The sequence below is a fragment of the Ascaphus truei genome, chromosome 2 (genome assembly GCF_040206685.1).
Source record: "Ascaphus truei isolate aAscTru1 chromosome 2, aAscTru1.hap1, whole genome shotgun sequence".
Classification (NCBI taxonomy): Eukaryota; Metazoa; Chordata; class Amphibia; order Anura; family Ascaphidae; genus Ascaphus; species Ascaphus truei.
The window spans coordinates 195869720-196013898 of NC_134484.1; the positions used below are offsets into that span (position 1 = coordinate 195869720).

Consider the following 144179-nt stretch of genomic DNA (forward strand, 5'->3'; position numbering starts at 1 on the left):
CAGTTTTTGGGGGAGGGACTACAGTTCTTAAAACCTGACAAGCTAAACAGAAGTTAATCACAGTCATTTGAAAGGGTAACTCTATGTACAAATTCACCCACCAAACCATTATGTATCAAACCGTACGTTACACATTCGTTCACTCAGATCTATTGTTAACTTATATCAACACCACATTATGACACCAGTAGCATCTGTGAGCGACACACTGCATGTGTTGTGTTGTTGAGTGGCAGCAACATTCAGCCCTGCAACAGCTTCTATTAATGTAACACACATATCCTGTAACAAAAACAATAACTTTTCCAATATTACCTACTTAATGATAAGCATTGTCAACGTTGATCTCATGATAGTGATGTACATTATTATTGTGATATTACTGCACAACATATGCAGGGTATGTCCAATATTAATAATATTTTGCAAACACATTACTGCATAAACATTGTATGTTGTATGTTAGTGAACTAAAAAGTCCAAAGTACACTGGCATGTACATTGTTATTAAAACGAATAATGTTCAGTTTGCCACACACATATTTTCAGTTCATGAAGTGATGCTGTTAGTTAGCCATAAATACTCAAGATACACTAACTCAATATTCATTATGTACACATGTCAATTAACAACTGATGTTATTGTTCTATATAGTTGCTCCTGGAGGACATGTGTCACCTGAGACTGAACAAGTGTCTTCACCGGGGTCATGCAGCTCATCGCACCTGGTAGGAGAGTGTATGAGGTGCAGGATATAATATGTTCATTTCTATATGTTATGTTGTCACGTTAATTAATTGTTTTTGACATGTTATTTAAATTGGATCACTTAGTGTCATTGAAAATGAAGTTTTTTAAGAGAACATGTATTGTGTTTGTGATGTAAAGTATCATGTAGGAGTTGTGAGGTTTGAACAACCTTTCATTCATTCTTATTTCACACTGAGTCGAAACATAATTCTTAAGTCAAGGTACATTTTAATGTGACGTCATAAAACGTATGGAAACATGTTAGGTGTTAGTTGTTATCACAGTGTATAATTACATAGTAAAACAGCAGACATTAGCATGCCATTTCATCATGTGTTCATTTATTTTTAGAACATGATGATGCCAAAGACACAGAAATGCAATCAAGTGAGCATGAAGAGGTTCCCATTCAAAGAGTAACACAGGCAATTCCTCTAGCAAGTAACACATACGCAGCAATAGCAGCTTCTGAAAAAAAAATTGATGAAGCAGAAAATCGTCGCCAAGTGCAAAGAGATAAAGTTTAACCAATCACCAACAACCTGTCATTAGACACATGTTAAGCAGCTGAGCACCACACATGAATAACCAATACCTGGACCAGGAAGGAGCCATCTGGATCCACGAGCAGAGGAAATCAATCTCGTGATCCAGGCAGCCTGCTCTGACGTCCGCGACTAACGTCCAAAATCCACGAGCAGGGGGATCCATCTCGTGATCAGGGCAGCCTGCTCTGATGTCCGCAACTTGCGACCGGTGCCGGGAGCTGCAGCGCGTCACCTGACCAGCCTGCGCGTCATAGGGCAAAGAGTGAGCCGGGGAGCCAATGGGGAACAGCATTGCGCACTGTCAAAGCACACAGAACTCGTATGGAGTAACCCTGGCAACCTAGGACGCCAGCACACAGTCCGCGCAGGCGCAGTAGTAGACACTGTTTGAAAGGGCGACGCTGCACCCACGGCACCAACACAAGGCAGACATACATACACAGAAGCCTGTGGTTTAAACTAATGCTAAATAAAGCCACTATAAACAGTAATAAAAATGTATGAAAAAAAGACAGAGAAAAACATTAGCAGGTGTGCGTGTATTTCTCATTATATGTCAGTGTAGCCAGTTTTTTCATAATGCCAACACTGTAGAATTTCTCACCCATATTGTTTTTTAATTAAAATCCTACACTTGTTTTGAGAATGTGGATTAAGTAAAAACAATGTAACTTTCACAGTGAAAAGGCAATCTTAACCAAAAAATGTGTGCCAATTATTTCTACACATTCGAATTGGTGGTTTAAAAAAGGAGTGAAACATGGAACTTGAAGTCTGACCTTGACAAAAACCCACAAAAGATAACATTTAAATAGTTTCACATTCAGAAGAAAAAACCTACAACTCAAGTTTCACACATTGAGACGCAGCAATGGCAGAGCATACAACATTGAACAGCCATCCGCATAAATCTTATAAAATAATGATAGCAGAGGCCATCATATCAACTGAACAACACAAAGCCAACGTGTGGCAGATCTATGACTTGATCAGAAGTAAATATCCATATTACCAAGACCCATGCCGCGCTGGAAATTTTAAATCATCTGTACGATTCACTTTATCAACAAATGATTGTTTTGAACATGTCCAGGATAACCTACATGAAAGGTATGGATTTTGGCAGATTGCACCACAATTTAAAATTACCATGGAACATGGCACATATCTTCTGATAAGTAGCATATTTATTCCTAATACCAATAGCAATGGATCCGCTACTACTGTTCCGTCTGAATCGATACCTGCTGCAATATCTGCATCCTCCATTGCAGAAGCACAGATGCAAGATGAACATAACTACAATGATGTTTTTCCAAACCTTTTTGGTCAAAACACATTAGAATGGCAAAACCAAGAACTGTACGTACCTCCGGACGTATTGTTTGAAGAAGGCAGTGCCGATTCCTATGAGTGCCTTATGGAGATGTGTGTCCTACAGGATTCAACGGTTGCCTCAACCATGGATGAAAATGCATTGTCTTTCTGGAGCGACCAGTTGCAGCCAAATGAAGTGTTACTTCTACAAGAATGGTAAATATAATAATTGTTATGCGTTGACTCACCGTTAAAAGTTTAAACTTTTTTCTATTCACCATTTTTACGCTAAATGCGTGGATACAGCATAACATTGCAGACAGCATAACATGTAGCGTTCACAAACACATTGTTTCCTATTACAATATACTACAACCAGAAACATTAGTACACATTGGTAACGGAATAAATATACCTAGTTTCCTATCTCTTAAAACATATCATTGCAACATGTTACCATAACTGTAACACACACCTCTTTTTTTTTCATGCAACATCTAACAAAAGAGGGTCGGCCACACATGACGTGGGACCCTTGTCATGTGCCAAGGCTTCCTTCAAAAGGATTACGGGTGTAAGCCCCGCCCCCAACTGATGTGCACGCGTCAAAGCCTATTGGCTGTGTCCGTTTGTTATTGTTACGGTCACTGCACTGTGTCATGCGCGCGCGTCTGTGTTTGTGGGCATTCACAGTGCGGTAGACCAATGTTAATTCAGTGGGAGGAGTGTTTGCGTGCACTTCACGCTGCCTTAACATGACGTCACACGTATTGTATTCGCTCATTGGATGATCGGCCATTGTTTCCGTCCACACACGTCCTTTTAAAAAGATTATAGAAGTACGTGTTTAGAACGAATGTAGTTTCGCGTTCATTGGATTTGAAAGAAATATTATATGCTTAATGCTAGTAACAACATGTATTGAACGCACAGCGTACACATTGTTTAGCGCATGCGCTAACACTTAGTCGACCCAATCGTGAAGTGCGTGCGCAAATAAAGATGTGCGCGCACATTATTATGTATACTGCCAACGGAAAGATCATATCCATACTTATGCCTGCTACGCAATTAACAAAAGGATACATAATGATGTTTACTTGTAACCTTGCACTTCTAACATATAAGTGAATAACGCGTGGATATACACAATCATATAGAGATGTGTAATGCGTTGTCACGGCTACACATATATAAAGGTGCCATCTGTGACCATCATCTGTTTGCTGTATTTCAGAGATGTCGGGGAAGAATCAATGGGATCAATGTATGATTTCAGAAGACTCAAACATTATATGAGATGATTGTGAGGAGGAGCGACCGACTAATATACTACATAAGCAAGAATTTGTATAATGCTTGCAGCGCATATTAACAAACAATACAAAATGTGATCCGGTTATGCCTATATTTCATAACCACTTAATTAACATAATGATGTTGCTAAACAGTGTAGTTTGTAAATTTTATGTGTGTTCTTTATTTTGTACTAACATTATATGCCATGCTCTGTTTAATATATAACAACCATTGCCCCTCTGCAAACACATTTGTGTAGTATATTGTATAATGGAACGTATGACTGTAGAAAGTATGTAAAGTAGACTTAAAACCAAGTAGCCATTTCATGTAAAAATTCTCATGTTCAATGGGGATGTTGTTAACATTGTTTTGGAGTGTGGCAAATAATTTTAATGCCAAGATATAGTGCTCAACTATAATGCATGATGTTATGAATATTACTGTAGGTACAGATCATGTAAACCTGTAAGTTTCTGTGTATATTTAATTTACCAAACTAACTATATTTTACTGTGTTTAGTAAACGTTCAACACACCCCTATATTAGATTAATGGAAATTTTAAGGGAACATACATTAAATGTGATGTCATGTCACTAATTATTTTCAAATACATTGCACATGAAACCTCAATAGTAGCTAAACGCATGTACATAATACAGAAACGAGATGTATGTAAGATTTGAAGTTGACAACTATGTTGGGTTTATACATCCTATAATTATACGTATATAGAGGTAGGCACATCTTATGACAGATGTCAGTTCATATACATACCATGATCAGTCATAGAGGAGATATACCTATAAAAAAATGGAACAATATATAAATTGCAAACATTGACATGACATCTTCATTAACGTAAGGAACACACCAAAGTGTCTATTTGGTGTTACATATGAAACACCATGTATATTTTGTCACATAAAATATGAAAAGCAGCCTGGTGTACACATCATATTGATGCGCATGTTACAGTGTAACAATAACATTGTATGTAACCATACTGCAAGAATGAATGACTATGGCCATACTATATGTATTGTGTTTGCATAATCAACAACATAATGTTACGAAATTACTCATTTGTTACACCTGTTGTATTCACATACACACAACTAATTTACATTCGAAGAAGGATTATATAACCTGTGCAAGAATAACATACCGGTGCCACATGCCTTTGTCCACACAGCAGAGAAGAGAAAGGTGTGCAACCCATATTCATCTGTGTCCTAACAGAAGGTTATGTAAAAAAATGTAGTGTTAATATAACATAATTAATATATAAAAGTAGTACTAGGAACATATATGTATTTACTTACAAGAAATAAAAGTATTTATGACATTCTGGCGTGTCTCGGCACCACTGGCTGTTTGTTCATTTTCAGCTGGTACATTGGTGGGATGCTCCTCTACCAAAGCCTGACCTATGTCTGCATGTACATTATGTCTGAGTGCCACATTGTGCAAAATGCAACAGGCAATGATAATATCAGACACTTTTTGTGGCTTATATTGAAGAGCCCCACCAGTTCTGTCGAGACACCTAAATCTTGTTTTGAGAAGCCCAAATGTTCTCTCTATAACGTATCGCGTAGATATATGGGTAGCATTGTACCTCTCCTCTGCTTCAGTTTGAGGGTTTAGCACTGGGGTCAACAGCCACGGCCTAATTCCGTATCCTGAGTCACCTACTGCACCGACACACTTTATTCGAGCAAATACCCGGTATGTACCTGGCAGATACCTGGAATGCGCCGCTCCTCACCTCTGACAAGCCCCGTTGCATTTGCCTTCCCAGCCTGGGTTCATGCCTGGCTGACGGGCGGCTGATCTGTTAAATGATAATGATTAGGATTTAATAGGCTGCAATGCTTCGCGTGTCTACCAGATGGCATAAATTCATGAATTGTAATGCAGTATATATATATGTACTGTGCAGTATTGCAGCCAGCGGGAATAAAATGCTTCAATCCCTGCCGGAAAATAACTCAATGCACTCGGGCAGAAAACAGTCACAAACCTCAATACACCCGGGTATACCCGAATTCGTGGGACTAGCCGAGCTCGAATAAAGTGTGTCGCCAGTGTATAATGAATGGAGCACACATAAGGTAACATTAGTGATAACATTCTAAAATAAAATCATTCCTAAACAAAAATGAGGTTTGTGTTACAACATCCAAATATGTACTCACCCAGCAGCCAACCAGGTCCAAAATGGCCTTCTTCGAAACCATGGAAGACTGATGAGTTCCTCAGGATAGAGGAATCGTGACTGGAACCAGGGAATTTGGCTACCACATGCATTATCTTCATCGTGGCATCGCATACCACCTGTACATTCAGGGAATGGTAGTGCTTACGGTTGCGGTAAGCATGCTCACTCTGACTAGGCGGAATCAAAGCAACATGGGTGCAATCGATTGCACCCAGCACACATGGTATTCCTGCTATGGTATAAAAGCCATTAAAAAACGTCCAATCTCAATTTTCCCAATATATCTGGAACGACAAAAAACCTAGAATCCCCAGAACAGTAATGCTCTCGTCAAAACAGAGAGGAGGTCTGGGTGTCCCCGACATAGTTAAATATTACCAAGCGACGCAATTGAAGCAGGCTGTAGTTTGGAATTGCGACCCGGCCATGGCTTCTTGGCTTGAAATAGAGACCTACTATGCGCGTCACAACCCCCTTCAGGTGGCAATGTGGTCCCCGAACAATAGCGGGATGGGTTCACAGAGGTATGAACTAGGAGCAATGAGATGCACGTGGAATGTATGGCTTAAAAGCAAAGGGAAGTACGGTCTGCTAGCATCCCCCTCCCAGCTCACACCACTCTTCGGGAACCCCAACTTCCCACCAGGGTGTTCCCCAAGACAATTTGACCAACTTCAGGGTCACAATATTAGCCTGGTTGCTGATCTGCTGCAGAAGGAAAGGATATTGACCTATCAAGAGCTAAAAGATAAATATCAGATAGAAGACCTACACCTATTTAAGTACCTCCAGGTACGCCACTTCCTGCTGGCACTCGCCCCAACCGCCAAATTCCCTCCACTCACCAGATTTGAATCCCTCTGCACTAAGACCACCCATCAAAGGGGACTGATATCAGAGATTTACAAAGGTCTGGAGATTACATCTCACGACCCAGACCATAGATATATGCAAAAATGGTCAGAGGACCTCCAACTCCAAATAGATAGAGAAGACTGGACAGAGATCTGGGAGCAAGCAACAAAAACTTCAATCTGTACAATAACAAAAGAAAACATCTATAAAATTATGTATCAGTGGTACCTGACTCCAGTCAGACTGAGCCAAATCTACCCCGGCACGCTGGACCTCTGCTGGCGGGGATGTGGTGAAAAGGGGGACATGGCCCACATTTGGTGGTCATGCCCGGAGATACAAAGGTTCTGGACCATGATCCAGGCGCTTATTTTTGGAGTGACAGGAATCTCCTTACCCCTCGACCCACTGACTCTGGTGCTGAACAAACCAATAGAAGATATCCCCTCCCCAATGTCCAGGCTCATCATGGCCATACTAACGGCAGCCAGGTGTTCTATAGCAGCAGCCTGGAAACAAATCAGGGCCCCCTCGAGAACCTCAGTGATCAGGAGAATAGAGGAAGTGATGTCTATGGAGAAGCTGACTGCCATGCTCCAGAAGAGGATGCCTCAATACCAAAATACCTGGGACCCTTGGATAGAGAGATAAGTTCTAAGAACAACAAGCGGAGGAAACCCTGAGCTAGACAAATCTATAATGATTCTAAGGGGAGGATCCTGGAACGGGCTCGGGGCCCCAAATTCCCACCCCCTGTTACCCTCTGTTAGTCTGCCCCCCCCCTCCCCCTCCTGCCCTCTACATCTTTTCCTTGCTCTTTTCTTTCTTTCTCACCTCTTTTCTCACACTAGAAAAATGAGAAAAAAGATGTTGGTCATGATGTACCTAAACAATGGTAAAGGTCATGGGCCCATGACAACAATGTATGTATACTAATATGTGAACATGACCAATAAAAAGAAATTGTTACAAAAAAAAAAGCCATTCCTGACTTCCAGCCACTCTGTGTGCTCTGTAGGAAAATGAATATAATTCCTAGCGCGTCTATTGAGTGCATAGAGAAACTGGGTAAAGGCCCGCGAGAATGTATATTGCGAGACCCCGCCCACTATGACCACAGTTGTCTGGAATGACGCGGAAGCAAGATAATGTAATGAGCACAGCATTTTAACAAGCCCAGGGACTGCACTACCTCTGGCTGTCAAAAAATCTAAATCTCCCCTTATCTCTTCATAAAGAGATAAGATTGCTGCTGAACTCAAACGATAGCGACTTACTATCTCCTCCTCACTCATCCCATCTAACAGGGTTCTCTCCCTGTACACACGCGGACGAGCCACAACTTGTCTCCTCTGTCTTCTCCTCTCATCTCCTGTCCCTCTCCCTGTCCCTCTCCCTGTCCCTGTCGTGTCCGCGTGCCTGTCCCTGTCACTGTCCCTGTCACTGTCCCTGGCTCTGTCCCTCCCTTGCCCTATGTCATTCTCTTCATCAGCAAGCCACTCGTGCAAAAGAATGTTACGACGTCTCCTAAACATGCGCAACATTTTGAAATCTGTAGCTGTGAATGAGCAGGTAATGGCCGTCCTTTAAATAGCTATGTGATGATGTCAGGTGACTTTGTAAAATGCAACGTGTTACAATAACATATTAAAGTACTTGGCTCCCAAGCTGTATCCATTTGATCTAAGAAGTATTATTTCTGTGTATTCAGCAGCCAATCCTGATATTTCACAATGATGTAATGTGAAGCTTTGTACAAGCATTCATTGTAAATTATTAGTGTAATGTGTAATGCATGTACCACTTCTGAACGCAACACTCAGTCATGTAATTATGCTAAAACCATGAGATTGACGTAGAAAAAGTTTGTTGCAACATGTCTAATTTGCCATGTTAGTGTCACATGTTCACAACAATTAATTCTCGTGTGCATACTGTTGCGGCAGACTTTATTCTTACAAATCACCGGTTTGTCCCTGGCTGGTTCCTGGAATGCCACGCTGTTCACACAGAGCATGCTGCGCTCCTTTTGCTTTCCCAGCCAGGGTCATGCCCGGCTGACGCGCGGTTGATGTGTTAATTGATAATGGTTCAGGATTTACTAGGCTGCAATGCTTCGCGTGTCCACCAGATGGCATAAATTCATGAATTGTAATGCAGTATATATATATATATATATATGTGTATAACAACAACCCCTATAACCCCTAACATACAGTACTGTACACATACAGTACTGTATACTGTATGCACATCAATGATACTATAGGCCTGCGGGGGCGAGATGTGTTTGCAGCAGAGAGAGAACCGCTGCTCTCTCTGCGCAAACATCGGCACATTAAAAATTATTTAAAATACATTTTTATTCATAGTGTAGATGTGCAGGGGGTCTCCGGAGCTGAACCGCGTTGGTTTCAGGTCGGGGGACCCCCTGCTTCCCGAGATACAGCCCCCTTTATGAGGTGCCAGTATCCCTCTGCATTTAAAGGTCCCGATCACGTGACCGCGGCATGTAAACCAAGCAGAGGGATACCGGCACCCCCTAAAGGGGCCTGTATCTCGGGAAGCAGGGGGTCCCCGGACCTAAAACCAAAACGTTTCTGCTCCGGAGACCCTCTGCACATGTAAAGAATAAATAAAACACATATATAAATAAACACTCGTTCCTTACCTTTGCGGCTATGTGCTATGGTAACGAAGCAGCATTTCTGTATTTTAATAATATTGTACAGTGAGCAGGGGGTTCCCTGAGCCAGAAATTAATGCTCAGGGGACCCCCTGCTCCTGCACAATATTATTAAAAATACAGAAATGCTGCTTCATTACCATAGCTGATAGCCGACAAAGCAATGAAGGGGTTAACCCACTGTGCCCGCTTTATTGTGGGTAGCGGGGGTGGGTGAAGGGGGTATTTGGCCCTTGGTGTGAGTTTAGGACTTGCGGGGGGGTTGCGGGTGCACTTAACCCCTTCACGACCGTAGCAGTTATTACCGCTACGGTCATGAAGGGGTTAACCCCTACTGCTACCCCCCGCAAGCCCTAAACAACCATCGTTGGGGCAAATACCCCCTTCACCCACCCCCGCTACCCACAATAAAAAAAACTCACACACAGCAGCCGCCCAAAAAATAAATAAATAAATCTAAATAAATAAATAAATAAATACATGAATAGAAATAAATACATTTAAAATACATTTTTATTCATAGTGTAGATGTGCAGGGGGTCTCCGGAGCTGAACCGCATTGGTTTCAGATCCGGGGACCCCCTGCTCCCCGAGATACAGCCCCCTTTATGAGGTGCCGGTATCCCTCTGCATTTAAAGGTCCCGATCACGTGACCGCAGCCTGTAAACCAAGCAGAGGGATACCGGCACCCCCTAAAGGGGCCTGTATCTCAGGGAGCAGGGGGTCCCCGGACCTAAAACCAATGGGGATTCAGCTCCGGAGACCCTCTGCACATCTACAGTATGAATAAAACACACACATCAATAAAGAATCGTTCTTTACCTTTGCGGCTATGTGCTATGGTAATGAAGCAGCATTTCTGTATTTTTAATCATATTGTACAGTGAGCAGGGGGTTCCCTGAGCCAGAAATGAATGCTCAGGGGACCCCCTGCTCCTGCACAATATTATTAAAAATACAGAAATGCTGCTTCATTACCATAGCTGATAGCCGCTAAGGCAATGAAGGGTTAAGGCAGAATAAACAATAAATACATTAAATACATATTTTTAATGTGTGTGTTAAACCTCCCTGCCTTGACTGTAACCTGTGTAAGACCCCCTCCCCCTATTGTGTGTGTTAAACTTCCCTGCCTTGACTAATCTATGTAAAACCTCCTCCCCCTATTGTGTGTGTTAAACTTCCCTGCCTTGACTGTAATCTATGTAAAACCCCCTCCCCTATTGTGTCTGCTAAGCTTCCCTGCTTTGACTAATTTGTGTAAGCCCCCCTCCCCCTATTGTGTCGATTAAATCTCCCTGCCTGTGTTTCTGTGAGTGCAGTGTACTGTATGTAAATGTGGGGAGGGGGAGGGGGATCCCGTGTAAATAACCACACCCACACCCACTACCCACTACCCACCTGCACATGGCCCCTCCACTGCTGCAAAACAGAGACAAAAATTAAAACATACAAAGTAATGTCCCCTAACCCCTTAATCACCATAGCGGTTATTAACCGCTACAGTCATTAAGGGGTTAACCCACCCTCACCCACCACTCGGGATGCCTACATACCCTCCCACACTAACCACCCCCCCCCGTGAGGCCTAACCACCCTCACCCAGTACCCACAAGGGAGGCCTACCCACATACCCCCCCCCACCCCCAGTACCCACAATAAAAACAACACAGTGACCCACAATAAATATCATTCTATTTATTAAATACATTACCCACCCCCTGTGCCCCCCCATAAATACATGATTTATTCTTTTACATACAGGGTTCATAACGCAGCCCCACGCGAGTCCCCGGTGGCTGGCGGAGCACCTGGACAGACCTACAGGGTACTAGCAGCCCTTTTCAAACAGGTTCTGGAGGCCTGCTCGTGGGTCCCGCCAGCACGATGGCCCCCAGGTGGTCTCCTTGGGTCACCGTGGGCCACAATTGGGTCCCCACGGTAGGCCCAAGGATGTCTGGGAGCCCCGGGTCAGACCCACAGGTGTCTGCAAGGCCTCGGGTGGTTCCCACGGGGTTCTGGGAAACTCACGGGTGCTCACTACGGGTCCGCGGTGCCCCCACAGAAGTGGGACCACACATCTTCATCCCCGCACCTACGGGTCGGCGGTGCCCGCACAGAAGTGGAACCACACAGCATCATCCCCGCAGACTACGGGTCCGCGGTGCCCCCACAGATGTGAGGCCACCGCTTCATCCCCGCATGTGTCACCTGTGGAACCACCAGCCTGGTACCCGTGAGATACCCGAGGAAACCACAGGTGGTCTCCAGAGGTCTCACGCGGAACCACGGAACAAACCCTGAATGTAACAAAAATAAACCTGGCCTATACATTCAATACATACACCCCCCCTCCAACACCTACAGTACAATAATGTGCAAAATAACTATTATCCAGATATGGATAATAGATTAATTGCCCATTATTAAAAACATTAACTAGCATATTAAAATAAATAAAGTACTACTGACCTCATCAATACGAAGTGTACGTCGCCAGCAACATCCTTGTCTTGCCCACAAAATACATAGCCAATAAAAAGCAAATACATTGCAATTACATTCAGATATCAATTAACCCCTTAAACACCATATCAGATAATAACCGCAAAGGTAATTATGGGGTTAAGCCACACTGGCCCGATACCCACCCTTCACCCATGAATTTGTACTGTGGCTTCATCATGCAACTATATATACACTATATATATACAGGTAAACCCCCTTATAGCGCGGTCCTCGGGGTCCACACCAAGACCACCGCGTTAGTAACGGGGTCGCGCTATTTAAAAAAAAAAATGGCCGCCGCGCGCCTGATCGGGATGGAGGGAGTGAGGAGGGAAGGAAGAGGCCTGCACAATATGCGGCCGTCTGGCCTCTCTGTGGGGCCCGCAATGACTCTGGCCGGGCGCCAGTTAATTAAATAAATTTAAAAAAAAGAGTTTAAAAAAACGGCGGCGATTCATCCCTCCTCCCTCCCAGCCCCCTCCCTCTCCCTCCCAGCCCCCTCCCTCTCCCTCCCAGCCCCCTCCCTCTCAGCCCCCTCCCTCTCCCCTCCCTCTCCCTCCCAGCCCCCGGCAGCCGTGTTTTTTTTCTTCTTCCGGAGAGGTCAGAGCATGAGGGGACGGGGCTTAGGCTTAGTACCGATGCTGAGCTGATCTAAGGTAGGGGGGGTGGTGTGTGTGTGTGTGTTTTTTTAAAAACGGGCTGGTGGGGAGGGGGGTGAAAAACGGGCTGGTGGGGAGGGGGGTGAAAAACGGGCTGGTGGGGGGGGGGTGAAAAACGGGCTGGTGGGGGGGTGAAAAACGGGCTGGTGGGGGGGGGGTGAAAAACGGGCTGGTGGGGGAGGGGTGAAAAACGGGCTGGTGGGGGGGGGTGTGAAAAACGGGCTGGTGGGGGGGGTGAAAAATGGGCTGGTGGGGGGGGTGAAAAACGGGCTGGTGGGGGGGTTTGAAAAACGGTCTGGTGGGGGGGGTGTGAAAAACGGGCTGGTGGGGGGGGGGTGAAAAACGGGCTGGTGGGGGGTGGGCTGCTGACATGTGGTGGGGGGTGGGCTGCTGACATGTGGTGGGGGGTGGGCTGCTGACATGTGGTGGGGGGTGGGCTGCTGACATGTGGTGGGGGGTGGGCTGCTGACATGTGGTGGGGGGTGGGCTGCTGACATGTGGTTGGGGGTGGGCTGCTGACATGTGGTGGTGGGGGGTGGGCTACTGACATGTGGAGGGGGGGTGGTCTGCTGACATGTGGAGGGGGGGGCTGACATGTGAGTGGGGGGTGGGCTGCTGACATGTGATTCTGCTGACATGTGAGGGGGGGGTGGGCTGCTGACATGTGATTCTGCTGACATGTGAGGGGGGGTGGGCTGCTGACATGTGATTCTGCTGACATGTGAGTGGGGGGGTGGGCTGCTGACATGTGAGGGGGGGTGGGCTGATGACAAGTGAGGGGGGGTGGGCTGCTGACATGTGATTCTGCTGACATGTGAGGGGGGGCTGCTGACATGTGAGGGGGGTGGGCTGCTGACATGTGAGGGGGGGGTGGGCTGCTGACATGTGAGTGTATTGTGAGAGCTGAGTGCTGTGAGAGCTGTGTGCTGTGAGAGTGTGCTGTGAGCAGTGTGCAGTGAGTGCAGGGAGTGTCTGGAGTGTGCAGTGGGAGTGTGTGCGTGCAGTGGGAGTGTGTGCATGCAGTGGGAGTGTGTGCGTGCAGTGGGAGTGTGTGCGTGCAGTGTAGAATGTGTGCGTGCAGTGTAGAGTGTGTGCGTGCAGTGTAGAGTGTATGCGTGCAGTGTAGAGTGTGTGCGTGCAGAGTGCGTGTAGAGTGCGTGCAGTGTAGAGTGCGTGCAGTGTAGTGTGTGCAGTGTAGAGTGCGTGCAGTGTAGAGTGCGTGCAGTGTAGAGTGCGTGCAGTGTAGAGTGCGTGCAGTGAGAGCAGTGTGTGCAGTGAGAGCAGTGCGTGCAGTTAGAGCAGTGCGTGCAGTGAGAGCAGTGCGTGCAGTGAGAGCAGTGTGTGCAGTGAGCGTGTGTGCAGTGTGCGCAGTGAACAGTGTGTGCAGTGAGACTGTGCAGTGTGTGCAGTGTGCAAAAAAAATTTTTAAAACGGGAGCCACCTGAAAACCGCGTTATAACCGATTCGCGTTATAACTGGTCGCGTTATAACGGGGTTTACCTGTGTATATATATATATATATATATATATATATATATATATATATATATAGTATATACACACACATGATGAACCAATATACAAATAAATGTGGAAGGGTTATCAAAACCATACTGTCCTACAAATAACACTTCTCCATACAGACACACTACATTACAATGAATTTCCTTTAATAATCCTAACTGATCTTACAATCTAAATCATCAAATGCCAATGAAACACCTCACATTCCAATCAATACATTGCATTTACATTGTATAAATGATGCATAAAATCTATGCACCATATACATTCTGCAAATGAATGTTAACAATATCATTGCAAGCAAAATACAAACACTTCCAAACAAGTCAACTATTTTAACCAATCAAGTAAACAAAAATCAATTAGCAATCATTATTTACATCCCTAAACAATTGACAGTCCATCCCGAACAATGAAACAATTAACTAATTCATGCCTCGAGCAGAACAATTCAGCATGTGAAAATATATATATATATATATAAGTACCAACCGGAATACAAACTTTAAAACCAAGGCTAGCCCTGACCTCCCTCAAACACACAATACAATATCAACAATCACATCTATCTTATTTTAAAATACTTTAAACTCACAATAAAGCATAGCAGCTTAGACAAATTAATTTAAAACACACCAAATCAAGCTTTTAAAACAACATAATTTCTTACCCTGTATGTATATATCTCTCTAGACATATATACATACATACATACAGTGGCAAGAAATGATATACCACAAAAAAAAAAAAAATACACATGTTAAAAAAGCTTTTAAAAAAATTAACAAGTTAAATAAAATACATTTCTTTAGTTCACTTACCATTACTTGGCCCCACCGACTCCCGTTGCGCAGCTTACTCACGAAACAATCCACCAGGCACAGGAACCCATAAAATAATAAACCATAAAAAAATAAACATTAAACTAAAAATCCAAATCAATCCACGGGTCTTCTATTTGTAATCCATCTTTATCTTCATCTGTATTCTTCTTTCTTCTATCTTCTTCCGGGCGGGGCGCATCTGCTTTCCATCTTCGGCCACGCCCTGGTCTTCTTTCTTGTCCGGAGGTCCTTCCTCCGCGGCGTCTGGCTTCAAAATGAGACGACATAGGCTTTTATAGGCCTATGACGTCACATTTTCGTTATATGGTTTCCACGGCCCTGATTGGGCCGTGAAAACCATGTGTTTTGGCCGATAAAAATAAAAATGATGACGTCACTTAAAGGCAATGAAATCACAGCCAATCAGAATGGCTTTGCTTCAATTGCCTTTAAGATGACGTCATGAAAAGACACATGGCCGCCCTCACATGGTATGATAGCCAATCATGGCGTGGGAACTCCATCCCTACTCTGATTGGCTCTAGTATACCATGTGACAGAGGCTTGGGGAAAAAAAGGATGTGACGTACTACAGCCAATCAGAGTAGGGATGGAGTTCCCACGCTCTGATTGGCTCTAGTACCATGTGACAAGCTTTCAATGATGTCACATTATTTTTCCCCCCAAGCCTCTGTCATAAAGGGGCCTGTATCTCGGGAGCAGGAGGTTCAGCGGTTCAGCTCTGGAGACCCCCTGCACATCTACACTATGAATATAATGCTGTGTGTGAGTTTTTTTATTGTGGGTAGCGGGGGTGGGTGAAGGGGGTATTTGCCCCAACGATGGTTGTTTAGGGCTTGCGGGTGGTAGCTGGAGGGGTTAACCCCTTCATGACCATAGCGGTTTTAACTGCTACGGCCGTGAAGGGGTTAAGTGCACCCGCAACCCCCCCGCAAGTCCTAAACTCACACCAAGGGCCAAATACCCCCTTCACCCACCCCCGCTACCCACAATAAAGCGGGCACGGTGGGTTAACCCCTTCATTGCCTTAGCGGCTATCAGCTATGGCAATGAAGCAGCATTTCTGTATTTTAATAATATTGTGCAGGAGCAGGGGGTCCCCTGAGCATTAATTTCTGGCTCAGGGAACCCCTTGCTCACTGTACAATATTATTAAAATACAGAAATGCTGCTTCGTTACCATAGCACATAGCCGCAAAGGTAAAGAACGAGTGTTTATTTATATATGTGTTTTATTTATACTGTACATGTGCAGAGGGTCTCCGGAGCAGAAACGTTTTGCTTTTAGGTCCGGGGACCCCCTGCTCCCCGAGATACAGGCCCCTTTATGGGGTGCCGGTATTCCTCTGCTTGGTTTACATGCCGCGGTCACGTGATCGGGCCCTTAAATGCAGAGGGATACCGGCACCTCATAAAGGGGCTGTATCTCGGGAAGCAGGGGGTCCCCCGACCTGAAACCAACGCGGTTCAGCTCCGGAGACCCCCTGCACATCTACACTATGAATAAAAATTTATTTTAAATCATTTTTAATGTGCCGATGTTTGCGCAGAGAGAGCAGCGGGTCTCTCTCTGCTGCAAACACATCTCGCCAGGGGCCGGCCTATAGTATCATTGATGTGCATATACAGTACTGTATGTGTATGTTAGGGGTTATAGGGGTTGTTGTTATACAATATATACTGTATATATACTGTATATACTGCATTACAATTCATGAATTTCTCGGCTTCAAAGACAACAGCTCCAAACGCCCCCATGCGATTTAACACGGCATTGCAGTATTGCAGCCAGCGGGAATAAAATGCTTAAATCACGGGCGCGATATAACGCAATACACCCCGGGGAGAAAACGACACAAAACCGAACATCAACGGGATATTCCGAAATTCGCGGAGCTAGCCAAGTAAGAATAAAGTTGGTCGCCACTGTATGCATACATTTATGGCATCAGGATAGTTGCTATTGAATCAGTTTGAAACGTGTAACAATGAGTAACTATTCTAGATGTGTGTATAAGTTAGCATGAAGTGCTTGTAATGCAACGTTTACAATGTAAACATGCAATGTGATTGACTGTCCAATAGCGGACGTCATCAAAAACGGGAGGACACAAAGTACATGTAAACATGAGAAGAAAGATGTACATGAACGTTTGATGATGCGTTACACATTACAAGCATTGTCTAATGTATTGCAACATGAATATACGGTGGATGTGTTAGATGTGTGACATGGGTAACATCATATAATAAATTGTCGCACAGTTCAGTAACATGTATGATATGATGTGATCTTCTCCTTTAAGAGTTGAGTATAGGTTTTTCCATTGACACATCATCACATGATGTGACACACAAATGATGAAAACATATAAAAGTACAATGTTAAGCAAATAATAAACGTCAGGTGTGACACAATGCAGTGAATGCCCCCCACACTGTAATGCTAAACATATTTGTATTGTGAGTAATAGAACGTAAACAGTACTATAATGTTATACGTCCCCGCTCCATTGACTCCATTGATGTACAGAAGAGTTTTTTTTTCTAAGTGCCATTCCGGCATCCTCAGCGATCGTTCTCCCCGCCAACTTGCCAACTTTAGTTGGCGGGACAAATTGGCCATGAAGTCTCAATTTCTTAGTGCCGATCAGCCCCGATAAGCTGATTTTGCTACTTGAATACAGCCGAATTAAAAAAGTGGCGATAAGTGCCGAAAACCAGCTTATCGGCAGGCGACTGGCCATAACAAAATTATTGGATACGAAAACTGGCGAAATCAATCAATTATCGGCGCTTACTGAATCTCAAACCCAATTTTGGCGGGAAAATGGCGAAAAAAGCCTTATCAACGCTTACTGCATGAGGCCCTTATTTGGAACAAGCTGATAGGCGAATGGATACGTTACAGCAAAGCCTTCATTCGCTTACTGTTCAAGTCCAAGCTCTCAGTCAGCAACCTTCACCCGTGGCTTCCATAGCTTCCGCAACCGCCTTTCCAGCATCTCCGTTTGCTTTGGAACCTCGTATTCCGGCTCCCAAACACTATGCCGGGGATCCCCAAGGATGTAGGGGCTTCCTTAACCAATGCCTCATCCAATTTCGAATCTCGCCCTCTCGTTTTGTCTCTTCTGTCTCCAGGGTCGGCTATATCATGGCTCTTCTCATCGACGAGGCGCTGGCATGGGCTTCTCCCATCTCGGAACAACAAGGCCCTCTCACATAGGACATCGATCTCTTCGTCGAGGAATTCCGAAGAGTCTTCGATACTCCTGCACGGCAATTAACGGCAGCATCTTCTCTTCATCACATAACCCAGGGAGATCGACCCGTCGCCCGGTATGCTGTGGAGTTCCGTACACTTGCTGCTGAGACGGGATGGAATAATGAAGCACTATCTTCAGCGTTTTGTCAAGGTCTGTCTGAATCCCTAAAGGATGAGCTCGCAGTGCGGGAACGTCCCACTGACCTAGAGGATTTGATCAGTCTGTGTGTTCGAGTGGACCAGTGTCTAGAGGAGCTGAGAAATGAATGTTCTCGTTACCGTCAACAGGTTTCAAGGCATCTTGCTCCATCGTTCATGGCTCCTACACCCCCTTCCGTGGACGTCCCGGAACCTATGCAGTTGGGAGGTAACAAGCTGTCTGCTGCTGAAAAACAACGTCGGCGCAATGCCAGTCTCTGCATGTACTGTGGCAATTCCGGTCACATATTACCCCAGTGTCCCCACAAGCCGGGAAACGCCAACTCCCAATGAAATTTCGGAGAGTTTCATTGGGAATACTGACACTTTCTCCCATCGTCAAAGGCGTACTTCCCACCAGGATAATGTTGCCTATAACACTGACTGGAGAGGGATTTCACACTCAAGCACGGGCGTTCATTGATTCTGGTTCCGCAGGCAATTTCATCGATGAGACTATTGCTAGACGGAACAATATTCCATTTATCAGTAAGAAGACGCCAGTAGGTCTGGAGGCTATTGACGGTCGACCTCTACAGCCGGCATTCATCACGCTACAGATGGTGCCTCTCCTACTGCAGTTCGTCGACGTCCATACGGAGATCATTACTCTCGATGTTATCCACACTCCCTCTCTTGAGCTGATTTTGGGTCTTCCTTGGCTTCAACTCCATAATCCTCGCATCGACTGGACGGATCGGGAACCTATCCAGTGGAGTGCTCCTTGTGCCAAGACATGTACCAGGATTTTCCAGAAGATTGGTGGGTTGACTACCCTGCCAGAGAAGGTCGATTCCCTACCTTCTGTGTACTGGGAATTCCGTGATGTGTTCGACAAAGCACGTTCCGAGGTTCTACCTCCGCACCGTTCGTTCGACTGTCCTATTGACCTACTACCCGGGGCACCTCTTCCCAGAGGACGATCCTATCCTCTCTCTCTCCCAGAGACTAAAGCCATGAACACTTACATTGCAGAGAATTTAGAGAGGGGTTTCATCCGAAAGTCTTCCTCTCCAGTCGGGGCAGACTTCTTTTTTGTCAAAAAGAAGGACGGTTCTCTTCGTCCATGCATAGACTACCGGGGTTTGAATAACATCACACGCAAGAACCGCTACCCACTGCCCTTGATACCGGAACTCTTCGACCGTCTCCAGGGAGCAACTATCTTTTCTAAATTGGATTTAAGAGGTGCCTACAATTTAGTAAGGATACGTGAGGGGGACGAGTGGAAGACTGCCTTTAACACCCATGACGGCCACTACGAATACCTGGTCATGCCATTTGGTCTGTGCAATGCACCAGCAGTTTTCCAGGATTTCGTCCATGAGATTTTTCGGGACATTCTGAACACATTTCTTATCGTTTACTTAGATGACATCCTAATCTTTTCCAAATCTCCTCAAGAACACATCAAACACGTTCAACAAGTGCTGTTACGTGTCCGGGAGAACCATCTCTTTGCGAAATTGGAAAAATGTCAGTTCCATCTCAAGTTGGTGGCTTTTTTGGGATACGTTATCTCTGACTCCGGATTCAATATGGATCCAGAGAAACTTAAGGCTATCTTGGACTGGCCCCGTCCGACCACTCTCAAAGCCGTGCAACGCTTTGTAGGTTTTGCATATTATTATCGATGCTTCATTTTGCAATTTTTCTTCTACGGTATCTCCCATAACTGATCTCACAAAGAAGGGTGTGGATCCTTCATCATGGTCTGAGACTGCCATACAGGCATTTAATCTGCTGAAAAAGGCTTTTGTGTCTACCCCTATCCTCACCCACCCAGATCTTAAACTTCCATTTACCTTGGAGGTAGATGCCTCGGACATCAGGGCTGGGGCTGTATTATCCCAAAGGACCTCTCCTTTAGCGAGACTACACCCATGTGCCTTCTTCTCGAAGAAATTTTCATCCGCAGAACGGAATTACGATGTCGGAAACTGGGAGCTTTTGGCGATCAAGTTGGCATTAGAAGAGTGGAGACATTTCTTAGACGGTACGGAAACACCTATAACCATACTCACAGACCATAAGAACCTTCTCTACTTAGAAGGGGCACGTCGTTTGAGCTCTCGACAAGATCGCTGGGCACTATTTTTTTCACGATTCAATTTTCTTATCTCCTTTATTCCTGGCTCCAAAAATCTAAAGGCGGACGCCCTGTCTCGACAGTTCCTGGCAGAGGACAAGTCTGAAGAACAGCTAGAGATGATTATTCCCTCTAGATGTATGCTGTCTGCCAACTCCTTTGATATTTTGGACAAAATTCGATCCGAACAATCACAAGTTCCGAAGGGGCTCAAGGTTCCGGAGGGAAGACTCTACACGGCACCCCAACACCGCAAAAGAGTTCTCGAGTGGTGCCATTCCTCTAAATCAGCAGGACATCCAGGGATACGGAAAACCAACGACCTTGTTCAACGTATCTTCTGGTGGCCAGAGAGGGCTAAGGATGTGGAGGAGTTTGTTAAAGCATGTGGCACGTGCGCCCGCAACAAAGTACCTCGGGTCAAACCAGCAGGCCTTCTTCGTCCCTTACCCATTCCAGATCGCCCCTGGAACCATATTTCTATGGACTTCATTGTAGAGCTTCCAGACTCCAAAGGAAAGAATACGATTCTTGTGGTCATTGATCGTTTTTCCAAACAGACTCACCTTGTTCCCTTGAGGGGCCTTCCAAATTCCTCCAGGCTTGCGGATGTTTTCATCCAGGAGATTTTTCATCTTCACGGAGTGCCTTCAACCATCGTCTCTGATCGTGGGTCCCAATTTGTGTCAAGATTTTGGCGAGCCTTTTCCCGTAAAATGTGTATTTCACTTCAATTCTCGGGATACCACCCACAGACCAATGGGCAGACGGAGAGGGCCAACCAAAACCTGGAACAATACCTTCGGTGTTTCATAACCGATACACAGGATGATTGGGTGGATCTGCTTCCTTGGGCTGAGTTTGCTCTTAACTCCCTTCGCAATGACTCCACTCAAGAATCTCCCTTCTTCATAAATTGTGGTTTTCATCCTTCCCGCCTACCCTTCTCCCCTCTATCCTCAGGAGTTCCAGCGTTTGACAAGCGCATCTCCCCGCTGAAAGACTTATGGACGAGGATTCAGGAGAACTTAAAGGTGGCTACAGGGAGACAGAAACTCCAGGCAGACCGCCTTCGACGCCCGGTTCAGGAATTCGTCCCAGGAGACAGGGTTTGGCTTTCTTCCAGGAATATCCGACTAAAGGCTCCTACCATGAAGTTAGCACCTAAGTTCCTCGGTCCCTTTCCTGTGGTCAGGAGGATTAATCCTGTGGCTTATCGCCTACGCCTTCCACCCTCGATGAAGATTCCGTCAGTCTTTCATATATCGTTGCTTAAACCAGCATTCCAGAGTCCTCGCTTTTCTAAGACCACGTCCCCTCCACTTCCTCTTCTGATCCAAGGTCAACAGGAGTACGAGGTTCAGGCTATCCTGGATTCTAGGATTTCCAGAGGTGGAGTACAATACCTGGTCCACTGGAGGGGGTTTGGACCAGAGGAACGTTCCTGGATTTCCCACCGGGATCTCCACGCGCCTCGACTCGTCCAGGCTTTCCATCGTAAGAATCCCTCCAAGCCATCTCATAGATGCCCGGAGGTCGCCCCTGAAGGGGGGGGGTACTGTAAGGGTCTGGGAGTCACGCCGCCCTCTGCGTGCTCTTCACTCACCGGCAGCTCCGACGGGTCCTCTCGCGGCACGCAGACAGCCTCTCTCCGGAACGCCGATCACTGCTCCACGTGGGCGCGTGCGCACGCCAAAACTCCCCTTCTACTCTCGGACCGCCGGCTATGCTCGGTCACGCGGCCGCAAGCACAGCTACACAGAGGCGTGGCCACACGGAGCCGCACCAACCCCTTAAAGGCACAGCACCTCAAACCATTGCTGCAATCCAATGCAGTCTGACTACTGGGCTTTATGGCTCCTCCCCTGGGACTCATGCTGGACCTATCCCTGCCGAAGCCTGGCCCTTCCACACACCCCCACCTTGCTGCGCTGCCATTGGACCCGCTCTCCTATATATACTTTGCAGTGTCACTGACTCGTTGGCTGAGCATAGAACCAGTTGTTCTCATCACTCTCTGCCTCCCTAGTTCTGTCTTGTCCTGTTTTGTTTTTGCAGTGCTCTTCTTGTACCGAACCGGCTTCCGCTACATCTACCCGTACCTCTGGCATCCCGAACTCGGCATACGGCATACGACTCTCCGCACCTCTGGAATCCCGATCCTGGCAAACGGTAAACGATTACGTCCTTATCTCTAACCCCGGACTTTGCATACAGCACCCTCTACCATCCGGCCCTCTCCTGCCCCGATCCGGACTCCCAGACTACTCTACTCTAAAGATGTGCCCTCATGGCTGTGGGTGGCGTTATATCCTATCCCACCTCAGCACCGCGGTCCCGTCTCGTTTGTGGTGAGCACGCCCTGACAGTTCTTCTTTTTTTAAGCACTCAGCACTACACTTGGAGACACTTCGAAATCTGCACTACCTACAGGCTCGGCTGTTTATATCCTTTATACTTTATAAGTTTATATGTTAGGCGCCTTAGATACATATTTCCTTTCACATATATATCGATCAAGACATACATACATACATACATACTGTGACAAACGCCCCTCTTTTGTAGTGCTGACGTCTGTCTGGGTTCTTCCCGACACAGTCTTCTAGGGTTAATTATACAACAAACAGGATCATGCAAAGTATTATGCTGCTTAACTCAGGCTTCTGCCTGCTTTATTTTCATCCAAGTAAGGTACTGCAGCTTTAACATGTGAAGGTTAGAGGTACTCAGATACTTTCATTCAGCAGTTCACATATTTCAGTGTTACAATATTTCCCACACTGTTATTTCAAGAAATAAAACCAAAATCATATAAGCAAAATCCTATCCCTTTCAGGGATCTAACTACACATCAGAATCAGTCTCTCTAACAGCTGCTGGCCAACTAAACTGGTTCCCCAGCTTAAAACAATGCTCTCTCATTTAGGGACACAAGATACAGCACAGTCTTTTAGCAACAGCAGTAACCATTTGTTTTGTCTTATCTGTTCGTGGAGTCCAGGCAAATCCTCTGGTACTGTGATACGTGGAGGGGCCGTCAACCCCGATACTGGATGCAGGGGAGCAGCGATACCCCCAGCCTCCAGGCTCCAAGGAGAGAGAGAGAGAAATGCAAAACCTCTCTGCTCTAAATACCTGTGCATGTGATTAGAAGAGCAGGTGAGGGAGAACTAGAGCCATTGTAATCTGTGGTCTGGATTTTCCATCCAGCTGCCTGAGTTAATGGGAAGCTGTGGAACGGATCATTTGTAACTATTCCTGCACGTTCTGCTCTAAAATGGGGCAGAAAGCTGCCTAACATCTTTGGACTATGTCACATATCCCCCTCCCCAGCTCACACCTACTGGGGTGAGCGGCCATGGACCTCACTGGGGTGAGCGTCCTACCTGAAATACTTGAGCTAACTCCTCAGTACAACATTAAGTATTCACATGACACGAATATGAACTTTTTCCACGGCAATTATGGACAATAGGTTTCGTCATAAGAGACTATACTTGGCAAACATATTTTTTTTTTTTTTTTTTTTTTGCTGCTTTATTAGCCCCAGAGATATCAGTGGTACTGGGCACACACTCACTGGTATCAGCTTCCACATCTTGCTTGCACTCACAGGGCGTTGCTTGCTTTTGCAGCTGTTTGTCTTTGAAAATTTTGGGGCACACATCTTCCATGTGACCCACTTCACGACAGGTCCAGCACACCAAATTCACCTGTAGGTATGGCTCTCCTCCAGGGGCCACACACGAATCGTCATTATCATCATCATCATCATCGTATGGCCTGAAGGGACACTGTTTTGCATGATTATGTACATTACAAAACAAACATTTCAAGTCGGCCATTTTAAAAACCCGGTAGGGACAATTGCTAGCTGCAATTTCACACACTTCAGCAACTTACATACAGCACTTGCTAGCTGCAAATTCACTCACTTCAGCAAAAGGCATTAGCTTTACAAACAGCACTTGCTAGATGCAAAAAAAAAATTTTCTTCAGCAAAACATTTTGGTTTTCTGTTTGGGTTCAGGGTGCTATTGCATCCACACTTCGCACATTCTCTGTGTATGCTAGAAGCACAACTGATATACACAGTGGAACAGACTTCACTCATAGCCTCTGTATTTTACTTTAGCTGGGCGGCCATTTTAAACCCCCGCATTTATTTGCAAACCCACAGACTTTAGTGTCTGCCCGCATTCTCCACCATATGTGACAAACGCCCCTCTTTTGTAGTGCTGACGTCTGTCTGGGTTCTTCCCGACACAGTCTTCTAGGGTTAATTATACAACAAACAGGATCATGCAAAGTATTACGCTGCTTAACTCAGGCTTCTGCCTGCTTTATTTTCATCCAAGTAAGGTACTGCAGCTTTAACATGTGAAGGTTAGAGGTACTCAGATACTTTCATTCAGCAGTTCACATATTTCAGTGTTACAGTATTTCCCACACTGTTATTTCAAGAAATAAAACCAAAATCATATAAGCAAAATCCTATCCCTTTCAGGGATCTAACTACACATCAGAATTAGTCTCTCTAACAGCTGCTGGCCAACTAAACTGGTTCCCCAGCTTAAAACAATGCTCTTTCATTTAGGGACACAAGATACAGCACAGTCTTTTAGCAACAGCAGTAACCATTTGTTTTGTCTTATCTGTTCGTGGAGTCCAGGCAAATCCTCTGGTACTGTGATACGTGGAGGGGCCGTCAACCCCGATACTGGATGCAGGGGAGCAGCGATACCCCCAGCCTCCAGGCTCCAAGGAGAGAGAGAGAGAAATGCAAAACCTCTCTGCTCTAAATACCTGTGCATGTGATTAGAAGAGCAGGTGAGGGAGAACTAGAGCCATGGTAATCTGTGGTCTGGATTTTCCATCCAGCTGCCTGAGTTAATGGGAAGCTGTGGAACGGATCATTTGTAACTATTCCTGCACTTTCTGCTCTAAAATGGGGCAGAAAGCTGCCTAACATCTTTGGACTATGTCACAATACATAGAGTGGCAAGAAATGATATTGCCCAAAAAAATACAATCACATTAAAAAAATAAAAAAACCTGTAAAAGTTCCAACAATAACATTTTTGGGGTTTTGTAACAGGGGACTTATCCCTGTTCAGTAATGTGCCCTTAATCTAGCAGTGTGGTAGTTAATTACTAAACACCACCTGCCTGATTAGATTGCTTACAAAAACCTGTCTGTTCAGACAGGAAGTAACTCCTCCCTAGCTCTGACTGAGAGCTGACCTTTGGAGAGACAGAGCAGAGGTTCTTGAGTCCCAGGAGAGACTGACCAAAAAAAACCCAGATCTCTGGAGCTGACGGGTCTCGAGCTCTGCACAGCAGAGCTGAATTCAAGACACAGGGAAAACTACTACACCTGAAGCTGAACCAGGAAGTGAGATTTTCCCTCCAAGAAACAGATAAGACTTTTATTCTTAAGAGACTGCTTATATCTGCTTATTTCATGTTTTATGATTTGGGGCTGCGAGATCTGCTTGACTAAGGGAGATGTGAATTATTGCATAGTGTTTCACTAGAAATACTCCCAAGTGAATGGAAGCTTTGTCCCCCCCCCCCCCCCCCTGTGTTTGGATAATTTTCCTGATGAAAAGGAACAGGCACAATAAAGCCTATTATAATTTCACATTATAAAGCCTCCTAATTGTGTACCTCTGTGAACGTCCGTCCACATATGGTGTTAGAAGTGGGATAAGAGGTGTCTTTGTAGTTAAAAAGGACCGGAGATTTTTATGTGAAATTTTTTTTTATGCTTTTTGCCTACAAGCAACTTAGAAAAAAAAAAACCTCTCATGCAGCAGAGGCAGAGTTAAAGGGACACACCACTGAAACCACACTGCACTGAAACTTACAAAAACCACGGATGGACTCTTTTCCCCAATCCCAGGAGTATGCTGAAGCAGGTAAACCTTTAATTGCCTATCACAAAGTGTAATAGGGTCATTGAAATAGGGGTTTTGCCTTCCAGCCATAGTCAGGGTTCAAGAAGTGAGTCAGCCCTTGAAAAGGGATAGGTGTTTGTTGTTTTCAAAAGTTTCGCTGAAGCAGTGAATACAGGTGGTGACCCATGAGGGGTACTGATTTTGCAAATAAAGGTTGCCACACCACATAGGGCTACCAGCTGTGAATGGAGTATATGCAGAAAAGTGTGAAAATTGATACAAAGACTGTGCTGAAGCAGGGGAATTTTTAGCAAACAAATGCTGAGTGTAAAATTGCCCTATAAAGGAAAAAGGTTTTTCAAAGCCAATTGCTGAGTGTTGAGTCACCCTGCCGGGAATGAAAGAAATAGTCCAATGCAAAGAATGTTTTTTTTCTGCAAGTAAAAAAGTCTGCCTATATATATCTTGGGAGCAAAAACAGACACCCATAGTGTGAAGTGTGAATGCCATAATACCCAAAGATGAGACTGAAAATTACTGAACTCAGGCAGAAAACCAAATTCTGTTGCTGAAGCGGGGAGATTGCACCCTGCAAGAAAATTGTGTAAAGCAAATAGACTTTTTTTTACCTAGCAACTGCACAACTTGTATACCTGATAAAAGAAAATGCATGCACAGTACTGCTGATATTAAAAAAAATTTTATCCAAGAAAGAAAAGTCTTCAGAAATGCCTGTGAGAGCTACGACCTCTACAAGCAAAATATGCCCATCTGTAGGACTACCACAATTGGGGGTTCTAGCAAATACAGTGGCAACAGCTGCAATAGCGCCTCCTGAGGTCAGGAAGAAAATGACACCTGATAGCCTAAAAATGGAGGACAAGATGCAGCGTTCCTGTAATGAACCCTACCCCATGGAAGAGTGGCCCTTCCAGTCCAATAAAGAGGAAGACATCTCTTACGGGGAACCCGAACCGAGTCACACCCACAAAACACCCCAAGAATGGTGGGAGTGCCTGAACTCGGCACGAACAGAAAAGACCGCTCCCTTTGATGACGAATATGATCAGCAGGAGACAGAGCGGGAGCAGTGGATCACTGAATATTTCTGTCAGCTAAAGCAGCTGCAAGAAAAGCCTGGCGTATATAATGAAGCTGCTAAAATTTCAAATGAAGATGGAGACCCCAGTATCCCTGAAGGGACGGTGTCATCCAAATCAAAAAGGAAGAAAAAGAAAAGCAGTTCTTCACTTACCGTGGAAGGAACAGACACATCCGCAGATTCTGGGGAGGAAAAGGGGGACCGAGTTGCCCTGCAGCCTAGAGAAAATTGAGAATTCGTCCCCCGGTTAACCGAATATCCAGAGGGCCCAAGGCAGAAGTTGTGTACCCCAAAGAAGTGTCTGTCCGGTGCTAACAGTGAGGAACCCTCAACTAGTCATCCCAGGGAAGCGGAGCCGGAACCAGTGAGTGACGATCCCTTGACCAGCCCTGAAGACGCCCTGAAAATTGCCAGGCATGACTGTGATCTGCTCTGTGAAGAATTGGGAAGAGAGAGAAAAAATAATGCTGAGCTACAGAAGACTGTGCTCGCAATTTACTTTGCGGCCAAGACCGAATTGGAGGATCTCAAGACTGAGCTAGACACTGCAAAGGCTACTATTTCCGCCATGGATGAAAAGCAGAGCCAATCTGATAAAATGGTGGCTACGCTAAAGCGGAAGTATGAGGAGGCACTGAAGCAGATGACAGTCTTCCAGCAAGAGGTTCACACTCTTTGTATAGAGCTTGATGCCTCACATCATGAGACCAACAGCTGCCGCACAGACCTGGAAGTTTCCAGAAAGGAACTACACAGTCTCACTGAGGAGCTGGACATTGCTAAAGAAACTACTGTCAATCTTGATACAGATCTCAAAGTCTCTCAGAAGGAGCTTCAGACCCTCAACCTAGAGAAAGAAGTCTCACGCCAGGAGATTGTCATTCTCAAAGCAGATGTGCGTAAATGGAAGGAGGACTGCAAAGAAGCCCTGAAGAATACAGAGACTGAAAAAAGAGAAAATTCAAGATTAAAAAGAGAGAACTTAAAACTGAAAGAAGAAAATGTTCAGTTAACAGAAGAAGTCAAGGAAAAGTTTGACGCAGAGCACCGACTGCAGAACCAACTGCAAGGTTTGCGTACACACCTCCAGTATGCTGAGGAGAAGCAGCAAACGCTACAGGAAGAAAAACTGCAGGCTGCTAAAGAGGTACAAGCGCTGCAGGAACGTCTGAATACCCAGTACGTCCCCACAGAGCAGTATGAGGAGCTAAAGGCCACGCTGCATGTCTTCAGAGCATCGTTGGAAGCGGAGCTTCGATACCAGGTGACTCTGTATGAGAGGGAGCGTGAGAAGGCTCAGAAACTGGAGCAAGAGCTGGAGAGACAGAGAGACTGTTCCATTCCCTTGAGTCAGTACACCAAGGAGAAAACAGACGCAGCGGCAACCTTGACGACAAAAATTACAGAGCTCCAGAATATGAAGGAGACTCTGATACAGATTCCTCCAATACGTAAAAAGGTATTGGCTCTGCCCAAGCACCAGTATCCCACAGTAACTAATGCCCATAAGGACAAGGGTACAGTGAGAGTTGGGGACTCCACGCAACTTCAAAACAAAATTACGAAGTTTGAGCCACCAAAGAAAGCACTAGCCAAATCTACAGCTGCCCAACAGGCAACAAACAGAGGTAGGAGTGCAGAATCAAAGCCAGAAGAATCCTTAGCTGAAGAAGCTGAACTGGCGACTCCGTGGTGTGGAGAAGCTGCAGAAAGACCACTTCAAGAGCAGAAAACTCTAGGGGCTATTCCTAACTGCTCTACAACTGTTGCCATACACTTTGTCTACAAAAATAGGAGTGCCCGACGCAACAGAAATCTCAAGACCGCGCACGCGATAAAAAGACTTTACGTGGAAAAAGTCCTCCTCGAGCGACTGAGGAGTGCTGATCTCAAGCATCTTCGGGAGGAGATAAAAATAAACTGGAGAAAGGGCTCCAATCCCAGCGGGACAGAGGGTTCTCTTCCTCCATCCACTCTCATTCAAGTCACAGAGATATCTAGAATGAGAGTGGTAGGATGGGCTTTGGCCGTGGTAAGCCCGAGCTTCCCACAAACAGGGGAGGTATGTAACAGGGGACTTATCCCTGTTCAGTAATGTGCCTTTAATCTAGCAGTGTGGTAGTTAATTACTAAACACCACCTGCCTGATTAAATTGCTTACAAAAACCTGTCTGTTCAGACAGGAAGTAACTCCTCCCTAGCTCTGACTGAGAGCTGACCTTTGGAGAAACAGAGCAGAGGTTCTTGAGTCCCAGGAGAGACTGACCAAAAGAAACCCAGATCTCTGGAGCTGACGGGTCTTGAGCTCTGCACAGCAGAGCTGAATTCAAGACACAGGGAAAACTACTACACCTGAAGCTGAACCAGGAAGTGAGATTTTCCCTCCAAGAAACAGATAAGACTTTTATTCTTAAGAGACTGCTTATATCTGCTTATTTCATGTTTTATGATTTGGGGCTGCGAGATCTGCTTGACTAAGGGAGATGTGAATTATTGCATAGTGTTTCACTAGAAATACTCCCAAGTGAATGGAAGCTTTGTTCCCCCCCCCCCCTGTGTTTGGATAATTTTCCTGATGAAAAGGAACAGGCACAATAAAGCCTATTATAATTTCACATTATAAAGCCTCCTAATTGTGTACCTCTGTGAACGTCCGTCCACATATGGTGTTAGAAGTGGGATAAGAGGTGTCTTTGTAGTTAAAAAGGACCAGAGATTTTTATGTGAATTTTTTTTTATGCTTTTTGCCTACAAGCAACTTAGAAAAAAAAAACCTCTCATGCAGCAGAGGCAGAGTTAAAGGGACACACCACTGAAACCACACTGTACTGAAACTTACAAAAACCACGGATGGACTCTTTTCCCCAATCCCAGGAGTATGCTGAAGCAGGTAAACCTTTAATTGCCTATCACAAAGTGTAATAGGGTCATTGAAATAGGGGTTTTGCCTTTCAGCCATAGTCAGGGTTCAAGAAGTGAGTCAGCCCTTGAAAAGGGATAGGTGTTTGTTGTTTTCAAAAGTTTCGCTGAAGCAGTGAATACAGATGGTGACCCATGAGGGGTACTGATTTTGCAAATAAAGGTTGCCACACCACATAGGGCTACCAGCTGTGAATGGAGTATATGCAGAAAAGTGTGAAAATTGATACAAAGACTGTGCTGAAGCAGGGGAATTTTTAGCAAACAAATGCTGAGTGTAAAATTGCCCTATAAAGGAAAAAGGTTTTTCAAAGCCAATTGCTGAGTGTTGAGTCACCCTGCCGGGAATGAAAGAAATAGTCTAATGCAAAGAATGTTTTTTTTCTGCAAGTAAAAAAGTCTGCCTATATATATCTTGGGAGCAAAAACAGACACCCATAGTGTGAAGTGTGAATGCCATAATACCCAAAGATGAGACTGAAAATTACTGAACTCAGGCAGAAAACCAAATTCTGTTGCTGAAGCGGGGAGATTGCACCCTGCAAGAAAATGGTGTAATGCAAATAGACTTTTTTTTACCTAGCAACTGCACAACTTGTATACCTGATAAAAGAAAATGCATGCACAGTACTGCTGATATTAAAAAAAAATTTATCCAAGAAAGAAAAGTCTTCAGAGATGCCTGTGAGAGCTACGACCTCTACAAGCAAAATATGCCCATCTGTAGGACTACCACAATTGGGGGTTCTAGCAAATACAGTGGCAACAGCTGCAATAGCGCCTCCTGAGGTCAGGAAGAAAATGACACCTGATAGCCTAAAAATGGAGGACAAGATGCAGCGTTCCTGTAATGAACCCTACCCCACTGAAGAGTGGCCCTTCCAGTCCAATAAAGAGGAAGACATCTCTTACGGGGAACCCGAACCGAGTCACACCACAAAACACCCCAAGAATGGTGGGAGTGCCTGAACTCGGCACGAACAGAAAAGACCGCTCCCTTTGATGACGAATATGATCAGCACGAGACAGAGCGGGAGCAGTGGATCACTGAATATTTCTGTCAGCTAAAGCAGCTGCAAGAAAATCCTGGCGTATATAATGAAGCTGCTAAAACTTCAAATGAAGATGGAGACCCCAGTATCCCTGAAGGGACGGTGTCATCCAAATCAAAAAGGAAGAAAAAGAAAAGCAGTTCTTCACTTACCGTGGAAGGAACAGACACATCCGCAGATCCTGGGGAGGAAAAGGGGGACCGAGTTGCCCTGCAGCCTAGAGAAAATTGAGAATTCGTCCCCCGGTTAACCGAATATCCAGAGGGCCCAAGGCAGAAGTTGTGTACCCCAAAGAAGTGTCTGTCCGGTGCTAACAGTGAGGAACCCTCAACTAGTCATCCCAGGGAAGCGGAGCCGGAACCAGTGAGTGACGATCCCTTGACCAGCCCTGAAGACGCCCTGAAAATTGCCAGGCATGACTGTGATCTGCTCTGTGAAGAATTGGGAAGAGAGAGAAAAAATAATGCTGAGCTACAGAAGACTGTGCTCGCAATTTACTTTGCGGCCAAGACCGAATTGGAGGATCTCAAGACTGAGCTAGACACTGCAAAGGCTACTATTTCCGCCATGGATGAAAAGCAGAGCCAATCTGATAAAATGGTGGCTACGCTAAAGCGGAAGTATGAGGAGGCACTGAAGCAGATGACAGTCTTCCAGCAAGAGGTTCACACTCTTCGTATAGAGCTTGATGCCTCACATCATGAGACCAACAGCTGCCGCACAGACCTGGAAGTTTCCAGAAAGGAACTACACAGTCTCACTGAGGAGCTGGACATTGCTAAAGAAACTACTGTCAATCTTGATACAGATCTCAAAGTCTCTCAGAAGGAGCTTCTGACCCTCAACCTAGAGAAAGAAGTCTCACGCCAGGAGATTGTCATTCTCAAAGCAGATGTGCGTAAATGGAAGGAGGACTGCAAAGAAGCCCTGAAGAATACAGAGACTGAAAAAAGAGAAAATTCAAGATTAAAAAGAGAGAACTTAAAACTGAAAGAAGAAAATGTTCAGTTAACAGAAGAAGTCAAGGAAAAGTTTGACGCAGAGCACCGACTGCAGAACCAACTGCAAGGTTTGCGTACACACCTCCAGTATGCTGAGGAGAAGCAGCAAACGCTACAGGAAGAAAAACTGCAGGCTGCTAAAGAGGTACAAGCGCTGCAGGAACGTCTGAATACCCAGGACGTCCCCACAGAGCAGTATGAGGAGCTAAAGGCCACGCTGCATGTCTTCAGAGCATCATTGGAAGCGGAGCTTCGATACCAGGTGACTCTGTATGAGAGGGAGCGTGAGAAGGCTCAGAAACTGGAGCAAGAGCTGGAGAGACAGAGAGACTGTTCCATTCCCTTGAGTCAGTACACCAAGGAGAAAACAGACGCAGCGGCAACCTTGACGACAAAAATTACAGAGCTCCAGAATATGAAGGAGACTCTGATACAGATTCCTCCAATACGTAAAAAGGTATTGGCTCTGCCCAAGCACCAGTATCCCACAGTAACTAATGCCCATAAGGACAAGGGTACAGTGAGAGTTGGGGACTCCACGCAACTTCAAAACAAAATTACGAAGTTTGAGCCCCCAAAGAAAGCACTAGCCAAATCTACAGCTGCCCAACAGGCAACAAACAGAGGTAGGAGTGCAGAATCAAAGCCAGAAGAATCCTTAGCTGAAGAAGCTGAACTGGCGACTCCGTGGTGTGGAGAAGCTGCAGAAAGACCACTTCAAGAGCAGAAAACTCTAAGGGCTATTCCTAACTGCTCTACAACTGTTGCCATACACTTTGTCTACAAAAATAGGAGTGCCCGACGCAACAGAAATCTCAAGACCGCGCACGCGATAAAAAGACTTTACGTGGAAAAAGTCCTCCTCGAGCGACTGAGGAGTGCTGATCTCAAGCATCTTCGGGAGGAGACAAAAATAAACTGGAGAAAGGGCTCCAATCCCAGCGGGACAGAGGGTTCTCTTCCTCCATCCACTCTCATTCAAGTTACAGAGATATCTAGAATGAGAGTGGTAGGATGGGCTTTGGCCGTGGTAAGCCCGAGCTTCCCACAAACAGGGGAGGTATGTAACAGGGGACTTATCCCTGTTCAGTAATGTGCCTTTAATCTAGCAGTGTGGTAGTTAATTACTAAACACCACCTGCCTGATTAGATTGCTTACAAAAACCTGTCTGTTCAGACAGGAAGTAACTCCTCCCTAGCTCCGACTGAGAGGTGACCTTTGGAGAAACAGAGCAGAGGTTCTTGAGTCCCAGGAGAGACTGACCAAAAGAAACCCAGATCTCTGGAGCTGACGGGTCTTGAGCTCTGCACAGCAGAGCTGAATTCAAGACACAGGGAAAACTACTACACCTGAAGCTGAACCAGGAAGTGAGATTTTCCCTCCAAGAAACAGATAAGACTTTTATTCTTAAGAGACTGCTTATATCTGCTTATTTCATGTTTTATGATTTGGGGCTGCGAGATCTGCTTGACTAAGGGAGATGTGAATTATTGCATAGTGTTTCACTAGAAATACTCCCAAGTGAATGGAAGCTTTGTTCCCCCCCCCCCCCTGTGTTTGGATAATTTTCCTGATGAAAAGGAACAGGCACAATAAAGCCTATTATAATTTCACATTATAAAGCCTCCTAATTGTGTACCTCTGTGAACGTCCGTCCACATATGGTGTTAGAAGTGGGATAAGAGGTGTCTTTGTAGTTAAAAAGGACCAGAGATTTTTATGTGAAATTTTTTTTTATGCTTTTTGCCTACAAGCAACTTAGAAAAAAAAAAAACCTCTCATGCAGCAGAGGCAGAGTTAAAGGGACACACCACTGAAACCACACGGCACTGAAACTTACAAAAACCACGGATGGACTCTTTTCCCCAATCCCAGGAGTATGCTGAAGCAGGTAAACCTTTAATTGCCTATCACAAAGTGTAATAGGGTCATTGAAATAGGGGTTTTGCCTTCCAGCCATAGTCAGGGTTCAAGAAGTGAGTCAGCCCTTGAAAAGGGATAGGTGTTTGTTGTTTTCAAAAGTTTCGCTGAAGCAGTGAATACAGATGGTGACCCATGAGGGGTACTGATTTTGCAAATAAAGGTTGCCACACCACATAGGGCTACCAGCTGTGAATGGAGTATATGCAGAAAAGTGTGAAAATTGATACAAAGACTGTGCTGAAGCAGGGGAATTTTTAGCAAACAAATGCTGAGTGTAAAATTGCCCTACTGCACCGACACACTTTATTCGAGCAAATACCCAGTATGTACCTGGCAGATACCTGGAATGCGCCGCTCCTCACCTCTGACAAGCCCTGTTGCGTTTGCCTTCCCAGCCTGGGTTCATGCCTGGCTGACAGGCGGCTGATCTGTTAAATGATAATGATTAGGATTTAATAGGCTGCAATGCTTCGCGTGTCTACCAGATGGCATAAATTCATGAATTGTAATGCAGTATATATATATATACTGTGCAGTATTGCAGCCAGCGGGAATAAAATGCTTCAATCCCTGCATGGAAAATACCTCAATGCACTCGGGCAGAAAACAGTCACAAACCTCAATACACCCGGGTATACCCGAATTCGTGGGACTAGCCGAGCTCGAATAAAGTGTGTCGCCAGTGTATAAAGGAAAAAGGTTTTTCAAAACCAATTGCTGAGTGTTGAGTCACCCTGCCGGGAATGAAAGAAATAGTCCAATGCAAAGAATGTTTTTTTTCTGCAAGTAAAAAAGTCTGCCTATATATATCTTGGGAGCAAAAACAGACACCCATAGTGTGAAGTGTGAATGCCATAATACCCAAAGATGAGACTGAAAATTACTGAACTCAGGCAGAAAACCAAATTCTGTTGCTGAAGCGGGGAGATTGCACCCTGCAAGAAAATGGTGTAAAGCAAATAGACTTTTTTTTACCTAGCAACTGCACAACTTGTATACCTGATAAAAGAAAATGCATGCACAGTACTCCTGATATTAAAAATTTTTTTATCCAAGAAAGAAAAGTCTTCAGAGATGCCTGTGAGAGCTACGACCTCTACAAGCAAAATATGCCCATCTGTAGGACTACCACAATTGGGGGTTCTAGCAAATACAGTGGCAACAGCTGCAATAGCGCCTCCTGAGGTCAGGAGGAAAATGACACCTGATAGCCTAAAAATGGAGGACAAGATGCAGCGTTCCTGTAATGAACCCTACCCCATGGAAGAGTGGCCCTTCCAGTCCAATAAAGAGGAAGACATCTCTTACGGGGAACCCGAACCGAGTCACACCCACAAAACACCCCAAGAATGGTGGGAGTGCCTGAACTCGGCACGAACAGAAAAGACCGCTCCCTTTGATGACGAATATGATCAGCAGGAGACAGAGCGGGAGCAGTGGATCACTGAATATTTCTGTCAGCTAAAGCAGCTGCAAGAAAAGCCTGGCGTATATAATGAAGCTGCTAAAACTTCAAATGAAGATGGAGACCCCAGTATCCCTGAAGGGACGGTGTCATCCAAATCAAAAAGGAAGAAAAAGAAAAGCAGTTCTTCACTTACCGTGGAAGGAACAGACACATCCGCAGATCCTGGGGAGGAAAAGGGGGACCGAGTTGCCCTGCAGCCTAGAGAAAATTAAGAATTCGTCCCCCGGTTAACCGAATATCCAGAGGGCCCAAGGCAGAAGTCGTGTACCCCATAGAAGTGTCTGTCCGGTGCTAACAGTGAGGAACCCTCAACTAGTCATCCCAGGGAAGCGGAGCCGGAACCAGTGAGTGACGATCCCTTGTCCAGCCCTGAAGACGCCCTGAAAATTGCCAGGCATGACTGTGATCTGCTCTGTGAAGAATTGGGAAGAGAGAGAAAAAATAATGCTGAGCTACAGAAGACTGTGCTCGCAATTTACTTTGCGGCCAAGACCGAATTGGAGGATCTCAAGACTGAGCTAGACACTGCAAAGACTACTATTTCCGCCATGGATGAAAAGCAGAGCCAATCTGATAAAATGGTGGCTACGCTAAAGCGGAAGTATGAGGAGGCACTGAAGCAGATGACAGTCTTCCAGCAAGAGGTTCACACTCTTCGTATAGAGCTTGATGCCTCACATCATGAGACCAACAGCTGCCGCACAGACCTGGAAGTTTCCAGAAAGGAACTACACAGTCTCACTGAGGAGCTGGACATTGCTAAAGAAACTACTGTCAATCTTGATACAGATCTCAAAGTCTCTCAGAAGGAGCTTCAGACCCTCAACCTAGAGAAAGAAGTCTCACGCCAGGAGATTGTCATTCTCAAAGCAGATGTGCGTAAATGGAAGGAGGACTGCAAAGAAGCCCTGAAGAATACAGAGACTGAAAAAAAGAGAAAATTCAAGATTAAAAAGAGAGAACTTAAAACTGAAAGAAGAAAATGTTCAGTTAACAGAAGAAGTCAAGGAAAAGTTTGACGCAGAGCACCGACTACAGAACCAACTGCAAGGTTTGCGTACACACCTCCAGTATGCTGAGGAGAAGCAGCAAACGCTACAGGAAGAAAAACTGCAGGCTGCTAAAGAGGTACAAGCGCTGCAGGAACGTCTGAATACCCAGTACGTCCCCACAGAGCAGTATGAGGAGCTAAAGGCCACGCTGCATGTCTTCAGAGCATCGTTGGAAGCGGAGCTTCGATACCAGGTGACTCTGTATGAGAGCGAGCGTGAGAAGGCTCAGAAACTGGAGCAAGAGCTGGAGAGACAGAGAGACTGTTCCATTCCCTTGAGTCAGTACACCAAGGAGAAAACAGACGCAGCGGCAACCTTGACGACAAAAATTACAGAGCTCCAGAATATGAAGGAGACTCTGATACAGATTCCTCCAATACGTAAAAAGGTATTGGCTCTGTCCAAGCACCAGTATCCCACAGTAACTAATGCCCATAAGGACAAGGGTACAGTGAGAGTTGGGGACTCCACGCAACTTCAAAACAAAATTATGAAGTTTGAGCCACCAAAGAAAGCACTAGCCAAATCTACAGCTGCCCAACAGGCAACAAACAGAGGTAGGAGTGCAGAATCAAAGCCAGAAGAATCCTTAGCTGAAGAAGCTGAACTGGCGACTCTGTGGTGTGGAGAAGCTGCAGAAAGACCACTTCAAGAGCAGAAAACTCTAAGGGCTATTCCTAACTGCTCTACAACTGTTGCCATACACTTTGTCTACAAAAATAGGAGTGCCCGACGCAACAGAAATCTCAAGACCGCGCACGCGATAAAAAGACTTTACGTGGAAAAAGTCCTCCTCGAGCGACTGAGGAGTGCTGATCTCAAGCATCTTCGGGAGGAGACAAAAATAAACTGGAGAAAGGGCTCCAATCCCAGCGGGACAGAGGGTTCTCTTCCTCCATCCACTCTCATTCAAGTCACAGAGATATCTAGAATGAGAGTGGTAGGATGGGCTTTGGCCGTGGTAAGCCCGAGCTTCCCACAAACAGGGGAGGTATGTAACAGGGGACTTATCCCTGTTCAGTAATGTGCCTTTAATCTAGCAGTGTGGTAGTTAATTACTAAACACCACCTTCCTGATTAGATTGCTTACAAAAATGTGTCTGTTCAGACAGGAAGTAACTCCTCCCTAGCTCTGACTGAGAGCTGACCTTTGGAGAAACAGAGCAGAGGTTCTTGAGTCCCAGGAGAGACTGACCAAAAGAAACCCAGATCTCTGGAGCTGACGGGTCTTGAGCTCTGCACAGCAGAGCTGAATTCAAGACACAGGGAAAACTACTACACCTGAAGCTGAACCAGGAAGTGAGATTTTCCCTCCAAGAAACAGATAAGACTTTTATTCTTAAGAGACTGCTTATATCTGCTTATTTCATGTTTTATGATTTGGGGCTGCGAGATCTGCTTGACTAAGGGAGATGTGAATTATTGCATAGTGTTTCACTAGAAATACTCCCAAGTGAATGGAAGCTTTGTTCCCCCCCCCCCTGTGTTTGGATAATTTTCCTGATGAAAAGGAACAGGCACAATAAAGCCTATTATAATTTCACATTATAAAGCCTCCTAATTGTGTACCTCTGTGAACGTCCGTCCACAGTTTACTTACCGTTAGTTGACCCACTCCCCGACTCCCGTCAATCGGCTTACTCTTGAACCAATCCACACACAGGAACCCATAAAATAACAAACCATAAAATAAAAAAACATAAAATAATAATCCATAACAATCCAGGGGTCTGTGTCTTCTATTTGTAATCCATTTCGTCTGTGGGGTCTTCATCTGTATTCTTCTTCCACTCTCTTCCGGGGTCTTCTTCGGCCACGCCCTGGCCTTTTTCTTCTGTAGGAGGTCCTTCCTCCTCGGCGTCTGCCTTCAAAATGAGCCAAATCTAATACAGAGTGCTTTTCCTGGTAATGTACAGGTTAATAAGAGCTTCAATCAGACTTAGAACTATACAACTAATTTTGACAGATTTATTATAAATCATTCTTCCTGGTAATGCACAGGTTACTAAGAATTAATATTAGTGTTAGGTACCCTTGAGATGTGGTCTGCCGTGTAGTGGCTAAAGGGCTTACAACACTTTGCCAAAATGTTAAACTAAAAGACCATTTTATTTAATTGATATCTATACATATATATATATTTAGGCACTGTACTGTGTATAAGTTTCACTGGAGTGCACTGAGCTCTGTCTGTGTTTCATGTTCTGTCTCTGGTTTTAAATATCTTGTATCAACTATAGTGTGTGTATATTAAGACCCATACTAAAAAGAGACGCATGTTGGATAAGAAGGTGGAAGGCCGGATAAGATGCTGCTTTCTGATATGGCTATTAGCACGTTTGCCCATTAAAATATAGTAAAATACATACCGTAAAATACATAACACGTTAAAGTAATACATATTTTACTTACCCCCTGCCAGGATGACGGCATCCTCCACTTCTGCCCAACCATGTAAAGGCTGATGCTTAACCATTTAAACACCAGAAACCCTTAATTACCTTAGCGGTTACTAACGCTAAGGTAATTAAGGGGTTACTGGGTGTTTTAATGTGGTGGGTGAAGGGTTTGCTGTAGTTGCCCCTGGGAGGGTGGTTAGGCCTCCTGGAAAGGGTTTCAGGATGGTTTAATCTCTTAATAACCTTAGCAGTTGTAACGCTAAGGTAATTAGAGGATTAACCCCTCCCAAAACCCTTGCGGTAGACCAAACCACTCGCTCAATGGCAACTACCACCATCTCCCACTCCCTCTACCCTTATCCCTCACCACAACCTTCACCACACACACAAATGAACAAAATCTAGTAGCCAAATAGCTAATATACCTGTTACCCATTTGTAATGAAAAAACAAAAAATACACAATTAAAAAAATACGCATACAGTACTAGTACTTGTAAAAGAACTCTGTGCAGTTCAAAACGTTGTGTGTGCCATTGAAAGAATAAATTTATTTTCAAAAATCCGTAGTGCTCTGGATCTCCTATTCACTTCTGTATACTCAGGATCTCACCAGACAGGTTTTTCCCTGAACCAAGGTGCACCGGTACCTCAAGAACGCAAGTATTTTGCATATATTATATATGACACCTGGTGTGCAAGACTGAAACTTTACATTGATATATCTAACTGCCTTTTGTGTGCACCCACCATACAAACCCTAGGGTTTACACCTTATTTGCATTGTGCATTAGCCCATTTTTGCATCAAATTAAAAAAAAAAAAATTGATGAGTGAGGAAATCTTTAATCTTCCTGTTACCCGTGCCACCAAATTCGGTTCAGGCGATAACACTGTGTGTGTCTTATTGAAGGGTTGGCCAACCTTTCAATTGGACCGACTAACAAAGCAGAAATTAAGACATTCAATGAAGCAGAAATAAACCAGATACTCTTCAAATCAACTCCTGGAGAGACTTTTGGCGCTGACAGGCCTGTTGATCACATACGTGACTTAGAAAGACTGAAGCGTAAAGAAATAGAACTTTACTCTCATGGGAATACTCTTACAGAGTATTACAAGCAGAAGCTTATTCCTAGGGGGTTTAGAATTAAAAATCGCCCTACCATAGGTATAGACAATACCGAGTTCTGTGACAACTGGTGCAGGATTTTGAACAAAGCCTCACTTGACCTCATTGTACTGGTAATTGAAGAAGTAGGCACACAGCTGTCTAAAGTAAGGCACGACATTTTCAAATTACAGTTTGTGATAGAACACACACAACACAGTGAAATTACTGTTAATTTACTTGACGAGCTGAAAGAAAGACTCACTAAATTTAAAAGCGACCTAATTCAAAATTTAAGTTAAAAAAAAGTAATTGACGACTATAAAGATAATACAGTCAAAACCTGGACAAAACAAGAAAGACGTGCAAAATATCCTAAAAAGGGCAGAGGACATCAAAAGAGAGCTGAAACCAACACCAGGGTTCAGGGGCCAGTTCTTCTGCTGACGGAGCCTCCGCACGAACACAAACATCAGGACCATCAAGGTCTTTTTTAGGCAGAGGTTCACAGCCAAACAAAAAGAACAAAGGCAAAAGACCAGGAGATGGCAATGTCGTCCCAAGAACAACCCCTGTCACGAGATTGCAGCAATAAAGGAGACACAAAATATTGTAATTAATCTTTCTGATCATTCTATTTCAGATATGGAGCTTAAAGTCCTTTCCATGGGTCCTTCCTTCGTACCTGCCACGGTTCCGAGGAGATTTGATATTGAAGTAGACTTATTTAAATTGGAGAGAAAACTTAATTTAAAATCCTTTTTTTCTAACAGGGAGCTTGGTCCGCAGGTCCCACAGCAGCAGCAGCAGCAGCAGCAGCAGCAGCAGCAGCAGCAGCAACACCTCACACAGGTATCTGCAACAGACAACAAGGTTTGTAAACTTAAATCTAAATTTATACCTCCTATTAAAAACCCATCAGTACACATTCATATATATGGTTAAAACGGATGTTAACAACTTCTTTAGGAAAAAACACAAGACATATTATAATTTAACACTAGAAGAAAAAAACTGTCTTAAAACATTGGCTGCCAATCCAGACACTATAATAAAAAGAGCGGACAAGGGTGGAGCATTAGTACTACAGAACTATGCTAGCTATAAAACAGAAGCATTAAGGCAACTTGGAGACATACACTGCTACACATTGCTTAATCGGGATCCCACTATCCCTTATCAGCAAGAGATCACAAATATCCTTGAATTAGGGGTGGGTAATGCATGGATCACAGAAACAGGCTTAGAATTTCTAACTATGATCAACCCCAGGCGTCCAGTTCTATACTTACTACCCAAGATCCACAAGAGTTTGCTCAACCCCCCAGGTAGGCTCAAAATATCCGCCACTAACTCCATCAATCAACCATTAGCAGTCTTCATTGACAAGTTCCTACAGCCCATAGTGACAAAAGCGTGATCATATGTCAAGGATACATTTGATTTCCTTAAGAAAATCAGCTCACTGCCACTACAAAATATGAAACTCATATTGGTGACTATGGACATCACCAGTTTATACACTATTATCCCACATGATGAAGTTATAGAAGTGGTCATAGCCTTCCTATAAAGGGAACATACATCACGGCCACCCATAGATTACATCCTACTATTACTACACTTCATCTTACACAAGAATTATTTTAAATTTGAAAATAATTATTATTTACAAAACACTGGCACCGCCATGGGCAGCAACGTTGCACCTGCTTATGCCAACCTTTGCATGGTTAACTTTGAGGAGCAATACATTTACAACACCCCATACTATGAGAAAATGTTATTCCTTTGCTGCTACATAAACAACCTGTTTTTTATCGAGGAGGGGACCGATGATGTTTTGGTCGCCTTCTTCATGTACCTAGAATCATTACCCACACTTGTCCATTTTACCAAGAACTGGAGCAATACACAAGTAGCTTTCCTAGATGTATTACTTTCTTACGATGGACAGCTGCTTCACACAGACTTATATCTCAAACTCACCGACAGGAATTCTACGCTGCATGCACTAAGCTTCCACCCAGACCCCCTTATCAAATGTTGCCATACTCACAACGGATCAGAGCAACAAGAATAGTGGATAGGCCTGACAAATTAGAAAAAATACTAGATGACATCAAGCAGCGATTCACTACATGGGGGTACAGAAAAGAATTGGTTGAACAAGCATTAAAAAAGAAGCTAAACCAACACAACAGACAGATAATTCTGAAAGAATTAACTACGTAAGCAAATACACCACAGCAAGTAAATTTATTAAAAACAGTATACAGAAACACTGGAGAGTGCTCTAAATGGATGCTTCTCTGAATACTATTTGTAAGCATCAGCCCAGGTTTGCGTACAAACGAAAACAGAGCATAAAAGACATTAATCACTGCAGATGATAAAAAACATTATAAACCTACACACTTTATGAGCAGTCTTAAACTGGGCTGCTTCAAATGCTTTGGATGTTCTGTCTGCAACAGTTTATCTACAGGAAACGAATTTAATCACCCCAGAAGCGGACACAGATACGAAATAAAACATAGGATTACATGTACCTCAATTAACATACAGTAGTATACATCATAAAATGCCCATGCGGGTTAATATATGTAGGAAAACCAATAGGATGCTCAAGACACGTTTCATCGAACATAGAAGTAAAATTAATGGGAAAAAGGATGATACCGCACTCCATATCACACTGTATGGAGCATAAACACAGCGTAGCTTCACTCAAAAGAATGGGCATAAACCAAGTCACTAAAACATTCTCAGGAGCTGAAAAAGATAAGGCATTGCTACAAAAAGAAGCTTATTGGACTTTCACCCTGGACACTGTATACCTAGAGATTTAAATGACTTCATATCCCTCAACAGCTTTTTAGACATTAGGTAAACACACATTAACCTTATTATGTCTCAATTTACAGTGCACCAACATGCTGCTGCTGCTATTCCAGATCTAGTTCTACTATTTGTCCAGTAAAGGTTGTTACCATAGCTAGAAAAACGGAAATGTGTGGTGCTTCTAAGAAAAACCTTCAGAATATTAATGTCCAAAGACTTAGGGCCTCATGCAGTAAGCGCCGATAAGGGTTTTTTCGGCATTTTCCCGCCAAAATTGGATTTGAGATTCAGTAAGTGCCGATAAGTGCTCAAAATCGGCAGTTTTTCTTGGCGTAAATTTTTTATCGGCATGCGCCTGCCGATAACCCACTTATCGGGACTTTTCGGCACTTTTTGAAATCGGCTGTATTCAAGTAGCCCCGATCAGCTTTTCGGTGCTGATCGGCACTCAGAAATGGAGATTTCATCGGCAATTGGTCCCGCCAACTACAGTTGGCAAGTTGGAGGGGAGAACGATCGGCAAGGTTGCCGGGACGGCACTTAGAAAAAAAACCTCATCTCTACATCAATGGAGTCAATGGAGCGGGGACTTATAACATTATAGTAGTGTTTACGTTCTATTGCTCATAATACAAATGTGCTTGGCATTACAGTGTCGAGGTCATTCACTTCATCGTGTCACCCCTTAAGTTTATTATTTGCATAACATTGTACTTTTATATGTTATGATGATTTGCGTGTCACATTACTCTTCATGTTATGATGTGTCAAGGGAAAATCCTATACTCAACTCTTAAAGGAACAGGTCACATCATATCCAACATGTAACTTAAGTGTGCTTCAATTTATTATATGATGTAACACTATTCACTCATCTAACACAACCAGCGTATAGTAATGTTGCTATACATTAGAGAATGCTTTGAATGTGTAACGCATGATCAAACGTAAATGTAGCTTTTTGTTTTCATGTTTACATGTACTTTGTGACCTCCCTCTTTTGATGACGGCCGCAATTGGTCACTCAATCACATTGCATGTTTACATTGTACACGAAGCATTACAATCACTTCATGCTAACTTATACACACATGTAGAATAGTTACTCATTTTTACATGATTGAAACTCAATCAATAGCAACTATCCTGATGCCATAAATGATGCATATGCACAGTAGAATTACTTCATGTGAACATGTGACAATAACATGCCAAATTATACATGTTGCAACGAAGTTTTTCAACGTCAATGTCATGGTTGTATACTAATTAGATGACTGAATGTTGCGTTCAGAAGTGGTACATGCATTCCACATTCCACAAATACTTCCCAATAAATGCTTGTACAAAGCTTAACGTTACATCATTCTCAAATATCATGATTGCCTGGTGAGCACACATAAATAATACTTGTAATTGCAAATGGATACACGTTGGGAGTGAACTACTTGGATATGTTAATGTAACACCTTGCACTTTAGCTTGCTGATGGAGAGGATGTCATAGGCCAAGGAAGGGACAGGGACAGAGGCAGGGACAGTGGCAGGGACAGTGACAGGGACAGGCACGCGGACAGGAGAGGGAGAGGTTGAGGGAGAGGGAGAGGACAAGGAGATGAGAGGAGAAGAGAGAGGAGAGAAGTTGTGCCTCGTCCTCATTTGTACAGGGAGAGAACCATGTTAGATGGGATGAGTGAGGAGGAGATAGTAAGTCGCTATCGTTTGAGTTCAGCAGCAATCTTAGCTCTTTATGAAGAGATACGGGGAGATTTAGATTTTGTGACAGCCAGAGGTCATGCAGTCCCTGGGCTTGTTAAAATGCTGTGCTCATTACATTATCTTGCTTCCGCGTCATTCCAGACAACTGTGGGCATAGTGGGCGGGGTCTCGCAATCTACATTCTCGCGGGCCTTTACCCAGTTTCTATGTGCACTGAATAGACGCGCTAGGAATTATATTCCTTTTCCTACAGAGCACACAGAGTGGTGGAAGTCAGGAATGGTTTTATACCATAGCCAGGATACCATATGTGATGGGTGCAATCGATTGCACCCATGTTGCTTTGATCCCGCCTTGTCAGAGTGAGCATGCTTATCGCAACCGTAAGCACTACCATTCCCTGAATGTACAGGTGGTATGCGATGCCATGATGAAGATTATGCATGTGGTAGCCAAATTCCCTGGTTCCAGTCACGATTCTTCTATCCTGAGAAACTCATCAGTCTTCCATGCTTTCGAAGAAGGCTATTTTGGACCTGGTTGGCTGGTGGGTGAGTTCATATGATGATGTATAAAAATGAACTATTGTTTTTCTAATAAATGTTGTATGTTATAATGTTAACACTAATTGTTTCATATGTGTGCATCATGGATTATAGGTGACTCAGGATACAGAATTAGGCCGTGGCTGTTGACCCCGGTGCCAAACCCTCAAAGTGAAGCAGAGGAGAGGTACAATGTTGCCCATATATCTACGCGATCCATCATAGAGAGGATATTTGGGCTTCTCAAAACAAGATTTAGGTGTCTTGATAGAACTGGTGGGGCACTTCAATATAAGCCTGCTAAAGTGTCTGATATTATAATTGCATGTTGCATTTTGCACAATGTGGCACTCAGAAATAATGTTCAAACAGACTTAAGTCAGGGTTTGGAGGAGGAGCATCCCGTCAATTTACCAGCTGACACAGAGCAAACAGCCAGTGGTGTTGAGACACGTCTGAATGTCATAAACACATTTTTTTCATGTAAGCAAATACATAAATGTTAATAGTACTACATAGATGTATTCATTCTTTGTTATGATAAATACATTTGTCCAAATACCATTCACTTAGGAAACAGATGAATATGGTTCGCACACCTTTCTCTTCTCTGCTGTGTGGACAAATGCATGTGGCACCGGTATGTCATTCATCCACAGGTTGTATTATACTTCTTATCACTAACAGTTGTGTGTACGTGAAGAAAAATTGTGTACTAAGGTTATACTTTATGTACATGCTATTTTTGGTTATGCATACACAATAAACCTACTATGTCCATAGTCATTAGTTAGAGCAGTATGGTTACATACAATGTTATTTGTGCAGTGTGACATGTGAGTCACAATGATTTGTACACCAGTGTGTATTTCATATCATATTTAACGAATTCTACATGGTGTTTCATATGTAAAACAAAATGGTACATTTTGTGTGTTGATTACCTTAATGAACATGTCATGACAATGATTTATATTCATTCATGTTTTCTTTTTCAAGGTATATCACTTCAATGACTGCTCATGGTATGTATTTCAATTCACATCTGTCATAAGATGTGCCAATCTCGATACAGGTATAGTTACAGGATGTATAAACAGAACGTAATGACAAAGATGTGACGATTGAAACATGTCGTTTCTGTATAGTGTACGTGCGTTTAGCTACACTTGGTGGTTAATGTGCAGTGTATGTTAAAATCATTAGGGACATTACATAACATGTAATGTATCAAACGTTACAAATTTCATTCATTTAATATAGGGGTGAGGGAGAGAAGGTGGTAAACCCTGCTCAGCTATTGATTATGTGAGGACAACATCCACTGATGCACATGATTGATCTTAACACTCAATGCATGTTTGCCTGAAAACACACCAATGTTTTCTACATCATTTACATTGCAATGTATGTGATTAGTTGTTGTATCACTGCATCTTCATGTTGATTACTACATTGTCACATGTGTACACTGGCGACACACTTTATTCGAGCTTGGCTAGTCCCACGAATTCGGGTATACCCGGGTGTATTGAGGTTTGTGACTGTTTTCTGCCCGAGTACATTGAGTTATTTTCCAAGCAGGGATTGAAGCATTTTATTCCCGCTGGCTGCAATACTGCACAGTATATATATATAAACTGCATTACAATTCATGAATTTATGCCATCTGGTAGACACGCGAAGCATTGCAGCCTATTAAATCCTAATCATTATCATTTAACAGATCAGCCGCCCATCAGCCAGGCATGAACCCAGGCTGGGAAGGCAAATGCAACGGGGCTTGTCAGAGGTTAGGAGTGGCGCATTCCAGGTATCTGCCAGGTACATACCGGGTATTTGCTCGAATAAAGTGTGTCGGTGCAGTATGTATAAGTCAAAGATGTGTGTTGATTTGACGTACATGTAACATGTTTCAAAATGTTAACACCATTCCAAATTATAGTTATTTGTATTCTCAACTTTTCCAAATTCATTCGACACAATGACAATGTTGTTAATATAATTTTAATTTCATTCACGTTAGTTATTCATAATGATCATGATCCTTTACAACTAATGGCAACATATGGACGTAAATGACGTGGACATTTGCATACGCACACATTTCAGCAACAGTTTTTGTGTTTGTAGCAGTTTTTGTGTGATGCATGATTTTCTACGTCAAATAATATGAACAAACATACTAATGTTGATTGTATCATTGGACTCACTTCGCTATGTATGTGTTTAACGTTTACTAAAAACACTAATCTATAGTTAGTCGTGAGAATCAAAATTACACACAAATGTTAATCTTTTCATGATCTTTAACTAGCATTCATTAGCACATGCATGTTAGGTTAGCACTACAACTTAGGTTAAAAACTTTTTTTCACACCACTAAACACTTTCTATAACCTCCCTATTGTTATTGTGTACGTTCAGATACAATGTCTACTAGTTGTTATGTAGCATTTACATTCTTTGTCAAGTCACACGTCAGATTACACAATATAGTAGAATTTTTTTTGCTGAGTGTGAATGTTGGTTGCATATATCACAGAGCAAGACATATAATGTTAGTAGAAAAAATTCAACTACAATATTACATTTCTACATTCAGTACTTAGCAACATCATTATGTTAATCAAGTGCATAGTAAATATTGGCATAACATGATAACATTATGTATTTATTGTTAATCTGCGCACCAAGCATTGAAAGCATTGTTACATATTTATTATAATAGTTGTTCGGTCGTCGTCACAATCATGTAATATAACGATTGGCTCATCTGAAATCATACATTGTTCCCATGTATTCATCCGCGACATATGTGAAATACAGCAAACACATGATGTTCAAAGATGGCACATTTATATATGTCTCAGCATGACAACGCGTAACACATCTCTATATGATTGTTGATATTCACGCATAAGTAACGTATATGTTGAAAGTGCAAGGTTAAAAGCACAGATACTGAACTGTCATTATTATAATTGCGTTGCTGGCATTACTACGAATATGATTTTTCCGGTGCCTGTATACAAAATAATATGCACGCACAACGTGTGTTGCGCACGCACTTCACGATTGTGTGGACTAAGTCTTAGCGCATGCGCTAAACGATGTGTACGCTGTGCGTTCTATACATGTCCCTCCATGGTGCTGCTAGCAGTAAGCATATCATGGCTGGAAGTTATGATATGGAAGCGAAACTAATTCACTTTTACAAACGTACATATCTAAACTTTTTAAACGGACGTGTGTCCACGGAAAAAACGGACGATCAGCCAATGATCGAACAAAATACGTGTGACGTCATGTTAAGGCACCGTGAAATGCACGCAAACACTCCTCCCACTGAATTAACATTGTCCTCCAGCGCTGTGCATGCACCGCCCCACCGACGCGCGTGCATGACACACTGCACTGACTGTAACAATAAGCTACGGGCACAGCCAATATGGTTTAAAGCGCGCACGTCGGTTGGGGGCGGGCTTGCATCCGTAAACCTTTTTAAGGACGCCTTGGGACATGACAACGGTCCCACGTCATATGTGGGCGATACTTTGTTTTTCTATGTTGCATGCTAAACTATGTGTGTGTTACAGTTAGTGTAACATGTTGAAATGATACTTTAAAAGTGACAATAATCTAGGTTTTGTGAGTCTGTCAACAATGTGTAGTAAGGCTTCGTCATGTAGTATATTGTTATAAGGAATAATGTTTTAGTGCACGCTACATGTAAGCCTGTCTGCAATGTTACGCTGTATCCACACATTTGGCTAACAAATGGTGTATATTAGAAATGTACACATATATAATGTGAGTAAAGGCATAACGATTTTTATATTTACCATTCTTGTAGAAGTCAAAACTGGTTTGGCTGCAACTGCTCGCTCCAGGAAGGCACAACAGTATCATCCATGGTTGAAGTAACCGTTGAATCCTGAATCACACACATTTCCATGAGGCGGTCATATGGATCTGCAGTGGCTTCTTCAAACAAGACGTCCGGAGGTACGTACAGTTCTTGGTTGTTTTCCCATACAAATTGGTATTGGCCATATAAGTTTGGATACATATCATAGTAGTTATGTGCATCTTGCATGTGGGCTTGATGAATGGAGGGTGCAGGTATAGCAGCAGACGCGACAGTCGGTGCGGCTTCATTGTAACTGGTATTAGGCAAAAAATGCTATTTAACAGAAGATATGTTCCATGTTCCATTGTAATTTTAAATGATGGCGCAACATGCCAACATCCATATCGTTGATCTAGCCGATCATGGACACGCTCAAAACATTCATTTGCTGATAAAGTGAATCGTACAGAAGTTTTAAAATTAGATTGTCTGGCTGGTTCTTTGTAGTATGGATATTTTTTTGGATCAAGTCATATATTTGGCCCACACTTGCCCTCTTCTCATCTGTTGATTCGATTGCTTCTGAAATCATAAATTTGTGTGATTTACGTTGATGGCTGTGCAATGTGGAAGCTCCTGCCATTTCTTCTCTGTAGAACTGTACAGTGTCTAAGTTGAGCGCATACGGATGTCTGCTGAATGTGAGAATAGTTACATGTTATCTTCGTGGTTTCTTTCAAGGTTACAATATAACCTCACTGTTATACGCCTATGTGTTCTCCCACTATAAATGTGTTACAATTATTGCCAGAAATTCTTTTTATAAGATACTCTTTTCACAGTAAACGAAACTTTTATTTCGCCTTAGTCAATCAACATGTGCAAATCAAGTTTAGGATTTTAATTACAATAACATTGTGTGTGAAATCTTCTACAGTGGTAGAATGAACAGATTTCTGCTTACACTTGCCTGTAATGACCCACACACACACATCTGTTTGTCTCTCTCTTTCTCTCTCTGATTGTCTCTCTCTCTATTTGACTGTCACTGTGTGTGTGTGTGTGTGTGTGTGTGTGTGTGTGTGTATGTGTGTGTGTGTGTGTGTGTGTGTGTGTGTGTGTGTGTGTGTGTGTGTACATATATCCATACAGACTACAGATATATTAATACACACTAACAGATCTGTTATTCTAACCACAACTCATACATGATGACATGCCAACATTATGAAGTATGAAAGAAGATTAAGGTAAGTAATGTGTGACAGACTTAATACACGAGAAAACAAAAATTAAACATGTATGCTGTTATATAGATAGTTATTTAAAGTTGGATGTAAATAATATTACCATGCAATGACTATCTACATTACCAAACAAACCCACATACATAAAATGTTGAACTACAGCTAAGTGAATGTCAGCTTCTATAAACATGGCAACTGTGTAATGTTGTACCATTAATCAACTGATGATTAATACATAATCATATGTTATAAAATATGCCTTAATTCAGACAGTGAACATGTATAAACCTTCATGTGTACAAGGACATACTAGAATGTTTTGAAGCATCTGTACATGATCATACATACAGTGCGCATGAAATATTATGCAGTAAACACCACCAGGACAACAGCACATTTAGTGAATGTGATTATTTAATTTTGTTTATCCTTTTGAGAGCGAGTCACAGGCCTGGTTGTTGGCTGTTGTGTTTTCCTTTTCCTTTTAACAACGACTTTGGCCTTAACTGTATGACTTGTACTGGCCTGTAGCAGTTCTGTGCCACTGGGTGTGGGCTGTGACACTTCTGTGCCACTGGGTGTAGGCTGTGACACTTCTGTGCCACTGGGTGTGGGCTGTGACACTTCAGGGGCACTGGGTGTGGGCTGTGACACTTCAGGGGCACTGGGTGTGGGCTATGACACTTCAGGGGCAATGGGTGTGGGCTGTGACACTTCAGGGACAATGGGTGTGGCCTGTGGCAGTTGTGAACCACTTGGTAAACATTGCACGACTGATGGTGGAGCCGTTTCCTGTTTTGGTGTTTTAACCTTGTTCCAAAAGCTGGTTAGTAGTAATTGTTTGGCTAACTTTGTTTTTCGTGTTTCATTTGTAGGTGTCCATTCCAGATTTTGAACAGATGTAAGCGGTTGGATGTTGACAGGGACCTGCACAGAACTTGCACCTACTTTACCGGTATCATCCAGAACTGGGGAATGAAGAACTGATGACTCTGGAGAAAAAGTAGCAGCATGTAAAGATCCATCCTCAGATGGGGTAAATTGGAATTGTTGTTCTCTTGCACTCATTCTCAACTGATTAGCTTGGCTTAGATTCACAACTATTGCTTGTAATGTCCTATTTACATTTTTTATTTCTTTACGAAGTTGGATGATGACTCTTTCTAGTTGTGACATTTGTGATATCGTCCTTACCTGCTGTGATATCATCCTTTCCTGCTGTGATATCATCCTTTCAAGCACTGACATCATTTCTGAATGGCGACGATTTTCTTCAACCAAAATTCTTTCTTCAGAAGCTGCAATAGCTGAGTAGGTGTCACGAACAGGAGGACTTGAATGGTGGGTTAATGGACGACTGGGAACATCTTCATGGTCACTTGAGTGAATTTGTCCTTCAGTGGCAACATCTGCTTTTACAAATAAATGAAGACGTTATGAACTGGCATGGAACTTTCTGTTGTTTATCAATATAATGAGAGTTGTTCTCACAGTGTAACACATAACATGTTTCCATAACTTTTCTGTTGTGTCTAATTAAAATTTAGCTTGAAGTAACAATGATGTTTCAACTCAGTGTGAAAGAAGAATGAATGAAAGTTTGTTGTAACCTCACAACTCCTAGCTGATAGTTTACATCACACACAATACATGCTGCGATAACAAACAACATTTTCTGTGACAATAATTGATGTGAAGTTAATTACATGTGAAAGGCATTTATTTAGCATGGCAAAATAACATCTAGAAATGTACACATTAGATGTCCTGCACCTCATACACTCCCCTTCCAGGCTTGATGATGAGCTGGATGAGCCAGGTGATGAGACTTGTTCAGTGTGAGGTGACACATGAGCTCCAGGAACAACTATATAGAAGAATAACATAAGAATGTTATTGACATGTGTACATAATGAACATAAAGTTTGTGTAGTTGGAGTATTTATGGCTAAATATCAGCATCACTTAATGAAATGACAAGATGTTTCTGGCAAGCTGTTCATTATCCATCTTAACATCAAGGTACATGTGAACCTAATTGGCACATTTATTGTAAAAACCATACACCATACAACATACAATGTTCATGCAGAAAAGCGTTGCTAAATTAAGTGTTCTGTTGTACATACACTGCATATGTTGTGTAGTAATCTAAAAATAATAATGTAAATCAGTACCATGACAGCAAAGTTGACTGTGTTTAAAATTCAGTACCTAATAGTGGAAATGTGAATGAATGTTTATAGTGATCTGTATGAACAATTAAGAGAAGCAGGTGTAGCGCTCACTGTGCCTGACACTGATCAACACATGCAGTGTGTCGCTCACAGATGCTACTGGTGTGATAATGTGGCATTTCTATAAGCTTCAAAGAAGATATGAGTGACGAATGACTAAAGTACGTTTTCATATATAGTGGGCTGGTGGGTGAAAATCTTCATAGAATTACCATTTCAAATGAATGTGATGAACTTCTGTTCACCTTGTCAGCTTCTAACAACTGTAGTCCCTCCCCCAAGACGTGAGAGCACCCTGACCTTTTATTCGTTTCTACCACATGGCGTCCCAATTAACTTGACCGTAACATGACCCTGTGATGTGGCTCGATGCCCAACCCCACCCCCTGTGTTCTCCTCTATGCTGTGATTACATATTAATTGCAGCTGGTTTCACACACTGGTACATGAGCGAAATAAGAATCTGAAGTGAGCTACATATGAACACAATTAAATAAATATGCTACATCTTCCTATTTATGCTCTCAGTATACTACATGAAGCAAAAAAACAACTTTAATTAAACATAACGATATGTGTTAGTGCAAATTATGTATGTTCGCCTTTAAATGCACTATCTTCCATGCAAGACTTTATGAGGCAGTAATGTCCTGTTTATAGGTGTAACATAGATTATCACTAAATTATATATATATATATATATATTTATATAGCAACTGTAAATATTAGTGTATGCTCATTTGCATGTGTTTGACAGGTCTGCAACCCTGTCTTTCCCCATCATCGGCCAGCATACAGCGCTTCCACTGCAGCAAGGTATTCTGGGAAATGACATGCAAATGAGCACTTAGTGCCACCTTTTTCCACCATATATATTAATTGTTACTTTTTGTAGCACAACTATATATAAATATATATAGATAGATAGATATATAGATAGAGAGAGAGAGACATATATACAGATATATATGTAGGTATGCTTATATTGGGAAGAAAGTATAAGTAGCTGCGGAAATATAGATAATAACTGTAACCTATGACACGCCTAGTACAGTAACATTTGTCACCTGGTGGAAATGGAGCCGAATATATTCCGATATCTCTGTCCCCGGCCAAACCCTCAACGACGACAGGAAGAAATTTTTCCCGCATCTGCTCCTCCAATGGTGTTAAGATTAGAGCTTGTGCTGGTGGGCCACCTCCAGTGCCAGAAGCATGCATCTGTTGTGCTTGTATTTTTTTCTTTAAGTTTGCCCTGATATCATCGAATCCCTTCCGACAATTCGTCCGGTCCCTGACATGATTCCCATACGCAGACACAGCCAATGTTATTTGATTCCACATTTCTTTTTTTGATGCTGAACTTGTCCGCCCTTGAAATACATACAATATATATGACGTTAATTATTATTATAAAAACGTTCAGTTTCCTTAAATGCTAGCTGTTCCAAGAGATACCAAACATGCTGGTTTAGGTGTAATATGTGTACCACATGAGCATTTACGTGTAAACATACAAATGTAAGGAAGCTTGCATGAATATTGTATGAACTTTGGCAACATTTTGAGACCGATTGTTATGGTCGTTCTAAAGCATGAAGGAATATGTGTGTAACAATTAACTTTTATTGATAGATATTATTGAGTAATATTTTGATATTAATACATCTCACATGATGTAGGATAACATGTCTTTGAAGAATTAATTCAAAGATAGACTTACCTAGTAAATGGCCATACAGACAGTCATAGTGCTCCAGAATCCCTGTGACAAGAACTGTGTTTTCTTGTTCATTGAACCGAGGATTACGTGGCCGCTCCACACGTTTCTTCCGAATACGTGCAGGCCCAGAGCTTGGCTGCTGCTGACTGGACTCTCCTTCTTCCAATGGAAGAGACTCCAAAAGCAGCCCAGCAGCAACCACCCCACCACCAGACACCCCAGCAGCACCAGCAACAGAGCCACCAGCAGCACTCGCACTCACAGCAACACCACTCGCACTCCCAGCAACACCATTCACACTCACAGCAACAGCACTCCCCTGAATCCTACGTTCACTCAGACGCATACTCACACGACTACCAGTACCACTCACACCAGCAACACTCTTCCCACGCCTTGAGGCCATACCTCTAGCACTCACAAAGAACAGAAAAGAAATTTAAAGCCAATCGCACTGAACACTTACAAATTGACAACAAGACAAAGATGTAAACAAAACAACACAGGACAAACCTCTCACAATACAGCACAACTGTCTCAGTCAATATGAAATATGCAAATCGGCCAGCTCTGTGTGTCTCTCTCTCTCTCTCTCACTCCCAACAACACAGAGAATGATTAAAAATACACGCTGCCTTTAAATGGGCCGCTCAATCCAAAACATGCTTGCTTCGGCAGATTCAGCAAGAAGTTTAATTGGGGAACCTAACACCATCTCGCCATGCACGCCGATACACCTGTGTGTGATCGGCAAATCATCGGCAGAGTGGGAGCAAATGTTTTCGGCTTGATTCGGAAGGGATTCGGCACTTATTGCATACGGAGAGGGAAAATCGCCAGAATCATGCCAAAAAGGTACCCTTGGCGATTACACTTTTTTGGTGCTTACTGCATAGAGCCCTTAATGTTCAATTCAATAATATATATTGTTCCTGAGATGATGACCCCCGATGATAAAATAAATGGGAAACAATTTAACATAAATCACTTCTCCATACAGTCTGACTAGTGGGCTAAGGCCCCCACAAACACTGCAGTAAGGGGCCACACTATTGTTGAAAGTGTCCCAACATAAAATATCAGAGTGGAGTATGTGCCAAAAGTATGAATGACTCACTTTTAGGAGTAGGTGTTGTCCCAGAATCTTCTTCCGCCAAATGGGGGTGTGCATCCGATTTTTCTAATAAGGATAAATGTGAGAGCAAAGAAAATCAGGCACCGTTGCTCAGGAAAAAGCAATGCATGCGTCACTCCGGAGGAGTTTCAGGAAGTGAACTGCGAATGGACGACAGCACGTTTTCAAGGGGTATTAAAGCAGACTGGTGAGTACACCTAATAGTCACCTTGATAAAGAGCTCACGCTCAAAACGCATTGGTGGGGGTCCCTTGTATCCGTAATGCAGCTGTATTTGTTTGCTGGGTCCATTAAATAACTGTTTTTAGGGCAATGCTCTCCTTGACTTATTTACAGTTTTTTGCTTTTTCCTGAGCAACGGTGCCTGCTTTTTCTTTGCTCTCACGTGGTACCATAGCTAGTATAAGAACTTCTTCCATTTTTAACTTAGTTAGCTTTTTTAACTCAGTTATTATTCATTAGCCATATTAGTTGGTGTAATAATAGACACTTAGGAGAGGTGTTTGAAGCACTGTGTGAGACCTTTATTGATTGCATGCATTTCTTCTTTGCATGAAGTTCAACACCAACGTGACAGCAGTCGGGGTGACAGAAGCACTACCCTTCCCCCCTGTTCCTAGAGATGGAAGCAGCTCAGTGCTTCCACAGCGCATGGTCGAAATCGGACAGGATTAAAAGACAAAAGACAAGACAGAAGAACATCGTATCAGTAGTGTCGTCACCATAGCAGCACTCTCGCGTGAGCAGAGCAACCACGGTGACATGCATAAGGATTCAGCCCAGGAATATGCCAGACGCGACAAGGAACCAATCGGCAGACGCGGAGGGGGAATGCCCAGCGTTCTGACGTCACTTGGCCAATCACCATTTAGACATTCTCAGCAATGCGGAAGAGCAATCAGGACACTATTGGACTCACATGGAGTAACGGAGGAGTGTTTTGAATTATTCACTTTACTTGGGACTATTTATATCGGACTTTCTGACCTTTTCTTGGCCAGTCACTTGAAAAAGAACTCTGTGCAGTTCAAAACGTCGTGTGTGCCACTGGAAGAATACGTTTCTTTTAAAAAATCCGTAGTGCCTATTCACTTCTACATACTCAGGATCTCACCAGACATGTTTTTCCCTGAACCAAGGTGCACCGGTACCTCAAGAATGCAAGTATTTTGCATATATTATATATTACACGGTGTGCAAGACTGAATCTTTACAGAAGAGATGGAGACATGCATAAAAGCATAAACAAAAAAAAGTCTGCATAGTATTGATACCAGAAGCTGGCGGGGGCTTCCGGGTGGTCCCTGCAGGTGTGCGGGGGCCCCATGGGTCCCCCGGGGTCCACGGGTGTTGCAGTGAATTTCTGTGTGTCCTCCGGGGTCCCCGGGTGTTGCAGTAAATATTTGTGTGTCTCCCAAGGTCCCCGGGTGTTGTAGTGAATATCTGTGTGTCCCCTGGGGACCACGCATGTTGCACTGAATATCTTTGTGTCCCCCAGGGTCCCCGATTGTTGCTGTGAATATCTGTGTGTACTCTGGGGTCCCCGCATGTTGCACTGAATATCTTTGTGTCCCCCAGGGTCCCTGATTGTTGCTGTGAATATCTGTGTGTCCTCTGGTGTCCCTGGGTATTGCAGTGAATATCTGTGTGTTCCCCGGGGTCCCGGAGTTGATCCCCATTAATTGAATCAAAGGAGAACACGTGACTGAATCCAAATTAATCCCAATTCAATAACATCCATCATCATAACTTGATAGTCTACAAATAGAGGAATTACCTAATTGAAAGGTGCTATAAACACTGGACATATCAAGGTGAGAGACACTATTGTAAACCTTTGAAGCGGAGTGACAGGAAAATGTGAGTAAGCCGTAGTTGCTATGGAAAGTGTGCTGAAACACAGTGATAGGGTACAACCATTAACCCCAGCAAAGCTTATAGTCACAATTAGAAACCAACAGCAATGTCAGGAGCGTGCCACCAGTTAAGCCCTTAATTGACTTCTCTCTTTGATATAAACTAGCTTACCAGCTGATGTGCTTGAGACACATACATACTGAAATTTACACAGACATCTATCCAACTACTAATGTGGATATAGAGTACAGTATGTGGCTGATCTCATATTGATAGTATGATTAAGACCAAGCTGTTTAAACCAACACAGTATTGTCTGTAACTGCACCTCTCTACCGATCATAGGTACTGATATGATCTAGGATTAGTATTGATGTAGGAGTGTGCTATTTATTCATTTTTACTTACCTTTCAGAGAGAGCTCATGAGTAGTGGACTTTTTTGAGTCACCTTACAGCCTGTAGGCATTATTATATGATCTACCTTGACATTACCCCCAGATTATTATTTCTATAGGAGAATGTTAAAACATATATTGAGAGCTATACTACCGGCTATTTTCACAAGCAACTTTTAGTGAAGCATTACCGGTTACCCTGAAGTGCAATAGCCCACACCCAGTGCCCCTGAAGTGCAACAGCCCACACCCAGTGCCACAGCCCACACCCAGTGCCACAGAACTGACACAGGCCAGTACAAGTCGTACAGTTAAGGCCAAAGTACTTGGCAAAGGGAAAAGGCAAACACAACAGCCAACAAGCAGGCCTGTGGCTCGCTCTCAAAAGGATAAACAAAAATAAATAATCACATTCACTAAATGTGTTGGTGTTCTGGTGGTGTTTACAGCAGACTATTTCATGCATAGTGTATGTATGATCATGCACGGTCCTCCAGCAATAGCGGGAGATGAAGCGGAGCACAGCCGCGAAAATAGCAGAGTACAGCGTAGATGGTGACTTCAAAAGTTTATTCAACAAACAGCTGATGGATCATTTGACAAAGGCCCTAGGGCTGAAACGCGTCAGATGATCCATCAGCTGTTTGTTGAAAAAACTTTTGAAGTCACCATCTACGCTGTACTCTGCTATTTTCGCGGCTGTGCTCCGCTTCATCTCCCGCTATTGCTGGAGGACCGTGCTTGTCACTTATGCAGGATTGCACGCCGAGTTACTGTCTACACGGGGGGGAGACGCGCGCATCGGCTGACTGCCTTTGAAAACGCCGCCCACACGCCGGATACGGCGGCTTCACTGAACACACCAGGAGCTGAGCCGGCGTGGAGCTTACTACGCAGCTTTCACCGATCAACGGGGAAAACACCGCCGGTCAGGTGACCGCCCCACTTGACTTCGGTCATAGCGGGGTTGGCGGTGCAACGAGTACTCCTGAGCTGCAGACTACTGGACTCCCGCGCCATCACTCCCCCACAAACCGTGAGTTTAAACAGCAACAATTGGTGCCCTAAGTTGCTTGTCTAAATATCCTTATTTCACACACGTGTACACCTCACTGGCAGTGGCTGTTTCATTTAGCTCTGAGGCACCTTTGAGGATTATCTCTATCCTGTTCTACCCTATGTATGATCATGTACAGATGCTTGCTAACATTCAAGTATGTCCTTGTACACATGAATGTTTAGAAATGTTCACTGACTGAATTAAGGCATATTTAATAACATATGAATATGTATTAATCATTAGTTGATTAATGGTACAACATTACACACTTGCCATGTTTATAGAAGCTGACATTCACTTAGCTCTTGTTCAAGATGAGATGTATGTGGGTTTGTTTGGTAATGTAGATAGTCATTTCATGCTAATATTATTGACATACAACTTTAAGTAACTACCCATATAACAGCATACATTTTGATGTTGTGTTTTCTGGTGTCTTAACTCTGTAACACATTACTTACCTTAATCTTCTTTCATCATTCATAATGTTGGCATGTGATCATGTATGATTTTTGGTTACAATAACAGATCTGTTAGTGTGTATAATATATCTGTAGTCTCTCTGTATCTCTATGGATATATGTATACACACACACACACACACACACACACACACACACACACACACACACACACACACACACACACACACACACACACACGACACTTGCTAAAATTATGGGATCAGTATGATTGAGCCCATAATTCACTCACCTGTATTTAACTTTAAATATAATTACAACAAGGCCTACTTACACATCAATGGCTTCCGTTTAGCACTATATATATATATATATATATATATATATATATATATATATATATATATATATATATATATATATATATTATATAATCAGAATTAACAGTACAGGCCTTCATGGCTCAAAAGAGGCCTTGTTTGCTGTTAAATACAACTTCTACACAGCTGACTCAAATAGGCCCTCAAACATACTCACCCAGTAATGTTATAAACTGTAATGAAGTGTTCATAGAATTACAACAAGGCCGCCTGTTAGCACACAAGGCCTTCAATGTACAGATATATATATATATATATATATATATATAAAAAAAAAAATATATATATATATATATATATATATATATATATATATATATATATATATATATATATATATATATATAGATATATAGATATCTATATATATATATATATATATATATATATATATATATATATATATATATATATATATATATATATATCTACATATATATATCTACACACAATATATAGTTAATTATATGTTGATAAATATATATGTTGATATATGTATATATCTAATTATATATATATTTATTTATATATATATATATATCTATGTATATATCAAGAGAGACTAACAGAGAGAGTCAAAGAGAGAGAGTAACAGAGAGAGAAAGAGAGAGATAGAGAGATAAACAGACAGAGAGAAAAACAGGAAAAGAGACAAACATACAGATGTGTGTGTATGGTTACATCTAGCTAAGTGTAACCAGAAATCTGTTCACAATAGCACTGTAGATGATTTCACACACATTGTTATTGTAATTCAAAGAGTCTACTAGTTTTGCACATGTTGATTGCCTAAGCCGAAAGTAAAGTTTCGATTCCTGTGAAAAGAGTATCTTACCCAAAGAATTTCAGCCAATTATTGTAACAAATTTCTTGTGGGAGAAAACCTAGACGTATAACTGCTACTGTAGGTTGTATTATAACCTTGGAAGAAACCGTGAAGATAACATGTAACTATTCACACATTCAGTAGACACCCGTATGCGTTCAACTTCACACAACGTACACTTGAAGAGAGAAGAAATGGCAGAAGCTTCCACATTGCACAGCCATCCACGTAAATCATACAAATTTATGAAGCAATCGAATCAACACCAGAGAAAAGTGCAAACGTGGCCAAAATCTATGACTTGATCCAAAAGAAATATCTATACTACCAAGAACCTGACAAACAACGAAATTGTAAATTTTCTGTACGATTCACTTTATCCGCAAATGAATGTTTTGAGTGTGCCCATGATCGGCTAGATCAACGATACGGATGCTGGCATGTTGCGCCATCATTTAAACTTACCATGGAACATGGAACATATCTTCTGTTAAATAGCATATTTTTGCCTAATACCAGTGACACTGAAGCCGCACCGACTGTCGCGTCTGCTGATCTACCTGCACCCTCCATTCATCAAGACCAGATGCAAGATGGACATAACTACTATGATATGTATCCAAACTTATATGGGCAAAACCAATGTGGATGGGAAAACAACCAAGAACTGTACGTACCTCCGGACGTCTTGTTTGAAGAAGCCACTGCAGATCCATATGACGCCCTCATGGAGATGTGTGTGATTCAGGATTCAACGGTTGAATCAACCATGGATGATACTGTTGTGCCTTCCTGGAGCGAGCAGTTGCAGCCAAATCAGTTTTGACTTCTACAAGAATGGTAAATACAAATTTCGTTATGCCTTTACTCAAATTATATATGTCTACATTAATAATATACACCATTTGTTAGCCAAATGAGTGGATACAGCTTAACATTGCAGACAGGCTTACATGTAGCGTGCACAAAGATATTATTTCCTATAACAATATACTACATGACGAACCATTAGTACACATTGGTGACGGAGTCCTAAATCCTAGATTATTATCGCTTTTAAAGTATCATTTCAACATGTTACACTAACTGTAACACACACACACCTCATTGTTTAGCATTCAACATATAAAAACAAAGTGTCGCCCACATATGACGTGGGAACCTGGTCATGTCCCAAGGCATCCTTTAAAAGGTTACTGATGCAAGTCCCACCCCCAACCGACATGCGCGTGTGAAACCGTATTGGCTGTGCCTGTAGCTTATTGTTACGGTCAGTGCAGTGTGCCATGCGCGTGCGACGGTGGGGAGGTGCGTGCACAGCGCTGGAGGCCAATGTTCATTCAGTGGGAGGGGTGTTTGCGTGCATTTCACGGTGCCTTAACATGAAGTCACACGTCTTTTGTTCGCTCATTGGCTGATCGTCCGTTTTTTTCCGTGGGCACACATCCGTTTACAAAGTTTAGATATGTACGTGTCTAGAAGTGAATTTGTTTCACTTCCATATCATAACTTCCAGCCATGATATGCGTACTACTAGCAGCACCATGGAGGGACATGTATTGAACGCACAGTGTACACATCGTGTTGCGCATGCGCTAAGACTTAGTCCACACATTCGTGACATGCGCGCGCAACAGACGTTGTGCACGCACATTATTATGTATACAGGCACCGGAAAAAACATATCAGTAGTAATGCCAGCAACGCCATTCGCAAAATGAGACAGTTCTGTATCTGTAGTTTTATCCTTGCAGTTTAAACATATACGTTACTTATGCGTGAATATCCACAATCATATAGAGATGTGTTAGCCGTTGTCATGCTGAGACATATATAAATGTGCCATCTTTGAACATCATGTGTTTGCTGTATTTCACAGATGTCGCGGATGAATACATGGGACCAATGTATGATTTCAGATGAGCCAATCGTTATATTAGATGATTGTGACGACTAGCGAAAAACTATTTTAATAAATATGTAACAATGCTTTCAATGATTGGTGCGCAGATTAACAATCACTACATAATGTTATCCTCTTATGCCAATATTTACTATGCACTTAATTAACATACTGATGTTGCTAAGCACTAAAGTTAGAACACACACTGTTGCTGAAATGAATATAATTCCTAGCGCGTCTATTGAGTGCACAAAGAAACTGGGTAAAGGCCCGCGATAATGTAGATTGCGAGACCCCGCCCACTATGCCCACAGTTGTCTGGAATGACGCGGAAGCAAGATAATGTAATGAGCACAGCATTTTAACAAGCCCAGGGACTGCACGACCTCTGGCTTTCACAAAATCTAAATCTCCCCGTATCTCTTCTTAAAGAGCTAAGATTGCTGCTGAACTCAAACTATAGCAACTTACAATCTCCTCCTCACTCATCCCATCTAACAGGGTTCTCTCCCTGTACAAACGACGATGGGGCACAACTTCTCTCCTCTCTCTTCTCCTCTCATCTCCTTGCCCTCTCCCTCTCCCTCTCCTGTCCGCGTGCCTGTCCCTGTCACTGTCCCTGCCACTGTCCCTGCCTCTGTCCCTGTCCCTTCCTTGGCCTGTGACATCCTCTCCATCAGCAAGCCTCTCGTGCAATAGAATCTTCCTCCGTCTCATAAACATTCGCATCATTATCAGGTCTGTAGCTGTGAATGCGCAGGTAATTGCCCTCCTTTAAATACCTATGTGATGATGTCAGGTGACTTGCTGAAGTGCAAGGTGTTACATTAACATATCCAAGTAGTTCACTCCCAACGTTTATCCAGTTGCAATTAAAAGGATTATTTATGTGTGTTCACCAGGCAATCATGATATTTGAGAATGATGTAACGTTAAGCTTTGTACAAGCATTTATTGTCAAGTATTTCTGGAATGTGTAATGCATGTACCACTTCTGAACGCAACACTCAATCATCTTATTAGGATACAACCATGACATTGACGTTGAGAAACTACGTTGCAACATGTGTAATTTGGCATGTTATTGTCACCTGTTCACATGAACTAATTGAAATGTGCATATGCATCATTTATTCCATCAGGATAGTTGCTATTGATTCAGTTTCAATCGTGTAAAAATGAGTAACTATTAAAGATGTGTGTATAAGTTAGCATGAAGTGATTGTAATGTATCGTGTACAATGTAAACATGCAATGTTATTGAGTGTCCAATTGCGGACGTCATCAAAAGAGGGAGGTCACAAAGTACATGTAAACATGAAAACAAACTGCTACATTTACGTTTGATCATGCGTTACACATTACAAGCATTGTATAATTCCTCAAAGATTCAGGGGAGCGCCAATGTTCACGTGATTATATGAAAAAGAAAAATAAATGCAACAGGAAGTGCTGTAAGGGGGATCTCCGGCTGCCAGGACTTCGCAACTGTGACTTGCACAGACTGGATACTGAACACAGGATTCTACGCGTTTCGTCGGTACGACTTCTTCAGGAATCTTCAGGAATCTGAAGAAGTCGTACCGACGAAACGCGTAGAATCCTGTGTTCAGCATCCAGTCTGTGCAAGTCACAGTTGCGAAGTCCTGGCAGCCGGAGATCCCTCTTACAGCACTTCCGCCCACAGCCCTGCGTCAACCGGATGTGAAGTTGATGGGAGCAGAGAAGCAGAGGGAAGAAACACACTGTGTACTGGTGAATTGCTTTATCTATCAGGATTTCGTACAATGACTGTACCTATTATTCCTTATGTGAGTGCATAGCCATATGTTTTATCTGTGATGATCTCCAATACACTTTAAGACGTTATTGCGCAATTTTGGTATTTCTTATTATTTCTGGGTATTCGTGCGGTGGTGGAGAAAAAGTGAAAGGGGTCTACACCTGTGGATATCCATGTTCATTGCTCTAAACAGAGAGAGGAGTGTCTCTGTAATGCCTGATTTTTGAAAGGAAAATTGTGAGTGGATTACCTTTTTCACTAGAAAGAAAGAATTGAGACTGTATCACACTATGTTGCCTTTATTTTTCTTTTTCATATAATCACGTGAACATTGGCGCTCCCCTGAATCTTTGAGGAATTCTGCAATCAAAAAGACTAAGAGAACAGTTTTTACAAGGGTTTTGAGTAGCTTTTCTATTAGCACCTTTTACACTGGGTGGTGGATTTATCACATGATTAACTAATAGATCACAGTTCACGTTGTAATTGAATTTATAGATATTATTTCTGTCATTTGCTTTTAAACAAATTGTTACACATATTTCACTTTTTTAGGACATTGTTATAAGTAAGCGCCGTTGCAATCACATTTTTTTCACTATTGTATAATGTATAGCAGCATTACTAGACGCTGGATCTGTTAGATGTGTGAAATGTGTTACATCATATAATAAATTGAAGCAAACTTAAGTAACATGTTTGATATGATGTGACCTGTTCCTTTAAGAGTTGAGTATAGGATTTTCCCTTGACACATCATAACATGAAGACTAATGTGACACGCAAATCATCTTAACATATAAAAGTACAATGTTATGCAAATAATAAACGTAAGGGGTGACACGATGAAGTGAATGACCTCGACACTGTAATGCCAAGCACATTTTTATTATGAGCAATAGAACGTAAACAGTCCTATAATGTTATAAGTCCCCGCTCCATTGACTCCATTGATGTAGAGATGAGGTTTTTTGTCTAAGTGCCATCCCGGCAACTTTGCCAATCGTTCTCCGCTCCAATTTGCCAACTTTAGTTGACGGGACCATTTGCTGATGAAATCTCCATTTCTGAGTGCCGATCAGCACCGATAAGCTGATCGGGGCTACTTGAAAACAGCCGATTTTAAAAAGTGCCGAAAAGTGCCGATAAGTGGGTTATCGGCAGCCGCATGCCGATAAAAAAATTTCGGCAAGAAAAACTGCCGATTTTGAGCACTTATCGGCGCTTACTGAATCTCAAATCCAATTTTTTTCACTATTGTATAATGTATAGCAGCATTACTAGACGCTGGATCTGTTAGATGTGTGAAATGTGTTACATCATATAATAAATTGAAGCAAACTTAAGTAACATGTTTGATATGATGTGACCTGTTCCTTTAAGAGTTGAGTATAGGATTTTCCCTTGACACATCATAACATGAAGACTAATGTGACACGCAAATCATCTTAACATATAAAAGTACAATGTTATGCAAATAATAAACGTAAGGGGTGACACGATGAAGTGAATGACCTCGACACTGTAATGCCAAGCACATTTTTATTATGAGCAATAGAACGTAAACAGTCCTATAATGTTATAAGTCCCCGCTCCATTGACTCCATTGATGTAGAGATGAGGTTTTTTTCTAAGTGCCGTCCCGGTAACCTTGCCGATCCTTCTCCCCTCCAACTTGCAAACTTTAGTTGGCGGGACAAATTGCCGATGAAATCTCAATTTCTGAGTGCCGATCAGCACCGATAAGCTGATCGGGGCTACTTGAATACAGCCGATTTCAAAAAGTGCCGATAAGTGTCTTATCGGCAGCCGCATGCCGATAAATTTTTATCGGCAAGAAAAACTGCCGATTTTGAGCACTTATCGGCGCTTACTGAATCTCAAATCCAATTTTGGCGGGAAAATGCCGATAAAAGCCTTATCGGCGCTTACTGCATGAGGCCCTATATCATAAAAACACATCATTTGCTATGAACATAATGATAAAGTAATTATGTGCTACTGTAATGATTTTGCCTGTACAATAATATTGTTATACATTGTATTATCTACTTACTGCACCGACACACTTTATTCGAGCAAATACCCAGTATGTACCTGGCAGATACCTGGAATGCGCCGCTCCTCACCTCTGACAAGCCCCGTTGCGTTTGCCTTCCCAGCCTGGGTTCATGCCTGGCTGACGGGCGGCTGATCTGTTAAATGATAATGATTAGGATTTAATAGGCTGCAATGCTTCGCGTGTCTACCAAATGGCATAAATTCATGAATTGTAATGCAGTATATATATATATACTGTGCAGTATTGCAGCCAGCGGGAATAAAATGCTTCAATCCCTGCCTGGAAAATACCTCAATGCACTCGGGCAGAAAACAGTCACAAACCTCAATACACCCGGATATACCCGAATTCGTGGGACTAGCCGAGCTCGAATAAAGTGTGTCGCCAGTGTAACAATAAATACATTTGATAATGTAACATAAACACATTTTTTATGTACATGTGCATATGCCATTAACATCACCTAATCAACTACTAATATATTTGTGTACAAATGTTTGATATTTAAATAGAATCATAAAAAAGACATTATAAGTCACACATGAATGGTATTAAATGTTGGTGTGTTATCCAATTTATCCAAAACACAAGAGTACAACGTTAACTGGCCTATTGAGACTACATTATACTGGACACAGATCTAGTTTGATTGCAGGCCGTTTTTTTTTGTATGCTAGGCAAAATGAAATGTGGGATGAATGACTGCTCCTAAGTTTGATAATAGTACGCTAACACCCCCTCATGAACTGTATGTTACAGTATTTCCCGTGGTACTGCTGCGGCCAGCTTTATTGCTGCATTTGGGTAGAAAAAGGGGGAAATGTCCTCGGGCGCGTCACTCTGCTCCCAGCTCCACGACGTGTGTTACGTGCAAAGTAAAAGAGAGAGGGGAGGGCCACAGTAAAAAACAACTCAAAGTTATACACACTTCTTTCTTTAGAGTGGGAGGGGAGGGGTGGGAGGGGAAAACAAGGGAAGAATGATGTTAAAACACACTGTTTGGGTAGAGACACACTCACATGGAATTTCTAATATCTTGAGCTGATGTTCTCTCCTCAACACGTGATTACATAGGTTGTAGGTGAGGAAGTGCCCTCTGGTATCTTCCTCTGCTCCCCCTATATTTGTTTTGTTTCGCCCTCCTCTCAACCATGTCACTGGATCTGGAGATTGTTGTGCCTTCTGTTTCCTTTTTGGAATTGCGCCCGAAACAAGGTGAAAATCCTTCTCCTGTCCAGATGGAGTGGTGGGTATAGGTTGAGTGGTGGGTATAGGGGGAGTGGTAGGTATAGGGGGAGTAGAGGGTCCGGCTTCTGCCCTTTCCTGATCACTCAATATAAACAAAGAGAATAAAAAAGCATTTTATGAGTTAATACTCATGCTCCATGGTTCTGTAGGCGTTGCTGTTCCTCTGCTCCGCTCCGTGACTCCACCACATCAAAGTACAGCCCTCGTGAGCCTCTGCATGCAGAAACTGACGTTGTTGGGCTCACCACCACCTACTTTGCACGTAACACACGTCGTGGAGCTGGGAGCAGAGTGACACGCCCGAGGACATTTCCCCCTTTTTCTACCCATACTTATACAGAGGTTGGTGAATAACCTCTGAAAGACTCAGGCAGCGGAACCATTCTGTGGAAAGGACTGAAGCCACATCTTGAAAAACTTTTTTTTGCGCAAATTTTCTCTTTTTCCATTTATTGCTGCATTTGCCCGTCTTTTCCCGCGGCTGTTTTCGGTCTGGCGCCGAACTTGGCCGCGCACCAGCCGTATCTTCCCCGCATTTCCCCCTCCCCCTTCCCTTCCCCTCGCGACCCCCTGGCTGTTCCGCTCCACTCCACGCGCTGGATTGCTCGCATACCCCCTTACCTTCAGCCTCCTTTGGGGATGCCTGGCGTCTTCGGGGATGCCTGGCGTCCTCGGGAATGCCTGGCGCACGAAACCGGAGCCCGGCTGTCGCGCGGCATGCTGCGAAAAAAAAAATTGCTGCGTTTACCCGCACATTGCGGTGGCGGCCGCATAAGAATTAAAGCGGCCTCCAGTGTAAATGTAATTTTTGCCAGAGATAAGAGGTCAGTGAATGTTATTAAGACCTCCGATGGCTACTGTAAGTTGAAACCACCTGACTGTAAGGCAGTGAAGGGAAGCACTGTGTGCAACATTTGTCGTGCCTATGTGAAACTGGGGTCATTGCAGAATGTGCATGGGAATATTAATTATTTATGATCTCACCTTCAGCAGTTGTGCCTGATGGGTCTGGCAAGAAAAACAACAGTAAAAGATTGTTAGTTATCTCAGTATATAAACAAATTATACAATATGTTTTTTTGTACAGTACCAGCATACACAATTAATATTTTCCTGTTTCATATAGGGACTTTATAAATTGTAGTGCTATTCTTAACATATGATATGACATATGGAAAAATGAGGAACAGACCTCAAAAAAACCGATGCTCTGTCAATAGCAATGATGTAGTAAAAATGTTGTAAAGCAAATATCTCTGATTCCTTCGGTTGTGTCAGCGTGTGGAGGGGATTAAAAAAGTAAGTAAAGTGTCTTCGGTGTGTTGAAAATGGACTCAGCCAGGGTGGGCAGTTAATAAGCTTAAGGAATACAAATAACAAGATATTTCAATGCCATATAGGCAATGGGATACTCACAATGTCCTCAGATAGCTTCCCTTACCGCAACAGTGTCCCACACCACGTATCAGCTGGCCGGTATTCATGATAAGCTGCCCGTGTCCGCCTGTTATCGCTGAAAATTGATGAAGGCCCCCACGAACAATCCGATCACCGTGCGTGCTCTAATCGTAAATAGCGTAGCAAAAATTGTTGAAATGGTGGTCACTGCTCCCCGAATACTCGGAATCAACCAAGCGCCAAGTTAATAAAAATGTTATTTATTCATGAAAAAACGAGAAAGCATACAAAAGGTGTACAGCTCTAACGCGTTTCGTCTCAGCTTGGCGCTTAGTTGATTCCGAGTATTCGGGGAGCAGTGACCACCATTTCTACCATTTTTGCTATGATATGACATAGGAAGGTCACTAACAATGAAATGTAGTCAATATACATATATATACATATATATATATATATATATATATATATATATATATATATATATATATATATATATGTATATATATATATATAGCAAATTTAAATATACTGTATGCTCACTTGCATGTCTTAGGCCGGTCTGCAACCCCGCCTTTCACCATTATCACCCAGCACACAGCACTTCCACTGCAGCAAGGGATTCTGGGAAATGACATGCAAATGAGCACACAGTGCCACTTTTTGCTTCAAAAACCATTTTAAACATGGTTCCCTATAGGCTTAAGCTTGCTGGATGGTCACAGCTTTGAGCACAGCCAGGGTTAAGATGCACTGTGTGCTCATTTGCATGTCATTTCCCAGAATCCCTTGCTGCAGTGGAAGTGCTGTGTGCTGGGACATGCAAGTGAGCATACAGTATATTTCCATTTGCTATATGCTTTGCTGTGGTGGGTTTTTGTCACTTTTTTTACTCACCATAACTTATATATATATACAAAGTGGTCGACAAATCACCCAAAAATCTACTCGCCGAACCAAAAAAATCTACTCGCCACCTATCCCCGCCCCTAGCCTGCCATTAGTCCCGCCCCCACTTTTTAATAAAGGCGTAAATTGCTACTAAGAATTGAGTGTGTGAGTGTGTGACTTGTTGGGTGGGGAAGTGTGGACTTATCGGGTGGGTAAGTGTGTGAGTAGGGTGGGTGGGTGAGTGTGTGAGTAGGGTGTGTGTGAGTAGGGGGTGAGTGTGTGAGTAGGGGGGAGGGTGAGTAAGGGGGGAGGGTGAGTAGGGGGAGGGTGGAAGGTAGGGGGGTGAGGAGGGAGGAGGGGGGAGGGGTGGGGGTGAGGAGGGTGGGGGGGGAAGAGGGATGGGGGGTGAGGAGGGATGGGGGGTGAGGAGGGATGGGGGGTGAGGAGGGATGGGGGGGTGAGGAGGGATGGGGGGGTGAGGAGGGATGGGGGGGTGAGGAGGGATGGGGCGGTGAGGAGGGATGGGGGGGTGAGGAGGGTGGGGGGGAGGTGAGGAGGGTGGGGGGAGGTGAGGAGGGTGGAGGGGAGGTGAGGAGGGTGGGGGGGAGGTGAGGAGGGTGGGGGGGAGGTGAGGAGGGTGGGGGGGGAGGTGAGGAGGGTGGGGGGTGAGGGAATGGGAGGTGAGGAGAGTGGGTGGTAGGTGAGGAGGGTGGGTGGTAGGTGAGGAGGGTGGGTGGTAGGTGAGGAGGGTGGGTGGTAGGTGAGGAGGGTGGGGGGGAGGTGAGGAGGGTGGGGGGGGTGAGGAGGGTTGGGGGGAGTTGAGGAGGGTGGGGGGAGGTGAGGAGGGTGGGGGGGAGTTGAGGAGGGTGGGGGGAGGGAGGGGGAGGTGAGGAGGGTGGGGGGGGAGGTGAGGAGGGTGGGGGGGGGAGGTGAGGAGGGTGGGGGGGAGGGAGGAGAGGTGAGGAGGGTGGGGCGTTGGTGAGGAGGAGGGGTGAGGAGGGTGGGTGGGGGGTGGAGGGTGGGGAGGGTGGGGGGTGAGGAGGGTGGTGGAGGATGGGGGTGTGATTGATGTAGGTGGGGTGGGTGGGGGTGGATGGCCCGATTGATGTAGGTGGAGGGGGCAGATGGCCCAATTGATGTAGGTGGGGGGGGGGCGGATAACCCGATTGAGGTGGGGGGGGTGGATGGGCCGATTGGGGGAGGGGAGATGGATTGCCCGATTGGGGGAGGGTGGATGGCCCGATGGTGGGGGAGGGGTGGCGGATGGCCCGATGGGAGGGGGGTGGCAACAGATGGCCCTGCAGGGGCCTGTGGCAGACAGAGGCGCGTAAGGGGCTGGCTGCCAGAAGGGGGAGGAGTGAAAGCGCTGATGAGAGGAGGGAAAGTATTGCTGAGAAGCGGGGGAGGAGGGAAGGCACTGCTCAGAGAGCCAGAGATGGGGTAATCTCCCTCAACAACATGAACCCGCCTCCGGCTTTTTTTTTTTTCTCCAGCGCGAGCGGGGGAAATGAAACAGCAGCGCGAGCAGGGAAAAATTAAAAAAAAAAAACACGTGTGCTGCTTGGGCCAATAGGAGCTCGCCACAGTGTTAAATCCACTCGCCCGGGGCGTGCAGATGTTTAGGTTTGTCGAACACTGTATATATATATATATATATATATATATATATTTATATATATATATACAGTATATATATAAAAAGGTTTTAGGTGTGCAAAAATATCAAAATAAGTCATTATCTAAAGACCATTAAATGCTGCCTCAAAATTCCTAACCTCACACCAAGGTTAACAAATATAAAACCAAACAATATGAATAGAGGGTGCAAATCAGTGGATCAACAAATAAAAAATATCAATACACAATGTGTCATCGGAAGGTGACCAAGGTGGTAACAAAGTTCCAAATTCTTTGATCCTAAAGATAATGAAAAAAAGGCCACAGTAGTGAAGTACTAAAAGTCAACTTTATAAGGAGGAAGAAAATTGGCTACATACAATGCAGCTGAAAATATCAGGCAGTGTGGGTGTATGTCACCACACAGGCAATCTGCATACAAATCAGCGACTCCCACTCTGTTTGGAATCCTCTGTCTTGGAAGTAGATCTTCCTACAGCGTGGTGTCAGCAGGTAAACTTTAATGTGCTCTGACACAAGTCACCAGCGTTGCTGCTATGGCAGCGTAATCAGAAGATCAATGCCAATACCAGGAGCAGTCCATTGTTAAACTCCAAAGAGCAAACAGTCCCAAGATATTTAAGCCAGATGGGTAACAGATTATCAAAGAGAGGATGGCGCTGTATAAAAGCACTTACAATAAATGCACAAGAATAAAACCTTACGCATTTCGTTCCTAGCGTGGGAACTTCTTCAGAGGTAATGATGGCTATCTGTGCACACATAGGGCTCGATGCAGTAAGCACCGAAAAAGCACTCTCGGCAGGGGTTCAATATCGGCATGATTTTGGCGTGTTGCCTTCGCAGTATTCAGGAAGGGCTGAATCCCTGGTGAATCACTGCGAAAGCAATATGTCGAGTAGCCGGTGGCGAGACAGTCTGTCTGCCAATAACCAGGCGATACGCCGTCCCCTGCCGAGATGTGCTTGCAGCAGAGAGAAATTCGCCGCTCTCTCTGTGCAAAGCTCGGCAAAATAAAAAATATTTGAAAACAATTTTTATTCATAGTGTACATGTGCAGGGGGTCTCCGAAGCTGAACCGCATTGGTTTCAGGTCCGGGGACCCCCTGCTTCCCGAGATACAGGCCCCGTTATGAGTTGCATTTAAATGTCCCTATCACGTGACCGCAGAATGTAAACAAAGCAGAGGGATACCGGCACCCCATGAAGGGGTCTGTATCTCGTGAAGCAGGGGGTCCCCAGACCTAAAACCAAAGCGGTTCAGCTCCAGAGACCGTCTGCACATCTACACTACAGTATGAGTAAAACACACATATAAATAAACAATCATTCCTTACCTTTGCGGCTATCTGCTACGGTAATGAAGCAGCATTAATGTATTTTTAATAATAGTGTATGGGAGCAGAGTGTCCCCTGAGCTGAACCGCATTGATTTGTGGATCAGGGACACCCTGCTTCCCTAGTTACAGGCCCCGGTATGGGTCATCGGGAGCCAGTGTCGCCGCCATCTTTATAGCATCCCATACGCGACGTGCCCGCTATAAAGATGGCGTTGACACTGGCACCGAAGCCCCATACCGGGGCCTGTAACTTGGGAAGCAGGGAGTCCCTGAGCCAGAAATCAATGCGGTTCAGCTCAGAGGACCCCCTGCACCCGCACAATATTATTAAAATACATTAATGCTGCTTCATTACCATAGCGGATAACCGCTAAGGCAATGAAGGGGTTAAGGCATAATAGCATGTTTATCGGGGACAATTGCCCCAAATAAACATTGCAATAAACAACATACGCCCCCTGTGCCCCCAACAACCCCTATAACCCCATTACATATATAAAAATTTTGGGATGCACAGCAATGATACTATAGGCCGGCGGTGGCCCTCGGGTGTTCCCCGCAGGTCTGCAGTACCAATTCTGTGCAACCCCCTCAAAAAAAGCAACACATAAATACACCACCCTTAACACATACAGTATAGTAATGTGCAAAATTAATATTATCCACATATGGATAATAGTGAATTTGCCCATTTAAAATACATAAAGAACAATAAATACAATAAATACATATAGCACTCAACCGTCCATACCCCCTCTGATGCTGCAAAACATAAACAAGAATAAAAACAGCCAATGTAATGTACCCTAACCCCTTAATCACCATAGCGGTTGGTAACCGCTACAGTCATTAAGGGGTTAACCCATCCTCACCCACCACTCGGGAGTCCTAAATACCCTCCCCCACTACCCCCCAACTCCGTGAGGCCTAACCACCCTGAACCAATACCCAGCCGGGAGGCCTACCAACATACCCTTGGGGCCAATACCCCCTTCCCCCACCCCCAGTACCCACAATAAAAACAATACACAGCCCCACAATAAACATCATTATATTTATTAAAAACATAACCACCCTCTGTGCCCCCCCATAAATACATGATTTATTATTTTACATACAGGGTTAATACCCCAGGCCCATGGAAGTCCCCGGTGGGCCTGACGGGTGTCCGTAGACCTCACAGTAGCCCAGCACCATATTTCAAACAGGGTCTGGAGGCCTATGGGTGGTCCCCGCCAGGCGCCTTGGTCCACCAGGTGCTCTCTGCGGGCCACAATGGGGTCCCCACGGGTAGGCCCGTGGCTGTCTGGGAGGCCCCGGGTCTGACCCACAGGTGTATGAGGGGCCTCGGGTGGTTTCCACAGGGGTCTGGGGGCCCTCAGATGGTCCCTAAGGGTCCACAGTGCCCCCACAGATGTGGGGCCACTGGTTCTTCCCCGCAGGTGTCCCCCGTGGACCTGGCAGCCGTTTACCCATGAGAAGTCCGAGGAGACCTCAGGTGGTCTCCATAGGTCCCCCGCAGACCTGAGGAAACAAACCTGTATGTAAAAAAAATAAACATGTCCTATACATTAAATACATCAATCCCCACCCCCCCTAACACATACAGTACAATAATGTGCAAAATAACTATTATCCAGATATGGATAATAGATTATTTGCCCATTATTAAACACATTAACTAGCATAATAAAATAAATAAAGTTCTACTGACCTCATCAATATGAAGCCCCCTTGACAGCAAATTCGGCGTCCTCCGTTGCCAACAAAATACATAGCCAAAGCATTGCAATTACATTCTGAAATCAATTAACCCCTTAATCACCTTATCGGATAATAACCGCAAAGGTAATTAAGGGGTTAAGCAACCCTGGCCCGATACCCACCCTTCACCCATTCATTTGTACAGTGGCTTCATCATGCAACTATATATATATATATATATATATATATATATATATATATATATATATATATATATATATGCAAATATAGCTGTATGCTCATCTGCATGTCTTAGGCAGGTCTGCAACCCCGCCTTTCCCCATTATCACCCAGCATACAGCACTTCCACTGCAGCAAGGGATTCTGGGAAATGACATGCAAATGAGCACACAGTGTCACTTTTTGCCTCAATAACCATTTTTAACATGGTTCCCTATAGGCTTAAGCTTGCTGCATGGTCACAGCTTTGAGCACAACCAGGGTTAAGGTGCATACCCAGAAAACCACCCACAGACAGCTGTTTTGACCTTGATGGGTCTCATCAGTGTGGGGTTGATTTTACTGGGAATGCAAGAGAGGCTATGGGATAGGCTAAACCATAATACTGAGTTAAGTTATGGTGAGTAAAAAAAGTGACAAAAACCCTCCACAGGAAAGCAAATATGCAAATATAGCTGTATGCTCATCTGCATGTCTTAGGCAGGTCTGCAACCCTGCCTTTCCCCATTATCACCCAGCATACAGCACTTCCACTGCAGCAAGGGATTCTGGGAAATGACATGCAAATGAGCACACAGTGTCACTTTTTGCCTCAATAACCATTTTTAACATGGTTCCCTATAGGCTTAAGCTTGCTGCATGGTCACAGCTTTGAGCACAGCCAGGGTTAAGGTGCATACCCAGAAAACCACCCACACCTTAACCCTGGCTGTGCTCAAAGCTATGCATTATGTATACAATGTAAATTCAATGTTTAGATTGGCATTTGATGCTTTTGATTGGAACATGAGAATGATTTTAATAGGAAATAGGATTTTGTTTTACTGTGGCTGATATGGAGAAGTGGTATTTTTATTTGTGCGTGTTTTTGTTAACCCTTAAACATTTCTTTGTATATTGGTTCATCATTTGTGTGTATATATATATATATAATTTGATTAATTAATGGTAATTTATTTATGTTGCCTTGCTTGGTTTAATTGTATACTTGTTTGGATTTCATTGTATTTTGTTTTGAATATTTTATTGTTAACATTGATTGGCAGAGTGTACATGGTGCACAGATTTTATGCATTATGTATACAATGTAAATTCAATATTTAGATTGGCCTTTGATGCTTTTGATTGGAACATGAGAATGATTTTAATAGGAAATAGGATTTTGTTTTACTGTGGCTGATATGGAGAAGTGCATATATATATATATATATATATATATATATATATATATACACACAAATGATGAACCAATATACAAAGAAATGTTTAAGGGTTAACCAAAACACGCACAAATAAAAATACCACTTCTCCATATCAGCCACAGTAAAACAAAATCCTATTTCCTATTAAAATCATTCTCATGTTCCAATCAAAAGCATCAAATGCCAATCTAAACATTGAATTTACATTGTATACATAATGCATAAAATCTGTGCACCATGTACACTCTGCCAATCAATGTTAACAATAAAATATTCCAAACAAAATACAATGAAATCCAAACAAGTATACAATTAAACCAAGCAAGGCAACATAAATAAATTACCATTAATTAATCAAATCCCAAAACAATTAAAATACCATCAAAATCAATTACACACGTAACTATTGTAATTGTTAAAAAAAAACATACTCCAAAAAAGTTACCATCTGACAAATATAAGTACCAAAAAGAATCCACTATAAAAAAAACAAGCATCACCCTGACCTAAAGCACAGCATACAACACCAAAAATTACATCTATCTAATTAAAAATGACATTACACAAATTTAAGCATATCAGCATAGCAAAATAAATTTTAAATACAGCAAAACAAGCATTTCCAACAAAATCATTTCTTACCCTGTATGTATATATTGATCTAGACATACATACAGTGGCAAGCAATGATCTATAAAAAAATAAATATATCACATGTAAAAAAAAAAAAAACATGTACAAGTTAAAAAAAAAACATTTCTTTTGTTGACTTACCATTACTTGACAAACTAACCGACTCCCGTTGAACAGCTTACTCTCAAACCAATCCACGCACATGAACCCATAACATAAAAAAACATAAAATAATAAACCATAAAATAATAAACCATAATAATCCAGGGGCCTGTGTCTTCTTTTTGTAATCCATTTCGTCTGTGGTGTCTTCATCTGTATTCTTCTTCCGCTCTCTTCCGGGGTCTTCTTCTCTTCTTCGGCCACGCCCTGGCCTTTTTCTTCTTTAGGAGGTCCTTCCTCCTCGGCGTCTGCCTTCAAAATGAGACGACATATAGGCCTATGATGTCACATTTTGGTCAAATGGTTCCCACGGCCCTGATTGGGCTGTGAAAACCATGTGATTTGGCCGAAAAATAAAAAAAATTGATGACGTCATTTAAAGGCAAAATCACATGGTTTTCACGGCAGACGCCGAGGTCAAGGGTCAGAGAGGTAGAGGTCCAGATACAAGCCAAGGTCAAAACAGGAACAGGATAAGCAAGGCAAGACAGCAACAGGGCAGCAGGGTGTTTGAGGCAAACACTAGTACACAAAAAGAGGTTTATACTCAGCCAGTTTGCATCAGGGCTGACTGAGTATTTAAAGGACAGATAGCCAATGGTAGGGAGCACACAGCTGCAGGGCAATGAACAAGAACCGCCCTTAGACATATTCAGTCCACTGGTAAACAGGGGCGGGGAGAAGTGCAGGTGTAGACAAATTGCTGGTGCAAAAAAACCCTCGTGTGCTCAAGGTAGCACTGTGCCTGCGTGTAGCTTCTTGCGTACAGTGCGCCTAACTTGTGACATCACGAGGGTGAAGCCTGAGCTAGGTCCGTTCGGTGTCACCCAGCCTGGCAGAGCGGTGCACGTTAGGCCCTTCCTCACAGGATGCGTCACGGGGGCGGAGCCTAAGCACGGGGCGTGCAATGTCCCTCAGCCTGGTAGTGCCGCTTGCGTCACCCGTCCCATCAAGGGCTGCATCACGGGGGGGGGGGGGGGATCACTGACGGACAATCCTCACACTGTCTTTATCTTCATCTGTTAATCCAATGATCCCATGTTAAATCCACGATGTTTACCTGTCAGCTTCTTGAGCTCAAATGAGACGTCATGGCCTTAAATATGACATGTGATGTCACATTTCAGCGGGAAATGGTTCACACGCCATCTGATTGGTTGTGAAAACATGTGCCCTTTTTTTAATGTGTCTTCATGAAAGGGACTGAAGCCAGCCAATCAGAATGGCTGTGCTTCCTTTCCCTTTAACATGACATCACCAAATCAAACCTGACTGCTGTCACATGGTATTTAGCCAATCAGATTGTGAGAACCATATCACCAATCTGATTGGTTGTAGTAGACCACGTGGCTCCCTTTGGATGACATTGTATATAATGGATGACATTGTAAGGAAGCAGGGTTCTCTCACCCACTCCTTACCTGTGTCGGGGACTGCTCCTTCTCCCTCTTCCTCCTCTCAGCGTTACCCTCTCAAATGCCGGGCTCCGTGTCAGCCGATGCTCTCACACGCGGCCGCCGTCACATCACATCCCTTCCCAAGAATTACTCTGTCATTTCTGTTCAGTCATATTGTTTGGTTCAGCAATTTTTTTTTACCACAATTGAATGTCATAATGCTTCCTGTCCTGGGGTCCATTACAATGAAATTACTTAACTGTTCCTAATTCACAATTACCTTTTATAATAAAACTATATTTCCTGATTTTTACTAACCATTTAAATATGCCTCCCAATATTTTTCAGTGTGGCCTTATTTCTAAAGGTAGATTTCTGTTGCAACTTTTCACAATACAGTTAATTTATGGATTGTTTTTCAGATTCTTTATCAGGAAGAACATCTGTTTCACAGATCTTATATGATCACGTCAACTGTCCCTTTGGGTTTCTCTTGATAAGTCCTGGGCGGTGTTGGATAGATTCCAATAATTATGTTTTTCAGCATTTATTCTTTCTACATAAAGTAGCAACAAATGTGTCATCTTTTTTTAAATAAATTAAATTGATATGGTATCTCTTTTTTGGCAAAGTGACATTGAAAACTGTAGATGTGTATTGAACATTTTTTGTTAAAGTTATACTAATTTTATATATAATTCCTAAGTAATTAAGCATATTACAGTATTAATATTCTGCTGTACTTAACTGTTGGGATTGGTATCTACAGAAACCAATGCATTCGTATTGTGTAGCTCATGTATCCTGAAAATGTGTCTCCCATACCAATCCCCTAACAGTCTTAAATAGCTGTTTAATGTAAACAAATTTGGGGCTTAAATACCTAAGATCATATTTTTATTGCGCATCAAACATTGTGCTAAAAAGTATTACAGACCTTCATAAAATGTGTGTCATACGTGCGAAGGTTGTTACAGTATGTGACTTACATAGGACACATAATTCAGTGTTTGAAACTAATTTGGATGCATTTCCTCAAGTTGAATATCTGATTGATACAATTTAAATTAAAACAGAATTCTAAATTTTTGTAACAAGTGTTAGTACATATAAATTAAATAATATTATTTATACAGTGAAAACCATACTGTGAAAATACTACATTTTGTTAGTCTATAGACTGAAACATCCATGCTGCATTAAAAACATTTTAGGTTGAAACATAGCATCTTAATTCTGCTCAAACACTATAACAATACTTTTTTAGGGTATACACCAGATTCAGCTTCAAGGTCAATTTTGATGCAAGTTCCAATTTTTTTGATGCGGAAGTACAATATTTTTTGTAAATACCATTACCATTTGTGCACTAATTGCATTCCATTTCTACAGTATGTGTCAAAATATTTGACAAAATGTTTGATGCTTAAGGCACAAGGTTAGTACATACATGCTCAAATAAAATGAAGATTTCTGTGAATTAAATTTACACTAAAAATGTCATTTGTGAGACTTAATACATACAGTAAGCCACATTGTTTTGTAAAATAATTGATTTGTACAGAGACTGCAAGGGAAATCACAGGGGGTTTCAAAGTATTAAGAAACACAAGCTCTGATACAATCACGAGAAGGGATCATAGTACTGTATATGGATTACTCATATCTTATATGATGAGAATACAACCCCTGGATGGTATAAAGAATGTTAATAAACGGAGTAGTTTCCTGGATAATTCAAATACTAAGGCTATATTAATTTTTGGGGAAAGGGAAGCTAATCCTTCTCCTGCTTCAATCCATAACATTGACATGTTCACAATGATAACTGAATGGATACTGTATGTGCCGCATCTCCATTCTCCACAACAGCTTTATGTACCTAAGCTTTTCCCCTCATTCTTATGTAGCAGGGTCCCTCCCCTGGCCCCTGGTCCGCGGTTCCCCCGCTTACCTCTGCTACAGCAGGGGAACGGTAAGAGGTTGCGGCAGCTTGTGGCAGACGACCAAGTCGCCGGAGGCATCGGCGGCTCCCGTAGCAGGGCACCGCCATCTTGGATTTGATTGCACATGCTCAGGAGACACGCGCATGCACAGTGATAAGTGCAGCAGCAACGGCCATTACAAAAAGGTGCTTCGCTGGGACTACAACACCCAGCAGCCCTCGGGGCTGCTAGATCACATGCTGGCCAACAGCCAATAGGGCTGCAGTTTCCCCTGCTGGGGGGTATTGATACATTTGGCACGTCTGAGACAATGCCAGCTGGAGCTGCGACAACAGAAGAACAGGGTGTGCATTTGCAGGGTGTCAGTGGCCCCTGCACGAGGCTAGGCCCCGACTCACCTCAGCTAGTGGTTGCTGCAGGGACAGGCCCATCAGATAGGGACACTGCTTCTGTAGTACAAGGGTGAGGGACACAGCCAGGAATGGCCTCCAGTGGTCTGGGACCAGACAACCCATGAAAGAACAGAGACTATCTTCATGGTGGAACACTCCAACTGGATACCACCCCATGTGGAGGCGGACGCCATCGCGGACAACGTCGCTGGATCTGCGGATCCCTTTCTTCAGTTGGCGCTACTGGGTGTTGGAGCAATGGCAGGTATGCCTCACCTCGACAAGTGCACCAACTGTTGTGACGGGAAGGGGTACCAAGGCCATTAATACAGGTATTTTGCCTGGCTGGGAGCCCCTGAGTCATATTGGGGAATTATGAGTGTCAGCTCTTCAACCCAATTGTGGCATGTAACTGCATGTGTAATAAAGATATGTGTGGGTTTTTACTGTTCCAGGGGTGCTAACCAGCGGAGATGTGCAAGGCATGAGTTTCAGGGGGGATTTAACGGTAAAATGTTGTCAGGGTGTGTTCGGGTAGAAGGGGGCCAATGTTGCAGGTACCCCAAAACATGCACTCAGGAATCTCCCCAGATTCCTGAGGACATGAGGAACATAGACCACCGGATAAAATCCTCCCTAGAAAGCAGTTTGCAGCTCATCACCAAATCTCCCTGGTTCAGCACAAACCAGGGCAGTAAGACCAGGCAGGGAACTGGGTTACATTATAGGTCCCGGGGTATGCCCAAATCCCAGAACCCAGTGAGGGGTTACGTACCTTTCTCAACAGATATGTGAAGAGAGTTATAGGGGTTTTTAAGTTAACACGTGAGTGTCAGCTCGCAGCCCGGTATTGGCTGCAGTGCTGTAAATGTATATGTATATGCCTTCCCCAGTTATATATCAGTTATAAGCATTGTCACAGTGTTTCGCTGCTAACCACAGAAAGGAAAAAAGTTTTAAGAACCAGCAGCCTTACGCGTAGCATATAAGCAGCAAGCTAACTTTGGATAGGAATGTCCCAGCGCTCTGATATTTGCTATGCATACTGCTAGGGGGTAATCCTTAAACCGGTTATGTTTTCTATATTAGAAACTTTCATAAGAAGTAATGAATGAAAGTCCCCCCTTAATATTATAAGGGTAACGGGATTTTCATTCAGGCCAGAACAGGAGGTGACACTTAGGGTGTAAGTACTAGGCTTTAGAATGCATGCAGGAAATCCCACTGAGTAAGCAATGCATAATTAGAATCAGGTTTCTAAAGCCACCCTGCTGATTCGGTTTCCCTGTGTCTGGGAACAGGCCGTACTGTAGTGCCGACGAGTATTCTAAAACAAATCTGGGGCAATCACCAACAAGACCCAGGTATATGCTGGGTACATTCTGGGTACATGCTCCAACATTTCAGTGACATTTCTGCATTTCAGGCTCCCTGAAGTATAGGCGAACCTTGCCAATAGGTGGGATGTTTTTGTTCCCACGCTGCGATTGGTTGCACAGTGTAAAGATAGGACTTGTGAGGTTTTAAAAGTCCGGCAGCCAGTCAGGAGGTAGATTCAACATGCTGTAAAAAGATTCACCTGAGATTCCATCTAAGATATTTTCTGTAACCAGATTTAACATCGTAACTAAGTAAGTTTATTTTCAATTATTTTGTAAGTCAAGCTGTGTATGTTCATTGTGTAAATAAAAAACAAATAAACCTGGCGCCAAAAAGCAAACCGTGATCTTCTGACCATCAATAAATGACCATCCAATTGGATAATCCTGTGATGCTTGATGAGGCTGCACACACAATCTTTCAAACCATGAAACAAATGGTTTCATATAACATATACAACATATAACTCTACAATGCCCAGTGGTAAACTAGAACAAGATTGATTAAAATATATAATGAATTATGTCATATAAAATTGGAACTGTGCAGACACCAAACACAGACATCTGGTTTTCCGATGATGATGGCCGCTCATGTGACCTATCATAATCAGAGAGGCTGTCGAGCTGGGGTACTCACGCTGACATGTTATGTGCTGCAGATCCCTCTTAGTCAGCAAGCCTCTTCCTCTCCAATGGCAGACACGCCCACGCGCATTACGTATACTGAGCGACATGGACTCCTCTCCTCCAGGGTTGATAGCTCAACGTGGGTGTTCTATGATATGCTACACCACACAGTCCAGCATTGGTGACTCAATGCACCCACCTTACGCATTTTGTAAAAGAACTTTACTTCCTCAGGGGTTTCACTGGCTATCACTGGCACATAATGCCAATGCCAAGGGGCTAACACTCCCTTTGTCTGATATCCCTTTGTGATCCAACTTGCAATTCATTTCCCAAATAAAATAAAAACAGTCAAATCTTTTTGTTAAATTTGTTTAGGCAAGCCAATTAGACTTACATTTCTCATTTAAAGGTTTCTCTTTTTTTGTCATAAGGGAAAATAAAGGTTCTGCAAACAGAAATAGTACCCCTAGCACATAAAGAAATATATTTTGCATTTATGTTAATGTGTGTTGGTATTGATTTTTTTTCTTTTACAATTATGCTAACTATAACATTTATTGACAGTACCTTAATTAAAAGTGTAAAATGTTCTATATATCCTTTAGTTTTGGATGTGCTATTTAATTTCATGCAAGTTAGTCAGCATGCCAACACACCTAATCCTCTTTTTTATACCGGTAGGTGTCTAGTGAGAATATACATACTTAAAACAATCTGTTTATTGTGTTGTCTCTCAAAGTAACACTTCCTGTCACTGGTGTATAGCATGACGTGTTTGTTAGTGATAAATAGAGTCACTCCCTAAATGCATACAGTATATGGGCGCGTGAGTAACCAAAGACAGGATATTCAGGTTTCTGAACCAGTTAGCACATGAACATAATTTGTATAACACACACACATATATATGCCACATTTCCTATGACTCAAGCATTTTAATCCTGCAGCCCCATCCTAGGATGAAATCCCAACCAATGACTTTTGGCATTACAAGTAGTTTAAATTCTTTGTTTGGAAATTTCTGTAGTTGACTTTCTTTCACTCCTACCTTTAAACTTTCAAAATGCTGATCACAATCAGCATATTAATCCACAAGTAAAGTAAGCGTAGTAATCAATTCAATGGTTAAATGACAGGCAGGGGCAGGCTAAGGGTAGAGAAGCAATTTCAGTGTTTTTTTAATCTGAGTTCCTTTGATATACTGGCCAATGTACACTATGACAATTGATAACTCTTTTCAGGGATGTTTTGTAGGACATTTGACAGATACCATTTTAGCTAGTATTATCTTTGGTAAATTTGTTAATGCAGACATTTACTTTTCAAGACACAATGGCCTGGATATATCAAACTCCATTAATATTGCACCCTGTAAAAAAAAGAATGCATTGTATTACAGCAATTTAAAAGATGGCATACATTAACATTGCTGTAATTGTGATGGTAGTGGAAGCCTGGCCAGCGCAATAAAGCTTAAGCCCAGAAGTAGCCCCTAGCTGTCAAGATGTATGCCTATGTTACAGGCTAAAAAACTATATTTTTGCAGCCAAAATGACTGACAATTCAGTTTCTGCGTATCTCCTGTAAAACAGTTTATTCCCCATGCATATGTGATAAAAGCTAGTTGTATGCCTATGTTGTGTACTGGGCTGGTACTTCACTGATCCAGCCAGCACACAAAGGAATCTGGGCTTGCTAACCACAGGTCGGCTGGATGAGTTGCGTTGGACACTGGAGGAGTGGGGAGGGATATTTACTCAGGTCTGGGGATTTTTGTCAGGGAGACACAGTTCCAAAATGAGGCTCGGTTGCATAGACAAGCAGGAAATTGCTAGCAGGTGACTAGCATCTTTATGGTACTGAATTACCCAGAGACTTTTTGTGTTTTGAAGACATCCTGGATAAGCCTCCTGAAGTGGCGCACCAGAAAACTGTTTTGGTGAGTGTAAGGTTCCTAAACGTAAAATGGGCTGGGGACCACCTCGGTCAGCCGTCCGTGACTGGAAACAATGCTCAACCCGGGGAGACTTCAAACCACATCCTGGGCTGTTGGATCTTGATCTGATGATGTACGGATACCCGGGACACGAAGAAACAGACAAAACAAAGGGTAATTCTGATTCCTCGTGTAAGAGACGTGTTCAGAGGTACGCAATGGAGACTGTTTTAAGATGAAATTAAAATAAGGCTTTATTGCGCCTGTTGCTTTAAACACAGCAAACATGTAAATCAGCAAACAAAAACCGCTCCACTCTGGAGTATATTAACACTATATCACCAGCCCAAATCATAGAGACATTTATCAATATACTGTGACATAGTCCAAAGATGTTAGGCAGCTTTCTGCCCCATTTTAGAGCAGAAAGTGCAGGAATAGCTAAAAATGATCCGTTCCACAGCTTCACATTAACTCAGGCAGCTGGATGGAAAATCCAGACCACAGATTACAATGGCTCTAGTTCTCCCTCACCTGCTCTTCTAATCACATGCACAGGTATTTAGAGCAGAGAGGTTTTGCATTTCACTCTCTCTCCTTGGAGCCTGGAGGCTGGGGGTATCGCTGCTCCCCTGCATCCAGTATCGGGGTTGACGGCCCCTCCACGTATCACAGTACCAGAGGATTTGCCTGGACTCCACGAACAGATAAGACAAAACAAATGGTTACTGCTGTTGCTAAAAGACTGTGCTGTATCTTGTGTCCCTAAATGAAAGAGCATTGTTTTAAGCTGGGGAACCAGTTTAGTTGGCCAGCAGCTGTTAGAGAGACTAATTCTGATGTGTAGTTAGATCCCTGAAAGGGATAGGATTTTGCTTATATGATTTTGGTTTTATTTCTTGAAATAACAGTGTGGGAAATATTGTAACACTGAAATATGTGAACTGCTGAATGAAAGTATCTGAGTACCTCTAACCTTCACATGTTAAAGCTGCAGTACCTTACTTGGATGAAAATAAAGCAGGCAGAAGCCTGAGTTAAGCAGCATAATACTTTGCCTGATCCTGTTTGTTGTAAAATTAACCCTAGAAGACTGTGTCGGGAAGAACCCAGACAGACGTCAGCACTACAAAAGAGGGGCGTTTGTCACATATGGTGGAGAATGCGGGTCGACACTAAAAAGTCTGTGGGTTTGCAAATAAATGCGGGGGTTTAAAATGGCCGCCCAGCTGAACTAAAGTACAGATGCTATGAGTGAAGTCTGTCCCACTGTGTATATCAGTTGTGCTTCTAGCATACACAGAGAATGTGCGAAGTGTGGATGCAATAGCACCTTGAACCCAAACAGAAAACCAAAATGTTTTGCTGAAGAAAAAAAAAAAAAAATTGCATCTAGCCAGTGCTGTTTGTAAAGCTAATGCCTTTTGCTGAAGTGAGTGAATTTGCAGCTAGCAAGTGCTGTATGCAAGTGGCTGAAGTGAGTGAAATTGCAGCTAGCAGATTGTCCCTGCCGGGTTTCTAAAATGGCCGACGTGAAATGTTTGTTTTGTAATGTACATAATCATGAAAAACAGTGTCCCTTCAGGCCATACGATGATGATGATGATGATGGCGACTCGTATGTGGCCCCTGGAGGAGAGCCGTACCCACAGATGAATTTAGTATGCTGGACCTGTCATAAAGTAGGTCACATGGAAGATGTGTGCCCCAAAAATTTCAAAGACAAACAGCTGCAAAAACAAGCAACGCCCTATGAGTGCAAGCAAGATGTGGAAGCTGATACCAGTGTGCTTGTGCCCAGTACCACTGATATCTCTGGAGCTAATAAAGCAAAAAGAAAGAAGAAAAAGAAAACTGTTCCTCAAGTCACAGGGGAAGTGACCAAGCCACTTGAACCTGCGCTGTCAGGACATGTGTCAGAAAGGCGCCAAGATGTGCTGCAGACCGGAGTGACCGGCAGAATTGTCACGGGAACAGTGGCAAAGGAAAAGGAGGAGCAAAGGGAAGCTGAATCCTTGAACCAGGATAAAGAGGCTTTGGTTTCTGCACTCCAAGCTGCCCGCCATGATTATGAAGTCCTGCGGCAGGGATTGATGAAGGAGCGAGAATGTTGGAAGAATAAGCAAGAATCTAACAATAAGGTGCGAGAATGTTGGAACAAGGAGCGAGAAGCGAACGCCGAGTTACAGAGGTGTATACTTCCAGCTTTACAAGAGCACGAGGCTTTGAAGAAAACAGAGTCTCTCTTACGGAGTGAGATGGAAGAGGTGACGACTAATCTGGAAAAGGCCAACACCGTAATTGCCACCAGGGATGAAAAACAGATTAAGTCTGACAAATTGATTGCTATCCTAAAACAGAAATACGGGAAGGCTCTACAAGAGGTTCATGCGCTCAGCACAGAGGTGCAACACTTACGCCTGGAGGGCCACGGTCTGAACACAGAGCTGGGAATGTTGAAGCAAACCCATGAGAATGCCCTAAGTGAGTTAGAGACTGTAAAGCAAGAAAATGAGACTCTGAAATTGGAAAATTCAGATTTGACTGACCAAGCAGAAAAAGTAAAGAAACAGTTGACTCAGGAAAAATTAGAAGTGCAGGAAGCACTGATGCACACTCAGAGCCAGCACCAGGAAGAAATGGACGCTCTGAGAACAGAATTGCGACATGTATGCACAAAACAAAATTCTCTCGTGGAGGAACTTAACATTTTGAAAAAGGAGAAAAGCATTAGAATAATTCAGAAGCACTGCAAAGCTCTTGTCCAAGGAAGAAGGGAAAGAGAAAATTATCGGCGTAAACGCGCCGCAACTATCATCCTACAGGCTGCCTACAGAGGGATGAAAATTCGTCGGTTCAATCACCGGAATAAAGCAGCCTGTATTCTTCAATCATTCTACCGTGCCCGAATGGTACGAAACAGGTTCCTCATTATGAAAGGAGCAACTATAAAAATCCAGTCTCTGACTAGGATGACACAGAACAGGATTCGCTATCAAACCCTGAGAAATGCGTCACTGGTTATCCAGCGGTACTTCCGCCTGAATAAATGTAGACCTCAGGAAAGAGAGGTCCAAGACTACATGCCTGCCGGCTGCAAAGGTAAAATACCACAGGGTACAGCCGGAGTTAGTGAGAGCCCCATCAAGGTGAAGGTGCTCCAGGTAATCAGTGCTTCATCTTCTAAGTACCATAAAGGTTCAAAGGTCGCAAATCAAAAGCGACGAAGGTCAACGCTGGCCTTGAATTTTTCCGGATCTCGCCACTCTGGGCCACAATATAAAGACAAAGACTATCCGGCCCCAGAGTTCCGTCAGAAGCTAAAGAAACAGTCCAGTCATTTGCAGTTTGCAGCGGCCTATGAAATAAAGTCAGGAAATGTAATGGACTGGAAGTCAAAGAAAAAAAAATGTGTTTGGGGAATTGACCGATATTTTTTTTGTTATTACACGTGTGGACTATGTCACGGACACTTAACTATGCAAATAAGCTTTTGTAGTTAAGGTATATTAGGCCTCTAGAATAAGCATTTTGTCAATGTTACAGTGTTATATTGGTTCTCTGTGTTGAAAATGTAGCTAAACTACAAATTAATATACAGGGTTGATGGCCCTTTCGGTTGGTAAATATATAATGAGGTTCATATTCTACAGTAGAAAAACCCAGGGAGATAATAGAAATTGTTTGGTTTTGTGAATATATTTAGCATATCCTGGGTTGTAAGAATGTGTGCTAGACACTTATTTTTCAAAATAGTTCCCTAATAGAGAGCAACAAAATATGTTTGCCAAGTATAGTCTCTTATGACGAAACCTATTGTCCATAATTGCCATGGAAAAAGTTCATATTCGTATCATGTGAATACTTAATGTTGTACTGAGGAGTTAGCTCAAGTATTTCAGGTAGGACGCTCACCCCAGTGAGGTCCATGGCCGCTCACCCCAGTAGGTGTGAGCTGGGGAGGGGGATATGTGACATAGTCCAAAGATGTTAGGCAGCTTTCTGCCCCATTTTAGAGCAGAAAGTGCAGGAATAGCTAAAAATGATCCGTTCCACAGCTTCACATTAACTCAGGCAGCTGGATGGAAAATCCAGACCACAGATTACAATGGCTCTAGTTCTCCCTCACCTGCTCTTCTAATCACATGCACAGGTATTTAGAGCAGAGATGTTTTGCATTTCACTCTCTCTCCTTGGAGCCTGGAGGCTGGGGGTATCGCTGCTCCCCTGCATCCAGTATCGGGGTTGACGGCCCCTCCACGTATCACAGTACCAGAGGATTTGCCTGGACTCCACGAACAGATAAGACAAAACAAATGGTTACTGCTGTTGCTAAAAGACTGTGCTGTATCTTGTGTCCCTAAATGAGAGAGCATTGTTTTAAGCTGGGGAACCAGTTTAGTTGGCCAGCAGCTGTTAGAGAGACTGATTCTGATGTGTAGTTAGATCCCTGAAAGGGATAGGATTTTGCTTATATGATTTTGGTTTTATTTCTTGAAATAACAGTGTGGGAAATATTGTAACACTGAAATATGTGAACTGCTGAATGAAAGTATCTGAGTACCTCTAACCTTCACATGTTAAAGCTGCAGTACCTTACTTGGATGAAAATAAAGCAGGCAGAAGCCTGAGTTAAGCAGCATAATACTTTGCCTGATCCTGTTTGTTGTAAAATTAACCCTAGAAGACTGTGTCGGGAAGAACATAGACAGACGTCAGCACTACAAAAGAGGGGCGTTTGTCACAATACATAGACATAGATAATAGTCTTATACGAAAAGTCTTATCTGTTAGCTGGGCTGCTGTAGGGGAAGCTTCTCTGCTCTCTTGGATCCGCACTAAGTGCTAAGGCAATGCCAGGCTCCAGGTTTAGAAGCTTGTCCCCTTTTCTTGTTGTCAACATGCCGCTCAAGACATCTGTCCTTCCTTGTTGTGGACTAAGGAATCTCCCTTCCTGCCTCAGATGCAGGCTTTTTCTAACACCTGTAGTCAGCCAGGTGGTGTTAGTAAATTGCCTACCAGCAGTTAACCACCACACTGCTGGATTAGAGGCTCATTTGTGAACAGGGATAAGTCCCCTATTACACCTCGTCTCAGCTTTATTAATGAAAAGCAATACTATTTATACAGAGAAATAAGGTGTTAATTGGAGGCGTAATTAGAGGCGTAACAATATTAGTATATTACTAAATAACCACTTTTCTGGGGACTTTCCATTTAGCCTTGGTTTCTGTAAACAAAACTTGCGGTTAAGCTGATTCTGATAAAACACAGTACTGGCATACAACAAGCAAAACAATTCCACTTTCACTGAAAACAACAAGCAGAAGCTGGAGGTCGTTTTTCTGCTTACATATATTACGCAGAATGGTTATGACAAAATGGAGATTCTGCCACACCCTTTCAGCGAGTGTAACCCTGAAGCTTTGTATTGTGTTGCTGCTCTTGGCCTAAATAAACTTGTTTTATTTAACACATTTAACTTTATTCTGTCTAGCATTTGCATTCCCATGTACTGTAAATTGTTCTGGTCTATCATGATGGTAGCAGACTCAGAGCAGAAATATAGGCATTTTACCATTGAGTTGGTCTCGATTTCGAGACCGCAAAATAAGAATTACAGGCACTTCATGAACAGCACAAGGCTTACCTCAACTCCCAAATATTTAGCCTAGAAGACCCGAAGATTGACCAAGAGGATGGCATCCAAGTTTTGAACCTGGACCAAGAAAAACGTAATCCTCGAAGCAAGGAATATGGACTGCGGATGGAGGGACATGAAGAAGTCAATTTGGTCAAGGGCATTCTTCAGTATGAGACCAGGTTCCAGGCAGTCCCAGTGAGATTTATGTCCCATTTAGCCTACAATATTAAGCACCGGGTAGCCGGGTGTGAGGTATCCACTTTCAAGGGTCTCCTCGACCTGATCATAAATTAGCAATTCTTGCTCAAATTTATTCCCTAGGTGCGTGAGTAGGTAATGGGCTGCAAGCCGGTCACATCCAAGTAGGCCACCACTATGGCAGATTAATTCCTGTCCATCTGGCCCCAGCTAGACAGCGTAATGCTCCGATCCTCGAAGGCAGGTTGTCTCATCTCGCAGAAGATGCTTCTTCTTGGAGAAGTGCTTCTGCACCTCACGGTTCCCAATCTAGGCCCACCAAGTTTGCCCAGGAGTGTAAATGCTATTTGTGCAATTGTCCAGGCCACATTCAAGCTTATTGTCCTACTGCTGCCCTGGCATCAACCCCCACTTCAGTGCCATGGGCCCTAGCACTGCATATGATTGCCTGCATGGGTCTTGCTCTGATGATGGAGCAGCACCAGGTGATCCAACATGTTCACCAGGTGACATGTTCCGGTCCCTGAGACCCCAGTATGTGCTGCCGCTACCAAAGCTCACTGAGTGGCTATGATTGGGCTGGAGCCATATGATGTGAGGCAATGGTATCTCCACCCCATGACCATTGGGACCAGGAAGACTGCCGGCTTGATGGATACTGGAGCTGTTTTCCATGTTTCCAATGGAGGAGGGACATTATCTGCATAGGACACACATGGGGTGATCAGAGTTTGCTGTGTGGGGGTGTGTCTGCTCACTTACTTTAATTATATGGAGGGGTATATATAGATGGGACATTGTGTTTGTCAGTTCATTACCAGTCACTTGACAAAGGCCTAAGTGAGGCCGAAACGTTGTGTATTATGAATACATTACTTTGCTAAAAATCCGTGGAGCCCTGGATCATCTTTCCTGTTGCTATATACTTGGATTGCTGCAGATAGGCCATCCTTGAACCAGGAGCTCCGGCATTGTGCACAAGTATCGCATTTTTTGCATTTATTTGCACTGTTTTGGTGTGCTACATACCCACATACCCTGACACCAGCCCTTGACATACAGTTTTTAGGGGCAGCCAGCCGGGCTTCACCTTTATTATGAAGGCTGGCTACCCCCTACCGTCACAGTTGGCTCTTGGGATTCAGCTGGTGGTCTGCCGTGAGGCGAGATACCACCTGTCCCAGCACCTGTATTAACTCCCGGGGTTCTAAAGCATTTAAAATTCAATTGTTCAAAGCAGTCCGGTCTCCTCACTACTTGCTCTGCAGTCAGCAGTACTTTGCATGGCACTGCAGTCTCTCCTTCCAATTAATATGTCAACTTCCAAGATCACGCAATGTTGAACAGCTGATTAAAAATCATCAGCTGGTGAACTGCTCACTGAAGCACTACCACAGGTGTAGTAAGATTTACTGCGGGTATGGGCGCGAGCAGCTCAATAGCAATTATTTACGTTTTGCAGTTTGATCGCAACTGACTCCCAAGTGAGTCGCATTTGGAAAAAGTTGTTTTTTAGCATTGGTTACAGTATTCTACAGTTATAATAGGTGACACTACTGTGCTATTGTGTCTTTAATCTAAATGAAATGTAACCCAACCCTTATTCCTGTTCATTTAATATATGATATCCCATTCATTTAAATATAAACCACCACTTATTCCCCTAAAAACATCAGATGACTAAAAATGTATTTTTAAAGTATTACATTATTTTATTAGATAGATTACAGTAAATCACAATTTAGAGATAAATAACAAAGACTTTGTGAAATAATACAATCTTCTTCCAAATATACAATCTTCTTCAACCAAAGTCTTCTTTGGACTGTCTCTCATGCAGTTTCACCTTTAATATAATTGTGAGAATGTGTAAAAAAAATTGCATCCGCTCCAATCCTGGTACACCCGAATCCCGCCTTACCCTTCACCCTTGAAGTGGATACCTCCAAAGTTGAGGCAGGGGCGGTACTGTCGCAACGCAAGGACAAAAAGGCAAGGTTACATCCTTGCACTTTCTTTAAAAAAAAATGTCACCAGTCGAGCGTAATTATGATGTAGGATATCAAGAGCTTTTGGCTCTGAAGATGGCGCTACAGGAATGGAGGCATCTGTTTGAAGGGTCTGAGAATTCTATCACGATTCTTACCGACCACAAGAACTTTATGTACATTGAGGGCACTCGTCGCCTGGGATCTCAGCAAGCTATATGGTCTCTGCTTTTCACGCTTCAATTTCGAAATCTCCTGTGTTCCAGGATCCAAGAATATTAGGTGGATGCTCTCTCTCGCCAATTCCTTACAGACGACATAGCAGAATATTGCACAGAGCCTATACTGCCTGCTTCCCAGATTATTACAGCCACAACTTCGACGCCTTGGAGGACATCGTTTGCGAGCAGTCTCGGATCCCGGGTGGCATCTTCGCCCTGGTTGGTCGGCACTATGTATCGCCACATGTCCGATGTGGCGTTCTAGAATGGGGCCACAGCCCCAAGCGTGCCGAGCACCCAGGTGTGAGGATGACTACGGAACTTCTGGAGCAAACATTTTGATGGTCTGAGATCCATGGTGATGTGGAGACCTTCATGAGAGCATGTTCCGTGTGCGCACGGACCAAAACTCCTAGAAGTTGTCCGGCGGGTCTTTTCCGACCTCTTCCTGTTGCAGACCACCCAGGGACCCACCTTTACATGGACTTCATCGTGGAGCTATCTTCAACCAGGGGCATGACCACAATTCTGGTGGTGGTGGATCGCTTCACGAAGCAGGCCCACTTTGTTCCCTTAACAGCCCTTACTAATGCCAGCACTTTGTCTGAGGTCTTTATCCGGGAGATCTTCCATATTCACGAAGCACCGCAGATCATCGTGTCATATTGGGGTTCCCAATTCGTCTTTACATTTTGGCGGGCCATCTGTCTACGATTCGGGATAGATCTGCACTTCTCCTTTACATACCATCCACAGTCCAATGGACAGATGCAACGGACTAATCAGTCCTTAGAGCTGTTCAACTGCTGCTTCATCTCTGACACCCTCCGATACAGCGATTTTCAAGTCTTTGTCCTCCAGTTTGGGAACTCCGTCCTGCAGTATTAACAGTGAGCTTCCGCGCCACTTTGGCTCAAGTTTCATCTCGTGCGACTCGATTCTGGACAGTCAGACTGATCTGTGTAAAGTTCAATGATCCTCTGCTCCTCTGCTACCGTTCTCCACCCAAGTAGTTTCGCCTGAGGCTTTGTCAGGGGTGTTTGATGGAGCTGCTTGAACTTTCCCTATTTATACCCTTACCTTATCATGGGTTAATAGCAAGCCAGTAATTAATCTGGAAAAACGATAATGACTGTGAACAAAATGTATACAACATAATGAAATGCACACACCAATGTGATCTGGCTTGGAATTGAGCCCACGTGACGTGGAAGCTCACTGAGGCACCGGGTGTGAATACCGCAGGACGGAGTTCCCAACCGCTTTTCCCAACTGCTATCCCTGCCTTCCTTAAACCTACACATTGTGAGTGCAGTGTGTATTACTGTGTTTTTTTTTTATTAAACTCGTTGCGCTATGGTATCTTTTGTTTTTTTCCTTTACCCTCACCATCTGAGCGGACAACTGCAATAAGCCTAGCTGAGCCCAGCACTGTAAATCTGCTTTAAAGAAAAAGAGCCCAGCGGTGCCTAGCAGTCTGCTCCAGTTACAAGAGCCCAGCTAAATCCAGCAGCCTGAGAGTGAATACAACCATCTAGACTCAAATGGAGTCATTGCATATATTCAATAACAATCCTGTAAGTGCAATAATTCCAGCAGGACTTTCCCCTACATTTACAGACTACATTGTGCTTTGTTTCTTTCTCTCCCATGCGCTTTAGGTTTGTTCTTTTCTACAGTTTTCTTCTCTCTGGGTGAGAGATTTTAATACTGTAGCTGCAGGGAGAGTTTATTTACTTTGAGGGTCCATTTGTAATCTTTATTTTAGATTATTGCTAAATTCTGCGCAGTTCTTATTTTTCTCCATGTCAATGGGCATTGCATTTTTTCTTAATTTTACTTACTTCTACTTTCAAAATTAGCTGAAGCTTAAAAATGTTTTTTTTTTATTATTATTATTATTTTTAGAAAATTCGTAGTGCTGCTATTTCGCTAATTCAAACAAGCGAAAACATGATTCTTAAACAATTTGGTCTGTTAAGCTAGAACTTTTGGCTCCGAGGGTTTTAGCGCAATATTTGCTGTTTTAACACATTTTTAAAACGTTAACTTGAACCTGTGGAGAAGCGAATCTTGACAGATTCAAACTTCTGTACTATTAAGATTTAGATAATATTTGATAAAATGTTTAAAACATATCAGACTCATAATATTTTGTATGATTTACTGTATATTGTATGCTCTTTTCAATTGATAATGACTTATCCATGACAATGTATACCTTTTTATACATATAATACCTATATATATATATATATATTTAAACTTTGAAGTTTGCTAGCTTATTAATAAAATAGCATAGCCAAGCTAAAGAGGAAATGTAAAACTGATGTTATTGATTGTTGACTATTGCTTGGTTGGTATCCTTTTTATTATTTCCTTTATTTCTGCAGTCATTCCAGATGTAAATTGACCATTAGCTTATTGTGATATTTTTCCTGTTTGGCACCGTAGTCAATATTTTGCAATAAATCAGTTTAAGCATCACAAAATATTTTTGCTGCTCATTCCACAAAAGTTTTTGATGATTTTTACCCAATCCAATAAACATTAGTTATGCATGCACTTTAGTCGAAAACAAAATGCAATTAACGATGAATGATCAAGCAGCGATAAAAGTAATGTACTGTAGCAGTTCAAAACTGTAATACAATCAGCAATATTTCTGCATTTCTTACTGATTTTCACAACTATTATAAATAAATTCACAATATTTTGGGAAATGGTCCTACAATCTTGTTTTATAGTTGGCACATCATTTATTTATCCTGTAACTAATGCTATGCATAAGTTAACAATTAGCATCACATTATTCCATCATGTTCTGTTTTATATGTAACATGGTTCCCCCTTTCCCCCCAATCTCATATAGGGACCGGTACAGGGGATCTATACATGTTACCAGGTGTGTGGTGCTATACCTGTAGGCTGCAGGAGTTCTGAGTCGTCTGCTTAGATGGTAATGAGACAGGAACAGGACAGGCTTAGATGGATCTCTTTGTTCTTCTCTCTTGGTGTTTCAGCAACTCCAGCTGTGATGGCACCCACGGTGTATGGGTGTCAGCCCCCGTCACTGCACTCCTCACCTCTCCTGCCCAGGAACTGACACCAGGCAGAGGCATAGTTGAACAGGATTTAGTTGAACAGGAACAGTTGAGCAGCTTTTCATAGCAGCATAGTATCTCTGAAGCCCCAGGACATTGTGTGCTCATTTGCATGTAATTTCCCAGAATCCCTTGTTGTGGTGGAAGCACTATATGCTAGGTGATAATGGTTGAAAGGCAGGGTTGCAGACCATGTTATATCGGCACATCCTGATCTACATTCAATGTGTTGGAAAAAAATACCATAATATATGAATCGCCGCTTAAACATTTTGTAAAGTTTCTATTCATCAAATCATTTGTTTTTTTGTGAAAATGTAAGTTTTGTGAAAAAATAGTTTTATGTATTGTACATTATTGTTTGTGACATGTGAATGTCCTCACAAGTGATATTCTTTATTGGTTATATGCTAACGGTGGAGGTGTTTTTGTTGATTTTTTCACCTACCATAACTTAAAATGTGTGTGTGTATATATATATACATATACATATGTACATATATATACAGTTGTGTGAAAAAGAAAGTACACCCTCATTGAATTCTATGGGTTCACACATGGCTTCTCCATTTTGGCTTTTTTTGTTAAATAAACCATGACACTGTTTAATATGTCATGTGTTGTTTTTCATCTGAGGATGTATTTACCTAATTTTAAGACCCGCTAAGGAACAGATGATTGTTATTATGTCCTTATATGTAAAACCATAGAATTCAAAGAGGGTGTACTTTCTTTTTCACACAACTGTATGTCAAAAGGAGAGCTACTGAGCGTGGCAAATGTATACAACAAAAGATAGGGGTGCCCAATACTACATCTAATTGACAAAACATATATGGTAATAAGTATAAAGTTAAATACTTCAATACTAATATTTTCTTGGTTATTTAGTTAAACCCTTTGGCCAAAGCATCATAAGCCTGCATACCACGACAAAGCATAACCAAATTTGCAGATTCTAACACTACACTATGAACCTTTCCTTTACCTCTGTATGAGGGGAAACAACTATAGTAGGTCATGTTCATACAGCAAAATGAGAAAACCTCCCAAGTTAAAAAGGTGGGGAGGGGTGAGCTCTGGGAGGTTGGGCCACCTACCTCCAAACAACTGTTGCCAGTTAGAAATTGAATTAGCACACACTTTCCCATCCCGCTCAAACCCCAACACCCACCACATTAACTAAATAACCAAAAAAATATTAGAATTGAAGTATTTAAATTTATACTTCTTACCATATATGTTTTGTCAATTGGATGTAGCATTGGGCACCCCTGTCTTTTGCTGTATTCCAAGAAAATGTTCAAGAACAGCAACCACCAAGTCCCACATTGTCATGGTAGATCCAGCATTAGTGGAAGATGAATGCTTCTACAGCAGCCAATAGTCCTTTAGATGTGTACATTACCAAATGAATAGCTTGGAACAGGAAATCAGATGCATATGACCAGAACCTAATGATCGGATGGACATTATAATTTCTGACCAATATGGGAAAAATTATCATTCCAGTCAATGCCTCAGATCAGTGAACAACGGGGTATGTGTAAAAGCTTACAGTACGTCATCCTGAGGATTGACTCCACAAGGAATTGTTGTTTATACAGGCTGCTCCTTCATCGTGATTTATCCAACTGAGGAACAATGTGGTGAATTTTAGAGATTCTTTGATACGATCACCTACTTCTGTACTTCTATTCATCCCCTGATGCATGCAGTGGTTCGACTCGCCGCACAGGCAAAGCTTGTCTTGGAAGTGTTCATAATCTTCTCAATCCCGAATTTCCTTTCAATCATAACTGGGTTGAACTGGACTGCCTTAAAAAGACCATTGATGCAGTGGCTCTGTGGTTGTTGGAGATCATCAATAGATCCTTCTCAGTTGGAGGAGGTGCCGGTGGCCTTGAAAAATGTGCTGGTGCATCCTCTGCTGAAGAAAGTGGGTCTAAATGTTGATATTCTCAACAACTATCATCCAATCTCCAACTTCCCATTGTAGGGAAAGTGTTTGAGAGGTTTGTTTTTACCCAGCTGGAAGATTGTCTAGAAAGGGCTGGCTTCTTAGATCTCATGCAATCTGGCTTTAGAGCTGGTCATGGACTGAGTCGGTGCCGGTCTATGTAGAAGGTAATTGATTGATGGGAATAGACAAGGGCTGTATTTCTGCTCTTCTCATGTGGGACCTCTTAGTGGCGTTCAACACAATTGATCATGGTGTGCTGCTGCCCCTCCTGAGTGACTTTGCTGTTATTGGTGGGACTGCATTTCAATGGATTGCCTTGTTCCTGCAGGGTCACACCCAGCAGGTAGCTATGGGTTCCCAGTAGGTCCTGCCCCTTTGGGGTCCCTCACGGGTCAGTGTTCCTGTTCAATGAGTACAGTATGTAAGACTGTTGGATAATATCATCTAGAATCATGGTCTGAAATGTCACCAGTATACTGATGACACCCAGATGTTTGTATCTTTCCAGGGCAGTCCAGAGATGGCGATTGTTACATTGATGTCTTGCTTAGACAAGGGGGTGGCATGGATGGAGATGAATTTGCTGAAGCTCAATACTGAAAAGACAAAAATAATGAATATAGGTTTGTCAACACGTCTGAGTGTGGGAAAGTGAGGTTGCGAGCTGCCCCTAATCAATGATGTATCGCCACTGCCCACATTCTAGGTTCATAACCTCAACATCCTCTTTGATCAGAGAATCAACATCCAATCCAAAGTGGCCTCAGTTATTAAAACTGTTTTTTTTAATATGAGGCTGCATCGGAGTTTGCGTCTACTCCAGTGTGTATGAACATTGAGTCACTTACTCATGCCTTTGTGTCGATGCGTTTGGAATACAAGAATGCCTTATATGCAAGACTACCATTGTGCCTGATGCGGAGGCTCTAGCTTATGCAAAATACTGTAGCATCGATGCTGAGCTGTGTTTCTTGCTTTGAGCATATCACTCCCATTCTGAGTGATCTACACTTTCTTCCAGCGATCTTCCATGTTCTATTCAAGTTGGCCATTATGGCCTTTAAAACCTTGCATAGCCAAAGGCCGGCCTATGTGCAGTCTCTTTTGATTCCTAGGAGGGATACTGGCTATGATTTCAGGTCCTCAAAGGGTGTCTGCCTTTCTGCGCTAAGGGTCCTGCACCCTACAGGTGGGTGGGCCTTCTCGTGTGCAGGTTTAGAGGTCTGGAACTTGCTACCACCAGAGCTCAGGTGTATATCGACTTTACCCCTATTTCAGGCATGGTGTAAGACGTATTTCTTCCTTATGGCTTTTCCTAATAAAATAATTGTATATCATTTTAGTTTGTTCTTAAAACGAACTGACTGTAAAGTTTTACGTTGCTCCCTTAAGTGGAGGTGTGTCTTTGCTTAAAAAAATAAATGATGATGACGACGACGACGACGACGACGACGACGACGACGACGACGATGATGATGATGATGATGATGACGACGACGATGATGATGATGATGATGACAAGTATCACTATAAAAAGAAGGCAAAGTCAAAAACTGACCAAGGCAATTAATGGTCTGCATATTGAAGCTCCCCCTACGGTAGTTCCAAACTCAGTGGGTCCACTTAATTGGAATTACAAAGAAGAACAGATTCCCTCGAAGCATGCACTCTGTTCTATGTAATAATAGTGAAAGCAATGAATATTGGAATTAGATGATGATTGGTGAGGACAAATAATGGCCAATCATGTCTAATAAACATTACTAGCATAAATTGCTCTGTAAGGAGATCTGTGGCGGGTCCATTACAAAAACAGGTGTTGATTTTGCAGGGACGGTGGAGGACAATATGTTATATCCCGTCAAGGATAGTACTGTAGTAGTAACCCTATAGAGAGCTGTTGGTGTCAGTATGTTACATTTGTACGCAGACCAGACCAGTCCCCTGTACTGAGGTGGGATGTAGAGTATATGCACCGACAGCAGAGGGGGCGTGTCCGGGATGTGGCGTAGTAGCGTAGCCAGGCCTGGATGTAGATAAAGAATGGTCAAGTACTTGCCGAGACTGAGGATATAGAAAGTTCCGTAGTCAAAATCCGTAGCTGAGTCCGAGGGTCTTAGAGGTTAGAGTAGTCAGTAGGAACTCCAAGTTCAGGAGACAGAGGGGGTATTCAGACGAGCCGGGTCAATAGCTGTAGGAAATAAACACAAAGAGAGCACGACACACGTTCCAGGCAACACAGGTAGCAAGGAGCTATGCAGAGCATACAGTACCCCCCCTTCTGGATCGACCTCAGTACGATCCATCCAAGGCTTCTGAGGACATTTCTTGTGGAAGCGATTGAGTAGAGCTGGAGCATGAATGTCTTCCCTTGATATCCAGGAACGCTCTTCTGGACAATAGCCCTTCCAATGTACAAACAACTGTACTTTTCCCCTGGATATACAGGAATCCACGATGGACTGTACCTTGAATTCTGAGTGTCCTTGGATCGTAACAGGGTTGGGTTTACAGGTTTTTGCAGGGAAGCGATTGCTTTGAACGAAAGGTTTGAGCCGGGATACGTGGAACGCGTTGGGAATGTTCATGGATGGAGGCAACTGTAAACGGAACGTGACAGGATTGATTTGTTCCTGAACAAGAAAGGCCCCAAAAACCTAGGCGCCAATTTAAGGGTAGGAGTCTTCAGTCTAATATTCTTTCCTGAAAGCCAGACTCAGTCCCCTGGCTTGTAATTGGGAGCCTGTTGATGACGACGATCTGCTTGAGACTTGAACCTCTGAGCTGCACTAAGGAGTGCGGATTGGATCTTGATCCATGAGTTCTGTAGCGTGGTTACCGTTCATCGCCTCTGGCACTCCTGAGGGAGTGTTGGAGATTGGAAGACGACTTGGATGAAAGCCGTAATTCACGAAAAACGGAGATTCTTGCAAAGATCCATTACGGAGAGAATTGGAAGCAAATTCCGCCCATGGTAACAGATCAACCCAATTATCTTGGATATCAGAAATAAAGCATCGTAGATTCTGTTCAAGGCTTTGATTAAGTCTCTCAGTTTGCCCATTAGTTTGGGGATGATAGCCTGATGAGAAGGATAAGGCATACCGAGCCTCTTGGAGAAAGCACACCAAAACCTTGATATGAATTGCGATCCTCGGTCAGAAACTATGGACGTAGGGATCTCGTGGATACGCAACCCTTCTTTGGTAAAAAAATATCTGCCAGGGTAGGAGAGGAGTGAAGACCCTTGAGGGGAACAAAATGGGCCTGTTTCGAAAATCGGTCTACTATGACCAAAATGGTAGTCATACCTCTGGAGGGTGGAAGATCTACAATAAAATCCATCAAAATATGTGACCATGGACGATCAGGTACTGGTAGAGGCATGAGTAACCCGGAAGGCTTTTGATGAAGAGTCTTGTTCTGTGCACAAACTGGACAAGCGCATGTAAATTTGTGAATGAGTTTTGCCATATTAGGCCACCAAAAGGTGCGCTTAATGAAATCCAAAGTTCTCTTGAAGCCGGGATGGCCGGCTGACCGGACGGAGTGACCCCATTCCAAGATCTTCTGATGAAACTTGGGGGCGGCATAAATGGTTCCTTCTGGTACTGCACCGACACACTTTATTCGAGCAAATACCCAGTATGTACCTGGCAGATACCTGGAATGCGCCGCTCCTCACCTCTGACAAGCCCCGTTGCGTTTGCCTTCCCAGCCTGGGTTCATGCCTGGCTGACGGGCGGCTGATCTGTTAAATGATAATGATTAGGATTTAATAGGCTGCAATGCTTCGCGTGTCTACCAGATGGCATAAATTCATGAATTGTAATGTAGTATATATATATATATACTGTGCAGTATTGCAGCCAGCGGGAATAAAATGCTTTAATCCCTGCCTGGAAAATAACCCAGTGCACTGGGGCAGAAAACAGTCACAAACCTCAATACACCCGGGTATACCCGAATTCGTGGGACTAGCCGAGCTCGAATAAAGTGTGTCGCCAGTGTACCTCTAGACCACTCGGAATCTGTGACTGGGCTTCTACGATCTTTTCAAGAATATCAAAAGAGTTGGCGGAGACTATGCATTTCGAAGGTACAATTGTTTCTGGGATTTCTTCGGATCTTTCCTCAGGGGAAAATTGTCTGGACAAGGCATCAGCTTTTATGTTCTTCGTGCCGGGGATGTACGATAGAGTATAATTAAATCTTGAAAAAAAAGTGCCCAGCGGGCTTGACAAGATCCAAGAAGATGTGCACTTTCGATATAGAGAAGATTCTTATGATCTGTCAAAATAGCAATCGGTTCGCGGGAGCCTTCCAGGAGGTGTCGCCACTCCTATAAAGCCATCTTGATGGCCAGGAGTTCTCTATTGTTCTTTTCAGCAGGGGAGAACTTTTTCGAAAAAAATCCACATGGGTGCAATTTATGTTGAGGGGAGAGTCTCTGGGAGAGAATGGCACCCGCACCACAATCAGAGGCGTCCACTTCTAACGTAAACGAAAGAATAGTATCAGGATGACGAAGGATGGGTGCTGAAAGAAAGCTTGCTTCAAGGTTTCAAAGGCGGAGACGGCCTCTGGATGCCACACAGATGGGTCAACTCCCTTCTTAGTAAGCGCAGTGATGGGAGCCACAATGGTAGAAAAATTCCGGATGAATTTTCTATAGTAATTGGAAAAGCCAAAAAAACGCTGAATGGCCTTAAGAGAATTGGGCAGGGGCCAATCCAAAACAGCCTTAAGTTTTTCTGGGTCCATCGAAAATCCTTTATCCGAAATGATATAGCCTAAGAAGGCGGTAGAAGACTGATGAAAAAGACATTTCTCGAGCTTAGCGTAGAGATTATTGACACGAAGACGAGAGAGGACAAGTCTAGTATGCTGGACATGATCTTGAAGATTTTCAGAAAAAATTAGAATATCGTCAAGGTAAATAATTACGAAGGAATTGAGGACATCGCGGAAGACGTCATTCATAAAATCCTGAAAGACAGCAGGAGAATTGCATAAGCCAAATGGCATCACGAGATACTCATAGTGTCCGCTTCTTGTATTGAAGGCGGTTTTCCATTCATCGCCTTCTCGAATACGTATAAGGTTGTAGGCCCCGCGGAGGTCTAGCTTGGAAATTTTTTTGGACCCTTGAAGCCTATCAAACAGTTCCGAAATCAGAGGCAGGGGATACCGTTTTTTCACAGTAATGAGATTGAGGCATCGGTAGTCAATGCATGGTCTCAGGGATCCATCCTTTTTCTTCACAAAAAAGAAACCGGCATCGGCAGGAGACGAAGAGTTGCGAATTAATCCCTTCTCAAGATTCTCTTTGATGTAGGTTGCCATGGCTTCAGTCTCTGGGAGAGACAAGGGGTAGGACTTAGACTTTGGCAGGACGGCACCAGGGACCAGATCAATGGGACAATCATAGGGTCTATGAGAATGCAGGACCTCTGACTAAGACTTACTGAAGACATCGATGAAATCAGCATATACTTCGGGAAGAGTGGAGTTGCTATCAGAAGGCGTTTCCATTCCCGCGATAACTGTGGCAGGAGCTATGACCGGCGAAGATGAAGCGTCTGTCTCTGGCTCCCATTGAATTGGTTTGCCGTCCCTCCAATCTATGCGTGGGTTGTGATGCTGTAACCAAGGTAACCCTAGGATAAATGAAACATCAGGAGAGTATATTACAGTGGCGACCAACTTTATTCGAACTCGGCTAGCTCCGCGAATTTCGGAATATCCCGGTGATGTGCGGTTTTGTATCGTTTTCGCCCGGGATATATTGCGTTATTTTCGCGGCTGTGATTTAAACATTTTATTCCCGCTGTCTGCAATACTGCAATGCCGTGTAAAAATGCATGGGGGCGTTTGCGAGCTATTGTCTTTGAAGTCTAATACCTTCGCGGTTCAACACAGTCTGTGCGTGCGCGCGCAGTAATAGTAAAATTGCATATTTAATTTATTTTACAGTACAGTACTGTACATGCTCAGACCCTGTTGGGGTGAAGTGAGGGGGTTCCTAACATCTGGGGGCACAAATTTTTTTATTTCTAGGTGCCCTAGAACAGAATTTCCCACGCCAATTGGCCGTGAACTTGACCGAGGCCCTTAGTAGTTCCCACGCCAATTGCGCGAATATAATTTAAAATAAACCGTTCTGTGGGTCTGAGCGGGTTGAAATTCGCCTGGCCCTCATGCGGAAGGACCCTTGCCACAGTGGCAAAATATCAGCCTTGTACGACCCCCGAAGTGGCTTTTTTTCTGCCATGCAAGTCAATGGCAGAAACCTGAACTTTAACATTACCCTGACTACGTTCTGTTGCCACGAGAGGGTCACAATTTGCCATGCAATCCTGCCGCAACTAGGACTACATGGTGACCGAATCTGAACCCTCGAGGTTGAACAGAACCGGAGTTATGGGTTCCAGGTTTCTGCTCATTCTGACTTAGCCGGTTAAAAGCTTTCTCCGCCATTACGCTCAATGGTGGGACCCTCCTCGCCGGCGTGACCCTTTCTCTCTGCCATTACTGCTCGGACCGTGTTGGGGTCAAGTGAGAGGGTTCCTAACATCTAGGGGCAAAATGAATTTTACCTCTAGGTGCCCTAGAACAGAAGTTCCCACGCCAATTAACCTAGTTCCCACGCCAATTGCACGCTCATTGCTCTTTTTTTACAATGTTGCAGAGCTTGCGGCTATGCGGTCAGGCAGTAAAAAAAACACTGCAGCAATTCAACATGTTCTTTTATTGGTGAAGTCAGTACAAAAACATTTATTTACAAATACTGTACAATGTTGAAACATTTAAAGTGCACAGCAATTCTAACCATCAACACACAATAATACATATTGCAGCCTGTGCATGGGGCACAGGGAGTTAAAGTGACTTGCTTTTTATGTACTGTATTTGGGGGTTGTACACTGTATTTGGGGGTTTATTCATCAAATTATTATGATGAACTGCCTTTTGAAATGACAGTGCTGTTAACTATTTCAGCCACACACCTCCAGAGTTTTTAATCCCTCCTTAGCCAAGCGTCAATCGGCTGAGTCACCCTAGCCTACCACCCCCCTCTCTCCACTGGGTCGTTGATCTTCTGCATATTGCCATTGTGTTCTTAATCCGCCCATAGCCGAGCTACAAACACTCAGTACGCCTGCGTCTAATCACACCATCCCCCTCCCCCAACCCTTAGAGGCCTGTTTTGTTAACGGTAACGCTTTGGAAAATCCCCTCTCGAATTGTAAATGTAAATCTGATGTGCACAGCACAGTGAGAATTGAGAGTACACTGATATTGCACTGTAGGGGTGGTTGTCAATGATTATGATTCGCAGGAAAGTGAATAAATATTTATTTTATTTTATCAGGAACCAAAAAATACAAATATAAAAATAATAATCAGGAATAATACATACAGTAATGCAGTTTTTATTAAGTTCTTTTGGCAGATTGAAATTGGATAACCATTTGGAAAACATTTGTAAAACATGGGGAAACATGAGTAATGCACATTTATAAGAATATTATTTAATACTATACAGTATACAGTACTGTAATGTACTGGATAATATATACTGTATACTATATACTGTATACTGTAGTAATATTTTTTTTTCCGTCTTTATCTTTTCCTCCCTCATTCTGTCTGCAGTACAGTAGTTCATTGAGAGAGGAGAGGTTTTGTGTACATCATTACTGCTGTTTATATACTGTACATTTGACTGTACAGTACAAGCAGATTAGACTGGACGCAACACCCCACCCCCCCAGGCCACCCTTTTTCCTGAAACGACAAGAAAACAAAAAATGAGTGCAGTTACTGTACTGTACTGTATGTGCGTACAGTACTGTATTATGGCAGAACTACTGTAGGTGGTTGGTGCAGCTTTCTCTCTGGAAAGAAAAAAATGGAGCAGTAAGTACGCAGTTACTGTAGTACTGTCAAACTAGTCTACTGTATACTGTAACTACTGTATACTCTGACTACGGTTAAATTCTATGTACTGTACTTGAACCTGATGGCTGGTGCTGCTCTCTCTGTAAAGAATAAACTAACTACTGTAGTGTATACTCTTACTATCTGGAAAGAAAAATTCTGTGCCATACTTACCTATATCATACTGTACTTACAATACTACAGCACAGTACTACTTTCCTGATGCTTGCCCATTACGCGCGATGACAATGGGCAACACAGTGGCAATATGGTCTATATATTTATTGCAGCGTTCCACGGTGAGTACATCGTTCCAAAAACTCATTATGCCTTTCAACAACTCGTCCTTTTTGGAGGGTTTCGCCACTTTCCGGATATGGTCCTTCAGCTGATGCCAGACCATTTCGATCGGATTGAAGTCTGGCGATCTGTCATTGGAAAGAAAGGACAATTGGTTTAAGAGCTAAAAACAGTGGGGAACAAAAATGGGACACGGTCTACTGCACTTACTCCGCTGGCGTCTTCACCCAGTTGATGCCGTGCTCAAGGATATGCGCCGTTGACGCGGTGTGCTTGGGATCGTTGTCCTGGTAGAAGCGGTGACCATCGGGGAACTCGCGTGTGATGTATTGCACTTTCTCGGGCACAATGTTGTCTTGGAAGAAAGCTTTATTCATGATTCCTATAGCAAGAAAAGAAAAGTGCTCAAAAAACTGCACAATAGTACAGTACAGTGCATACGGTAAGGCAACACTAGTCAAGTACAGTGCATTAGGCGACATTATATTTGATAAATTTTACCTTCAAAGATGACAATGCATCCCGATCCACACATGCAGCTTCACAGGGTGTTTTGGCTGCGGCTTCAAAGATATGCGGCCTTTTTTGTGGAATGCAAAGCTTGCAAATCTCTCCAGTGACACAGTAGACTCATCAGTGAAGATGCAATCCTGGAAAGTCTCCCCACTGTAGATCCATGCCTGGGCCTGGAGCACTCTCTTGATTTTGTTTGCGTCCCGTATCATGGGGTACGCTCTGTAATGACAAGGAATAAAAAATGTTAGCGGCACAGTGCAGTACAGTTTGCTAAACAACACTTTTACCTCCTGTACTGTCCAGTACTAACCTCACACGTCCATATTTCCATCCAATGCTGCGTCTCATCTTCTTTATACTGCTCTCGGATACAGTCAGATTGTGCTTTTCCTGCAGAGTGTTTTTAACCCTTAATGCACTCCTCTCATCATTCTCCTCACTTATTTTGTCCACCAGAAGAGTTGTCTCCCTACAATGGTAAGAAAATATATTGTTTTATTAATATGCAGCAATATAAAATGTATACACTGTAAATATAATGTTGTAATATTAAATAAATTGAAATATACAAAATATGTATACTGCTGTACTATAAATATAAATAGACAAAATATATATACTGTTGTACTACAAATATAAATATACACAATAAATATACTGTTGTAATATAAATATACATCCTATATATACCGTTGTAAGATAAATTGAAATATACAAAATATGTATACTGATGTATTATAAATATAAATAGGCAAAATATATATACTGTTGTACTACAAATATAAATATACACAATAAATATACTGTTGTAATATAAATATAAATATACATCCTATATTTACCGTTGTAAGATAAATTGAAATATACAAAATATGTATACTGCTGTACAATAAATATAAATAGACAAAATATATATACTGTTGTACTACAAATATAAATATACACAATAAATATACTGTTGTAATATAAATATAAATATACATCCTATATATACCATTGTACGAAATATACAAAAAATGTATACTGCTGTACTATAAATATAAATAGACAAACTTTGTTGTAATATAAATCAACAGAAATAACAACAGTATTACAGTAGATACAGAACTGTACTGTAGATGTACTGTACTGTATGAACAGTACAGTACGTACTGTACAGTTTTCTATATTTTTTTTTGTTAAGTTTTATAAATATACTTACGTGTTAGTTACCCTTGGTGCCTTTTTCCGGTCTCTGTTTTTTCCTTGTGCATGATAGCACACGGTGTTTGATGGCACAACGAGGCAAGAAGTAGCTAACCAGCATTGGATAGCAGCAATTCGGTGTCCGCTCGTGTACATCTCCTTAATTCGCATGCTGAGATCCTTTGAAATCTTTTTAACAGGCATTGCTGCGAGTAGAAAGATATACAAACACAAGAATGTATATTCGATGTTAGGCGATGTGTATTCTATGTGCAGTCAATACACAAAATGGATGGTGTATTTATACGGTAATGACTCACATTAGAGTACGCCCACTTTCAACACCTGTACCTGGCCGCCATGCATAAAAGGTCACACACTTTGCATAGCCCACCACTCGATGATCTTTATCTGAACTTGCCCTTGTCCAGATACTGTACTGCATTGTGCCACCTGCTTCCATGGAGCATCCCCGTTTTTATGGATGCAAGAACCCACTCACCTCTGCCGTGCCTGTCATGCTGAAAAAGCAAAAGGCGGTTGCCGTTTCCACGCCAAGGCAAAAGCGACAGGCTAAGGCTAAGGCCTGGGGTGTCCTCCAAATGGACCCCATTTTACAAGATAAGATTACAATGAAACCAAATAATAGCATTTAAGAAGGCCAGAAAAATAAAAAATATTCTGACTCTCAGTGTATTGAAAAAAGATACATTAAATAAATCCTCAAATGGGAATTTTGTACAAAAACTAGTAGGAAATGATATATGTGGAAAATGTGTTATGCGTAAATACATGAATCGTGATAAAAGTATATGTGATATGAAAACTGGTAACATACACAAATTTACACAATGTATTAATTGTTTAACAATGTTTGTGGTTTACGTTATTGACTGCCCGTGCAATCTGTGGTGTGTCAGAAAAACAATTAGATCACTTAAAACGAGGATTGGAGAAGTTAATGGGATCAAAAACATCCAGCGTAACCTTGAAAAAGGTAAAAAGATACATAACTTGGCGCTGCACTTTTTGACCCATCATAAAGGCAAACCTGATGGACTGCATTTTAGAGGTATAGAAGTTGTGCCAAAAGATCCTAGGAGAGGGGATAGAGAGCTAAAACTCTTCTAGAAGGAACAATTCTGGATATATACACTAGTGTCACGCTGTGCTCACCACAAACTAGGCGGGACCACGGTGCTGAGGTGGGAATGGATATGACACCACCCACAGCCACGGGGGCACGTCTTGAGTGTAGGTTGGTCGGGATAGCCAGGCCGGAGTAGGAGAGGTACGGATAATTGAAGGTATTGTTAGCCGAGTCCGGGGTTGGAGAGGTGGACGTAGTCGTTTTACCGTAAGTCAAGATCAGAGAGAGTGGGGTGGTCGATTGCCGTAGCCAAGGCCAGGTGCGGACAGAGCGGAGTGGTCAATTGCCGCAGCCAAGGTCTGATGCCAGGAGTTCGGAGTAGTCAATGAAGAAGCGGGTCGGTACACAGGAGAAGCACGACAAAACAAGACAGGACTAGGGAGGCAGAGAGTGATGAGAACAGCAACTGGTTCTACTGTATGCTCAGCCAAAGTGCCAGTGGCAAAGCTGAGCATATATAGATGAGAGTGTCCAACGGGAAAACAGCAGCGTGGAGGTGTGAGCAAAGGTGAGGCTGTGATAGGAGGCAGGGAAAATAGGTTCAGGTGAGTACCCTGGGGTGGAGCTTGTTGAGGCAGCATGTGTGTCCGTGCGTGCCTGTGCACGTGATTGCGTGTGCCTATCATCCAAAAGGATGTGCCTTTAAGAGGCTGGGGCAGGTGCGCGTGCTCGCCAGAGTGGTGGTGGGTGTTGGAGGGACTGGCGGGACCTGGGGAGGAAGCCGTGGGACCGGAGAGAGCGCTGAGCACTGGTTTAGGTGAGTGTGGAGCGTGCCGAGGGTGGCATGGCTCACCGAGCCTTAAAGTACACCCCCTTCAGGGGCGACCTCGGGCATCCAAGAAACGACTTGGAGGGATTCCTTTGATGGAATGCTTGAACGAGTCGAGGGGCTTGGAGGTGTCAGTGGGGAACCCAAGAATGTTCCTCTGGTCCGAACCCCTTCCAGTGGACCAGGTACTGCACTCCTCCTCTGGAGATCCTTGAGTCCAGGATGGACTGGACCTCATACTCCTGCTGTCCTTGAACAAAAAGGGGAGGTGGAAGTGAGGTGGTCCCAGAAAAGCGAGGTCTTTGAAATGCTGGTTTTAACAGGGACACGTGGAAAACCGGAGGGATCTTCATTGAGGGTGGAAGACGCAATTTATAAAGAAAGGATACTCTTGAGTGGAGTTGTTACGTAGGGAGTTGAGAGAAAAATCTCGGCCGATTGCAGGAGATCCACCCAGTCGTCCTGTGTATCGGCAATGAAGCACCGTAGGTATTGCTCCAGGGTTTGATTAGCTCTCTCTCTATCTGCCCGTTGTTCTATGGGTGGTATCCCGAAGAGAACCGAAATGAAATGCCCAACCTTTGGGAAAAGGCGCGCCAAAATTTGGAAACAAATTGTGAGCCCCTGTCAGAGACGATGGTTAACGGCACCCCATGGAGACGGAAGATTTCTTGGACGAAGACATCCACGAGCCTGGGAGACCCCTCAAAGGGACAAAATGGGTTTGCTAGGAAAAGCGGTCAACAACGACAAGGATAGTATTCATCCCCTTGGAGGTCGGAAGGTCCACTATAAAATCCATTGACAAGTGATTCCAAGGTCGATCTGGGATTGGCAGTGGATGAAGAAGACCCGCGGGTTTCTCTCGAGGCACCTTGTTGCAAGCACATGTGCCACATGTCTTGACAAATTCCTCCACATCCTTAAGCATTTCTGGCCACCAGAAGGTTCGTTGGAGGAGGTCATTGGTTCTTCGCGTCCCCGGGTGTCCCGCTAATTTAGAGGAGTGGCACCACTCATGGACCTTCTTTCGATATTGCGGTGTGGTGAGGAGCTGCCCCTCTGGGACTTTGAGACCCTTAGGAACCTGTGACTGATCAGATCGGATTTTGTCCATGACGTCAAAGGAATTAGCAAATACAATATATCTGGATGGAATTAGCCTCTATCCGCTCCTCGGACCTATCCTCCACAAGGAATTGCTGTGACAGGGCATCTGCCTTCAGGTTTTTGGAGCCCAGGACGAAGGAAATTATATAATTGAACTGAGAGAAGAATAGAGCCAAGCGAGCCTGTCGGGCGCCCAGTCGACGCGCCCCTTCTAAGTAAAGAAGGTTCTTGTGATCAGTAAGAATGGCTATAGGGCTTTCAGTACCTTCTAAGAGATGCCTCCACTCCTCTAATGCCAGTTTGATTGCCAAGAGCTCCCGGTTCCCACACCATAATTCCGTTCTGCGGAAGAATTTTTTTCGAAAAAAAAAGCACACAGGTGTAAACCTTGCTAGTGGCAATTTCCTTTGAGACAAAATGGCGCCTACCCGACGTCTGAGGCATCCACTTCTAGGGAAAATAGAAGTTTGGGATCCGGGTGGGTGAGGATAGGGGTGGACACAAAGACTTTCTTGAGAAGGTCAAAAGCTTGGATGGAGGTCCCATGATGAGGGACCTGCACCTTTCTTAGTTAATGCCATAATGGGGGCTATTTTAGTAGAGAAATTCCAAATGAAGCGACGATAATAATTCGCGAAACCCAGAAAGCGCTGTACTGCCCTGAGGGTGGCCGTAAGGGGCTAGTCCAGAATAGCCTTAAGTTTAGCAGTGTCCATGGTAAAACCAGAGTCAGAGATAATGTATCCTAGGAATGCCACGGATGTTTGGTGGAATTGGCATTTTTCCAATTTTGCGAACAATCGATTCTCCCGGAGGCATAACAGTACCTGCTGGACATGGCTAAAGTGCTCTTGGACAGATTTGGAAAAGATCAAGATATCATCGATGTAGACAATGAGGAATTTGTTAAGGATGTCGTGGAAGCTCTCGTTGATGAAATCCTGAAAGACTGCAGGCGCGTTGCACAGGCCGAACTGCATAACCAGATATTCATAATAGCCCTTGCGGGTGTTAAACACAGTCTTCCACTCGTCACCCTCTCGTATCCTGACCAAATTGTAGGCGCCCCGTAAGTCCAGTTTAGAGAAAGTGGTTGCCCCCTGAATGCGGTCGAAGAGCTCGGTAATCAAAGGCAATGGGTAACTTTTTTTCAGCGTGATTTTGTTCAGGCCTCGGTAGTCAATGCATGGGCAAAGTGACCCGTCCTTCTTCTTTACGTAAAAGAAGCCAGCTCTGACTGGGGAGGAAGATTTCCGGATGAAGCCCCTCTCCAAATTCTCCAGAATATAGTTGTTCATGGCCTTAGTTTCCAGAAGTGAAAGCGGATAGGATCGTCCCCTGGGAAGGGTTGCCCTAGGCAGGAGATCAATGGGACAGTCAAAAGTACGTTGCGGGGGTAGAACCTCGGAACGTACCTTTTCAAATACATTGCAGTATTCCTGATACACTACAGGCAAGGAGTTTGTCTGCATAGGTGTCGTACACAAACATCCCACCTTCTGGAGCCGCATGATATAGGTCTTGGCATATTGGGCACGCCATTGGACAGGTTCCCGGTTGGTCCAATCGAAGTGGGGATTATGGAGTTGGAGCCAGGGAAGACCAAAGATCAGCTTTACCGAGGGGTGTGAATCACGTCAAGGCTAATCCTCTCCTTATGGTCCCCGCCAATCTGCAGTTGGAGCGGAATGGTCTGCAGAGATATGAATGCCGGTTGTAGTGGTCTACCATCAATGGCCTCCAGACAAACCAGAATCCTCTTGTGGAATGTGGAATGTTACGCCGTTCTGCGAAGGCCTGGTCGATGAAGTTGCCTCCGGAGCCAGAGTCCACAAATGCCAGTGCTTTGGTGTGAAACACGTCTCTACTGAAAGCGTCACTGGTAGCAGGATCCTGGTGGGAAGGGCATCTTTGGTGATGAGGGAGAGGGATAGTGTTCCCAACGAGACTCCCCAGGATCTCATTGGGATTTGGCGTTTTCCGGCTTATGGGGACACTGGAGCACTAGATAACCGAAATTGCAGCAAAATAGGCAGAGAGCTGTGCTGCGCCAGCGTTGCTTCTCTGCAGAGGACAGCTTATTTCTTCCTAACTGCATAGGTTCAGGATCGTTCGAGGAAGGGGATGACGGAATAGCGAATGGTGGAATAGGGGGCCTCGAGACCCATTGACGGTGACGCAAATCTCTACCCTCCGCTCCTGTAGGTGCTGATCCACTCGTATGCACAAGGCAATCAGTTCCTCAAAGTCTGTAGGACACTCCTGTGCCGCAAACTCATCCTTTAGGGGCTCTGACAGACCCTACCAAAATGCAGAAAATAATGCCTCATTAGTCCACCCTGTTTCAGCCGCGATGGTGCGGAACTCCACGGCGTACCTGGCAAATGGACGATCTCCTTGGGAGACGTGGAACAGGGAGGAGGCTGCTATCATATGACATCAGGGCATATCAAAGACCCTCCAGAACTCCCGGCGACCAAATCAATGTCCTGAGAGGGTGCGATTGTTGTTCCCAAATGGAGGATGCCCAGGCCAGCGCTTCGTCTGTGAGGAGAGCAATGATGTAAGTGACCATGAAACTTGAGGAGGCAAAACAAAAAGGTGAGAGTTCAAATTGAATGAAGCACTGATTAAGGAAACCCCTACAGCCCAGGGGATCCCTGGCATAGTGGTTGGGAGTCGGATTACGGTGTTCGACCATAGACAGAGGAGGGGCGAAGACAGTAGCCGAGGCGGTAGGGGCCGGTGGCAGGGGTTCCGGCGTAGAATCCCAGGCTTGGACGGTGAGACTTTGATGACTTCAAATCCATCCGTCTGTTATTTTGCTAGAGGTAGGACTCTAGCCTGGCAAAGAGATTGGTATGGGAAGTCAAGGTTCGCTCAACCTCAGCGGGGTCCATGTTTGTAGGGCGGAGCATAATGTCACGCTGTGCTCACCACAAACTAGGCGGGACCACGGTGCTGAGGTGGGAATGGACATGACACCACCCACAGCCACGGGGGCACGTCTTGAGTGTAGGTATGGACAGGGCAGACCGGGAGGCATGCGCAGAGACTGAGCTATCTTGGAACAGTGCCACGTCCACAGACACAGGAACGCGCGTCGGATAGAGAAGCGCTGATTGGACAGGACGACACTAGACACCCTCTCAGCTGTTCCCAGTACGGAGGCATGCAGTTTGCTATAAAACCTTGGCAGCAGTTGCATTCTCCACCAGCGCTTATCACAAGCAGGAGTACAGAAGAGACTTGATGCAGATAAGTAAGGTTTGCCTTTTGCTTTGCTCTTTATTGCTTTCGTTTTGGGACTCCTGTTGCTTCAGGATTACAGTAAGCATCGGCTTCAATTTTTGTTGATGTTAACACAGTTGATTATATTGAAGGACAGGGCTGGATTTTGTGCTGGGGAAAGAGGAAATAGGGAAGTACCTCTTGGTCCCTTTAGACCAGAGGTAACGGGCCTGAAAAGAGGTTCCAACCTCGAAACGATCGTTGCCCCCGTTATCATACCCTCCTCCCTTTATTGTGTTTTCTCCCTCCTTGTGTGTTGTTACTTCCTTTCCCTGTGTCCTTTCACCTTACTCCCCATCCCTGAGACTTTGCTTCCAGTGTGGTACATAACTCCAAGTTATTTTTTCGTGTGTTTACATTAAATTCATTTCTCTATTTGGACACAATCCTCTAGTTGAGCTATTTTTTCTTTCAGACAGTGAGTGCTGGGACATTTGTGTGTGTTTGTATATGATTTTAGGGGAATTAGGTTCCCCTAGTTTCCATTGCACCCTGCACTATAATCTGTTACTCCTTTGGAGTGCTGTCTATCACTTGTTTCTTGTTGTATTGACCCTTTTGATAGACGTGCACCTTGATTCATTTAATGACCGTATGTCTAAATCTCAGGATATCGTTACCCCTGCGGTTAGTGCAAACACGTTTGCCTACTCACACGTGAATGCTACTCATATTGCCACATTATGTCTGGGGAATAGGGATTTTCTCACAGAGAATAATCCCACTGATATCCCTCAAGACCTAGAAAAAATTCTAAAACACAAGGTTGGAGTTGCATGCGACCACTTTGGCAGAATATTTTCGTATCAAGCGTATTCCTAGGGGCCTTAGGTCTAACCTGAGACCCACGTTATTTGCAGACCAAAAAGATGTTTGTACTAAGTGGGAAGGCATTTTGAATAAATGCTTTTTAGATTTGATCATATTAACCATTGAACAGATCCAAAATAGTGTAACTGAAACTCAAATTGAAATTACCATTCCGGCCTTCCTGCCTCTCACCTGTCTCCCCTACAATATATCCTGCACGCTGCTGCCAGAATCACTCTACTCTCTCCTAAATCTGTCTCTGCGTCTCCCCTCCTGAAATCCCTCTCCTGGCTTCTGATCAAATCCCGTATCTCAAACTCAATTCTCCTCCTCACTTTTAAAGCTTTACACTCTTCTGCCCCTCCCTACATCTCAGCCATAATTTCTCGCTATGCACCATCTCGACTCTTGCGTTCTTCTCAAGGATGTCTTCTTTCTACCCCTTTGTATCTAATGCTCTCTCCCGCCTTAAACCATTCTCACTTTCTGCCCCGCACCTCTCTCTGGAATGCCCTTCCCCTCAATACCCGACTAGCACCCTCTATATCCACCTTTAAGACCCACCTTAAGACACATTTGCTTAAATAAGCATATGAATAGCACTGGATTATCTTGGACACATGATACATAAAGCTTGGTTCCCTGCAGACGCACTTACTAGAATTCCCTCCTATTGTCTCTATACTGTCCCGGCTAAGCTCAGTCTAAAGCTTGCCGGGAGCTGGCCGGGATCGTAGCGGGCCGTAGCGGGCTAGCCGCGGGTCCGCTCTCCATTTAAAAATGGAGTTTCCCGCGCGGTGGCCGCTTCAATAGATAAGTGCTAATGGCACTTACTATTGAAAGCGCCCGAGGCGCGGGAAAACCGGACAGCCCCCGCGCCGCCCGCGCTATTTTTAAAACTGCGGTGGCGGCTGCATTAGAGTCAGTTCGGCCGCCACTGTATGTTCCTCTACCTACCAATTAGATTGTAAGCTCCTCGGTGCAGGGACTCCTCTTCCTTAATGTTACTTTTATGTCTGAAACACTTATTCCAATGACCTGTTATATATATTATTTGTTATTTATATGATTACAACATGTATTAATACTGTGAAGCGCTATGTACATTTATGGCGCTATATACACTGGCGACACACTTTATTCGAGCTCGGCTAGTCCCACGAATTCGGGTATACCCGGGTGTATTGAGGTTTGTGACTGTTTTCTGCCCGAGTGCATTGAGGTATTTTCCAGACAGGGATTGAAGCATTTTATTCCCGCTGGCTGCAATACTGCACAGTATATATATATATATATACTGCATTACAATTCATGAATTTATGCCATCTGGTAGACACGCGAAGCATTGCAGCCTATTAAATCCTAATCATTATCATTTAACAGATCAGCCGCCCGTCAGCCAGGCATGAACCCAGGCTGGGAAGGCAAACACAACGGGGCTTGTCAGAGGTGAGGAGCGGCGCATTCCAGGTATCTGCCAGGTACATACTGGGTATTTGCTCGAATAAAGTGTGTCGGTGCAGTAAATAAAGACATACAATACAATACCAAACTACAGGAGGTCTTAAAGACCTAATTATCTGAGACAGAGCATAATACCTTTAAGAAGGAATTGGATGATAAGTTATCTACTTTTAGTAGGGAATTAGAAACCCGAAAGAGACAGAAATATATGAGAGACACCCGGGATTACATTTACAACAAGGTATATTCCTGGCAATGGAGGGGTCAGCAGCAGAAAGACTACAAATGCTGGAGGGCACCAAAAATCCATTCATGTACCCAACAAAGCCAGGAACTACTAGAGTCGTCCACCGGGGTACCCCATTTTTTAAAGCACCGCCCCCCGCGCGGGCAACGAGGAGGACGCGCAGGGCAGGGCAAAAACACCATGGGCCAAGGTACAACAAGGAGAGATATGCAGACCCGGTAATTTTTAATTTTTATAAAAATATAAAACCAGCCGATAAAGGCGGAGCCATAGTTTTAATGGATCAGTCAGATTATAGGAGGGAGATTCTGAGCCAATTGCAAGACATTAAAAACTATAGAATAGCAGAACATAATCCCATTATTGATATTATTAAAAAGATCTCGGATGTTGTAAACATGGCTTTTGATGGGGGTGTGATAAGTAAAAAACAAAAAGATTTTCTGATTAAAAAGGATCCCATCACACTAGTCTTTTACACGCTACCAAAGATACACAAGAATCTAGTCTCACCCCCTGGGAGACCCATAGTAGCCGGTACTGACTCCATATTTCAGCCCTGTGCAATCTTTCTGGAAAAGTTAAAAAACCATTTGTAGATAGTTCCAAGTCATTCATACAAGACACATCTCATTTCTTGAACAAGATAGTCATAGTCCCACCGTTAGTAGATAACACATTACTGGTTTCTCTAGACCAGAGGAGGGCAACCCTCTAGCAATAGCCACAAGTGGCTAATTGGCCATCAAAGTGTGGCTAATTGGAGTTTGCCAAAAAAAGCTTTAAAAAAATGTGACCAAGATCTGATAAAACTTGCTTGTATTACAACGGACGGTGCATCAGCAATGATTGGAAGAAAATCGTGATTTGTTTCTCGTTTGAAGCAGCATTTGAGTGAGAATGGTGTGAAAAACATGTTGCCCGCCTTCCATTGCATTCTGCATCAGGAGAATTTGTGTGCTCAGATGCTCGGAACCGACACGTTGAAAACTTTGATGGGCATGGTTGTGAAAATCGTGAACTGCATCCGAAGTGGAAGTTCCCTCATCCATCGACAGTTTGTTGAGGCCTTGAACGAATGCAGTGATTGTAATTTTGAGGATCATACTGACTATGCAAATGTGAGATGGCTGAGCAGAGGAAAAGTTCTGGAACGGTTTACCTATTTGCTGCCTCAAATAAAAAATGTTCTTGTTGAGAAACGTCAGAAACATTTTCTGACATTGAGAACCCATCATGGCAGTGTGATTTACATTTTCCGTGCAATATCATGGCTCACTTAAATGAATTAAACGTGAAGCTGCAGTGCAAGGGTAAAGTAATATGTGGTTGTAGAAGGAAAAGAATGGTCACTACATCCAGAAGCACCGATCACAAGCTTGGTAGATTAAAAAGTTCTTTATTACAAAAAGCTGGACATCAAGATACAAGCTCTGACGCGTTTCATCCCGTACAAGGGACTTTATCAAAGATACTTGTTATTTACACCAAGCACATATATATAGGTACAAACAAAATCTGATTGGTCTACTCCAAGCACAGACTCAGCAGATTGCAATCATCACAATGAGTGGCGACTCCCATGTGTAGTATATTAACCTCTGCCAGTCTGGTAGAAAACATGCAAACATATATATACAATAGACAATGTGATTAAAAACAACGAAACATGATGTCAAGCATAATAATAAAAATTAGATATTCCATGGACGTCCAAGGGAAAATACAGATGTACAATATGTATATAAATAAAAGATATACAAAGATAAGAAAATGAGACCATTACAAAAATTCATAACCATTATTAACGCTAAATAATCCCAATATGTACTATCCTTATTTTATTTCAATCATTTAATAGATACATACTGAAAAATTATGAGTTAAAAAGTCATACATATAAGAACTTGAACTCAATAGGTAACCACCTATAAATTCTATATTAATCCAACAGAAAATGTTTCAGCTCCCAATCTGAATTCATTCCAAAAGGGTGAAGGGAGTTAAGCATATATATCCAGTACATTTCTCTTTTGTTTAGCCTGTTTTCTCTATTGCCGCCTCTTGGGTGATGGGGTATATGTTCAATGGCAGTAAAGGAAAAATTACCAATGCCTCCCATTGGGCATTGGGAGAAATGCCTGGATACTGGATGTATTAAATCATGCTTTTTTATTAACCGGGAATGTTCAGCTATGCGTAATCTCAGTGATCTAATTGTGCGGCCTACATATTTGTGGCCACAAGCGCACGCGAGAACGTAAACCACATAGGATGTATTGCAGTTTAAAAAGTTGTTAATATTAAACTTCTTTTTATCATTGGAATGCATAATGAATTTTGCTGGAAGTGCGTATTGGCACATTGAACAATTTGCGCAACTGAAGAAGCCTTTGGGTATATTAGTAATTCTTGGGCTTCCTCTGTTTGAATCAAACAGGCTGGGAGAGAGATGTGAGGCCAAGGTTTTGGCCTTACGAAAGGTAAACCTTGGACCACTAGACAACGAGGGGCCAATATCTTCATCTAGCAAAAGTGTATGCCAATGTTTTTGTACAATTTTGGAGATTGATGAAGACTGTGAGCTATACGTGGTTATAAAAAATGGACTCTGTGTAGAATTATTAACCGTATTAATTGATTTTTTCAGATTTCTTGAATGTTTCTTTCTAGAGACAGTTTCTTGGATGAGATTATCTCTGTCCATAGAATCTGCTCTAATGAAGGCAGCATCTATGTCACTAATTGAGTAACCCCTGGCCTTAAATCTGTCAGACATTTCTTTTGATCTTGACAGAAAAGTGTCTTTAGTTGAACATAATCTTTTTAGTCTCATAAATTGAGATCCAGGAATATTCCTTATCAATGAGCGGGGATGGCAACTCCGCGCATTGAGAAGCATATTCCTGGAGTTCTCCTTTCGATAAACATCGGTCTGTATATTCATCTCATTATCAATGTACAGTGTTAGATCTAAATAATTTATATAATTCATATTGTGCTCAAAAGTGAATTTAATATTATAATCATTGGTGTTTAAATAGTGAATAAAAGAAATAAGGGTGTTCTCATCACCATCCCAAATAACAATCAAATCGTCAATATATCTCTTAAAAAAGATGATATATTGACGGAAAGGATTGTTAGCGTGATAAATAAATTGTGACTCCCAAAAACCCATAAATAAATTAGCGTAAGAAGGTGCAAAGCTGGTGCCCATGGCGGTGCCTAATTTTTGTAAATAAAACCGTGAGTCAAACATAAAATAATTGTGTGTGAGTAAAAAAAGTATAGATTCTTGTAAAAAAGTGCAAAGTGAAACTGATAAAGTGGATAAATCTAAAAAGTGTCGTACAGCTTTAAGTCCGTGATTGTGATCAATAATGGAGTACAGGGAGGTCACATCTAATGTGACCCACCTATACTCCTTAGTCCATGTGATGTCCTGTACCTTGAAAATGAGATCCGATGAGTCTCTGATATAGGAGGGAAGTTGAAGAACCAGGGGTTGTAGGAACTTGTCCACATACCGCGATAACCCATCCCCCAAAGATCCAATGCTCGCCACTATTGGTCGTCCAGGAGGGTCGACTAGCGATTTATGGATCTTTGGGAGATGGTGGAATACCGGAATCACGGGATGTGGACAGTTCAGAAATTCAGTCTCTTTGTGACTAGACGCTCCAGAAAAGCTGCACATCTTTTTGATGGTATTTTTGATATAACATGTGACGAACCATCAGATCTGACACACTATTTTGTTAAATTAGAAAAACTTCTAGTCCTAAATATAAGACTCTGGTGGGACATTACCTCACTAGAGAATTATATTAGATGTGACAGAATCCCTAGGGGGCTACGTATTAAAAAGGTGCCCTCTTTTGGGTTCACAAGTAATAAATTTGAACAAGATTGGATAAAAACCTTAGACACATGTTCTAGACAGCTTATGGAGCTTATTATCCAACAAAAAACATTAGAAAAATCTAAACTTATGGAAGAGATAGCAATTTTACAAAATAAACTGAAACCATTTTCCAAAATGGAACAATTTACAAAAAATGATAAAACGCTTTCTTTTAATGTGGACTCAATAGAAGAGACTATTAGCGAGAAAAAACATTCTAAATTCGAGAGAGATCGTATAGATTATACCAAAAGTCAGGTATACTGTTGGCAAAAACCACAAACCACAAAAGAATTTGTAGGTTCAAGTACACCAAGGGGGAATCCAAAACAACCAAAAAATTGGTCTAATAAAAATCCAAATAAATCTATTTTGAAGAACACTAGAACTGAGACCTCAAGTTTTGAATCAGATGTATCGGACTATGAGGCTAGGTCTCAGTCGGTGTCCTTTGATAGATTTACTGGCCACTCCAGGGGTGATCGTGGAGCCACAGGTTATGATGATAGGAGTGCCTCTTCCTCATTTCAACCAAGAGTTTCTAAATCATCAGGCCAACCCTCCTCGGCTTTTTTACAGTCAAACCCAAAGGGCCGAGGAGAACACGAAGGTCACAAAGGAAACGAGGAAAGCAGAGGCAGGTCCAAGAGGAAGAAATACGAATAAATCTTCCTGATAATGTTATAAACTTATCAGGTGTAGATCTTCCCTTGGATCAGTTGAATCTTTTGAATAAAGGTTTAGGATTCGCACCCACTCAAAAATTCCAATTGTTTCAAACAATTATAGACCTCCAGAAATTTACGCGCAAACTCTCTTTAAAAAAGCTATTTAGTTCTAGAAATCGATTGTTGGGAAAAAAATCAGATGGGGTTCCATCGATACCAATAGAGTCAAATTCTGATCTGCCTCAGGATTTAAATTTCCAAGAAAATTGTGTAATTTCAGACATGGAAACTCTGTTACTGTCACAAGGAGAGCCTATTAATACATTCGTCCAACCTTTTTTTGGCTCAGAGGACTCGGGCTATAAGAAAAAATCTGTATTTTGCCCGAATTATAATAGAGGGCCATCCATAACTACTTTTGAAAGGTTGGTCGAACGCGATTTAAAATTTCTTTCTCAAGGTTTCTCTTATTCTAATATTAGTTCTAGGAATTTAACTTACTCTGAAGTACAACAAATTGAACATATTAAGAGCAATTCGGATATCGTGATCAGACATGCAGACAAAGGGGGAGCCCTAGTGATATTATCCTCTGAACAGTACAAAAGAGAAGCACTTAGGCAGCTTAGTGATGACAATTCATATCAGGCTCTTAAAAAAGATCCAACTTTATCTTATTCTCTAGAATTGACCGAATTACTAACCATGGGCAGTATCCTTAATGTCATTAGTCACAAAGAGACTGAATTTCTGAACTGTCCACATCCCGTGATTCCGGTATTCCACCATCTCCCAAAGATCCATAAATCGCTAGTCGACCCTCCTGGACGACCAATAGTGGCGAGCATTGGATCTTTGGGGGATGGGTTATCGCGGTATGTGGACAAGTTCCTACAACCCCTGGTTCTTCAACTTCCCTCCTATATCAGAGACTCATCGGATCTCATTTTCAAGGTACAGGACATCACATGGACTAAGGAGTATAGGTGGGTCACATTAGATGTGACCTCCCTGTACTCCATTATTGATCACAATCACGGACTTAAAGCTGTACGACACTTTTTAGATTTATCCACTTTATCAGTTTCACTTTGCACTTTTTTACAAGAATCTATACTTTTTTTACTCACACACAATTATTTTATGTTTGACTCACGGTTTTATTTACAAAAATTAGGCACCGCCATGGGCACCAGCTTTGCACCTTCTTACGCTAATTTATTTATGGGTTTTTGGGAGTCACAATTTATTTATCACGCTAACAATCCTTTCCGTCAATATATCATCTTTTTTAAGAGATATATTGACGATTTGATTGTTATTTGGGATGGTGATGAGAACACCCTTATTTCTTTTATTCACTATTTAAACACCAATGATTATAATATTAAATTCACTTTTGAGCACAATATGAATTATATAAATTATTTAGATCTAACACTGTACATTGATAATGAGATGAATATACAGACCGATGTTTATCGAAAGGAGAACTCCAGGAATATGCTTCTCAATGCGCGGAGTTGCCATCCCCGCTCATTGATAAGGAATATTCCTGGATCTCAATTTATGAGACTAAAAAGATTATGTTCAACTAAAGACACTTTTCTGTCAAGATCAAAAGAAATGTCTGACAGATTTAAGGCCAGGGGTTACTCAATTAGTGACATAGATGCTGCCTTCATTAGAGCAGATTCTATGGACAGAGATAATCTCATCCAAGAAACTGTCTCTAGAAAGAAACATTCAAGAAATCTGAAAAAATCAATTAATACGGTTAATAATTCTACACAGAGTCCATTTTTTATAACCACGTATAGCTCACAGTCTTCATCAATCTCCAAAATTGTACAAAAACATTGGCATACACTTTTGCTAGATGAAGATATTGGCCCCTCGTTGTCTAGTGGTCCAAGGTTTACCTTTCGTAAGGCCAAAACCTTGGCCTCACATCTCTCTCCCAGCCTGTTTGATTCAAACAGAGGAAGCCCAAGAATTACTAATATACCCAAAGGCTTCTTCAGTTGCGCAAATTGTTCAATGTGCCAATACGCACTTCAAGCAAAATTCATTATGCATTCCAATGATAAAAAGAAGTTTAATATTAACAACTTTTTAAACTGCAATACATCCTATGTGGTTTACGTTCTCGCGTGCGCTTGTGGCCACAAATATGTAGGCCGCACAATTAGATCACTGAGATTACGCATAGCTGAACATTCCCGGTTAATAAAAAAGCATGATTTAATACATCCAGTATCCAGGCATTTCTCCCAATGCCCAATGGGAGGCATTGGTAATTTTTCCTTTACTGCCATTGAACATATACCCCATCACCCAAGAGGCGGCAATAGAGAAAACAGGCTAAACAAAAGAGAAATGTACTGGATATATATGCTTAACTCCCTTCACCCTTTTGGAATGAATTCAGATTGGGAGCTGAAACATTTTCTGTTGGATTAATATAGAATTTATAGGTGGTTACCTATTGAGTTCAAGTTCTTATATGTATGACTTTTTAACTCATAATTTTTCAGTATGTATCTATTAAATGATTGAAATAAAATAAGGATAGTACATATTGGGATTATTTAGCGTTAATAATGGTTATGAATTTTTGTAATGGTCTCATTTTCTTATCTTTGTATATCTTTTATTTATATACATATTGTACATCTGTATTTTCCCTTGGACGTCCATGGAATATCTAATTTTTATTATTATGCTTGACATCATGTTTCGTTGTTTTTAATCACATTGTCTATTGTATATATATGTTTGCATGTTTTCTACCAGACTGGCAGAGGTTAATATACTACACATGGGAGTCGCCACTCATTGTGATGATTGCAATCTGCTGAGTCTGTGCTTGGAGTAGACCAATCAGATTTTGTTTGTACCTATATATATGTGCTTGGTGTAAATAACAAGTATCTTTGATAAAGTCCCTTGTACGGGATGAAACGCGTCAGAGCTTGTATCTTGATGTCCAGCTTTTTGTAATAAAGAACTTTTTAATCTACCAAGCTTGTGATCGGTGCTTCTGGATGTAGTGACCATTCTTTTCCTTCTACAACCTTGCTATGCCTTTTTGTATGGAGCACACAGGCATCTCCAAACACAGCAGGTGATATTGATTCACGGAAGGCGTTATCCAGCTGACAGACGCCGGAGGACACCGCACACCGATCCCCGCTCTCAGCGCCGCGGCTGGCTCTCACGCACAGCCCCAGGAAGATCAGTGCACGCGCACGCACCACCACGTGGGCTCCCAGACCAGCACAGCCGGTTGCAGAGGCACAGCTCGCATACAGCTTCCACACACATCGGTGAGGTGAGGGGCAGGCTCGCAAGCCTCCAGCGGAGTGGCGGTTTCCACGGCCGGCGTCTCTCTCAGGAACGCCACACACACGTGTTTTTCCCAGCCACGACATACCCGTCAGCGGTTTATGGCTCTTCACGGGGCACGTCATCAAGCTACTACTCGGCTGGAAAGGGTGGTTTGTGAGACCAGTCGGTAAGGTTAGCATTATTGGGACTCTTATGGGTCACAGTCAGTCTGACGGTGGTCATTTTTCTCTGTGCCCCTTGTCCACATTTGCTCATTAACCTCCGACTGATTCCTTCATAAAATCAAACACCACCCCATGTTTATATTTCATGTACTTTATAATTTATACCTGCTTGGAGATTCCAATCCTTGGCTTTACCTGGACAGTGATTGTACACCTCTACATATGATTGTGTAGCATATGGAACTTTGGAGTTCATTCTCCCTTTTTTCTGGACACTAAAGTAATATGTGAGCTGGCACAGCGTATTCAAGAATTCAAGTAAAAACTGAACCTCACTCTGGTACAAACGCAAAAGGACGATTTAACCCACTTTGCAAACCTGACTAGATTTCTAGAAAAAAAAATGTGTGGTCTACTAGACGTGAAGCGGCAACTCTACGTAAACTGGATAAAAAAATCTGTCCCAGAAATTTGAATCACGTTTTTCTGATTTCAATGACTTCAAATTGGCATTTAAATTCTTGTGTGATCCATTCCACCTTGATATTACAAATTCAAGCAAATAAATGGCCACCCTTCTGTCTTTGGACAAGAACGGGCTTTAAGATGATTTGCTTTCTCTTCACAGTCTGGAACACTTGATAATTTACCTCAATTCTTCAGTCAGATATGTGGAAATCTATTCTGACTGACAACGATCTCTCAACATTGAAAACGGGCATTTCAAAATGATTGTCCATGTTTGGATCAACATGGGTGTGTGAATCGACGTTCTCAAAGATGGGATTCATCAAGTCATAATACAGATCTCGAATTGTTGGTGTCAATTTGGAGCCGGAGATAAGATGTGCATTGAGTACAGATATTCAGCCAATGTTTCTGCAACTTATCAGAAAGAAGGATTGTCACATTTCGCAGTAAATTGTCTTACATTTTCAATTTGAAGAATTTTCATAATTTGCGTCTCAGGCAGTTGTAACTGAGTAGTGAAAGTGTACATGTTTAGAATAAACTTGTTCAAACAGTGTGATGTTTTAAATGTTCGATTGAGCAACCTAATTTCTCAATTTTTACATGGTGTGGCGATTTTCCCTTCTCATTCGCCACACCTGAGGCTAATTTGAAAAATGGGTTGCCCACCTAGGCTCTAGACGTTAATAGTCTTTATACTTCTATTCCACACTCAGAAGGTATTAGAGCAGTCAAGGAGACATTTGATATTGAAGGTTTATACACACCGAGGGAGAGGATGCTGATTGTAGACTTACTCCAGATTATTCTCCGTGAAAATTATTTTCTTTTTAATGATACTTTTTATATTCAAGTACAGGGGACAGCCATGTCATCCAATGTCGCACCCAAATACGCCAATATCTACATGGCCAGATTTGAGGATGAGCATATCTATCCTCATTCTGGGTTCATCAACCATGGGCGTATGTGGGTGCGCTACATTGATGACATCTTTCTGGTGTGTCAGGGCGATGAGACGTCACTAGCAGAATTTGTATCTGACATTAATAAGGCACGGGACACCATTGGATTTACATGCCTCTACAATAGTAGGTCTATACATTTCCTTGACACCACCATCTCATTAGTCAATCACAAACTAGAATCCCACCTGTATTCTAAAACAACAGAATAAAAATAACCTCCTGCACTTTACTAGTTTCCATCCACCAGGTACTGTCACAGGCTTGCCATATACTGATGCAGCTACCAATATTAGAACACTTACCTGAGAAATTCCTGGGAGATTCTGGGGCAGTCTCACAGTAAATGCCTCAACATTGCCTCAACATTTCTGTGAGATTCTTAATGGCCCATCGGATTAACACAGCAGGGGTCCCTGCAGTCCCATTCAGTTTGCAGGGACCCCCTGCTGTGTTAATCCTATGGGCCATTAAGAATCTCACAGAAATGTTGAGGCAATATTGCAGCAACGTTGAGGCATTTACTGTGAGACTGCCCCAGAATCTACCCAGGCAGAGTTCTAATACTCGTGGCTGCATCTGTAGCCAATTCCTCAGGACAAAAGGAAAATCATTAGCAACCCCAATAGTGTTAAGGATAGTCTTGACATTATGCAGGCTAAATTTAGGAGTAGGGGTTATCCAAATGAATTATTGATGGCTCAACGGACTAAGGCAGAAGCTCCCTCTAGAGACAACATTCTTAAGGGTAGATCCCAAGAGGGTCGATCCCCCAAACAGTGCATCAACCTATAATACCCAGAATGGTAGGATTAAGATAATTGTGCTGCGCCACTGGCCAATACTTTACAGTGATCCCCTTCTAGCCCCCGTCTTCTCACTTAAACCACTATTTTCTTACAAAAGAGGTATGAATCTAAGAGATAAGCTAGTGAAGGCAAATATAGGAAGGTCTGAGATGAGACAGACTTATTTAGGCACACTGAGATTGGGCTGTTTCAGATGCTTTGGGTGAAGCCAATGTGGCAGTGTACAGGAGGGACCCACATTTCAATACCCCCATACAGGGCAACTATACCACATTAAAAACATTTATACTTGCCTATCCAAGAACATAATCTATTTGATTAAGTGCCCCTGTGGGTTGGGGTATGTGGGTGAGACGACACAACAGGTGAAGGATCGTATCAGACGGCACACAGCTGCCATCCAAAAGAGTGATCCAGAAGCGCCTGTCGCCCACCATTTCACACAGGCTGGGCATAACGCCAGCCAGTTGAGATACCAGATCATCGATGGTGTGGAGAAGAAACAACGTGGGGAGATTTACAGAGGGCACTACTGCAAAAAGAGACACAATGGATCAGATGTCTTGATACGGTAAGCCCAAGAGGCATTAACAAGGAAATGGATCTTAGTTGTTATTTCTAATTGTTACCTGTCAGATAATGTCTCTGCAGAATTCTTTGGTGTTTCTCCTCTGAGTATATACATGGCTGCTAGATACCTCCTCACCAGACCTGGTTCACTGGCTTATCTGTGACGTGGGTTGCCCTGTGACAATGAATTGTGTGGTTAGCCTAGACTGGGGTCATCAGTGGTGGCTTTGTGTCAGTGATCCATCCCTCAGATGGGGTCATCCTCACCCACCTCTATCCCTTATCTCCACTCTCAATAGGTCTGTATATTATCCTGGTTTCATATAGGTCTTATTTTGGTTTTTAATGTGGTCTGCATTTAATTCATGTATTCATGCATAATTCATGCATAATTATATAGATTATTTTTCATAAACTAATGATGCTCTCTCTGTTTTCATTTTTATACAGACGAGAAAACGAGTATTCTAAAACTTGCCTTAAACTTGCATTTAACTAGCCAGGTACATGCTGGGTACATGCTGGGTACATTTCAGTGACATTTCTGCAGAGGCTAATGGCCCATTGGATTAACACAGCAGTGGTTCCTTGCTGTCCCATTCAGTTTGAATGGGACTGCCAGGGACTCCCGCTGTTAATCTGATGGGCCATTAGTCTCAGCAGAAATGTCACTGAAATGTTGCAGCATGTACCCAGCATGTACCTGGGTCTTTTGGTAATTGCCACAGATTTGTTTTAGAATAACCGTCAGCACTACAGTACATCTTCTGTGTACCCCTGTGGATATGCTGTTTATGAAGAATCTTCTTGGGCTGACTTTACATCTCCATACCGGGGCGTGTGCATGGCAATGTGAGGCGATATCATGAGACTCCCAGCTACTGCACCGGAGAGCCTCTACTATCAGCTACTGAGGAATGGCACTATACAGCAAGGTGCATCTGCTGGAATGATCCTCGCGAGCAGTTACTGTTGAATGGACAGGACAGACCGGGACGCATGCGCAGAGACTGAGCTATCTTGGAACAGTGCCACGTCCACAGACACCGATACGCGCGTCGGATAGAGAAGCGCTGATTGGACAGGACGTCACTGGACACCTCTCAGCTGTTCCCAGTACGGAGGCGCGCAGTTTGTTTTAAAAACCTTGGCATTCCTTGGCATTCTCCAACAGCACTTGTCACAAGCAGGAGTACAGAAGAGACTTGATGCAGATAAGGACAGTTTGCCTTTTACTTTGCTCTTTATTGCTTTCGTTTTGGGACACCTGTTGCTTCAGGATTACAGTTAGCTTCGGCTTCAATTTTTGTTGATGTTAACACAGTTGATTATATTGAAGAACAGGGCTGGATTTTGTGCTGGGGAAAGAGGAAATAGGGAAGTACCTCTTGGTCCCTTTGGACCAGAGGGAAGGGGCCTGAAGAAGAGGTTCCAACCTCAAAACGATCGTTGCCCCCCTATCATACCCGTCTCCCTTTATTGTGTTTTCTCCCTCCTTGTGTGTTACTTCCTTTCTCTGTGTCCTTTCACCCGACTCCCCATCCCTGAGACTTTGCTTCCAGTGTGTTACATAACTCCAAGTTATTTTTTCTTGTGTTTACATTAAATTCATTTCTCTATTTGGACACAATCCTCTAGTTGAGCTATTTTTTCTTTCAGACAGTGAGTGCTGGGACATTTGTGTGTGTTTATTACATGAACATGGTTTCATACACATTTATATTTGTGTAATGTTAAAAATGAACAATGCCCTTTGTAATAATAATGTATGTATTTAATTTAAAGGTGTGCATGCAGAAATTTATTTCAGCACAACATTTTATTGCAGTCAATAGTTTTTAATGATACATGTACAACATTGTGCTTCACAACTTGCAAAATGTCCCATGTATACAGGATTGTACCTTTTTCCAGTGAATTGTCCCATTGTCCATGAAAGGGCTGTCAGGGCGCATCATTTTCCTGGTCTTTTGTTGACTGCTTTTCCCTGCTCTCTCCAGCTGTGGCCTGGCCTTCACTACTGGGAAGGTTGCAGGAGGGTTTAACCCCTTCATTACCCTAGTAGTAGTAACCACTAGGGTAATGAAAGGGCTAGCCCCTCCAATTACCTAACCGAAAGGCCTTACCACCCACCCTGGGTCAACTACCCCCTTCACCCACCCCCTCTACACCCAATAAACCAGGTACTCTGGCTGCTAACCGCTAAGGTAATGAAGCTGCTTTAATTTTATTTTGATAACACAGTATTGAAGCAGGGGGTCTCCAGAGCTGAACTGAATTAAATTTCAGTCTTGGGGACCCCCTTCTTCCCAGGTTACAGGCCCCGGTATGGAGTGCAGGTATCTCCCTGCATTGTTTAAATGTCCCAGTCACATGGGCCGTGACGCAGAAGACTTTAAACACGGCGGAGATACCGGCACCCCATAACAGGGCCTGTAACTCAGGAAGCTGGTCCCCGAGGCTAAAATGAATGCGGTTCAGCTCCGGAACCTGCTTAAATACCGTGTTATTAAAATAAAATAAAAGCCGTGCAATCGTCTGTCAGACGCGCATAGGTAGATTGATTCAGTCTCACTCTTACTGGGTCTCTCTAATAGACAAGTGCAACCCGGTAGCATTCACACAGCGCGAACCCCATTCAGACGCAGGGATCCCCGCTGTGTTAATCCGATGGGCCATTACTGACTGCTATGCGTTACGCCGCAGACTGTCAATGCTTTGCACACTGTGCACCAGCACATTCTCTGCAGCCGCGTGACCGACCATAGCGCTACATCTGAATATCTTTCTCTTAACCCCTCTTTTCATGATGCCATCCTTCTTTGTTCGCCCATCATCTTCAATTATTCTTTCATTGGTTAATAGACACTGGCCAGAGGGCACGTCCATCATTACTTTTATGTGTGTTCATCGGGGTGTTACACTCTCCCCCTGCTAGAAATATTGATGTCCCCATTAATCTTGCAGTGGTATCATATATTAATAATAATAATAATAATAATAATAATAATAATAATAATAACAACACATTATCAAAATTTCTATCTAACGCCTGATTCCTATCTAGGCATAGATCAACCCAGGAGCAGGTGATATAATGGCAACTTCAACATAATGCGTCAGTGGTACACCACCAGGTACCAATATCCTTTCTCCCCCAATACACACACAATAACCCCCTCCCCAATACACACGCGCACACACTCACACAATGACCCCTCTCCCCCAATACACGGAAACACAGTTACCCCTCCTACCCCCCATCCCAACATACAGATTTGTAGAGATGTGTGCATAGGTATTTAATGGAGACCGATTAGGGTGAAATTAAATCCTGGCTTTATTGCGCCTTTTCCTTTAACAAGGCAAGACACATAAAGAAACAAAATAAAGGCCTTCTCCACTTTGGAGAATAACTAAACCTTTACTCCAGCCCTTTCTAACTGGGTGGGTAGCTAAGCTGGTTACCAACCTAAACACACACACACACACACACACACACACACACACACACACACACACACACACACACACACACACACACACACACACACACACACACACACACACACACACACACACACACCATATATATATATACACACACACATACACACACAAAACAGTCCAAAAACTGTCCAAAAAGAAAGTCACTTTTCTATTTCTTTTGTTGTAGCTCTAGGGGAAGGCCTCTCTGTTCTCCTGGGTCAGCATCCTTGTGTGCTGTGGCACTCTCTGTGTCAGGTATAGAGGTTTTGTGGAAAAAGGGAAAAAAGTGTGCAACTAAAATTAACTCACAAAAGTGAAAGAGAGCACTCAATCTATTTGAATGCCCCCGAACATGTAGGTAAATAGATGTGTAAATAGCAAATATATATGCAATCTCAACCCATACAACATAAGGAGCGCCTGCAGCTGTGACTGGGGGTGGCTCAGCACCCCTAAGCACTGGAGAAAAAAAAAAAACACAGCGCACAACGCTCATCGTGAAGAGTGAAACACAAATGTGTATTAATAACAGTTAAAGGTTCTGCGTACATCAGGTAAAAACAAACAGACATGGCATGTGGCATGGTGAGGGTTACCGCACACTGCAACCACAGATCGAGATGTTAACGTCTGGGTCACTCCTCGTCAGTGGCAACATGATTCAGTTCTCTCGATGGTAAATGGAGGAAAGTCTCTCACACCATGACACATCCAGTCCTCTGTGGATTCAGTGTTAGATCTGAACAGTTCTGCGCAGGCCAATGTGTTGTGTGCATCGGCACCAGTAGATCCAGTCCCACAGTCAAGTTCAGCACACAAGCCGCCTTCTGCACTGCGCACAGCACCGCGGGGAAACAGAATCACGTGACTCGGAAATGCCGGTCAACCGATGATGATGTCACTCAAACACACAATCTCATAACGATGGCACGATAATATGATGAACAGAGCAGGGGCAATACAGTAAAGCTCCCAATAGTAGAGAAATCACAACTTTAAAAAGCATCTTTGGCACAATCCAACGCGTTTCGTAGTGGAACGCTACTTCATCAGGGAATGGGAAGACTTTGTTTACACACTAAATAAATACCCATCATTCCAGAGTGATTGGTCAGGCACCCATAATGCGGGCCAATCCACAACTCGCAGAAAAATGCCAAACAGCTGTGTGCATAATCAACAATAGGTAGGACATTATAGAGGTCTTGTCCCTTTGTCGTGCTGTCAGCATACAGTCCTTTTGTGTGCATCAAGACATCATATTTTCCTCAGGTCAGCCCAGTTGTGGGCCAAGGACATCTCTGCAGTCCTCTTTCTCCAAATGTGAGCTAAGGAATCTCTCTCCTGTTTCTCACATCTGGCTTTTTCTAAGGGTCCTAATCAGCCAGATGGAGTCTGGTTGATTGCCAGTGTGCAATTAACCAACACACTGCTGGATTTAGAGGAAATTTCTATCAAACAGTGATAAGTCCCTGTTACAACACTATAATCCCCCCCCTCCTTACTACACACACAATAACTCACCTCATCCAAAACACACACACACACAAACAGACACACACACACACACACACACAGACACACACACACACACACACACACACACACACACACACACACACACACACACACACACACACACACACACACACACACACTAACCCCTCCCCAAAAAAACTTTTATATAAAATAGTTGATAAATGTTACAAATATATGTTTGCCCCTTTGAGTGCTGGAAGGACCACAGTAACAAAGTGCCATGGCCCCTCCGGCACTCACAATCATGTGATTGCTTCTCCTTTCTGCATACTTATCAGCAAGTTCAATTGTTTTCACATTTCATTTTTACTTTCTCTTCTCACTTCATAGCATTCCAAGTATATTGTATTTTATTGCAGTGCTTTCTGCTTGTTGTAATGTCACTTGTTTCTTCCTACTTAAATAATTTTTTCTAACATAAAAATATGTTTCTTGTGTTCTTTTTTTCCCACTCTTCCCTCTTGCTGCCATTACTTATGACCAAACATATGCTGCGCTGCATTTAATACAACTCGTTTATTTTCTCAGCTGCAAAGATAGCTCGAGCCATGAGTAAAACAAGACTGTTAAATTGATTCAATCTGAAGAACTGTGATAATCAAAGTTTACTCTGTGTCTATGTTTTGTAATGTATATAGCAGAATGCATAAAAAAATCAACCTGAGAGGCTTTAGAATTTATATTTGTCACCCTCAGCTGTTACATGGAAGTCTTTTGGGAATTGCTGGCCTTATGTCTTAGAGAAAACAAGAGTTTGAGCAGCAAAAACATACATATATTTGAACCTGCTGCTTGTGGATGCTTTATTTCATATTTATTTTATTAGCGAAAAACACAAAAAGGCAGGCTTTTAGAGTCTTATGGGTCTATTCTAGTAGTTCTGAATTGTGACAAATAGCTTCTAAGGTACACTTTAGAAGCAAATTTGCATGTTTTACAATTCTGTAAGCCCTTTTCACATGTCCAATCATGAAAAAATACTTTTTTAGAAGCGTTTTCATTCAGGCTGACCAAGATCTAATTTTTGGCAAATTCACTGTATTCTTGTAGCTTCAAAAAGTGCAAAAGGCTAAATAACTTCTAAACAACTCACATTTTTTTTTCACTACCTCACATCAGGCAAGATATGGTGGGGGTGGGGGTGGGGGTGCCCCTCAAATTTCTGTGCCTGTGCTGAAAAAGGAACATACCTGAGGTACCCTGGGAGATATTTAAATATACTTTGTAAAGACATTAGCATGAGTCACACAGCCTGAAATATAGGAATGTGGTTGCTGGAAAAATGACATGCAAAATTAATTAACACCAATTGATGAATGGAATCAAACACTACATCAGCCGGGAATTTGAAAAATATTTTTCTGTTTTGCTGTGGGATTCTTCTCCATGGGTCACTGGGATAGTTTATATATAGAAAGGGAAAACAAGAACACAACCATAGTGTATTACCTCAGAGATGTGGAACAACTACATCAACCATATTAAAAATGTTAAGCTGCCCCTTCTTTTTTGATTTCTGTATTCCTCTCTCTCCCCCCCCCCCCCCACAACTGTTGGAAAAATGTAATAAAATGTAAGTAAAAAAAAAAAAATGTTATTATGGGCGAAGTGCTCTGAACAACAATAGGCAGGACTGAATCTCTACCATCATCTATATACTGTATATCACATGATCTGGGAGATAACGGAAATAAGGGTGGTTAGGCTGCATACATAAAGTGTGGGGAGGGATATCACACTTTTCTTTACTTTGTCTTCTTCTGCACTCTGCACTTTACCCTGGGGGGGTCTGGCCAGAAGGCCCAGCATCTTTACTCAGCTTCCTTGGGATGTACCTTGACTTAACAGCCAATCAACTATAGTTTTGAGCTCCTCAGTGTTTCTCCTGCAAATCGCAGCAGTTACACACGGATGCATTATCACCTGCTTTGATATCTCCTCTACAACCGTATGCAAGCAATTTTCCTACTTTAACACCCTGTTAGGGAAGGTTGCAAAGTAAAATGTTACTGGGGCCATGCAACATGACTTCTACAATGTTGCAATGATTATGGGGCCCATGAGCAGGGATGGGAGGGCTACGGCACCGCCCACACCAATGTGTAAACCCTATAATAATTAATGGTGAAAAATGACCAGCGCAAACTCCCATATACGACAGACAAACGAAAGTGGTTGGTAAAAAAGTGTTTTAACTATACATAATAAATGAAGAAATAGTATCAAATAGAAACATAGTGTCAGTCAGATAACCATAAAGAGTTCTCATAGTATCAAACCATATATACCCTATATATCATCAAACCGTATATATAATCAGATTAGTTGAATCCTGCAGCAGAACTTAATTGCACTGGTATCAGCAGTGGGATGCCATGAAGTCCCACAAATTCTGCAGTTTTATAAAGTCTATTCCGGTAAGGAAACACCCGCTATTCCGGTAAGGAAACACCCGCTCCCTGTTTCAAACGTACATACATTCACTGTAGTGCTAGGGGTATCTGTTCTGGTAGGGAAGGCTCCCGGTTCAAGATTTCCACACCTTGTGTCCCACTCTGCTTTAGCAGCTCAAGATGAGGTAATCTCAGTTTAGGAAACAGCTGAGAGGGAGGGGCTCCGAGATGACATCCCCGCATAGACTGGAGCCAGAGTAGTTGAACAGCCGCACGTAGCTCAAATCGAAATAGGTTCAATGGCCATTGAAAAAGTTCATATAATATTTAACCCTATAGTGTTTACATACAATGTTACTACTACTTTTTAATTATCTTTTGCTTACTTACTGAACAATATACAGGTGTGGTTCAAGTTTACATGTATCTGCACAAAACCAGTGTACAGATGCAGCCGCCTGTAATCGACCACATCTCGCCAAAAACGTTGAGATTCCGATCAAAAACCTTGCGAGGTAGCCCAAAGCAGACTTAATGGCCAATCGGATTACCACAGCGGGGGTTCCTGCATTTGAATGGAACTCGTGCTGTATGAATCGTACCAGGTTCTACCTGTCGGTAAGAGATGCGCAGTAAGATATAGATTGAATCAGTCACTCTAACTGCACGCATCTAACTGGCGATCGCAGGGTTTCTATTTAATTTTAATATTACAGTATTGTAGCAGTTGGTCTCCGGAGCTGAACTGCATTGATTTCAGGTCCCGGGAGCCCCTGCTTCCCCATTTACAGGCCCCGTTATGGGGTGCAGGGGTCCCGGAGGCAATGTTAAAATTCTACCAGGTCATGGACCACGTGATCGGGTGATTTAAACCAAGCAGAGGTTGCCGACTTGTGAGGAGAAGGAGCCTTTAAATTGCACATATTTTAAGCATTAAACTATTGCTAATGCTTTGGTATGATTACCCCTGTGTTACTAAGTTTGCTAGCTTAATAGAGAGCAGTCCAGAAGCGCGTTGTTCACGGGAGTAATGAACCCATAATTACTGTTCAAAAGGTGCATGATCTGGGTAATCGCTCTATTGTGATACCTATTAGTATAGTGTGCTCAGTTGAAGCATTGATATGCAGGCTCTACGCTTTTTTAGGAACATAAGCCAGTAAATGCCCATAATATATTGTTATTCATTGGTCTAAATAGTATAGCCAGAGAACCAAACGAGGTTCTAAATACCTGCTATTCGCTTGCGATCTGTGTAGCTATATCGCAGAGACAGGCGGCAAATTAGGGAACAAAGATTCCCCCCCCCCCCCCTCCGGCAGTCAGATTGAGCAGCACCACTCAAGTACACTCATAATAGAGGACGTAGCGCCGGCAGAGAAGCAGAGCTCAGCAGCAGAGATTGGTACTCTGATTTAAACTGAATGTAGCCAGGTCTCCTCTGGCTCCCCGGTCCTCCGTTTCCCCCCCCCCCCTTACCTCCGCTGCTGTGGGGGGCTGTTGCGGGTGGCGACGGGCTTGCTGGCGGCTCCCTCTGCAGGACGCCCCCATGTTTATGTGTGCGCACGTGCGCATGGTTCGTACATGCGCAGATGCGCGGGAGGACTCGCGGCGGCCATGTTGTGATTGCCCGAGCATGCGTGGTAGGTCGCGCTGCGCAGAGAAGTTCAGGTGCGGCGGCCATTACAGGAAAGGCTCCGCGCAGGAACTACAAGTCCATGAGCCTCAGGGGAATGTAACATGCTGCGGCTTTGCCAATAGGGCGGCTGCATTTGCAGTTAAGGCAGTTTGTAGCGCAAGGGAGGTCGCACTGACATTTTTAAAATAGGGACAGTTTAGTCAGTAAGCAGTTGTAGGACAGGGACAGTGAAGCAAGGCAGTTGTAGTAGATAGTCCCCTTACTTTTTCATAGGAGTATGTCACAACGTCAGAGTCTGCAGTTCATATGTTGCTAGGCAACCAGTGAGTCTGTGAGAAGTATGACAGTTAAGATTAAGGCCTCGGACATAGTCAAAAAGACTGTGCTGAGGCGCGCTGAGCCGCGCTGAGGGGAAACATTATCCCTATCAGCGCGGCTTTAGAGGGCGCTTCCGCACGCTTCCGCAGGCGTGCGGAGGCATGTGGAAATGGAGGAGACAGGCAAGTTTAAATTTTGCTTCTCATGCAAGCGCAGGGCCGGTCACGTGACTGCCAGAAGCCAATGGCAGTCCGTGACGTCGGCGCCGTGACGTGGTGCCTTAGCCCCGCCTCCCGGCTCGCCTCCATGCCCGACTCCCGCCTGGCTCCCATCCTGCACACAAGCGCGCTCGCTGACGCTCATGCAGGGACAAGAAAAATCTCCTGCGTGAGCAGGTGAGCATGAGCATCAGCGCTCTTCTCTACACTATGTCCCAGGCCTAAGACAGTTGAGAGGGACAGTTTAAGCAGTTGTCAGTTGAGGGGAGGACAGGCAAGGAGTGAGTTATAAATTAGTGAGCTAGGAGTTAGGATTAATTTAGTAATTTAGAAGTTATTAATATAGAAGTTAGTAACTTAGAAGTTAGTGAGTTAGGAGTTAGTAAAATAGTAAGTTAGTGACAGTTGGAACAGTGAGGACCAGGGACTGCTAAAGGAGGACTGCCTGGGAACCCAGCTCCTGGGAGGCTCATACAAAACCAAGAGAATAGAAGTAAGCCCTTCCTGAGTGATATTCAGGCTGAAGCAGTATTTTGGGATGCAGTGTGCTAGAAACTAGGAAGCCCAAAATATTTGGGGTGGACTAGATTCCAAGACTGATCCAGAAGTACTTACCTGAATGGGAAGGGGCACTGAGGGAACTTGTCCTGAAGAGTGCATTGTACGGGGAACCTGTCTAATGAGGTATTGTGCTCTATAAGAAAATAATTGATCCTGTGCAAGCGTGGAGCTGGTGCGTGCCTTTGTTCACACGTGCACCCTACCCCTGATGCCGGGGGGGGGGGCGGGGGGGTTACATTAGTATAGCATTTCCGTATATGCCATATATGCTGGTTGCATAAGTTAAGGCACAGTATTTTGTAGTGTTACCAGGCGATTATCTCTGCAAGCATTTAAATAATATACCAGGACCCCAGTGCGTTACCGACCAACTTCTCCAGTGGACTAAGGTGAATTACTTTGTGATGTCATCCTGACGTACGTTTCGCGTTAGGCAACGCTTTTACAATACTGTAATATTAAAATAAAATAAAACCCTGCGATCGCCTGTTAGAGGCGTGCAGGTAAAGTGACTGATTCAGTCTATCTCTATCTCTTACTGCACGTCTCTTACAGATAGGTAAAACCCGTAGGATTCACACATGATGGACTCCAGCTATGTTAATCCGATGGGCCATTAGTCTGTTGCGGCCCATCTTTCAGGGTATTTGGCAAATTGGCTGTAACTTTGGAAGGAGATGTTGTCGAATACAGGTAGCTGCATCTGTATACAAGCCCATGTGCTACAGTATGTGATAATACTGTACAGTATGTAAACAAAAACATTATAACAATGACAGAACAGATTGAAAAAACTGCTGTCGCACTCACAGCAGTGGGCAAACCAGTAAAAATCACAGAAGCACATGTTCCTTCAATATCATTTGGCCCGGTGATGGTGCCGCAGATTATGGGGGTACACCACCTCTACCCCCACTCTACTTGTTCCTTCTAGAGGGTGTTTTCATCGGGGTTGAGGATTTATTTGGCTCACCTCTGGATGGTAAATGTCCTTTGCAAGTAATTATTTAATAACATGAACTATACAGTAATTGCACGTGTGTGTTCACCTGTAATAGCAATTATACATACTAAGAATGTTTGTTTAGGGTGCGAGAGGAGTTGTGTACTGCATTTTTACCAATGTCCGTGGCATAGGCTCCTGTATCTGCATTACAGCAAATACAAGACCCCTGAATATGAAAAGTGTGCTGGACCACTTTTTTAATAAGGGTCAGGAGGGTGTGCTATTGCACAACAACCAGTAGTTTATAGAGGTGTGTGTTGATTTTAACAAGAGGTGTTTCCTTTTCTTTAATGGTACTGTTCAAAACAGGTTTCTCTCTGTATTAAAATTTATAGAGAGTGACAGAGCTTGAGATTATACACTCCTGGATCATGCAACTGTAATACAATTCAGTTTTAAGTATTCAGGTAGTTTATATGATAACGTGCAATATCCCAGTATACAGTACTGTGTAACAAAACATACAACACATGTATATTTTCAATTCGTCTTGTATATTAAGTAATGTAACCCAATGATTTTCTCCTTTCCCTCCCAGGTTTTCGGTTAAGGAAGGAAACAGGCTATGAATAAAGCAGCCAGAGAACCAGTCCTTTTCTTGCGTTGAAAGGGCAGAAGAGTTGTTGAGGATACTGTGGGGAGGGGGGGGGGTGCAGTGTAGGGGAAAGGGTCTGAGGAGGTGGATTGGTCAGTCTTGGGTTTCAGTGGATTGGGAAGGGATGTTGTTGGATGTGTTGTAAGTGTACAGTGTTGAGGAAAGGGGGCCGTGGGAAGAGTATTGGTCAGTGTTTGGAGGCAGTGGATTGGGGATGGTTGGTAGTTGTTGAGGGTGTTGTGGCTGATGAGTGTTGGGGGAAGGCGGCAGTAGGATTGTGGATTGGTCAGTTTTGGGTGGCAATGGGGGTGGAGGGGTAGTGTGTTTGTGGGAGGGGTTGTTGGTGCGTTATTCTGTATGTAAATGTACTGAACAAACATTTCTATATAATGTTCATAACGTGCAAATAAAATTAATTATTGAGAGATTGTGGTCATTAACATTTTAAAAAGAAAATACAGCTAAACCCCGTTATAACGCGCCTCGTTATACCGCGATTCGGTTATAACGCGGTTTTCCCGTGGCTCCCGTTTAAAAAAAAAAAAAAAAAAAAAAAAAAAATTTAAATTTTTTTTTTTTACATTTTTTTTGCACACTGCACACACTGCACACACTGCACACACTCACTGCACACACACTGCTCATTGCTCACACTACCACACTGCACACACACTGCACACTGCACACACACTGCTCATTGCTCACACTGACACACTGCACACACACTGCACACTGCACACACACTGCACACTGCACACACACTGCTCATTGCTCACACTGCACACACTGCACACACTGCACACACACTGCACACACACTGCACACACACTGCACACTGCACACACACTGCACATTGCTCACACTGACACACTGCACACACTGCACTGCACACTGCACACTGCACACACACTGCACACTGCACACACACTGCTCATTGCTCACACTGACACACTGCACACACACTGCACACTGCTCATTGCTCACACTGCACACACTGCACACTGCACACACACTGCTCATTGCTCACACTGCACACACTGACACACTGCACACACACTGCACACACACTGCACACACACTGCACACTGCACACACACACTGCACACACACTGCACATTGCTCACACTGACACACTGCACACACTGCACTGCACACTGACTGCACACTGCACACACACTGCTCATTGCTCACACTGCACACACTGACACACTGCACACACACTGCACACTGCACACACACTGCTCATTGCTCACACTGCACACACTGACACACTGCACACACACTGCACACACACTGCTCATTGGACACACTGCACACACACTGCACACACACTGCTCATTGGACACACTGCACACACACTGCACACACACTGCACACACACTGCTCATTGCTGACACTGCACACACTGACACACTGCACACACACTGCACACTGCACACACACTTACAGACACTCAGACACACTCACACACACTTACACACACTTAGACACTCACAGACACTCACACACACTCACACACACTTACAGACACTCACACACACTCACACTCACACACACTCACACACACTTACAGACACTCACACACACTCACACACACTTACAGACACTCACACACACTTACACACACTCACAGACACTCACACACACTCACACACACTTACAGACACTCACACACACTCACACACACTTACAGACACTCACACACACTCACACACACTTACAGACACTCACACACACTCACACACACTCACACACACTTACACACACTTAGACACTCACAGACACTCACACACACTCATACACACTTACAGACACTTACAGACACTCACACACACTCACACACACTTACAGACACTCACACACACTCACACACACTTACAGACACTCACACACACTCACAGACACTCCCACACACTCACACACACTTACACACACACTCAGACACTTACACACACTCACAGACACTTACACACACTCACACCCACATACACACACCCATATACACACACACACTTTCTCTCCCATATATACATACACACACACACACACTCTCTCACTCTACACAGACGGGGGGTGGGGTCGGAGCAGAGGAAAGGCCGCGACCAGCACCACCACCCGCTCCCCCCCCTCCTCCCGCGCAGGCAGCGGGAGCACCGGGGACAGCGGTGGGGAGAAGAAACCCCCCGCTACCACCTCCATGCAGGCAGCGGGATCTGAGGTAAGCGGCGACCTGAGGGACATCCCCGCTCCCATCTCCTGCCCCGCGGCCTGTCCCGCGGTGACAGGGGGAAGCGGGGACAGGAGGGACATCCCCGCTCCCATCTCCTGCCCCGCGGCCTGTCCCGCGGTGACAGGGGGAAGCGGGGACAGGAGGGACATCCCCGCTCCCATCTCCTGCCCCGCGGCCTGTCCCGCGGTGACAGGGGGAAGCGGGGACAGGAGGGACATCCCCGCTCCCATCTCCTGCCCCGCGGCCTGTCCCGCGGTGACAGGGGGAAGCGGGGACAGGAGGGACATCCCCGCTCCCATCTCCTGCCCCGCGGCCTGTCCCGCGGTGACAGGGGGAAGCGGGGACAGGAGGGACATCCCCGCTCCCATCTCCTGCCCCGCGGGCTGCCCCGCGGTGACAGGGGGAAGCGGGGAGCGGAGGGACATGCCCGCTCCCATCTCCTGTCCCGCGGGATGAATATGCGCTAAAGCGCGGCGGCCATTTTTTTTCTCGCAACCCCGTTAGTAACGCGGTGGTCTCGGGGTGGACCCCGAGACCCGCGTTATAACGGGGTTTAGCTGTATTTGTATAATAAAAAAAATGGTAAACCAATATTTGAGTTTTTTTTTCTAATTTATTTAATGTGCACACCTTATACAGTATTCCATCTTCTTAAAGGTTCCAGAATGTTCCATGGTGCAACAGACGACAGAGAAGCCCAATGCCACATCCAACATGACAGAAATACACAGTAAAATACTTATATATTCTCTTGAAATAGGGTCATTTAGTTTAACCCGTTGGTCAAAGCGTTGTAAGCTTGCGAGCCACGACAAGGCAGGCCCTGTTCGCAAGGCCTAACACTACCAGATAAAATACTAATATACCTCTATTAGGATTAAAATTCTCATTTACCTCTATTAGGAGGGAGAAAGACCACAGTGGGTCTATATCCAGCAGAATGAGGGACTTGCAAACTAGGGAAGTGGGGAGGGGCGAGCTTAAAACTTGGGAAGGAGGAGCCACTAACCTCCAACAGCTGAAACAGTTGAGAATGGGTTAACAAAACACAGAACCCCAGCAAGCTCTTTTTGGGAACCCCTGAGCCCCCACAAAATATATATATGTATATGTGTCAAAATGGAGTGCTATTGAGCGTGGCATATGTATACAACAGACGACAGAGAAGCCCAATGCCACATTCAACATGACAGAAATACACAGTAAAATACTTATATATTCTCTTGAAATAGGGTCATTTAGTTTAACCCTTTGGTCAAAGCGTTGTAAGCTTGCGAGCCACGACAAGGCAGACACCTGTTCGCAAGGCCTAACACATGGTGCAACATGACATGGAGAAAGAACAGCAACGCAAGGTACAAACGGATTTGGATAAATCTAATTTATTTAAGCCAAAACACAACGTTTCGACCCATAGATCTTTTATCAAGTTAGATCAAATGGCATAATACAAAAAGTCTTGTGTAGTCCCTTTTATAACCCCCACCTTCCCAAGGTGCTCTCTACTCATTATCCCAGATGTAATACATGTGTGTTGATTCAGGTAACCTCCCCATGAGATCCTGTATCTTTCCCTCTGCGGTCCGTCGTCACCACGTGTCAAATGTACCACTAAGGGCATATGGGGGATCCGGTCCTTTTGCGCTCTCATCCTGCCTTCCTGGTATGCATTTGACTCCTCCATGCGTTGCGTTTCATCTGTTCCATCAGTTGACTTCATTGCGCAGTGCGTCGCTATGTCCGACTCCACATCCGGGCTTCCAGACCTCATGAGATGCATTCGGGTCCTCCATGCACTGCATTTCATTCATCCGAGTGCTGCTGTATGGTGACGTCATCGTCTAGTGTATCCCCATGTCTAATTCTGCCTCCGAGCATCCGCACTGTCTGACACTCAGTCTCCATCAAAGGGTATCCTCCTCTGGTGTCACTGGTTTCTTCTGCATGTGTGGACCATGCTCTGTATACAACTGATGTCATCATGGTGCACTCCATATCATCGGGAAACTTCTCATCAATACGCATAAAAAATAGAGAAGGGAGCTGAATCAGCACAATGGGTAAAGACTGTCCTAATTGCAAACATTAAAACTTAACTGTGTCTAGTGATAAAATTAAAATAAAGGAAAGACTTCCTTTTTGTTGAGCATGTATAATCATTTACTCGTATAAACCATTTATTATAATGTCTCAGAAATTAATAAACCTTAAGGTCCAAAGTATCTCAGGCAGTGGCAGCAACCTAAAAAAGCTGAAATTAAGCAATTATAATAATCTCTCTTCTAAGAAACAACTTAGTGATAAGAAATCGTTTAACCCATTAGGGTATACTGTATCCAAGGTATAAGTCCAATAGATCTCCCTTTGTAGTAATAAAAAGTCTCTCTTTCCCTGGCCTTGATGTGCATATACTGTATGCTCAATGCCCATGAGTTTAAGCGAACATATTGCGTGATTAAAATCAGTACAGTGTTTTATTAAAGCTGTTTCTTTGGTGGAGTGGTTTATTTTGCTTTTATGTTCTATGAACCTTGTTTTGAGCATCCTGTT

General features: G+C 43.2%; 1 long non-coding RNA gene across 2 annotated transcripts; it reads right to left on the reverse strand.

The window, feature by feature from the left end:
- Window positions 1–40138: 40138 nt before the first annotated feature.
- Window positions 40139–80611, reverse strand: LOC142488627 (uncharacterized). 2 transcript variants are annotated; one of them, XR_012799544.1, is made up of 4 exons: window positions 80501–80611; window positions 61623–61774; window positions 41387–41557; window positions 40139–41273 (listed from the first exon to the last, which is right to left on the reverse strand). It is a non-coding gene; the product is annotated as an uncharacterized LOC142488627 (long non-coding RNA). The 2 variants fall into 2 exon arrangements; XR_012799543.1 differs by lacking the exon at window positions 40139–41273 and having other exon boundaries at window positions 41318–41557.
- Between the last annotated feature and the right edge of the window lie 63568 nt (window positions 80612–144179).